Raw genomic sequence first — 138,516 nt, forward strand, 5'->3', positions numbered from 1 at the left:
GAATTTGAATGTAAGTACTTTGTAAGAGTTCCAAGTGTAACTGAAACTCTAAATATGTCAAATATGTATGTTACGGTCTGTGTCTTACACAATCGTCTTGGAAAAGATTAGAACTTTTAAACAGCGTTTTAAAAATATACACTGTTGGGGGCTGGAGAGATGGCTCAGAGGTTAAGGGCGCCACCTGCTTTTCCCGAGGTCCTGAGTTCAATTCCCAGCAACCACATGGTGGCTCACAGCCATCTATAATGAGATCTGGCGCCCTCTTCTGGCCTGCAGAGGTACATGCACACAAAACAACGTATACATAATAAATTTTTTAAATATTTTAAAATAAAATATACACTGTGATCTACTGAATAAAAACTCATTATAACATGCAGGTTTGCCTTTCAGATCATCAACAGATCCAGTCTCAGCACTCAGAAGATTTTTTTGCACTGAGCCCACCTGCTTCAACACCTTCTCTCCCCTGAGGATCTCAAGACTCCCCAGAAGACACTTCCCAGAGGTGCCACAGCTGGACCCGAAATACCAAGGCATTTACCATTTCTCCAACCTTCCTTCATCCTGAAGTGTCAATCAGTATACATTTTCCCACAGACATCAGTTTGTAATCAGTTGTATAATTCAGTCTGACGAGTTTTCACTGCAGCCCTGAGAAGTCTAATGATACCTAGGGCATCACTGAGATGGTGTTTCGAGGCAACACCATCTTGGGGGTTTTCTTCATATCCCAGCTCTGTGTGGGTGTCACTGGGAACCTGTTGCTCCTCATGGTGTATGTGCACAGCTCCTTAGTCAAAGCTCGCATTAGCAGACCTATCGATCCCATTTTCATGCACCTAACGATAGTCAATATATTGGCAATCATATTTTCTATGATATTATATATCTTGTCATCCTTTGGAGTACCCAATTTTCTGGATGACACTGGCTGTAAGGCCACTGTGTATATATACAGAGTCACCCGGGGTCTGTCCATCTGCACCACCTCAATTCTAAGCACATTCCAAGCCATCGCTATCACTCCCAGTAATTCAAACTGGGTATGGCTTAAGCCTAAGCTCTCTAAATGGACTTGTCACTCCTTCCTGTTTTCCTAGTTCATTAACTTGACCATGTATGTGCACATCATTGAGAGGGTGATAATAAAAATCAGTAACACAGCCGGGCGTGGTGGCACATGCCTTTAATCCCAGCACTCGGGAGGCAGAGGCAGGCGGATCGCTGTGAGTTCGAGGCCAGCCTGGTCTACAAAGCGAGTCCATGATGGCCAAGGCTACACAGAGAAACCCTGTCTCGAAAAACAAAAAAAAAAAAAAAATCAGTAACACTGATGTTGACTATGGATTTTATCACCCTTACTGTAAAATGAGACCATTTGAGTACCCCAATCCAGGATTATTCCTGAATATTATAATAAGAGACCTCTTCTTTGTGGCCATCATGGTGTGGACCAGTCTCTACGTGGTGATTCTCCTCCTCCTCAGACACCATAAGAGAGTCCAGCATCTCCACAGCCCAAGCCTCTCCTCCCAGGCATCTCCTGAACACAAAGCTACTCGCAGCATCTCATTGCTGACAAACTGCTTTGTGTTCTTTTATTTGGTGAATGACTTCATCACCCTCTGTGGGTTTTCTACACATGAAAGCAAGCCAAACCTGGGGGCAATTGTTGCAGTCATGCTGTCATTCTACCCCACTCTCTGCCCTTTTTTACTGGTGAACACTAGTAAAATTATTTCACCATTTTTTCATCCCAGCCAGTACTGAGAATTGCCTGTTTTCAAAGAGCAGTTGGTGACTGATATTCATATTCATATCAGATGTTTCATCAACAAATGGGCTCTCTAATGACTTGTGAGATAAGTTGGAAGTGTGTGATTCTTGAGTCCTTGATATAGTCCTACTTAGAATTCACATACATTGAATGGTTTCATTTTATATTTTGTCTCAATAAAAAGTGCATCCACACCATTTCAATAATTTTCATATTTAATCTTCACTTAAATATAATACTTTGGAACTTACAAAAACTGTTCTTGTTGACCTCCACATGAGTGCCATTACACATACACACACACACATATACACACACACTTTGAACACAATATCATATACACACAAAAGGATAGAAAGATAGATAGATAGATAGATAGATAGATAGATAGATAGATAGATAACTTTTCAGAGATTTTTTTTGACACTTGATTTTGGAGCAGGGTTGGGACAGGGTTTCTCTGTGTAGCCTTGGCTGTCCTGGGCTTATTTTGTAGACCAGGCTGGCCTCGAACTCACATTGATCCACCTGCCTCTGCCTCCTGGGTGCTGGATTAAAGGTGTGTGCCACCATGCCTGACTATTTTGACACTTGAAAAAAATTTATATGTATTTTGGGTTTTTTTGTTGTTGTTGTTGCTATTGTTGTTTGGTTTTTTGTTGTTGTTTATAGCCTTTGCTGTCCTGTACTCACTTTCTAGACCAGGCTGGCCTCAATTTCACAGAAATGCCACTGCCTCTGCCTCCCTGAGTGCTAAGATCACAGGCTTACTCTACCGTAATAGCCTTTGATTTGTTTTTTTGAGACAGGTAGTTAGCCCTGGCTTTGCCTGGAATTTACTATGTACACCAGGCTGGCCTTGAATTCAAGAAATCTAACTACCTCTGGCCCTGAGTGCTGGTAATGAAGATGTGCACCACCACATTGGACTAGTTTGTAGTCTATAATCTATAGATGACTTTATAAATATTTATTGTTTTTTTATTTTTTTCTCTTAAAATTTGTAGTTAGAAAATGTATAATACAATTAAAATAATCAACGAAACCAAGAGCTGGTTCTTTGAGAAATCCCAAAAGGTAAACAAATCCTTAGCCAAACTGCCTAAAAGGCAGAGAGACACTATCCAAATCAACACAATCAGAAATGAAAAGGGAGACATTACAACAGACACCAAGGAAATCCAAAAGAATCATTAGGTCTTACTTCAAATGCCTATACGCCACAAATTTTCAAAATCTAAATGAAATAGACAATTTTCTTGACAGATTCCAATTACCAAGTTGAGTCAAGATTAGGTAAACAAATTAAATAGTCCTATAACTCCTGACCAAATAGAAGCAGTTATAAGTCTCCCAACCAAAAAAAAAAAAAAAACCTCAGGGCCAGATAGTTTCAGCGCAGAATTCTACCAGACCTTCAAAGAAGAGCAAATGCCAATACTCCTCAAACGATTGCACAAAATAGAACTGGAAGTAGCATTACCAAACTCATTCTATGAGGCCACAGTCACCTTGATACTTAAACCTCACAAAGACCTGACAAAGAAAGAGAATTTCAGACCAGTTTCTCTTATGAACATTGATGCAAAAATCCTCAATAAAACATTCACAAACCAAATCCAAGAGCACATCAAACACATCCTTCACCATGACCAAGTAGGCTTTGTCCAGGCATGCAGGGATGGTTCAATATACAGAAATTCATCAGTGTAATCCACCATATAAACAAAGTGAAAGAAAAAAAACCCTCATGATTATCTCCTTAGATGACATAAAAGCATTTGACAAAATCAAACACCCATTCATGTTTAAAGTCTTGGAGAGATCAGGGACACAAAGCACATACCTAAACATAATAAAGGCTGTATACAACAAGCCAATAGCCAACATAAGATTAAATGGACAGAAACTCAAAGAAATTCCACTAAAATCAGGGACTGGGCAAGGCTGCCCACTCTTTTCATATCTCTTCAATATAGTTCTTGAAGTTCTAGCCAGAGCAAAAGAAAAACTAAAGGAGATCAATGGGATCCATATTGGAAAGGAAGAAGTCAAAATATCACTATTCACAGATGATACAGTAGTATATATAAGTGACCCCCAAAATTCCATCAGAGAACCCCTGCAGCTGATAACCACCTTCAGCGAAGTGGTTGAATACAAGATTACTTCAATATATCAGTACCCTTCCTGTATATAAACAACAAATGAGCTGAGAAAGAAATTAGGGAAACTACACCCTTCACAATAGCCACAAATAATATAAAATATCTTGATGTAACTCTAACCAAGCAAGTGAAAGACTTGTTTGAAAAAAAAACTTCAAGTCTCCAAAGAAAGAAATTGAAGAAGATATCAGAAGATGGAAAGATCTCCCATGTTCATGCATTGGTAAGATAAACATGTTAAAAATGGCCATCTTCTGCCAGGCATGGTGGCACATGCCTTTAATCCAAGCACTACAGAAGACAGAGGCAGGTGAATCGCTGTGACTTCTAGGACAGACTGGTCTACAAAGTGAGTCCAGGACAGCCAAGGCTAACACAGAGAGACCCTGTCTCGAAAAACAAAGAAAGAATGAATGAATGAATGAATGAAAGAAAGAAAGAAAGAAAGAAAGAAAGAGCCATCTTACCAAAAGCAATCTAAAGATTCAATGCAATCCCTGTCAAAATACCTACACGATTCTTCACAGACTCTGCAAGATGAATTCTCAACTCAATATAGAAAAAGATCTTCTGGAGGAATATCCATTCCTTTTCTCAAGCTGTACTGTAGAGCAACAGTAATAAAAATGGCATAGTAATAGCATAGAAACAGTCTGGTTGGTAAATGGAATCAAATCAAAGACCCAGAAACAAACCCACATACTCATGGACACTTGATTTTTTACAAGGAAGCCAAAACCATACAATGGAAAAAAAGAGCATACTCAATAAATGGTGCTGGTCTAACTAGAGGTCTATATGTAGAAAAACGCAAATGGATTCATATTTATCAACCTACACAAAACTCAGGTACAAGTGGACTAACAACCTCAACATAAAACCAGATACACTAAATCTGTTAGAAAAAAGTGGGAGTTCATTGGCACAGGAGACAACTTCCTGAGCAAACACCAACATCTCAGGCTCTAAGAACAATTAATAAATGGGACCTCATGAAACTGAAAGGCTTCTATAAAGCAAAGGACACTGTCAACTGAACAAAACAGCAGCCTACAGACTGGGAAATGATCTTCACCAACCCTACATCTGACAAAAGGCTGGTATTCAACTTATACAAAGAACTCAAGAAAGTAAACACCACCAAACCAAATTATCCAATTAAAGGTGAGGTACAGCCTTAAACAGTTAATTCTTAATAAAGCAATCTTGAGTGGGAAAGAAACACTTAAAGAAATGCTCCACTTTCTGAGTCGTCAGGGAAATGCAAATCAAACTGACTCTGACATTCCATCTTACATCTATCACAATGACTAAGAGCAAAAACTCAAGTAACAGCACCTGATGGCATGTGAAGAAAGGGAAACACTCCTCCACTGCTGGTGGGAGGGCAAACTTGTACAACCATTTTGGAAAGTAATCTGGAGCTTTCTCAGAAAATTGGGACTAGTGCTACCTAAAGACCCAGCTATACCACTCCTGAGCATATATCCAAAAGATGCTCCACCACATAACAAGGACATTTGCTCAACTATGTTCATAGCAGTTTTACTCATAATAGCCAGAATCTGGAAACAACCTAGATGTCCCTCAACTGAAGAATGAATAAAGAAAATGTAGGACATTTACACAATATACCAGCTATTAAAAACAAGGAAATCTTGAAATTTGTAGGCAAAGGGATAGAACTAGAAAAGATCATCCTCAGTGAGGTAACCCAGGCATGGTTTATACTCACTTATAAATGGATATTAGCCCAACATAGATATCCTCTGAAAGACTCCACCCAGAGGAGGATGGGGACAGATGCTGATACTTGCAGCCCGACTCTGGGCTGAGAGTTACTTGGGAGTGTTGGGGGATGGAAAGACCCAGAAGGGTCAGGAACTCCACAGGGAGACCATCAAGCCAGGAGGACCTGGATCCAGGGAAATTTTCACAAACTGATGCCCCAACCAAGGCCAGTATATACAGAGAACCTAGACCTGCTGTTCAAATATAGCTGACGGACAGCTCAGTGGTTAAGAAGGGAGGGGGACCGCCTCTGACATGAACTCTGGTACCCGAGATTTGATCGCTTCCCCTTGGCAAGGAGGCCCTGCAGGCACACAGAGGAAGGGATGCAGGCTATCCTGATGAGACCTGATAGGCTGTGGTCAGATGTTGGGGAGGAGGGCTGCCCTGCTAGAGATCTAGGGGAGGGGAGTAAGGAAGAAGAGGGAAGGAGAGCGGGAACGGGAAGATACGAGCAAGAGGATAACAATCGGGGTGTAATATGAATAATTTATAGTAAATGGAAAAAAATAAAAGAAAACTCAAAATATTGTTTTGGTTATATGATTATGCCATGAAACATATCTGATATAAGGGAATTTATTTGGGGGAGGGGAATAGTAGAGGAGTTAGGACCTCCAGGAGAAGAGGTAGAGGCAGATGATTGGACACGCAGACAGACTGACTGACTGACTGACTGACTGACTGACTGACTGACAGGGACAGAGCCATGAGGGAAGAGTTGAACAGAGAGAGAAAACATGGGAATACAGGGCAGAACAGATAGATTGGGAGACAGAGAGAGAGAGAGACTGATAGAGACAGAGAGCACTGGGGTGGCAGACGTGTCCCTTTTATCACCACACACACCTGGCATACCTAAAGGCAGGCCAGATGAATCACCTGTACACTAACAACTTGTATCTTGGTTTTGGGGGAGGGGTGGTTGAGGTTGTTTTGGTTTTTTTTTTTTTTTTTTCAAGACAGGGTTTCTCTGTGTAGCCTTGGCAGTCCTGGACTCACTTTGTAGACCAGGCTGGCCTTGAACTCAGCAATCCACCTGCCTCTGCCTCCCAAGTGGGGGCATTAAAGGCGTGGGCCACCACTGCCAGGCTAACAATTTGTATCTTGAATAAAATTTCTTTTGAACTGTCCTCTTCATTTTGAACTGTCCTTTTTTGGGTGGTTTGGTTTGGTTTGGTTTGGTTTGGTTTGGTTTGGTTTGGTTTTTAAGACAAGGTCATACTATGTATCCCTAGCTGTCCTGGACCTCACTATGTAGACCAGGCATCCACCTGCCTCTGTCTCTCAAGTTCTGGGGGAAAGGTGTGTGCCACCGTGCCCAACTAGGACTGTCCTCTTCTAAAGAACATGTTATAACCATTCAACAAATAAACTTCACCAAGTTAAATGTTGCCTATCTTAAATGAAAAAAGAAAAGAGCCATTATTTGTGAGTTATACTTACATCAGTGTTGTGAAAAAAGGTAGGGGAGGGGGTGAAGGTGGGGCTGGAAAGATGGCTCGGCAATTAAGAGCACTTGTGGGCTCTGCCAGATGACCCAGGCTCAGCTCCCAACACCCACATGGTGGCTTCAACAACCTAACTCCAGTTCCAGAGGCTCCCATGCCCTCTTCTGACTTCCATGAGAACCAGCCACACAAATGACACAGACATATATTCAAGCAGAACATTCATATATATTAGATTTCTGTTGTGGTTTGTTTTGTTTGTTTTTTAGATAGGGTTTTTCTGTAAAGCCTTGGCTGTTCTGAACTCACTTTGTAGACCAAGGTGGCCTCAAAGTTACAGAGATTCCCCTACCTCTGCCTTCTCACGACATATTACTTATTTAGTCTAAAAGTATATTATATTGGCTTACTGGCCTGGCCCACCTGGGATACAGAGAGTGAGCAAAGATGAGTTGCAGACAGGCCACAACCCACATTAGTTGCCATTCCAAGAAGGACTGTGGAACACCCGAGCTGCTTTATTTAAGCTTGGATCTCTCTCCACCCACTGCTAACCAGCCTGGCCCTTCTGGGGGCACAGAGAGCAAACTAGCAGAGCTGAGTCCTTCTCAGGCCACAACCCACATTAGCTGTCATTCTGAGAAGGACTGTGCGACACCTGAACAGCTTTGGGTTTGGATCTCTCCCCACCTGCTACTTACTGCCCTGGCCCATCTGAGACACAAAGAGCAAACAAGCAAAGGAGAGTTGAGTGTGAACCACAACCCACATTAACTGCCATCGCAAAGAGGCCTGTGGGACACCCCGGGCAGTTCTGGGCTTGGATCTCTCGCCACCCATTGCTTCCTAACCTGACCCACCTGGGTCGCAGAGAGCAAACCAGCAAAGGTCAGTCAGGCAAAACCCACATTGTCCCACCATACCAAGGAGGCCTGAGGGGCACCAGAGCAGCTTTCGGCTTGGAGCTCTCTCAGCCTGCTCCTCTACTGCCTAACCCAACTGGGACACAGACAGGAAACCCAGCAGAACTGAGCTGTCCACAGGTTTCAACATCCATTATCCACCATCCTGAGGCCTCTGGGGAGCCCTAACAAATAGCCTTTGGCTTGGAGCTCTCCTCACCTACTCCCGACCTGCCTGGCCAACATAGGACACAAACAGCGACCCCATTGAAGGAACCTCTAGGCCTGCTAATACCAGAGACACCAAGATGGCTAGAGGCTAGCATAAGAACACAAGCAACAAAATTCAGAGCCTTGTGACATCACCAGAAACCAGTGGTCCTACCACAGCAAGCCCTTGGAAATACTAACACCACCACCACCCCCAAAGCACAAGAAAAAGATTTTAAATCTGAGGTGATAAAAGTGATAGAAGCCTTGAAAGAGGAAATTAAATCTCTCAAAGAAAGAGAAAAATACATACAAACAGATGAAGGAATTGAATAAATCCTATAAAGAATTACAGGAAAATACAATCAAACAAAAGAAAGAAATGAAGGAGATGAATAAAACTATTCAAGACCTAAATGGGAATTAGAAGTAACAAAGAAAACACAATCTGAGTTACCCCTGGAGTTGGAAAACCTAAGGAACCGAACAGGAACTTCAGACACAAGCAACAGGAAGAGAACACAAGAGATGGTTCAGAGGGTAAGAGCACTGACTGCTCTTCCAAAGGTCATGAGTTCAATTCCCACATGTTGGCTCACAACCATCTATAACGAAATCTGTATACATAATAAATAAATAAATCTTAAAAAAGAGAGAGAGAGAGAGAGATAGAAGAGAGAATCTCAAGTGTGGAAGATAACGGTTGAAGTTATCAATACATCAGTCAAAGAAAATGTTAAAACTAAAAAGTTCCTGACACAAAACATTCAAGAAACCTGAGACACTAAACAACACCAAACCTGGGCTGGGCGTGGTGGCGCCCGCCTTTAATCCCAGCACTCGGGAGGCAGAGGCAGTTGGATCATTGTGAGTTCGAGGCCAGCCTGGTCTACAAAGCGAATCCAGGACAGCCAAGGCTACACAGAGAAGCCTTGTCTTAAAAAAACAACAAATAAAAATAAAAATAAAATTTTAAAAGACCATGCCTCCTAAGCTTTCTCAAACAAATCTATTGACTGGGCACCAAGCACTCAAGTATATGAGCCTATGGGAACAATTCTCATTTAACCCACTGCAGGTGGGGGCTGGAGAGGTGGTTCAGTGGTTAAGAGCACTGCCTGCTCTTCCAAAGACCTGGGTTCAATTCCCAGCACCCATATGGCAGCTCACAACTGTCTCTAACTCCAAGATCTGACACCCTCACACCAACGCACATAAATTAAATAAAAATATTTTTAAAATAAATAAAATAAAATAAACCACTGCAGATATACAGACAAAAGTATATATAACTGGATCGTGCGGTAGAGCTATAGCTTTGCAGCAGGAATTCTCAAACGTCCTAAAGCTGTGACCCTTTAATACCGTTCCTCGTGTTGTGGTGACCACAACCATAACATTATTTTCCCTGATACTTCATAACTGTAATTTTGCTATTTTTATCAATCATAATGTAAATACATGATGTGCAGGATGGCCTTAGGTTACCCTATGGAAGAGTCGTTTGGCCCTTAAAGGAGTTGCGACCCTCAGGTTAAGAACTGCTGTTTTAGAGGAACCTCCAAACTGATTTCCAGTAGCTGTGCCATTTTGCACTCCCACAAACAGTAAATAAGTGGTCCCCACATGTATGTCATATTTCACTGTCATTTGGTTATCCATTCCAACTGGGTAAGATGCATTCTCAAAACAGTTTTAAGTTGCATGTACCTGATGGCTAAGGATGTTGAACATTCTTAAACACTTTTCAGCCACCTATGTCATCTTTATTTCTTGTATTGATATATGTATTGGTATGAGTGCTTTGTCTGAATACATAGATATGCACCACACCTTAGAGCTCAGAAAAGGACATTTGGTTGTGAGCTACAATATGGTCCCTAGGAACCAACTCTGGGTCTTCTGCAAGAGCAGCCAATGCTCTCATACTGCTGAGTCATCTCTCCAGGCCCTGTATTTCATCTTTTGGGGACTGTTTAGCCAGGTGTCGTGGTGCTCGCCTTTAGTCCCAGCACTGGAGAGGCAGAGGCAGATGGATCTATGAGTTTAAGGCAAGCCCAGCCTACAAAGAAAGTTCCAGAATGACCAAGGCTACACAGAGAACCCCTGTATAAAAAAAAAAAAAAAAAGCAAGAGAGAAGTCCGGCACAGTGGCACATGCCTACAATCTCAGCACTCTGGGAGGCACAGACAGACAGATCTCTGTGAGTTCGAGGCCAGCCTAGTCTACAAAGAGAGTCCAGGACATCCAAGGCTAAACAGAGAAACACTGTCTCAAAAGCCAAAAGAAAAAAAAAAAAGAGAGAGATCACGTATTTTCTCATTTATGGATGTTAACTTTTAATCTTCAAAGGTGTATGTTTCATTTAGAACACACATTGAGGTCAGAAAATTATTAAGGGGCCATTAATGATATGGGGCTCACTTTAAAGGCAGGGGTTTAATGGGGTGTGAAATGAGAAGACAGAGGAGGAAATAAAGTGAGAAATAGCTAATACTACAGAATATAGCTAATACTACAGAACTTCTGAAAAAGTCATATGGAAATCTAATACTGTAAAAGCTTCCTAAAATATATGTGCACACACACATGAAGAGAGTTTAAGTAGGCAGGGGAGGCCTTAGAGATGGCTCAACGCAGAGCACCAGCTGCTCTTCCAAATTACCTGGGTTCCATTCCCAGCACTCACATGGTGCTTAACCACCATCTGAAACTCCAATTCCAGGACGTCTAACACCTTCTCTGTGGCCTCCATGAACACTAGGCACATACATGGTGCACAGACCTACATGCAGGGGGAAAAATCCATGTTAAATAAATAAATAGTTCTGGAGCGCTGGGCATGGTAGTACATGCCTTTAATCCCAACACTTAGGAGACAGAGGCAGGTGGATCGCTGTGAGTTCAAGGCCAACCTGGTCTACAAAATGAGTCCAGGACAGTCAAAGCTAACAGAGAAACTGTCTCAAAAAAAAACACACAAAAAAAAACAAAAAAACAGTTCTCGAGTTATATTATAAATGAATGATACCATAAGCTAACCTTCTAGCTACCATAAGCTAAAAACTAGAAAGCCCAATGCCAAACTGTTGGCCAGTGAGATTTCATTGACACCCAAACATTACAGGCTATTGCCAGTGTTTTTTACTGTCCTCTAGAACTTAACAGTAAAACCCTACTGCTGTAGATATCAAAATCTTGAGTCACCAGACACAGAGAAGTCGAGCTGGCACTAACACGGAAGGTTTGCTCTCACTGGCTACAGTTCACGTGGCTGCAAGATGCCATACATACATACATACATACATACATACATACATACATACCATCAGTCCTACTCAGACATGAACTATGATGGCAACAGTAATGACCTGCCTGGCAAGACAGACCTCTGGTGTGATAGTGACACAAATGTCATGGGAACAAGGAACCACTTCCTTTTGGTGGATTTAAGGCCGACTCTACAAAATGGAACCCATACATGGCGCCATTAACAGATCGAGAGTCTGTGTTTAGGCCATGTGTCCTAGGAGAGAATATACTAAGTCATCTGCTAAGTAGACACAGAATTAAATTGACTTGGCTCCTAATGACTTGTAGTGACACCCAACGATTAATTTGTACCTCGACTCCTATCACAGAAGCTTTTTTTGTTTTTTTCAGTAGATGTGATTAACATAGAGGCCCACAACTGGTCAGGGCGAAAAGAATAAGAGGCTGCAGAGAATGTTCAGCCCTAAATAGGACATCTCTATCACACCCTTTCTCCCAAGACTCAGGGATAACTGAGAAAGGGGTATGGAAAGATATAAAAGCCAGATGATGGATAACCGTATTTTCTGGACACAATAGGCCACAAGACTTGTGCAAGCTCAAGCCAGATAAAATCAAGTATTGAGAGGGAACATGGGCACAAAGTCTCACCTGAAGCTAAGGAGCTGCTGGCAGCTGATAGCTCCTGGCAAAAGGTTGGTTTGATTTAAAGGGTGTGACGCCTGGTAGGTCTACCATGCTCCACTGGTTGGCCACTCATCCAAGGGAATATGGATAGCACAAATATGACTTGATTTTTTTTTTAAAGATTTACTATGTCCACAGTGCTGTACACTGCATGTACATCTGCAGGCCAGAAGAGGGCGTCAGATCACACTATAGATGGTTGCGAGCCAACGTGTGGTCACCGGGAATTGAACTCAGGAGCTTTGGAAGGGCAGCCAGTGCTCTTAACCTCTGAGCCATCTCTCCAGGCCCGACTTGATGTTTTTATAAGGTCATAAAGTTACATAGGTAGGGAAAGGAAAGATGGTTGCAAGGAATTGAAGTGGATGAATGTGACCAAATAACATTGCCCTGAGCTCTCAAATAACTTTAAAAATAGATTTTTCAAAGGCTGCCCAGCTTATTTCATGATTCCAATACTCTCCTTTGGATGTATCAAAGCAGATATTAACCTTTTACACACACAACGAAGGAACCAACCCCAGATGTCTGCCCCAAAACTCCATGGAAAGAGGATAGCTCCCCCTCGGAACATGGGTTCTACCCTCCTTATGAACAACACGCAGCCAGTTTGTGTTGTGTGTGCTAGGAAGATACACTAAGACGCAGAGGCAGGAGTATCATGAGTTCAAGGCAAGCCTATACATTTGGACCTGGGGGTGTGGCACAGTTGGTAGGGTGCTTGCCCAGCATGCATGAAGCCCTGGGTTCAATCCCCAATGTCACATAAGCCAGTGGCAAATGCCTATTGTCCCAACACTTGGGAAGAGTAAGCAAGAAGTTCAAGTATAAGCAGAAATTCCAGTCCCTTCTCAGCTACATAGCAACTTCAAGGCTAGTCTGAGATAAAAGAGACACTGTCTCAAGCAAATACAACATAGAAAAATAAGTTCAAAATAATATACCAATGGAGGTAATTGCACCATCCATACAGTCTGTTTCATTAACCACTCATGTGCTTATGAACACTGGCTTCAATCTAATTCAGTCTTCTTTACTGTTTCCGTGCACTCTGGGCCACATCGTGAACCCTGAGCACAGAAAACCACAGGGTAACCATCTTGTTTTATTTTCGTTCATTGTCTGTGTCTGCGTGTGTGAGTGTTTCTCTGTGTGTATCTGTGTCAGTATACGTCTTCATGTGTATTTGTGTCAGTGTGCGTGTCTGTGCGCGTGTCTGTGTATGTGTGTGTGCGTGTGTGTCTATGTATGTGTGTGTGTGCGTGTGTGTGCGCGTGTGTCTATGTGTGTGTGTGCGTGTGTGTGCGCGTGTGTCTATGTATGTGTGCGTGTGTGTCTATGTATGTGTGCGCGTGTGTCTGTGTGTGTGCGTGCGTGTGTGTGCACGTGTGTCTGTGTGTGTGTGCGTGTATGTGTGTGCGTGTGTGTGCGTGTGTGTGCGCGTGTGTCTATGTGTGTGTGAGCGCGTGTGTGCACGTGTGTCTATGTGTGTGTGTGCGTGTGTGTGCGCATGTGTCTATGTATGTGTGCGTGTGTGTGTGCGTTTGTGTGCGTGTGTGTCTATGTATGTGTGCGTGTGTGTGTGTGTGTGTGTGTGTGTGCATTTCCATGCATGTCATGGTGTGGAAGTCAGAGAACAACTTCCAGGAGTCAGTTCTTACTGCTTCCACCACGTGGGTCTCATGGATAGAATTCAGACCATCTGACTTGGTTGCAAGCATTTTTAACCCACTGAACCATCTCACCAGTCCATGTAATGCTGATTTTAAGTGAAAACACTCAGTGACACACTCCTACCCTCTAAAACAGTGATTTTCAACCTGTGGGTCTCAACCCCCTTGAGGGTCAAACTACCCTTTCTCTTCTTCTAAGATTCTATACTTTTAAATTTTTATGTGTGTTGGTGTTTCCTTTCCTTTCCTTCCATACATTGGCTGCATATATGTCTGTGACTGTGCCAGGTTCCCTGGACCTGGAGCTACGAACAGTTGTGAGCTGCCATGTCAGTGCTGAGAATTGAACCTGGGTCCTCTGGAAGAGCAGCCAGCCTCTTAACTGCTGTATCATCTCTCCAGTTCCAAAATGACCCCTTCACCTTCAGAAATATCAGCTATTTATGTTACAATTCATAAAAGTAGCAAAATTACAGGTATGAAATAGCAAATAAAGTAATTTTATGGTTGGGGGTCACCACAACATGATAACTATATTTTTTTTTTTATTGTTTATTATTTATACAATAGTCTGCCCGCATGCCAGAAGAGGGCACCAGATCTCATTACAGATGGTTGTGAGCCTCCATGTGGTTGCTGGGAATTGAACTCAGGAAGAACAGACAGTGCTCTTAACCTCTGAGCCATCTCTCCAGCCCCCATGATAACTATAGTAAAGGGTCGCAGCATTTGAAAGGTTGAGAACCACTGCTCTGAGACATTTCTAGTTACTCTCTTTTTCTAGTATCCTATATAAATTAGCAAGATCTGGTGGTTGAAGCCGGGCGTGTGATTGATATCCTTTAATGTCTCAAAATAATTTCTCTTCCAGATCCACCTGGCAAAAGCCACTGTGAAGTCATTGTGTCCAATACAGGCTGTTATATAACTGCTCCTTGTGGATGTAAAACTTCTCTAGCATAGAAGGAAACTTCAAAGAGCTACAAGTTTTTCAAAAAAGAATGGCAGCCAGGAGTGGTGGCTCACATCTTTAATCCCAGCACTGGGGAGGCAGAGGCAGGTGGATCTCTTATTAGTTCAAGGCCAGCCTGGTCTACATAGTGAGTTTCAGGACTGTCAAGGCTACCTAGTGAGACGCTATTTCAAAGAAAAAGAAAAAATCCAAAAACAAACACTTGAAAAATGAGGCCAGCCAGATGGCTCAGCAGGTGTGATGGCTATTCTTGGTTGTCAGCATGACCTTATCTGAAATCAACTAAAACACAAAAATATCTGGGCATACTTTTGAGGGATTTTAGCTTAATTAGATCATTTGATGTGAGAAGATTTATTTTTGTTTGCTGATTTGTTTTGTTGTTGTTGTTGTTTTGTTTTTTTGTTTTGTTTTGGTTTTGGTTTTGTTTTTTGAGACACAGTTTCTCGGTGTAGCCTTGGCTGTCCTGGATTTGCTTTGTAGACCAGGCTGACCTCAAACTCACAGAGATCTGCCTGCCTCTGCTTCCCCAAGTACTGGGATTACAGGTGTGTACCACTGCGCCTGGCTTAATAAATAAATTTTACAAAGATTTAGGAAGATCTATCTAGTAGATCTGGGGAGATCTACTTCTAATATGGATCTCTGAGGTGGAAAGACACACCTTTAATGCAGATCTTTTGAGATAGGAAAACTCACCTTTAATCTGGGCCACACCTTCTGGCCTATATAAAGGACATGGGAGAAGAAAGCTCGCTCTCTCTCTCTCTCTCTCTCTCTCTCTCTCTCTCTCTCTCTCTCTCTCTCCTCTCTCTTCCTCTCTCTTCCTCCCCCCTCTCTCAGCTCCTATTTATACCCTCTCAGAGTTCACACAAGGGTGTTTTCCAGCTGACAAAGATCACACCCTCCCATACACACAATGGGGCAGTTCCCAGCTGACAAAGACCTCTCTCTCTCTTTCTCTCTCTCTCTCTCTCTCTCTCTCTCTCTCTCTCTCTCTCTCTCTCTCTCTCTATCTCTATCTCTATCTCTCTATCTCTCTATATCTCTCTTTACACACCGACACACACACACACCACACCACACACACACGAGGTTGTTATCATCTGTGGATAAGCTAAAAAGCAGTTTCACATCCCACACTTGGGATCAAAACAAAAACATAATCTACATAACATAACCAAAACTTCCACTACATATAAGTGAAGATAATTAGGCACAGAAAAGTTGAACGGTGTTTCTTTTTTTTTTTTAAGACTTATTTATTTATTATTTATACAATGTTCTGCCTGCAGGTCAGAGGAGGGCACCAGATCTCATTATAGATGGTTGTGAGCCACCATGTGGTTGCTGGGAATTGAACTCAGGACCTTTGGAAGAACAGACAGTGCTCTTAACCTCTGAGCCATCTCTCCAGGCCTGGACAGTGTTTCTAAAGTCACCTCCATATAAGTGAGATGGTCCAGTGGGTAAAGGCGCTTGCTAACAAGCCTTACAACCTGAATTCCATCCCAAGGATTCCACATGATGGAAGGAGAGGCCTAATTCCTACAAGTTATCTTTTGGCCTTGACATCTGCACTGTGGAACACACACACACACACACACACACACACACACACACACACCAAATCAATAAATTATGTTTTTAAACATAACAGAGCAATTGTTCATATGAATTCACAGTGATTATGACAGCATTCAGAAGACCTACGCAAGCTCAAGCCAACATGGAGGAGGGAGATGGACACAAAATCCCACCCTTAGCCAAGGAGCGATTTGCAATTAACTGCTACTGGGAAAGGAGGAGCCAGTCTACTTTAAGAGTATGACCACTGCTAGGTCAACCATACTCCAGTAGATGGCCATACAGCTAAAGTGTCATATAAAGACAGCAGCAATGCAGGTATGGTGGTCCACGCCTTTAATTCCAGCACTCGGGAGGCAGAGGCAGGCAGATCGCTGTGAGTTCGAGGCTAGCCTGGTCTACAAAGTGAATCCAGGATGGCCAAGTCTACACAGAGAGACCCTGTCTTGGGGGAAAAAAGAAGAAGAAAGGAAGGACGAAAAGAAAAGCTGGATAAAATGATTTGTGTATCTATAATCCCAGCACTCCAACAATGCAACGAGAGGCAAAGGCAGAAGAGTCAGTGTGAAGTGCAAAAGCCAGCTAGTCCAGACTGCACAGAGGCTGCAAGAGATACTTCCTGCAAAGGATGGAAACAGACAACCAACTCCTGAGAAGTTGAGTACACACACACACACACACACACACTTTTAAAATTTTATTAGAGAATCTAAAACTATCCCATTGCACGCCTTCGCACAACTTCCCACACTGAGCTGGGCGTGGTGGTGCATGCCTTTAATCCCAGCACTCGGGAGGCAGAGGCAGGCAGATCGCTGTGAGTTCGAGGCCAGCCTGGTCTACAAAGTGAGTCCAGGATGGCCAAGGCTACACAGAGAAACTCTGTCTCGGAAAAAAAAAAAAAAAAAACTTCCCACACTGAAAAACTGTGAAAATTGAATAGAACTAATTTTTAAAATACATGGTGAGGAGGCAGCTAAAGAGATGGCTCGGTGGTGAGGAGAACTCACATTGGATTCCCAGTACCCAAATGGCTCACAATCATCTGTAGCTCCAGTTCCCCCTTCTGACCTCCATGGGTACCAGGCACCTGTTGTACACAGACATACATGCAGGCAAAACACTCATGGTAATTTTTTTTTCAGTTTAAGCAACATTGGTTTATTATAAAAGGGAGGAAGTGAAATCATTTACATGATGAAATAGTTGACAGCATCAGCGGAACGGGTAGTGTCATGTGACACATTTCAACAGCGATTTCAGTCCATGTGCTTTCCAAGAATGTCACCGTCTCTAAATAAGAAATAATCCTTGTCATCTAGAACTACTTTGGTGCCTCCATTATTCTGGAAGAAGAACTTTGTCTCCAACTTTCACACTGACTGATTGAATCTCTCTACCCTTTCCTTTCACACCTAATCCCATAGCCACTACTGTTCCTTGCAATACTTTTCCTTGAGACTTTTCTGGAAGCATAATGCCACCTTTGGTTACAGTTTCGTCGGCACTCCCTTCAACCAACACTCGGTCGAAGAGCAGAAGAAACTTTCTAAACGCTTGCCCAGCCATGACTTGCCACCGCTGCAAGGAGAGTCCTCACTCATGGTAATTTTTAAAAAGTATATTTTAAAAATTAAAAAGCACCTAGAGAGTGGTCTATAAGTTTTGCTCTCCACAAGGTCCTCAAGTGACTCGGCAACCATTTCCCTTGTCCTGTGTGACTTGACTTCTACATCTCTCAGTTGCCAGCTCAGAAGAATCACTTGCCTGTCCCAGACTCACTTTGTAGACCAGGCTGTCCTTGAACTCACAGCGATCCACCTGCCTCTGCCTCTCGAGAGCTGGGATTAAAGGTGTGCAGCACCACGCGCAGCCAGGTTCAGTGAGAGACCCTGCCTCAGTAACTATCAACTGGAGAACACTCACACCCGAAGTCAACTTTGGGCTTTCGAATATGTAAACACTCGTTGTATACACGCATGCACATGGATACGCGCCTGCACACACACACTCTGTACAAAAGAAGTCTGGCTTCCAAGAGAGAAAAAGTTAAATATGAACATGCAAATAAGGAGAAATTTGTTTAATTCAGTACAAATAAGCATTCAGATATAGTCGGAATATATTGTAGCAAAATGTGTTTTGGATCAACACTAACCACCATGGTGACTGAGATAAAATATTGGCTACTTTTTTTTTCCACAGCTATAGCAAAAGCTGCCTAAGGAAGGGTTCGTTTCTGCTCACAGTCTGACAGTATGCCTTCCCATCCTAGTGAGAAAGTCGTAGGAGCAGGAGTTTGCATGCTACAGTCAGAAAGCAGTGTGGTGTGTGTGTGTGTGTGTGTGTGTGTGTGTGTGTGTGTGTGTGTGTGTCTATGTCTCTGCCTCTGTCTGTGTGTGATAAATGTTGGTATATGTCTATGCGTGTGTAATATATATGTCTGTGTGTGTGTGTGTGTGTGTGTGTGGGCAGTATGTGTATAGTATTGTGCTGTGGGGTGTGCATGTGTATGAAGTATACGGTATATGTTTGTGTGTCTGTGTGTGGAATATGTGCACATATGTGTACGCAGATACAGAGGAGGATGCCAGGTACCCTGCTCTGTCTCTGTCCACTTTATTTCTTTGATACAGACTCTCTCACTGGAGCTCGAACTAGCCTGGAGACCACCAAGCCCAGAAATTGTCCTGTCTTTTCCCCCTATGTCCCTCTCCCAACACCGGGGTTACAGGTGCACACGGCCACATGAAAATTTTTCATGAGGTGCTGAAGATTTGAAGTCAGGCCCTCCTGGCTACACAGTAGGTACTCATGGCTGCTTAGCCATCTCTCTACTGTGGTAGAGTGTTTCTGCAACACCTCCATGACTGAGGTACGTATCAGAGATCGGTCCCAGAGTTCCCTCATTCTATTCAGGAATGGAACACAGTGGCTGTGCTCTATACTTACACGATCAGCAGTGATTTCACAGTGAAAAGGGGGCGGGCAAGAGTCTACTATCTGCAGACGGTGTTTCCAGTTCTCATCCTTGAAGTCAGGGAAGAAATCTAGTAGATGATAAGTTGAAGACCTAACTTTCCACGAAATGTTTTAGAATTTCATAAAACTACAACTACATAATTCTCTCGTGATGAAATTGACTAGTGGCCAAAACACATGTTGAAGCATTAATAGAGATAGAAAACAGTAAAAGTGTTTCTTAACGTAAAGAAAAACATTCCCAAGAAAAATAAGAAAGATGGGGCTGAAGACATGGCTCAGTGTTTAAGCCAGCAGGCTGTTCTTCCAGAGGATCTGAATTCTGTTCTGGCACTCACATCAGGAACCTCGCAGTCACCTGTAAGTCCAGCTTGGGGGACCCAGTGCACTCTTCTGCTTCTGCAGGTACCGACATACATGTGGCATCAAGACACACGAACACACACTTATGCAATAATAAAAATAAATAAATAAGAGGCAGGTATGGAATTGGAGAGGTGGCTCAGTGGTTAAGAGCACTGACTGCTCTTCCAGAGGTCCTGAGTTCAATTCCCAGCAACCACATGGTGGCTCACAACCATCTATAATGAGATTCAGTGCCCTCTTCTAGAGGGCAGGTGTACATGCAGGCAGAACATTGTATACGTAAAAAATAAATCTTCTTTAAAAAGCCAGGCATGGTGGCATAGGCCTGCCTGTGAGCCCAGCACTCCGGAGACAGAGGCAGGCAGATGGCTGTGAGTTCAAAGCTAGCCTGGTTTACAAAGTGAGTCCAGGAGAAACCTTGTCTCAAAAAACCAAAAATAGAAAAAAATAGAAAAAATAAAAAAATATTGCTCTAATATTTGTGTTGTTAAACAGTCTTACTCAGCATATATTGCAACCCTAAAAATAAATAAGGTATTCAGGTATGCACAATCCGAGTTCTTCATCAAAATTTTGCCGATAACTCAGAGATCCTAAAATGTGTACCTCAACTAGTAACGTGTTTCCTCTTTTTCTCGGGGCTCAGACCTTTCAAATAGTTCACGCAGGTGTAATTCCTATGTAGATCAACTATAAATCCATGGACTTTGGAAGCTGGTGACTTGGCTCAGCATGTAAAGGCAACTTGCACTTACTGAGCATGACATACTGAATTCAATCCCCAGGCTTCGTATGATAGAAGGAGAGAGCCCAACACTCTAACCGCAAGCACCAACACACATGTAAAACAAATAACTCAGACTTGGTGTCTTTTTTTAATTTGTATTTCTTTATTATGTATATAGTGTTCTGCCTGCATGTACAACTGCAGGCCAGAAGGGGGCACCAGATAGACGGTTGTGAGCCACCCTGTGCTTGCTGGGAATTGAACTCATGACCTCTGGAAAAGCAGCCAGTGTTCTTAATCTCTGAGCCATCTCTCCAGTCCCAGACTTGGTATCTTTTAAAGCCATGTTACTTTTGTGAGTGTATAAACATTATGTAGATTACTGTCTTGTGATATTTCATATTTTCGTATTACGTAGTTGATTTTATCCAGACCCCCATTATTCTCTATTCCTTTCCTTACCCACCCTTTCCTCGCTATCGTCTCTGAACTTACCTCATGTAGGGGCTAGGGAGATGGCTCAGCGGTTATGAGCACTTGTTGCTCTCCCAAAGGACCTGGGTTTAATTCTCAGGACCCACCCAGTTCACACTCATCCATAATTACAGTTCCAGGGTAAACATAACACACACACACACACACACACACACACACACACACACGCACACACACACACACACATGAAAGAAAAACACTCATATACATAAAATAATCTAAAACTCATTTTGTTTCATCTAGGGGCTGGAGAGATAGTTCTTCAATTAACTTACATTGCGTCTCCAGTGGACTCACACATAGTGGCAGAATGTCCACTCTGTTAACTTGAGCATTTTACCCACTGAGCCCTCTTTGATGGCCCCGGGCACAGTGTTGTTTTGAGGGGGAGTTCTTTTGTTTGTTTAGTTGGTTGGTTTGGTTTTGGTTTTTGCCCTGCATGTATGTGAGGGTGTCAGATCTGGAGTTACAGATAGCTGTGAGCTGTCATGTGGGTGCTGGGATTTGAACCTGGGTCCTCTGGAACAGTAGTCAGTGCTCTTAACCAATGAGCCATCTTTCCAACCCTGTGTTTGTTTGCTTTTTTGGTTTTGTTCTTCGTTTGGTTTGGTTTGGGGTTTTTGTTTGTTTGTTTGTTTGTTTGTTTTGATTTGAGACAGGGTTTCTCTGTGTAACAGAGCCCCGGCTGTCCTGGACTTTGTAAACCATGCTGGCCTCAAACTCCCAGAGATCCATCTGCCTCTCCATCCGACTGCTGGGATTACAGAGGTGCGCCCCACACCCAGCTCCCTTTGCAGAGTTTTTAATATATGACTATAAGGAATTACTGTCATCCTGTGATATGAAAGAACACTGAAGCAGGGTAGCTAAGACATTCTAAAACCATACCACCTTGAAATTGGATAATAGAGACAATTAATTTTTTATTAATTTATTCTTGTTACATCTCAATGGTTATCGAATCCCTTGTATCCTCCCATTCTTCCCTCCCTCCCATTTTCCCCTTATTCCCCTCCCCTATGACTGTTCCTGAGGGGGATTACCTCCCCCTGTATATGCTCATAGGGTATCAAGTCTCTTCTTGGTAACCTGCTGTCCTTCCTCTGAGTGCCACCAGGTCTCCCCCTCCAGGGGACATGGTCAAATGTGAGGCACCAGAGTTCGTGTGAAAGTCATACCCTACTCTCCACCCAACTGTGGAGAATGTTCTGACCATTGGCTAGATCTGGGTAGGGGTTTAAAGTTTACCGCCTGTATTGTCCTTGGCTGGTGCCTTAGTTTGAGCGGGACCCCTGGGCCCAAATCTGCCTATCATAATGTTCTTCTTGTAGGTTTCTAGGACCCTCTGGATCCTTCTACTTTGCCATTCTCCCATGCTTCTCTCATCTACAGTCCCAATAGGATGCCTTCCCCTCTGTCCCAGTTTCCTGGTAAGTGAAGGCTTTCGTGGGACATGCCCCTTGGGCCAGTATGCAGATATAAGTGAGTATATACCATTTGATTCTTTCTGCTTCTGGGTTAACTCACTCATTATGATCATTTCTAGCTCAATCCATTTGTCCACAAATTTCGGGAATTCCTTGTTTTTAATAGCTGAGTAGTTTTCCATAGTGTATATGTACCACGGTTTCTTTATCCATTCTTCTACTGAGGGAATAAATATTTTTTTTGGACTCAAGAGAATGTATTAAAGGAACTCATTATTGTAATTACATCTAGATTACAGTCCTTATTCTGGATTGTAGCTTTGAAGGTGGCTAGGACATGAATATTTATTAACTAGCAAGCCACATCAGAAAAAAAGACTGTGACCATCTTTGCTTCCAAATGAGAAGAGCCTAAACAATAGTGCTCTTCAGGCTGATGGTTGAAGCCTGACAAAGCGTGATTCTGGATGTAGGATCTATGCTGCCCCTCTGAGCTGGCCTCCTATAGTAGGTAGAAAGCGCTCACTGATAGCTTGACAGGGGCTGGAGAAATGGCTCAGAGGTTAAGAGCGCTGCCTGCTTTTCCTAAAGGTCCTGAGTTCAATTCCCAGCAACCACATGGTGGTTCATAACCATCTGTAATGTGATCTGATGCCCTCTTCTGACCTGTAGGTGTAATGCAGGCAGAGCACTATATAATAGTAGTAAATAAATAAACTTTTAAATAGTCAACTTAACAGCGTCTGGAATCACCTAAGAAATAGACCTTCAAACATACCTGGTGAGGGATTGCTTAGCTTACAACATAAATATTTTTTAAGTCTGCTATTGTTTAAATGATAAATGTAAACCAGGTGATGGTGGCGCACACCTTTAATTCCAGCACTTGGGAGGCAGAGGCAGGTGGATCTCTGTGAGTTCGAAGCCAGCCTGGTCTACAAAGCAAGTCCAGGACAGTCAAGACTATACAGAGAAACTCTGTCTCATAAAAACAAAACAAAGAGCTTTCACAAGTTTATTAACCTCATTAGGGAGCTGGAGAGATAACTCAGCCATTGAGACCACTGACTGCTCTTCCAGAGGTCCTGAGTTCAATTCCCAGAAACCACAGGGTGGCTCACAACCATCTATAATGTGATCTGATGCCCTTTTCTGGCCGGCAGGTGTACATGCAGGCAGAGCACTGTACATATAATAAATAAATAAATAAATCTTTTTTTTAAAAAAGCAAACAAACAAATGTTAAATGTACCCTCACTGGTCCAAGAGTTGAAGTATTGTTCCTCATGTGGCACTATTGACAAAGAGAGAAACATTATATAGACATAGCCTAATGGAGAGTCTTTAAGTTATTCTCAGTTACATAGTGAGTAAAAGGACAGGGTGAGCTACATAAGACCTATCTCAATTAACAGTTGGCATTTAACAGTTAATGGGGAAACGTGCCATTTTGTTCAGTGTGATTGCATTAGTAAGTTGGTCTCTTGAAGATTTATTTATTATGTATACAATATTCTGCATGCATGTACACCTGACTGCCAGAAGAGGGCACCAGATCTCATTATAGATCATCGTGGGCCGCCACATGGTTGCTGGGAATTGAACTCAGGACCTCTGGAAGAGCAGCCAGTGCTCTTAACTTCTGAACCATCTCTCCAGCCCTAGTAAGTTGTTCTTGATTCAGAAAATATCCTCCCACTCATGCTCTGGCTGGCAAGTCTTGTCTAGAAGGATAACTCGGCAATTAACAGTGCTTGCTGCTGCTGCTCCTGCTGAGGGCCTGGGTTGGGTTACCAGGACCCACAATGTTAGACAGCTCACCACTATCTGTAACTCCAGTTCCAAGGCTCCCATGCTTCTGGGCCTCCACCAGTACCACACACAGGCATGTATAGACACAACAAACACACACAATCTTTTTATATTTTTAATATATTTTATTAATTTATTCATATTACATCTCAATTGTTATCCCATCCCTTGTATCCTCCCATTCCTCCCTTTCTCCCTCCCACTTTCCCCCTACTCCCCTCTCCTATGACTGTGACTGAGGGGGACCTCCTCCCCCTGCATATGCTCATAGGGTATCAAGTCTCTTCTTGGTAGCCTGCTATCCTTCCTCTGAAGTCTTATTAAACTCAGTGGTCCACACACAAGAAAACATGAATGATGGGGAAATTTTGTTTAAAAAAAGGATCAAGGGGAGAAAGAAGAAGGAAAATTGGGAGTGAAAAATTACTGAAATATTTATTTATTTATTTTTATTTATTTGAAACAAAATCTATTTTGTAGTCCTAGACATCCTGGAACTTGGTATGTTATAGACCAAACTGTCCTCAAACTCTGGCTCCCAAGCACTGGGATTAAAGGCATGTGTCACCACTGCTGGGCTTCAAGCAATAGGAACTTTTTTTTTTTTTTTTTGATGGTTCTAAATATTTTTTTTAATTTTTTTTATTAATTTAATCTTGTTACATCTCAATGTTTATCCCATCCCTTGTATCCTCCCATTCTTCCCTCCCTCCCATTTTCCCATTATTCCCCTCCCCTATGACTGTTCCTGAGGGGGATTACCTCCCCCTGTATATGCTCATAGGGTATCAAGTCTCTTCTTGGTAATAGAAACTTTTTAAATAATGTTTTTTTAGATGTATTTCTTATGTAGACAGTGTTCTGCCTACATGTGTGCCTGCATACCAGAAGAGGGCATCAGATCTCATTATAGACGGTTATGAGCCACCATGTGGTTGTTGGGAATTGAACTCAGGACCTCTGGAACCATCTCTTCAGCCAAACAATAGGAACTTTTTAAAACATGAAAATGCAACAAAAATTTAAAAGACATTATCGTTCCTCCAAGCATCACAGTTTAAACTGCGCATCACAGTTTTCCCTCATATGTTGGTTCAAGTGTGTCTCTCCTTGACAGGCCTTCATGGTCCTATGCATTCAGAAAGATGAAATTGTAAGTTCTTATGACAGACTATGGATGAAGGACTTGTGAGAGGTGTCAGATGTCCATCCATAGATCAGAAATCAGGCTGGACACTCCAGAATCTAAAAGCAGGAGCTCAAAGTTCTGGGGTTCTGAAAAATCAGCACCAAGGGACTCAGGGAGGGAAAACACATGGCCAAAAACTTGAGGTAGTACTGCAGCCACAAGTAGGAGCTAAATGATTTGGGGCTGTAAAATATATAGATTGAATTGAGAAAGTAAAAGGGGATGAATCCTGCCACCAAGAGCAGGATGCTGTGGGTGGCCCGTATCTCAGGGGAGGTCCTGTGGGTGAGGCTGAGGCTGTAACTTCGAACATGTTGGATCATCTGGTGGTGTCTGTGTAGGAGACATACCATGTGCATGCTGGCTACAACCATGAGGGCCATCAGCAGGGCACCCAGAACGGATAACGGGATTGCACACCATCCAGACACAGCGACCACATACTGGCAAGCAATGCCATTCCCCACTGAGGAATCACTGCTGTTATCCCAGAAGACTTTTATCTCCATGGGAGAGATCGTACTGATGGCCAGATTGAGAGCCCAGCAGAGGAAGCAGGAGCAGCCAACATGCCTAGAGACCCAGCGTCTGAGCCCTGTCCACACCCCATGCTTGGGGCTCACTGTGACTGCCTGAAAAAAGCTCAGCAAGCTGGTGGTGCAGAGGGAAAGTTCTCGAGACACACTATGGAAATAAAAGAAGATTTGGCACCCAGAGCCTTCCAGGGCATGCACCAGCCCCAAGTCTTCCATCACTTGCTGTGCCCCCTTGGAAAGAAGAATGAAGGAATTGGCCATAGCCAAGTTGGAGAGAATGATGTCTGCGGGCTTCGGCCTGTGCCCCGGGAGAAGGAGGAAGCTATGCATGAAGAGTAAATAAGTGTTTGCCAGGAGGCCAGTGCCCATGTGCAACAGGAACACAGCCTTCAGGGCCATATTATCAACAGTCACTTGCACCATGTTTACGGAGCCTGGCGATAAAGGAGACCCAGCTTGTGTCCTGGAAGAGAAAAGCATTCATATTACTCTGCTCAGGTGAAAGCTGCCCAGTGAATCCAGGCGTTTTTGTTAACTTGTTTTTAATGTGTATAGAGGGACGTGAGGGTGTCACGCGCGCGCGCGTGTGTGTGTGTGTGTATGTGTGTATGACATAAATGCATGGGTGCCCAACAAGACTGGGGAGGCCAGAGGTCAGCATTAGGTGACTTCTTCTATTGTGTTCCTCCTTTTTTTTTTTTTTTAATTTTTATTTTTAAAGAAAAGGTCTCTCACTGAACCTGAAGTTCACTGACTGACAGAACTAGCTTTTTTTTTTCTTTTTTCTTTTTTTTTTTTTTTTTTTTTGAGATAGGGTCTCTGTGTGTAGCCTTGGCTGTCCTGGACTCACTTTGTGGACCAGGCTGGCCTCGAACTCACAGCAATCCACCTCCCTCTGCCTCCCGAGTGCTGGGATCAAAGGCGTGAGTCACCACGCCCCGCTGCATAACTATTTTTTTTAATTAAACAGAAAGCTTCTCAGAAGTTTTCTGGCACTTGAACTCCAACTCTGGAGGACTGAAGGTACAGATCATTGGTAGAGAGCTTGCCTGGCATCCATGAGGCCTTCAGTTTTTATCCCCAGTACCACAAACAAAATTCTAATTTTATATTAGATGTTTTTACCACCATCATAATTACTACATGACTATTGAAATGCATTAGCCTTGCTTTCAATCTCTAAGCAGAAGTTGCATCGGCTTGGCCTGGCGGTACCCACCTGTAATCCCAACATCGGCTTGGCCTGGAGGTACCCACCTGTAATCCCAACATGCAGAGAGCAACCGCAAGAGGATTATCATGGGTCCAAGGGCAGCTTGGACTAAACAGTGAGTTCCAATTTAGTCTAGGCTATAGGAGAATATGCTTTCTTTAAGAATAACAATAATAATTAAAATTTGACCTGTCTCAAAATAAATAATAATAATAATAACAAAAATTTGAATCAGACAATAACTTGTTATTATATTACATCTATTGCCCATTTTTATAACAATATGTTGTTATAACATATCGTTACATGTCTGTTACAATAACATAAAACACTAGTTCCGTGTGTTTTTCATTATTTTGTAGTGTTGAGATGAAACAAAGTCTCATGGCATGATTAGTGCTGTACCACAGCGCTGAACCCCTAGGTTCCCCCACAGTCTTACCTCCAAGTGCATATGACAGCTGTGCAGAGACGTAGCCTCTGTTCTGTTCGAAGGTTTTCGGAAGCAGATAATGAAGACTTTGGTGAAAACAAGGAAGCTCCTAGTATTATGAGATCCTGAAAGGGAGTTTGTTTCTCCTAGAATATTGCAAGACTTGCCGGAATTACAAACCTTCCCATGGGACCTCATGCCACCACACAGAGCAGGGTGTGTAAACCACTTCTACAAACAAACTGTGAACCCCAGATCTTGCTCCATTCTCAGGATGGAGGGAGCATCCTCTGCACACTGAGGATGACACAGATCGGAGGCTCCAGTGGTACCTTGTGAAAGAAAACGCTGAGTTCCTTCCTTCCAACGGCCACATGTCACTCGTGTCTTCAGTTCCACGGGGGCAGCCGTGAGATCTTCCCACTCACAAGTAGAAACGGGAGTTCTGAAAAACACGTAGATGCCCAAAGTAACGTTCAAGGACACTCACCACAGACTCTGCTTTCTGACACAGTGTTGGTTCGAGAAGTCAACAGAAAGCCTGGTGCAATACCTACTTCCAAGCCTAACAAAGTAACTCTGATCGCCCAAATCCCCATGGTGAAAAGAACCGAATTCCACAAGTTGTCCTCTGACCTCCATGTGCACACCGTGTCACATCCACACCCAAACATACACACTGAATAAGTGAAAACTAATTTTGGTTTTGGTTTTGTTGTTGTTGTTTTTGTTTTTGTTTGGTTTGGTTTGGTTTGGTTTGGTTTTGGTTTTTTTTTTTTTTTTTTTTTTTTTTGAGGCAGGGTCTTACTGTGTAACCTTGGCTGGTCTGGAACTCGCTGTGTGGCTTCTAACTCACAGAGATCTGGATGTCTGCCTCTGGCCTCTTGAGGGCTTGGAGTTATGTGCCACCACATTTGAGTAGTAAACAGTAACTTTTTAAATTTTTAATTATTTTGGGGTTCTTGAGAGGGAAGAAGGAAGGGGAGGCAAGAGAAAGGAAGGAGGGAGGAGAGAGAGAGACGGAGAGACAGAGAGATATGCTGTTATAGGTTAGGAACTACACATTATCTATCCTGAATACTGAAAAACACAAACATCCCTGTTAAGACCAAGCTGGGGCAGGAGGCTACCCTTTCTTCACTAAGATGGCAGATCCTAAGACTTGAGGAAGGAAGGCTTTGCTTTCAGAGTGACAGCCCTGCACATACACCCTGCCAGGATCAAGCAGATACCTGCAGCTTACTCCAAGACAAACCATTCCTGAAGCTTTCCATCCTCTTTCCATCCTCACGTCTTCAAGATGCTCCTTCAGACTAGTCACCTCTGGCAGCCTAGCGGTACCCGCTGCAGGTAGAGCCGGCTACAGCCTAAGGCTAAGGAGGCAAAGCCCGGCTCCGAGGAGTCCTCAGAAGCCTGGGCTTATGAATCTTCACCGGCGCCCTCACCTGTGCACTTGAACCGCAGGAACCCTCGGAGGCTCACCATGACAGCTGTGGCCTTAGGCGGCGGAGCCAGATCCAGAATGCACAGCCCCTGTCGGAGGCCACTGATATGGGAACTGGACTCCAGAGTAAAACCCCCAGGTGGCTGCCACTGTGTCACCTGCAGAGGCAATGACATTGTCTACAAGGGGAGTCTAGGGCATTTCCAGAAGAGAAAGCACTCAGGTGCCAGGTGCAAGGACCCAGCAGTAGCTGGTTGTTGGTCGCAACTAATTAAGAGGCTTCATGAACAGCTGGGGGGAAAAATACTTCTGGGCTCCCTGGAGCTACACCAGAGTAGGAGTTGTAATGTGTTAGGCCCTAACCCTAACCCTAACCCTAACCCATAACAGTGACCCCAAAGTGGAGTGTCTCAGTAAGTTCACCATCACCCATACGTTGTCTCAGAGGGGAAATATTATAAGCTTGCCAGCAGAAGTAGGAAGTGTCATAGGGCCTCTCCTCAGAACACCACTGGACTTTGAAACACTGTCTGTCCTCCCATCTCTAGTGAGATGCAGCCTAGACCCCCTCCAGCCACCCTCACTCTGCCCCCTGAAGCTCCTCCTCAGCTGCACATTTGCCTTTCTCTGAATTTGAAGCATCTAATCTGGAAGTTTCTAATCAGAGAAGCTGAAGACCCTGTGAGGTAGTTCGCCACACCCATTCCCCAAACGTTTTTCCCCTGAGACAGGGTTTCTCTGTGTAGCCTTGCCTGTCCTGGACTCGCTTTGTAGACCAGGCTCTGCCTCCTGACTGCTGGGATTAAAGGCGTGCGCCACCACAGCCCAGCTACCATTCCCAAAACTTAACAATCAACAATCCTGTAGTTTTTCGTTTTCTTGGAAGATGCAAACAAACTCCTCTTGACCCCACACCCCTAGATAGACACCAATGATAGACCAAAGTACAATTCCACCTTAACCCAGCTTGGACTTTTCTACACAGTACAGGCAAGGGGTTACTTACAAGAGTGTGGTGCCCACTTTGGTTTTGAAAACCTACTAAACTCACCAATCTCTGAGCCTGAAAACTCACCAGTCCCTGAGCTCAAAATTCTGACCAATCCCTAGGCTTGCCTTGAAATCTCACAAATCCCCATCTTGGAAATCTCTGCCCCTTCCCTCCCCCCCAAAAAACTATGTAAGCCTGCCTCCCACTCAGTTCTCTGCTATTACTACTTTTGTAATTAACTTGCTAACTTTGCTAATGACTAGGAAAACTGCAAGCCATATATGACAAAATTAGACCCTGCCTAGGGTAGACAGAATACATGTAATCTTGTGGGTTTTGACTTTATAAGCCTTGGGCTGGTATGACTAGACGCTGCATCTTGGGAGGGCTTTTGGTTGCAGTCCTGATACCATAAATATCTGGCACCAGTATTTAATAAAGCCTCTTCCTATTAAAATTTGTTTACGGGGCTAAAGAGGTGGCTCAGAGGTTTAGAGCACTGGCTGTTCTTATGAAGGTCCTGAGTTCAATTCCCAGTAACCACATAGTGGCTCACAACCATCTGTAATGAGATGATCTGTTGCCCTCTTCTGGCCTGCAGGCACCCATGCAGGCAGAATACTGTATAAATAATAAATAAATAAGTCTTAAAAAAAAATATTTATGGGGGCTGAAGAGATGGCGCAGCGGCTAAGAGCACTGGCTGCTCTTCCAAAGGACTGGGGGTTCAACCCCCAGCACCCACATGGCAGTTCACAACTGTCCGTAATTCCTGTTCCAGGGGACCCGACACCCTCACACAGACATACATGTAGTCAAAAGTTCAATGCACATAAAATAAAAACGGGGAAGTTATAAAAAGGTATTTATGGTCATGGTGAATCTCTGAGTGACCCCCCCCCCAGACCCATAACAATCTAACCTCCTCCCATCCCTTTGTGGTCTAGAGCCCCCCCAAGATTATGGAAAAATGAGTAACAGAAGAAAAGGGAACACAGATAAACCAGGCATGGTGGCGCACGCCTTTAACCCCAGCACTCAAGGAGGCGGAGGCAGACGGATCTCTGTGAGTTCGAGACCAGCCTGGTCTACAAATGGCAAGTTTTGCCATGTATGCAGCAGCAGGGTTCTCCAGTACCCACAGTTCCAACACCAGATTCTGATGTAGGGCCTTTGTGAGGTAACCAAGGCCTGATGGCAAGATCCCCACAAACGGGATTTGTGTCTTGACAGAGACAGACACTGGAGAGATCCTTTTTCTCTCAACCATGTGAGGTCATAGTAATGTGGTGGCTAGAATGGCAACTGTCTCCACAAGTTCATATGTTTGAGTGCTCAGTTGGCAGTTGGTGGGTCTGTTTGAGAAGGATTAGGAGGTCTTGTGGAGAAGGTGTGTCACTGGGGGTGGGTTTTAAGTTTGTTTGTTTGGTTTTTGTTTTAAAGATTTATTATGTATACAGTGTTCGGCCTGCATTTACACCTGCAGGCCAGAAGAGGGCATCAGATTGCGTTATAGATGGTTGTGAGCCACTATGTGGTTACTGGGAATTGAACTCAGGACCTTTGGAAGAGCAGCCCTGAGGCATCTCTCCAGGCCCAGGTTTTGAGATTTTATGAACCATGCCATCATGCCATTCCAGCTCGCGCTCTCTCTCTCTCTCTCTAGCGATCTCTATCTCTCTAGCTCTCTCCTCTCTCCATCCATCTCTCCATCATCTCTCTCTCTCTCTCTCTCTCTCTCTCTCTCTCTCTCTCTCTCTCTCTCCCCCCCCCCCGTCTCTCTCTCTCTGTCTCTGTCTCTCTGTCTCTGTCTCTCTGTGTCTCTCTCTCTCTATTATTAGGGATAATGTCTTTATTGCTGTTCAGTTGCTATGAAGAGACACCATGACCAAATTAATTCATAAAAGAAAGCAATTACCTGAAGGCTTGCTTACGCGTTCACAGAGTTAGCTGGGGTTGAGCATTCAAATATCTGAGCCTAGGATCGCTGTGAGTTCGAGGCCAGCCTGGTCTACAAAGTGAGTCTAGGATGGCCAAGGCTACACAGAGAAACCCTGCCTCGAAAAACCAAAAAAAACAAAAAACAAAAAGAAACCAAATATCTGAGCCTATGAAGGTCATTCTCATTAAAACCACCACAGGCAGAATAAAACTACAAAAGTCAAAAATAAAATAAAATGTGGTCTTGGCCGGGAATGGTGGAAAATGGCTTTAATCCAAACAATGGGGAGGCAGAGGCAGGTTTGTGAGTTTGTGTCTAGGTTGGTTCACACAGAGAGTTCCAGGCCAAGCAAAGATGTATATTGAGATTCTGTTTCAGAGAGAGAGAGAAGGGGGGAGGGGTGTCTTGTTTTTTTTTTGTTTTTGTTTTTGTTTTTGTTTTTGTTTTTGAGACAGGATTTCTCTGTGTAGCCTTGGCTGTCCTGGACTAGCTTTGCAGACCAGGCTGGCCTCAAACCCACAGGGATCCGCCTGCCTCTGCCTCCTGAGTCCTGGGATTGAAGGTGCGCGCCACCACTGCCTGGCTGAAAAAAAGAAGTCTTACCAGAAAAGGAGTGAGTTGAAAGCTGGGGACAGCACAGTGGTTGTAAAACACATTACACCCATTCAAGAGAGACCAAGCAGCCAGGCAGTGGTAGTGGTTGCCTTTAATCCCAGCACTTGGGAGGCAGAGGCAGGAGGATCTCTGTGAGTTTGAGGCCAGCCCGGTCTACAAAGTGAGTCCCGGACAGCCAGAGCTACACAGAGAAACCCTGTCTCAAAAAGAGAGAGACAGAGAGAGACTGGGTGACGGGGGGCAAGGGGGCGGGGGTGCAGAAGGAGGGAAAGGACCAAGCGAGCCAGGCGTGCTGATGCATGACTAATCTTAGTACTTGGGAGGCAGAGTCAGGCAGGTGTCCATGAATTTGAAGCCAGCCTGGTCTACAACGTGAGTTCCAGGACAGCCAGGGCTGCCTAGTGAGACCCTGTCTTGGGGAGACCAAGGAGAGGAAAGAAGAGAGAGAGAGAGCATTCACTAGAACAAGAGAAAGATGTCTTGAAAGCGTCTCAGAAAATGGCCAGACACTACCTACCCATCTCTGCCTCAAAGGTATGAAGAGGTGACCCTTTCCATTGAGAAGGGAACTCCCTAGTTGAACAGAGCCACCACCTAGGAAAACGTTTCCCTGGTATTCAGAATACTCAGCTGCCCCACGGTCTCTGAGGGTCAGGGCACCTGCTCCAGATGGTGCCAGACAGACACATAATACTGGTTTTTGCAATGCATGCAGACTTTAATGAAGGCTCACCACCAGATTTTAAAGGACAGCTTGGGAGTCCAGGCAATGTAGAGTAGGGTCAGAGTCCCTACATGCAGCCCTTGAGAGAACTGCAGGCTTTCTAATGCAAGAAACGGGACCCTGGGGCTGAAAAGATGGCTCATTGGTTAAGAGTACTAGTTCCTCTTGCAGAAGACCCAAGTTTAGTTCCTAGCACGGACAAAAGGGTACTTTAAAGCTTGGGTGCCATCACTCCTCCAGATTCATGCCAGACCCAACAGTTCCAACACAGTTCTGCTACAGGAGGAGGCATGGACCAACCTTCGTGTGTGTGTGTGTGTGTGTGTGTGTGTGTGTGTGTGTGTGTGTGTGTGTGTGTGTGTTTTGTGTGCATATAAATAGTGATCAAGCCACAATGTTGTTTTGCAGTGGAGACTCCAATTCCAACTCCTACCACAAGAGGGCAGTGTTTGACGCCCTGAAGGTGAAGACCCCAAGATGTTGGAGATGGGTAGGAACATAGCACATAATAGGTATGTCTGCAGAGAAAAGACACAGACAGTTAAGTGGAAACCGTGTGAGGAAGAGGCCGTCTGGGATGCAAACAGTAAGACCCTAGGGGTACAGGCTGCTCAGGATCACTGAAGCTCAAACCACAGCAGCGTGCTGGACACGATGCTACAAGATTTACTGTTTCTTTTGTCAGGTTCCATTCTCACTCTCGTTTGCTGCTCCAGTGTTTTCTCCTATTCTTCCCTTTGGGGATGTTAATATTCACCACCCAAAACAAAACAAAACAAAACTGGGAGGTAAAGGCAAAAGGATCAAATGTTCAAGGTCGTCAGCCATACAGAGAGCTATTCCAGACTGGGCACAGTGGCCATGGCACAAGCCTTTAATCTCATCACTCAGGAAGCAAGAACAGGGGCATCTTTAAATACGAGGCCACTCTCTGTTTGCATAGAAAGTTCCAGGACAACCCAGTGAAACCCTGTCTAAAATAAATTATTTTTGATAGATAGATGGATAGATAGATAGATAGACTAGAACTACGACTCAAAAAAAAAAAAAAATTAACTACTACTCTCGAGGATATGTGTCAAAAATGTGTATGCCTCAAGGAAACCAGAAAGGTAGCTAAGGTGGTCCAGGAAGATGCAACGAATAATCTGAATTAAAACAAAAGGTTGGGTGTGGGGGATTCAGAGCTAATCCAAATTATGTACTGGGCAGAATTCATCTGCAATCCATCAGCTTCTAATAGAATAGTGTGTGGACTTCAGCCACAGATGATGAAGAAAAGCGAAAAACAAAACTGCTAGCCAAGGCTACACAGAGAAACCCTGTCTCAGGGAAGAAAAAAAAAATGCTATGTTTAAGTAGTCAGGTGTCCCAAAATGACACTCTAGAGGACGCTGGGTCATCTTTCTGGTGTATCGTCAATTTTTCTTCTCTGAATTTTCTCTTAAAATTCACACACACACACACACACACACACACACACACACACACATACACACACACACACGCTCGCGCGCAGCCAGTTGTCTTTTTGTTGCCACCTTTCTCTCAGTCTTTGAAACCTACCAGTCAGTCTTACTGTATCTCTAATTTCCATCTTTTCTTCCTGCGTTCCTTTGTACTTGGGTCCACCCCTAGAGTCTCGATGGCAAACTTTCCTAATCCCAATCCCTTTGTGCTCCTCTCTTCTCTTCGGCTCGCTGAATTTTCTGACATGGCTCAAGTCCTCATTCTGACTCTAATGAATGACACCACACACACACACACACACACACACAACTGTATCTGGTGTGTGTGTTCTCTTATATTCACTGTCTCCACCATCGCAATCTTCGGGCACCTGTCCTCCTCCTGGCCCCGACTCTGTGTGCCGGTATCTCTGCCTTCTTTCATAGCTATCTCGCTGGGTTTTTGTGTCCCTGAGCCCTCCCCACAGAACCGGACACCCTTTCCTAAACCAGGTAGTCCGGTCGTTACCTAGGGTACCACCAGTTTGCCCGCCCCCCCCCCACATTACCATGGAACCCCCCTCAGTGCCACCACCGCGCAGAAATACAAAAGAGGTCCGGCGCCGCTCGGTTTGCACACACAGCACTACCGACCACTCTTGGAAAGCTTCTAGTTGAATCTTTCGCCGAACGGTTCAGAAGGTGCGGGGGGGGGGGGGGGGGAGGCGGGCGCGCGCGCCGGGGTTGCCATGGAAACGGGGAGGCTGACGGCGTCCTAGTGAGAGCCGTGATTGGTACAGAACCCTGCAAATCCCGGGGAAGGCCCGAAGAAATTTGACAAAAAAATGAGGTGGGGGGCATGCGCGGTCTGGAAGGCGGTGCTGCCATCAGTTGCCCCCAGAGAGAGGGTTGTGCGCGTCGACGGGGCCCTGACGCCTGGATTCGAGACAGGGAGTGTGGGAAGAGACGGCCAGGAGTGCGACCTGACCCTTGCGACCAGAGCAATCCCCTGGGGACGGGAAGAAGGGTAGAAACGGAGGCGGGGGGGGGGGGGGGGGGAAGGGCAGGTGGGCTTGGAGCTGCGCGCGGAGCAGTCTGGGAAATGTAGTGTAGCCTGGATGAAGCGAACGGGCGTGCGCATGTTCAGGAGTGCGCAGCCTCCCCCCCCCCCCCCTGCACCCCCTCCCGGAGCACTGAAGGAAGGCTGGGGTGTCCCTTCACCGCGAAACCTTAGGATGGGACTGGGTAGAGGAGTGGTTTGTGGGATTCCGGCTGTTCATCCTGACCCAGGGCGCTGGCAGGGATCCGGGAACTCCCTGTAGGTCGGCTCTGTGCAGTCGCGCGAGCTTACCATCGTTGCCACGGCGACGGGACCACATGGCGCTCTAGAACGGTGGTGCTCGCTTAGACTTCTGGGAAATGTATTTCCGGAACCTCTTCTACTTGCTTAGTGGCTGTTCCAAGTTTCTCGCTGGGCTTGTTAATTTGCCACGATGAGGAGCAGAGGTGTAACCCATAGAAATCAAGCTGACTCTTGATGTCGCTCCAGTAATAAATCCAGATTTTCACAAAGTCCCAGTTGCAGAAAGTATCAGGGGAGGGGAAGTCAGCCCTGTTTGCAGGTGAGGAAACTGCAGTTCACATGGACACAGAGAAATCAGTATCTTGGACCTCGCTTGCAGACTGTTGGTCCAGTGACTTGGGGGCGTTTGAGGATCTTCGGAAGTCCCCCTGTCACCACCCAACCCCAACTAAATTAGAGCCGAAGAAATGGATCATTGCTGGAGGTGATGAGTTAGCTTCCGGTGTTCGGAAAGGTGTTTGCCTGAGAGGAGTTGACATGAGGGGTCAGGTGGAGCAGGGCTGTCTTTCTTGAGACCTCATCGGGAGAGGAACGGTGGGGCCTGAGAGAAGAGCCACGTCTGACACTGGGTAGAAAACATTAAGGGACTGTTAATTGGGAGTCCCGGGAGGAGGCAGCAGTGGTACTGGTGGCGGGATACAAGCAGAGAAGTGTCTGTGTAAGACTCTAGTCGGGAGAGTCTATTCCTGGAAGCCCCCAAGTGAGAGACAAGAAGACTGGATCGATGCAAAAGCAGGAAGTGTATTGTTCCAGTGCACTGGGATCTACCCACACATCAGAGTGAGGCGACCGTGAACAGCAAATTCGTAGGGTTTTTATAGGTTTTAGACAAATAAATGAGTTTCACAGTGTGTGATCGGTTGGCATTTGGACAGAAAAGCTGCAAACAGGGAGTTAATAAGCCTTGGCATTTCGTGGTTGGGGAGTGGGCAAGTTGACCTATGGAAAAGATTGGTTGAAGCAGTCACAGGGGGTGTTAGGAACTTTGGCCTGGCTTCCCCTAATTTGTTGTTGTTGTGTGCTAGTTCATTTGCTGGTCAGCTTGACTAGGAGAGAGTATGTTTGGACTTTTTCGAGGTGAGCTGGCTGTGTTGTTAGTCTAAACAGCGTATTTCTTTAACTCTTGGGACACTCTGCCCTGGCAGGTGGCTAGGATCAGTTATCAGTTGTGACTCCTCAGAATTGTTTTCCTGGCAGAGAAGAGAAGTGTTAAAGCAGTCTGCAGCAGAGGAGATTTACAGACTTTGGCCTTAATAGGGGTCCTTAAGGGAGGACTGGGTCAGCCAGCTTCTACATTCCCCCAGACTTTAGCCTTAACGGGGTTCTTTAAGGATGGGGGGCCTGGTTCCTTCACTTGCTATAGAAAGGAATAGGATTTAGGGAAGAGAAACGTTTCTAAGCCTAAGGAGCAACCTGTATTTAGAACAGGGTAAAGCTACCAGACACTGCATAGACCCAGCTGGAGAGGTCAGCAAAGTAAGTGGCTCAGGTAGTTTCCCTCTGGTGTCTGGGGTGTGCCTGACCTGTCATTGCCTGTCACAGTGTCCTCTGCATGGAGAAGTTCTCAGAATCAAACAACACAGCATATAGCAGGCACTCACTAAGCGTTCACTGCCCCTGTCTGTCACTATTCCAGAAGCCTCATGCTGTTCCTTCCCTAGGGACAGACACCGGCCTCAGAAACCTGATCTTGGTACTCCTGATGAGACCCATTGTGGTGGGCTCCCCAGGCCATGCACCCCCAGAAAATGAGCCCATCCTGGTGAAACTGGAGGACTCTGAGGAGGAGGCGGGAAAAGATACTCTGTGGGACCCAGGCCCTGAGGCTGCTCGGCTGCGCTTCCGGTGCTTCCGTTATGAAGAAGCGATAGGTCCTCGTGAAGCCCTGGCCCAGCTCCGAGAGCTGTGTCGCCAGTGGCTGCGCCCAGAGGTACACTCCAAGGACCAGATGCTTGAACTCTTGGTGTTGGAGCAGTTCCTGGGCGCACTGCCTCCTGAGATCCGGACCCGTGTACAAGGGCAGTGGCCAGGCAGCCCTGAAGAGGCTGCTGCCCTGGTTGACAGGCTTCGGTGGGAGCTGGATGGACCTCGGAAATGGGTGAGTCAGTTGCTGAGTTGGAAGGTCAGGGCTGGAGCATTGTCAAGCTCTGCCTCTCTCTCTCTGGGCGGGGGAGGGAGGAGGAGGGAGAGGGGATGCCATGCTGAGCCAGACATACTCCTTGGCCATACAGAAGTGTCCACCTATAACAGGGATCTGCTGTGACGCTGTGTTACATGTCATCCCCTGAGCTGGACAAGACACAGAGGGTAGAAGGCAACCCTGTTGTGCCAGCCAACATCCCTTTTGCTGTCTGCTCAAGGACAAGAGAGGGGAGAGGGGAGGCTTAGGACTTTGGAGGACCTAGTCAGTATGGATTGACCAGGAGGTCCTGCCGTACAGCGGGTTCCCATTGACCATGGGTTGTTCCGAGCCTCCCCACTCTCTCCTTGGTCTCTGCATCTCGCTAGGTCACAGTCCAGGTACAGGGCAAGGAGGTCCTGTCAGAGAAGAGGGAACCCTCCAGCTTCCAGCCTTTACCTCACATCAAGCTTCAGACTCCCGAGCCTGGAGCTGAGACTCCCCCTGGGGCCGTGCAGGACTTGCCGCTGGACCTCCCCATGAAAGAGGAGGCGACAGAAGTGATGGAGAACCCAGGTGAGAGCAGGCAAAGTAGGCAGGACCTCAAGCCTAGCTGGGCAAGGCTGCCTACACTACACGGAGCCAGGCCCTGCTAGATGAAACCATTTCGGTGTGCCTCTGGCCTTCCTCTCCCGCCTCTAGCCTAGCCAGCACAGACACTGCTACCCTGACCACCATGGACCCATTTCTACAGCTTTCCCCAAGCATCATGGGACAGGCTGCCTTGGGACCCACAGAGATACAGATGCACCAAGCCAGTGCTTGTCTCATCTCATCGGTCTGCCTTCCAGAAAAGCCTGTTTGACGTCATTCCCACTGAGCCCTCAGCTATCCTGCCTTGCCCTTCCCACCCTCAAGATTGTGCCCATGTCTCCCACATGTCTGGAACCCCAGCACCAGGCACCACTAAGAAGGTTAAGAACTTTCTTGAGCTGCCTAACCCCACTCTTTTCTCTGCAGAGCTCCTGGAGTCCGAGCCTCTTCCTGCTACCCAAGAGGCTTCAGCCACTCTCCTACCTAAGGAGGCCCAGGTAAGTGCTACACAAAATGTGAGTGACCTTCTGCCCTAAGAGCCTATCATGGGTGGGTGTCAGATAGATCCTCTGAGCCTAGCCAGGCCCAGTCCAACACAGTGATCACTGTGGTTTCAGGGCCATGGGAAAACACTGGACCAGACCTCTCCTCACAACGACACTGAACCTAGTGTGTCCCCATGGAGCGAGGACCCTGTGGCCCTGTGGCATGAGGAAGTAGGGGGCATCTTTTCACCAGGTTAGTGAGATGGACACAGTGGGACTGAGCCCCCCTCCTCGTGACCCACGACATCCACGCACCCTTCTTTCCCTCCTCAAGACAGCCCAGTCGCAGCAGTGTGGGCAACGCCACTCACCCCTGGACTCTCCCTGACTTTGCCCTGTATCAGAATACCTTCCCCAAAGCCAGGCGGTGGTGGGGCACACCTTTAATCCAAGCACTTGGGAGGCAGAGGCAGGCTTGGCAGCACACTGAAGCAGAGCGCCCAGCGTAATCGCCTGCTTGCCTCAGCAGTCACCCGTCCTGACCAGCCCCACTTGGGTTACGCGGGGACCACTTTGTCCTGCTTGGACCAGCTTCTCTTTTCATCCACAGCTGTCTCGCAGGCACATCGGCAGTACTGCTTCAGGCCCCTTGGCTGTTTCCTCCTCGGGCTGTTCTTGCTGTAAACAACCATACCTTTTCCTTTCAAGCGTCAGTCCATTTTCACCTCCATGACTCTTGGTCACGGCCCTTGGCTGCTTGTGCCATCCTCCAGCCGTGCCTCTTCTCGCAGCCAGAGTTTTTGGTTATTGGAAGAGACCCTGTTTTGTTCGGAGACAGAGTCTACTACATGCTAGGCTGCCCTGGAACTCAGTATGTAGCTGAGATTGACCCTGAACAACCGATCCTCCTGCCTCTGCTTCCCAAGTGCTGGGATTATAGGAGCAGGATACAGCTTCTGGTTTATGCAGTGTTGTGGATAGAACCGAGGGCTTACCAGTTGAGACACATCCTCAGCCCTGTTAGTGATTTGGTGGTGGTGGTGGTGTGTGTGTGTGTGTGCACACGCGTTGCACACTCAAATGCACAAGGGATTGAACCCTGGGCTTTTGCACATGCTAAACATGCATTCTGCTATTAGAGTTATATTCCCAGAGATCTTTTTTTTTTTTTAAGATTTATTTATTTATTATATATCAGTGTTTTGCCTGTATATATGGCCTGCAGGGCAGCAGAAGAGGGCACCAGATCTCATTATAGATGTTTATGAACCACCATGTGCTTGCTGGGAATTGAACTCAGGACCTTAAGAAGGAAAGTCAGCGTTCTTAACCTCTGAGGCATCTCTCCAGTCCTCCCGGAGATCTGTTTAGTGCTTGATTATGATGCTATTTTAAATGTTAACACTATGCCAGGGACAGCATTGGCACACTAGTGACATGCGGATACAAATGAATCTACTAAAGACACAAGGCAGAAGTAGTTTGATACACTGGAGTAAGTCAGCAAGCAAGACAGTAAAGAGAGCCTGTCTCCACAGAGCCATTTTATTGGACTGCTTTAGTCTTCATGTGTACAGTCAGGCAATATCTCAGTATCCTGGAGCCCTGAAATAACTGCATTTGGGATGTGTCCTAGCTAGCAATAGCCTAGCCTAGTAGCAGTAATAGTTTGTTTTATCCTGAGTCAAAAATGGCCCAACAGGATAACCCATCCAAAACCTATCCTAACATTTTACAGCTAGGGAACCCCTATTCAGATCTAGCCAATGGATAGGACATTCTCCAAGTTGTGTGGAGAATGTGGACTGACTCTGACATGAACTCTGGTGACCCATATTTGACCACATCCCCTTGGGTGGGAAGGCCTGGTGGCACTCAGAGGAAGGGTAAGCAGGCTACCAGGATGAGACTTGATAGGCTGTGACCATCTGGTGGAGAAGGTGGTCCCCTTTTGTCATAGACCTAAGGGAGGGGAATAGGGTGAAAGAGGGAGGGAGGGAGGAACGGGAGGATACAAGTGAGGGGATAACAATTGAGATGTAATCTGAATAAATTAACTAAAAAAAAAAAAATTTTGCAGCTAGGGTTTGCCCTACATAGTTAGCAGGTAATTAATAAACCTACTCATATGTAGGCCCTGCTTTGCCCTGAACCCAGATTGCCATGAGGCAAAAGCAAGCTTGTTTCACAAAGTTAGACTAGCTCAGACCACCATCCATTGCTAACGCATTCTCATGGTGGAAACTCAAAATGGTGTACAGAGAGTACACGGCACAGTGCCCCGTCTGTGCCCAACAGCCAGCATGACTAGTTCTTAATGTGCCTTCCAGAAAGAATCTGGGTGCAGAGGAGCAGACACAGTACAACCATGCACTGCACAGCAGTGTGTTGCTCAGCCCTGACCACAAAGCTGGATAGGTATGGTTCTACACACCTAGCCCATGGGCGGTGGAGGCAGGAGGTAGGCGGAAGCTGGAGGATCGCCATGCCTTCAAGGCCAGCATGGACTACAGTGAGGGTTGACCAGATGGCTCAAGCCCAAAAAGCGTTTGCTACTATGCCCAACAACCTGAGTTCCACCTCTGGGACCCACATGGTGGAAGGAGAAAGTCACTTCCTACAGGTTGTCTTCTGACCTGTAGGCCATGTATGCACACGCACCAAAAATGCTTTTTCTGTTTTTTTGTTTTGTTTTGTTTGTTTGTGCGTTTTTACTTTCGTTTTTGTTTTTGTTTTTTCGAGACAGGATTTCTCTGTGTAGCCTTGACTGTCCTGGACTCACTTTGCAGACCAGGCTAGCCTCGAACTCACAGAGATCCACCTGCCTCTGCCTCCCAAGTGCTGGGATTAAAGGCATGTGTCACCACCCAGCCAAAAAAAAATATTTTTTTGCAGTGTAAAAAGCAAACCACTGGACAACACCTCTCAGCTTTTCTTAGTTAAGCAACATGTACCTGTACAGCCAGGTTGTGCTCAGTAACCTTTTACAATACAAGTAGAACCAGCCTAGGAAAACTAGTAAAACGCCGTTTCAAAAGCACACAGCAAGCCAGAAATGGTAAGCAAAAGCAAGCAGATTTCTGTGGATTTAAAGCCAGCCTGAAGCCGGGTGTGGTGGCACAGGCCTTTAATCCCAGCACTCGGGAAGCAGAGGCAGGTGGATCACTGTGAGTTCGAGACCAGCCTGGTCTACAAAGTGAGTCCCGGACAGCCAAGGCTACACAGAGAAACCCTGTCTCGAAAAACCAAAAATAAAATAAAAATAAAGCCAGCCTGATCTACGTAGCAAGCTCTGTGTAGCCAGGGTTACATAGTAAGACTTGTTTTCTTTTAAACCAAAAACAAGCAGAAAGACAAAAGGGGGTTTGGTTTGGTTTTGTTGTTGTTTGTTGAAATGGGGCTGCAGAGATGGTTCAGTGGTTAAAGCACAGGTTACTCTTCCAGAGGACCTAGGTTTGATTCCCAGCACTCCCATGGTTGCTCAAAACTGTCCCAGAGGATCTGGCTGGCCATTGTAGGCACTGTACACACACACTACACAGACAGACAGACAGACAGACAGACAAAACACCCGTACATATATATAAAATAAAAAAATGAAAGATAAAAGGGTTTTTGTTGTTTGGATTGGGGGGGGGCTGTTTTGTTTGTTCTTTGGTTTGCTTTGGTTTGGTTTCGTTTGCTTTGGTTTGGTTTAGTTCATTTTCTCTGTGTCCAGGGAGTCTTGATCCCAATTGTATTCAGAGCTGATTATCAAATCTATGTCAGTCTTTCTGCCTCAGACACCAAAAGTGCTGGGATTATAGGCATACATGACCATGCACTGGCATGAAAAGTTTAAAAAGAAGAAAATGTTTAAGGAGCTGGAGAGATTGCTCATCAGATAGGAGGACATACTCCTTTTGCGAAGGACCCAGATTGGATTCTTAGCACCCAAGTCAGGCAGCTCACCACCTCCTGTAACTCCAGGCCCAGGGTCCCTGATGCTCTCTTCTGACTTCTGAGATCACTGCACTCACAGGCACAGAGACATACACATATATCTTTTTTTTTTTTTTTTTTTTTTTCGAGACAGGGTTTCTCTGTGTAGCCTTGGCCATCCTGGACTCACTTTGTAGACCAGGCTGGCCTCGAACTCACAGCGATCTGCCTGCCTCTGCCTCCCAAGTGCTGGGATTAAAGGTGTGCGCCACCACGCGCGGCTCCCATATATACATAATTTAAAATACAAACACGGGGCCATACTACTGCATCTTTAATACAGTGCATGGAGGCAGGAAGAGCTCTGTGAATTCAAGGCCAGCCTTGTCTACATAATGAGTTCCAGGCTAGCCAGGGCTGTATAAACCCTGCCTCAAATAAAAAAGAATGTTTTAAGATTAACAACCCCTGGGCTGGAAAGAATGGGTGCCTCACAACCATCTTTAACTCCAGTTCTGGAGATCCAGAACCCTTTCTGGCCTTCTCTGGCCCCAGGCATGCAAGTGGTACACAGACATACATCTGGCAAAACACCCATACACATGAAATAGGCTTAAATTTTATTTTATTTTTTTAATTTTTTTACTGAGCAGGTGGGTGCCTTTAACCCAGCACCTGGGAGGTGACGGCAATCAGATCTCTGTGAGTTCCAGGACAGCCAAGGCTACATAGAGAAACCCTGTCTTGAAAAACAAAATAAATAAATAAAATAATGAACAAGCCAGGCATAGTGACACACACACCTTTAGTTCTAGCACTTATGAGGCAGAGGCAGATAGATCTCTGAGTTCAAGGCCAGCCTGATCTGCATAGTGAGTTCCAGGACATCCAGGGATACATAGAGAGACTCTGTCTCAAAATAAATAAATAAATAAAATGAACAAACTTTGCTTGATGAGATGGCTGGCTCACTAGCACCCCATGGTGGAAAGAAAAGACCAAGTCCTGCCAGTTGTCCTCTGCCCTCCACATATGCACTATAGCATAATCGCACGCATGCACACACGCCAATAAATAATATGTTTTAAATATTTATTATTTAAATATATTTTTTTTTTAAGAAAAAAAATGGCCAGGCACAGTGGTGCACACCTTTAATCCCAGCACTTGGTAGGCAAAGGCAGATGGATCTCTGTGAATTCGAGGCCAGCCAGGTCTGCAGAGCAAGTCTGGGACAGCCAAGGCTACAAAAGAGTGATTGCTGCTTTTCAACCCTGTATCAAGAGGTTCACATGTCTGATACCCTCTGACCTTCTAGGGTACCTGCATATATACAGTGACACAAATTCATGCAATCATGCATACATACACATAATATTTACCAAAGAAAAAATATTCCCGTGGATGTACAAATGAACTTAGCACAAATAACCTTATTCTGTTCCTGTTTTCATGTCACATGCTTGGCAAACAACAGGGGTCATCACAGGTCTTCAGACAGCTCTGTAGACTCCTGGCTTATTATGGTCGTGTCTGTCTGCAATTCTTGTGGATTGCCTCTCATTAAGTCCTGGGAAACCCTGCTCATAGACCATTAACACAAGAAGGAACACAACTATTGAATAAGAATACCTAAAAGTGTAATTCCGCCGGACGGTGTTGGCGCAGGCCTATAATCCCAGCACTCAGGAGGCAGAGGCAAGTGGATCGCTGTGAGTTCGAGGACAGCCAAGGCTAACACAGAGAGACCCTGTCTTGGAAAAAAGAAAAACAAACAAATAAATAAAAGTGTAATTCCTGGGACAGCATGAAGCACTGCTGTTTTAGTTTTTGTGGGGGTTGTTTTGGTTTTTGTTTTCAAGATAGTAGCTCATGTAGCCCAGCTGGCCTTGAACTTGGTTTGTAGCACCTTGAACTCCTACCTTCATCCTGAAGATTCTGGGATTGGAAGAATTTACCACCATGCCCTGTTCTTTTACTGTTTTGATTGGATTTGCTTGTTTGTTTGTTGTTTTTTGTTTTGTTGTTGTTTTTGAGACAGGGTTTCTCTGTGTAGCCTTGGCTGTCCTGGACTCACTTTGTAGACCAGGCTGGCCTCGAACTCACAGAGATCCACCTGCCTCTGCCTCCCGAGTGCTGGGATTAAAGGCGTGCGCCACCACTGCCCAGCTTACTATTTTGATTGAATTTTCCAACCCAAATTGTGTTGTACCAGCAATGCATACAAACACTTAAGATTATGAAGGCAAGGCTAGAGAGATGGCTCAGCAGTTAAGAGCACACTGGCTTCTCTTGAAATTCCCAGCGCCCACATGTCAGCATACAACCACCGTAACTCCAGTTACAGGAAATCCAGCCTCCTCTTCAGGCCAACACAGGCAACAGGCTAGAGGATGTGGCTCAATGGTAAAATTTTTCCCTAGCACACGAGACCTGCTGGATTCGAGTCCCACCTCTGGGGGAAAAATAAATAAATGCTGAGAATCGAAAACAAGGTACTGTGAATTTTTCTAAGCAGGGACTAACATATTCTATAGAGTCTGAACAGTTAGGTACATGTTTTTCTTGTTCGGGTCCTTCTTCCATGTGTGACCGTCAGGCCTCTGTTGATTTACTGAAGCTCTATAGTAAATTAGTTAGCTCTTAGTCTCTGGAGAGTTGTTGGCTCGGCTTTTGTTTCTGGTTTCCTTCAGTGCATTCTAATCCACCTTACTTCCCTTTGGTGCCTCATGGATTGTCTGTCACCCATTTGGTCTCCACCCACCAGTTTGTCTTGATGGACAGCTCATCCGTCTATTGGCCTCTTATACTGGAAGCCCACTCTGTGGTCCATCGTGCCTGAGGCCGTGCATCTTGGAAGGCTCGCTCTGTAGCACGGACATACTTCCACATAGACAGCTTCTGTGCTGTGCACGTGTAGGCCCCGTGTTCATCTCATCCCCAGCCCCCAAGCCTACATTAGACTCCCTTGCCTGGGTCATCTTAAATGTGGCAAGCCCCAAATCCAAGACTTGAGAACTGCATTCCCACCTCACTGCTACCTGTTGGAAGTCACCTCTGCCTTTTATTGAATCTGCATTCTCTGCATTTTCCATTGGCCACCTAAACTGGGCCCCACTGTCACCCAGAATCCTCCCAGAAAGAGGTGTTTTTTACCTCCACTCCACCCCTACCCCCAGCTCAAAGAAACCTGTTCAGATAGAACTGCCACTCTTTTTTTTTTTTTTTAAGATTTATTTATTGGGGCTGGAGAGATGGCTCAGAGGTTAAAAGTACTGGCTGCTCTTTCAGGGGTTATGAGTTCAATTCCCAGCAACCACATGGTGGCTCACAGCCATCTATAATATGATCTGATGCCCTCTTCTGGCATGAAGGTGTACATGGAGGCAGAGTACTGTATATGTAATAATAATAAATCTTTTTTTTAAATATATATATATATATATATTTATTAGTCCGGGCCTGGTGGTACACGCCTTTAATCCCAGCACTCGGGAGGCAGGGGCTCCCTGTGAGTTCAATTTGCTGTGAGTTCAAGGCCAGCCTGGTCTACAAAGTAAGTCCAGGATAGTCAAAGCTACACAGAGAAACCTTGTCTCGAAAATCCAAAATCAATCAATAAATAAATTATTATGTATACAATCAATGTGCTGCCTGTATATATATGCCTGCCCGCCAGAAGAGGGCACCAGATCTCATTGTAGATGCTTGTGAGCCACCATGTGGTTGCTGGGAATTGAACTCAGGACCTCTAGAAGAACTTCTGAGCCATCTCTCCAGCCCAGAACTGCCACTCTTATCTCCTGTCTGCCTCACCAGCCAGTTCCAGGCCTATAGATCAGTCTTCCAGAGTTCTGTGGGTTAGGGCAGAAAGGTAGAGTCTTATAAAGGAATGGGTCCCCTCACACAGGGTTTACGCTGCAAATGGACAGCATCACTACAGAGCCAGACACCGTGAGCCCCCACCTCCATGTACCCTGGGATCTGGACATGTCTAGCCTCTCCGGACAGATACAGTCTCCCACCCGAGAAGGTGGCTTCGCCCATGCCCTCGTACTCCCCAGCGACCTGAGAGATGATGAAAAGGACCCTGTTTTCGAGGATCCCTATCCCGGTGAGGGCCCAGAACTGGTGGCAACTCGCTGGTATGCCCCAAGGGGCCGGAGCCGGGGCCGCCCTAGTACAGGGACCGGAGCAACGCGAGGCGGCCACTGCGACGTTTGTGGCAAGGTGTTCAGCCAACGAAGCAATCTGCTGCGGCACCAAAAGATCCACACTGGCGAGCGACCGTTCGTGTGTGGCGAATGTGGCCGCAGCTTCAGCCGCAGCTCTCACCTGCTGCGACACCAGCTCACGCATACCGAGGAGCGACCTTTCGTGTGCTGCGACTGTGGCCAGGGCTTCGTGCGCAGCGCGCGCCTGGAGGAGCACCGGCGCGTGCACACGGGTGAGCAGCCATTCCGCTGCACGGAGTGCGGCCAGAGCTTTCGGCAGCGTTCCAACCTACTGCAGCACCAGCGCATCCACGGCGACCCGCCAGGTCCGATGCCACCCACCCTGACCCTCTCCGGTGCCCCAGAGCCCCCGGGCCCCTTCCCGTGCAGCGAGTGTTGCGAGAGCTTCCCAAGGCGCGCCGTGCTGCTGGAGCATCAGGCGGTGCACACTGGGGACAAGTCCTTCGGATGCGTGGAGTGCGGCGAGCGCTTCGGCCACCGCTCGGTGCTGCTGCAGCACCGGCGCGTGCACAGCGGCGACCGGCCCTTTGCCTGTGCCGAGTGTGGCCAGAGCTTCCGCCAGCGCTCCAACCTCACACAACACCGGCGCATCCACACCGGCGAGCGGCCCTTCGTCTGCGCCGAGTGTGGCAAGGCCTTCCGCCAGCGGCCCACGCTCACGCAGCACCTGCGCGTGCACACGGGTGAGAAGCCCTTCGCCTGCCCGGAGTGCGGCCAGCGCTTCAGCCAGCGACTCAAGCTCACGCGCCACCAGAGGACCCACACGGGCGAGAAGCCCTACCACTGCGGGGAGTGCGGCGTCGGCTTTACGCAGGTGTCCCGCCTCACCGAGCACCAGCGCATCCACACCGGTGAGCGGCCCTTCGCCTGCCCCGAGTGCGGCCAGAGCTTCAGGCAGCACGCCAACCTCACCCAGCACCGGCGCATCCACACGGGCGAGCGGCCCTACGCGTGCCCCGAGTGTGGCAAGGCTTTCCGCCAACGGCCCACGCTCACCCAGCACCTGCGCACCCACCGACGCGAAAAGCCCTTCACCTGCCAGGACTGCGGCCGCCGCTTCCACCAGAGCACCAAGCTCATTCAGCACCAGCGCGTGCACAGCACCGAGTAGGTCAAAACACTTCACAGGGTTGTTGTTGTGAGGCTGGCATTTGCCCACCCGGCCCGCCTAGGGTCTGGTCTTCAGTAGGTGCTCAATAAATAGATGATGCCTCACTACCTGTACGGTTCCTCTGCCCGCCTTACCGCTGTTTCCATGCTCGCATAGCCTCTGCACACAGGCTTTAGCACTGTAGCAGTTTCTTTCTTTCTTTCTTTCTTTCTTTCTTTCTTTCTTTCTTTCTTTCTCTTTCTGTCTTTCTCTTTCTTTCTTCTTCTTTCTTTCTTTCCCTTTCTTTCTTTTCTTTCTTTCTTTCTTTCTCTTCTTTTTCCTTTTTCTTTCTTCTCTGTTCTTCTTCTTTTCTTTCTTTCTTTCTTTCTTCTTTCTTCTCTTTCTTTCTTTCTTTCCTCTTTCTTTCTTTCTTTCTTTCTTTCTTTCTTTCTTTCTTTCTTTCTCTTTCTGTCTTTCTTTCTTTCTTTCCCTTTCTTTCTTTCTTTTTCCCCGAGACAGTGTTTCTCGTTTCTCTGTGTAGCCTTGGCTGTTCTGGACTCACTTTTTCGACCAGGCTGGCCTCAAACTCAAAGCGATGATCCGCCTGCCTCTGCCTCCTAAGTGCAGGGATTAAAGGCGTGCGCCACTACCGCCCGGTTATAGCACTGCTTTCTTGTGGGGTATACTCTGTACCATACTTCTGGCTTATACAGAGGGGATGCCCAGCCTCAGACGGGACAGATTAGCCACACTCACAAGGGAGGAAAGGGTTCTTTGCATCTGCCATGGTAATTACTTAAGATCTAGTCAAGAGAGAGGTCCGCCTGACTGGTGGGTGGCTGAAAAGGGTAGTCCAGATGAGTGTACATACCTGTAACTCCAGCACTCAGGAGGCTGAGACAGGAGGATTGCAGAGAGTTTGAGTCCAGTTTGGGCTACACCACAGCTGCCATTTTGAAAGCTCATATTGACTGCATATAAGCACCGCAGTTGGGAAACAGAGACAAAAGCATTGCCATAATAAGCGCTACAAGGGCTGGAGAGATGGCTCAGTGGTTAAGAGCACTGATCTCTGTTCCAGAGGTCCTGAGTTCAATTCCCACCAGCCACATGGTGGTTCACAACCCACCAACCACATGGTGGTTCACAACCATCCACATTGTGATCTGATGCCCTCTACTGGCCTGCAGGGGTACAAGCAGTAGCTCACGCCTTAAATCCCAGCACTCAGGCAGGAGGCAGGCAGATGGCCAGCCTGGTCTACAAAGGGAGTCCAGGACAGTCAAGGCTACACAGAGAAACCTTGCCTCAAAGAAACAAAACAAACAAATAAATAAATAAGCTCAACAGGCAGGTCTACATAACAAGTTCCAGGATGTTACATAGTGAGAAACCAGAAAGGAAAGAAAAAGAAAGAAGGAAAGGAAGGAAGGGGAAGGAAGAAGCCAAAATACAAATGTGGTAGTGTGATAGCACAGACTTTGCTTTGGTTTTTGGTTTTAGGAGACAGGGTCTCTCTGTGAATCCTTGACTGTTCTGGACTCACTTTGTAGACCAGGCTGGCCTCGAACTCACAGCAATCAGCCTGCCTCTGCCTCCTGAGTACTGAGATTAAAGGCCTGCGCCACCACACCCAGGGTGCTTGAAATTTTTTAAGTGGCTGAGCTGCAAAGGAGGTGGGACTTGGGAGGAGCCATTTGTGAGCTTTGATCATTGTGGGTGGGTATCCTGTCCCAGGGTGATTGAGAATCCTGAGGTAGGACACTCAGGGCCATTCTTCCAGGGAGCTAGAAGGCCTGGCTGGGGGTGACGTGTAGATTACTACTAGAAGGGCCTTCCGCAGCTGCCAGGAGAAGAGATTGCTGTGCCTGCTGGAAGGCCACCCTTCCCAGCCTCCGAGGCACCTTGTTTCTCAGAGCAGCAGGCTTAGAGGCCTCTGCCCTGAGGTGATGCCCAAACAGGTCTAGAGCTCGGAGGCAGGAACTTAAGTGATATCTCAGTGTCTGTCAGGAGACAGGATCTCATGGTGTCTTCCAACACTCACAGCACACTCCAGAGCCTGGGAGGGCACAGAAGAACATGCGAGCCTCCAAAGGGATTACCTACCTCTCAAGCTCTCCATCTTGCTCTGGGCCAATACGAGCAACTCCACCACATCGTTTCCCTGTGCCCAAATCCACTGTCCAGTCACTTTCATCTTTTTTTTTAAATATTTATTTTATTATATATACAGCATTCTGTCTACATGTAACACTACAGGCCAGAAGAGGGCACCAGATCTCATTATAGATGGTTGTGTCATGTGGTTGCTGGGAATTGAACTCATGACCTCTGCAAGAGCAGACAGTGCTCTTAACCTCTGAGCCATCTCTCCAGCCCCAGTCACTTTTCATCTTAACAGCACAACTCCCCCAAAGGCCTGAAAAGTCACAAACAGGCAAAAGCGCTCTTCCCAACAGGGAGAGGAGCACTGAGCAATGAACACAGGAGGTGGCTATGATACAAGCCAGAATAGGAGGTTTAACCTGGAAAGTCAGACATTTCAAGATTTTCCTTGTCCCGTGGGTTTGCAGCCAATAGGTGCTAAGAAAGACTGAGTGGGACCCCAAATTGGAGAGCACAGGCTTCCGGCCCTGGGCCCAGATGTGTCCCCTGGAATTTGTTCCCCCCTTCTATTCACAGGCTTCTTCCGCCATGGTTCCGTTCATAGGGCTACTAGGTTCTCCCTCCCACTAGGGAGTCTGCGGCAGGAAGTCACAAGAAACGCCACTGATAACGCTTTACGTGGTCCTGGCTATTTCAGGCCTGGTGCCCCCCGTGGCATCGCTTGCTTCCTTTGCAGTAGCCATCTTTCCTCCCGTCTTACTGCCTTTGACTTTGACACAGTTGTACTCCACCACCCGTGGGTTACTGGAATGTAAGTAGTCAAAGGGGCCCCACTTATCATGACTCAGCTTGGGCCCTAAACCCCAAGTGAGGTCTTTTGTTGAGTAGGTGTCAGACTGGCTCCAGCCTGGGTGTCTCCAGGGATAACCTTTTTTTTTTTTTTTTTTTTTTTTTTTAAGATTTATTGTGTACACTGTGCTCTGCCTGCATCCAGAAGAGGGCATCAGATCGCATTATAGATGGTTGTGAGCCACCATATGGTTGCTGGGAATTGAACTCAGGACCTTTGGAAGAGCAGCAGCCAGTGCACTTAACCTCTGAGGTATCTCTCCAGCCCCAGGAATACCATTTTAAGGTCTGTGTGTCCAAGCTGCGTGTGTCTGTATAATTTTACTTCTTCTTGCCTCCTCATCATGACACTTCAAACTTGAATCTGGCCTCAAGCTAAGTAGACAAGCCAAACCAAATCAGAGGCTGATGCTGTGTGAAAGAGTGGGAGGTGGGCGGGGGGGGGGGGGGGTGTTCCCTAGTCCTTATGATGGCAGCCTAGAAAATACCCCTAATTTTATAGAGATCTGGGCTCTGGGTGAACTGAGATTCATGGCTCCAGTGTAGAAAAGAATCTTAGCCCTAGCCAGTATGAAACAAAGCGGGAGATTTATTAAAGATATTTTAATATAAGCTCTAAGCATGAGAGAAGTTTTCAGAAAGAGGCTTAATCAAGTGTGGGTATGTTTCCCAAGGGAGAAAAGGGGGAAAGTAATAGATATGGGATCCTCAAAGGGAGCCTCAATTGTCTTAGCATTAGCTAAGCATTAGTTGTAATACCTTTTTGGTGGCTCTCAAGTTACATTCTGAAGTGTTGCTGAGAAACCTTTTTCTTTCCCCTTTTGAAACCATTAGAGGATGGCTTCAAAGATGCCTTGGATGGAATTATAATCCAATAAAGTAAAACCAGAAGATACTAGAACTGTATACATCTTTTCCCTTTAAATGGGGTTTCTGGTGAGATTCCTAGAAAATTGCAGGTTTAAGGCTGAGAAGGAAGAAAAGCCTTTAAGCAACTGTTAATTGCACTGGCCTTCTTGCTTCTCCGGCATCAACCAGGCTCCAAGACTGGAGGCTCTATTCCTTTTTCAAGTCCCCATAATTTTCAGTGTTGTTCTCTCCTGCCTCACAGACCACTAAAGATCCTGAGCCAAGATAAGCAGAATTTAGAATCCGAGAGGTAGGGAGAGAACACAGGCAGGCAAGTGCTACCACACTGCCAGCACAACTTCAGGGCTAGAAAGATTAGCCCAGCAGCCAGGCGTGGTGGTGCACACTTTTAATCCCAGCACTCGGGAGGCAGAGGCAGGCGGATCACTGTGAGTTTGAGGCCAGCCTGGTCTACAACGTGAGTTCAGGCAGCCAAGTCTACACAGGGAGACCCTGTCTTGAAAAACAGAAAAGAAAAAAAAAATGTTTTTAAACAAAATAAAGAACAAAAAGAAAGAAAGATTAGCCCAGCCCCATCCAGGCACAGCCATGGGATTTTGGAAGAGCCAGGTATGGAGATAGATATATATATATATATATATATATATATATATATATCTATATATATATATGTAATCACAGCACTCAGTAGGTAACAAGGATAATGCCAGTTCAAGATCAGCCTGAACTACATGCTGAGTTTGGCCTACAGATACGGATCCTGTCTGGAAGAAGAAAGATAAAGCCAAGAACAAAAACCTAACAACAGGGGGCTGGAGAGATGGCTCAGTGGTTAAGAGCACTGCCTGCTCTTCCAAAAGGACCCGAGTTCAATTCCCAGCATCCACATGGCAGCTCACAACTGTCTGTAACTCCAAGATCTGACACCACCACACCAACGGACATAGATTAAAATTTAAAAAAAAAAAAAAAAAAAATACCAACCTAACAACAACAACAAAACCAAAAACAAGCCGGGCATGGTGGCGCACACCTTTAATCCCAGCACTTGGGAGGTAGAGGCAGGTGAATCTCTTGAGTTCGAGGCCAGTCAGGTCTACAAAGCGAGACCAGAACAGCCAAGGCAATACAGTGAAACCCTGTACTGAGAGAAAAGAAAAAGAAGACAAACAAAAATCCAGCAGATAAACAAAAATAAGCAGCATAGAGTAGGGTAACTAAGAAAACAATAATGAGTACTTTTGGAATGATTTGTCTGGGTCTTAGAATCAGCTTGCCTTAAAAGGTCAGGAAGGAGCTGGGCGTGGTGGCGTACGCCTTTAATCCCAGCACTCGGGAGGCAGAGGCAGGCCGGATATCCATGAGTTCCAGACCAGCCTGGGCTACAGAGCAAGTTCCCGGACAGCCAGAGCTGTTAAGACAGAGAAACCCTGTCTCAAAATACCAAATAAATAAATAAATAAAAATTAAAAAGCAAGTCCAGGACAGGCAAGGCAACACAAAGAAACCCTGTCTCGAAAAGCCGAAAACCAAAACCCAAAAACGGTCAGGAGGATTAGGGTGCTGCCAGCGATGGTGTACCAAGGCCTGCTGCATGTAGGACCATGGGTCATGCTGAGGAGCACAATCAATGTCAGATGGCAAAGAGCCTTTATAAAGGAGCAAAACACACGGAGCCCCAACCTGCTCCGGCCATGTTTCTCAAGCTGTGATCGATCAGACGAGCATCAGAAGCGCTGACTGTGGCTGCTTGCTGCTTTCCTAGATAACAGAAGTCACTGGCCCATTCTGAGTTATTTTCTTCGGACTCCCAAGCACCCTAAACTGTGATTGGATGCGAACTGACTCAACACAGATCCGTCAGGAGGCCCAATACCACTTCTGTGGGTCTCTAGGCCGAAGCCATGAGCCCAATACCCATGTCCACCTTGAACCGTAAAACTCCACGGTGCTCACCCTCTGTTGCCCAAAAGTAACGAGGGTCTCGATGTAGGGTGTCCCTGAATTGCCTGAGCTCAAGTGAACCTGATGCTTGAGCCTTCTGGATATTAGTTTACATCAGTCGGAATCTGGGTTTGCGATGCGATTAAGGGAGTATGCTTCTGCATCAAGGATCCGGTCTAGCCCGACCCGCAGCACTCCGCCTAAGAGCTAAAAACGGCCACTACCCCCCTGGCTCAAAAATGGTTGCAAGTCCATGTCTCTCTCGGGGGCAAAGAAAAAAAAATGGTTGCAAGCACTGCTTCCTACTGTGCTGGGTGCGGATCCCAGGAAGTACCCGCCGGCCCGCCGAATAGTCACCTCCACAAACGGAAATACCCGAGCATAACCGAATAAGACCGAACCCCAAACTATAACGAGCAAAGGGGGGCGGGGGGCCGCTTGCAAGGGTTGCGCAGACGCAAAGCGCAGCCGGGACAGGAAGACCCGAAGTAGGCAGGCGGCGGAAAGTGCCGAAGCGGCGGGGCGCCCGAGGTCGTTGCCGACCTCCGCGTCGAAGCCGCGCCTGCTGCGGAAGCTGAGCCTCCACCGGTACGCTGCCGCCGCAAGTGTGGCTGCTGTCTCCTTCCACCTCACCGCAGCCTCCTAGCAGAGGGAGCAAGTAAGCGGGAGAGCGGCGGACCGGTAAAGGCCAGCGTCCGCAGCCGCAGCGGGGCCTCGCAAGACCCAAGCGGAAGAGGGGGAGGAGGAGGAGGAGGGCGCGGGGGCCGTAGCAGGGGCGGGGCCGAGGATCGCCGAGTCCTCCCGAGCGCCTCCGAACAAACCCGAGGCGCTAAGCCAGGCCAGAGCCGGACTACGGGAGCCGAAGCGGGCCGTGCGGTGGGCGCGGAGCAGCGCGGCAGGCCGGGCGGGCGGCGGCAGCAGCGGAGGAGGCCGCGGTAGCGGGTCCGAGGAGCGGAAGCGGCGCAGGCGGCGGCGGGGGGCCGGGTGGCCGGGGTCCCGGGCCCCGCGGCGGCGGCGGCGGCGGCGGCGGCGGCGGCAGGATGATCAAGCTGTTCTCGCTGAAGCAGCAGAAGAAGGAGGAGGAGTCGGCCGGCGGCACCAAGGGCAGCAGCAAGAAGGCGTCGGCGGCGCAGCTCCGGATCCAGAAGGGTAGGGGTCGGGACCCCGTGTTCGAGGTCAGAGGCCGGGGTGGGAAGAGTGCGGCCACTGAGGTTTTGTATGGGGGGGCTCCAGGTTCGAGGGTTGTGATGTGGGACAGGGGGTGCGGTCACTAGGGAGGGTCAGAGATTGGGGGCCGAGTATGGGGCGTTGGGATACTAAGGATCTTGAGTGTTAGGGACCGGGAATCTGTTAGGAGAAGGGGGACAGTTTTGAAAGTCACACGAGAACTTTGCTTTGGGGTGATGAGCCGTGAAGATTGTGAAGGTTGTGAGTTGGGGATAACAGGAGACAGTTTGGGGTATTAAACTGGGCACTCGTAGCCCAGGGTTCGGGTCTAGGGGGGTTAGGCAGAGCAGTTTTGAGTGTAAGGTGAAGGGGCGAACTGGTAAGGGACCAGTTCAGGCGACAGGAACTAAAAAAATAGGAGTGAGGGTCAGTCTAAGCTACCGTGCTGGAACTCTCAAGGGTCAGATAGGACCTGGGGCTTGGAATAATCTGGAGATGAGAAAGGACAGTGGAGGCTGGTTATTTATTGAGAAGGGATTTATTGTTTGGGGGGGTCATAGTCCTTGAATTGGGGTAGACAGGTAGTGAGTAGAGAGCCTCAAGTTTAGGGTGCCCAGGAACTCTTGGAAGCCAGGGTTATGGGAGTAGAGGTTTTGGGGGGGCTATGTTGTGGGAACTTGTCGGGGAGTTGAGGAGGGGAGGGGTTTTCCCTTTCCCAAGAGATAGATAACCAGTTAAAACGGAAGGTGCTTCTATGTGGGATACTGCATATCCAGAAGAGTCTATTAGAGACTGAAAAGTGAGTACATAGTACAGACTGAGTTAACAGGTATGAGGTACCCCACACAACAGAGCTCTACAGGTCCAGAAGGTGGCCTTGGTGGCCCTGCTGACACCTGCCCAGACCTACCTCCTCTCCCTCTCCCTGCTGCCCAAACCTAGACATTAACGAGCTGAACCTGCCCAAGACGTGTGACATCAGCTTCTCAGACCCAGACGACCTCCTCAACTTCAAGCTGGTTATCTGTCCTGATGAGGTAAGAATAAAATAAACACGGCGGAGTTCCCAAGAGCCGACCAGGGGTTAGCCCCGTAAGAGTAAGAACCTAATGCGTTTCTCCCTCTTCCTTTCTCAGGGCTTCTATAAGAGTGGCAAATTTGTATTCAGTTTTAAGGTGAGTCTCAAGTGTGCAAAGGTGACTTGGTGGGGAAGACGGAGGCATAGCCAAATACCTGCCCGTCTCTCCTTTCTTTTTCTGGAGCCAGGTGGGACAGGGTTACCCACATGACCCTCCCAAGGTGAAGTGCGAGACAATGGTTTATCATCCCAACATTGACCTCGAGGGCAACGTCTGCCCTCAACATCCTCAGGTGAGGACGCTGCCTTCTCTTTCCCTTCCAAGGCCTGTCTGCCTTCCAGGTATCCTCAGCCTTTTATGGATGCTGTACCCACCTCTGTCCCTCCTTATAGTCAGTATTTCTTTGTCTCCTTTTCCAGTTTTCTTCCTAATGGCCTGACCTTGGCTTTCTCGTTGGCCTGCCCTGTTCCATATCTCCCCCCCCCCCCCCCCCCCCCCCCCCCCCACCTCTTTTTTTGAGACAGAGTTTCTCTGTGTAGCCCTGGCGGTCCTGGAACTCACTTTGTAGACCAGGCTGGCCTCAAACTCAAGAGATCTGCTTGCCTCTGCTTCCCATGTGCTGGGATTAAAGACATGCGCCACCACACCAGGCTCTTCCCCCTTTCTTACCTCTCTCCTTCTTCTGTATTCACGGGCCTCCTATCTATATTCCTGACCTGTTTGGTACTAGCAGGGCCTGTGGCAGCCTCCCACTCACTAGCCCCTGATAACCTTGATGCTCTCTGCCCACAGAGAGGACTGGAAGCCAGTCCTTACGATAAAACTCCATAATTTATGGCCTGCAGTATCTCTTCTTGGTAAGTAGGGCTAAGCCTTTGAGGCTGAGGGTTTGTTTGTTGGCCATTTGCCTCTCTTGCCTGTTGACTTCCACTTGTACTGGCCACAGGAGCCCAACCCCGAGGACCCTCTGAACAAGGAGGCTGCGGAGGTCCTGCAGAACAACCGGCGGCTGTTTGAACAAAACGTGCAGCGCTCCATGAGAGGTGGTTACATCGGGTCCACCTACTTCGAGCGCTGCCTGAAATAGGGTTAGCAATTATCCATCCCTGCCAGGGTTACCAGCCCAGGCATCCCCTGAAAATATTTATTGGGGGCCCAGGTAGGGTGTGGGGGGTAGCCTTGGCCCCCTTGCCTTGGCCTTGCCTCTCCTCCCTGTCACCTGCCCCTAGTTGTTATTTTTTTTTTTTTTTTTGGACCACCACGTGATTATGGTCGGTGCTGCCTCCCCCGACCTGCTCAGCGATGGGAAATGAATTGGCTTGTTTAGCGCCCCCCCTCCCGCTGGGTGCTGTCCAATCCCCCACTCTTGACTGTGGGGTAAGTGGGCAATGGGCCTGGGTCGCTGGGCCCAAGCAACCCACCCCAACACCACTGGAGGTCCCACCAGGCTATTAAAGGGGAATGTTACTGCATGGCCTCTGCCTCTTCCTTCTGTGGGGTGGGAGGGACAAGTGAGGTCCACCAGCGTCTATGATGAAGATAAGTGTGTGGCTTTGGGTTGGGTGGGGCTACTCACTGGGATGAGGAGCAAGCGATGGAACAATTTGCTCATTTCAGCTCCTGGCCCTTACACCAACGGAAGGGAACCTACAAGTCATTCTTAAGGCTTGCCCCTTTATACCGTGTGTGGGCCTGCCGATTTGGTTCCTCCCAGGCGCTTTCTAAGATTCCATGAATGAACCTCCCAAAGATGGGTGGAGTTTGGGCCTCCAGAATGAATAGCCAGTCTTGCTGTACTCCTGCCAGGGGCCTGCTACGCTACTTGAGTGGCACTTGTACCTTCCGCAGAGGTGCAGGTTGTTTTGCGCATGCGCTTGGTTGGTGGCCGTGCGCGTGCGTCCAGCCACTTCCCAGCATTCCGGGAGGGGGTGGGTCGTATGACGTCAGGTCGTTTAATCCGGAAACGGCGGCGGCGGCGGCAGCAAAACCTACCGAACCGAGGGGTTGTCGTTGGTTGAGTCCCCAGGCTTCGGAGATAAAGGGGCGTGACCCGGAAGCGGAAGCCCAGCGTTCTCTCAACTCCGGTGAGTGGTCCCAGCCAAGCCGCAGGTCCCGTTTGGGCGGCAGCAGAGGAGGGCTGCTCGGCTGGGGCATCGGATGCCGCGCCGTCTGCCTGACCCTGCCCTCGTCATCGAGGTCTCCACCTCTTCCTGCCCTCGGTATGCAGGCTCCCCAACAGCCCCCAAGACCTGCCCTCTATGTCTGTCACGTCTTGGGTATAGAATGCCACTTATACACCGGCGAGCTAGGTTCTCTCGGCATCCAGGCCCAACTTCCACCTGAACTACGTTTCAGAACTTACTCCATCCTATCGTCCCTTGTCGAGGGCCCCCAGAACGACCCTCTCCTCAGTGCTCCCTCGGCGTGCCCACTCAGGTCTGTGTCCCTGAAATACTCCAGAACCACACCCTTAGGTCTGAAAAGGGCTTGCCCTACCGCTGTTAGAAGCAAAACAGTTTCGGGTAGAAGGGGTGTGCCTGCGTCAGGGAAGTAGAGTTCTCCCCTCCACCACCACCACCACCCCCCCACTAACCCTTTTTGACTGCTCCTGTGTACCTCCTGTCCTGGGCCCTGAATCCTACAGCTAGGTCCCACACCTGCTTGTGGAGTCCCAGGACCATGGACCTGTTGTTTGGGCGCCGGAAGACACCAGAGGAACTTCTTCGGCAAAACCAGAGGGCCCTGAACCGAGCTATGAGGGAGCTGGACAGGGAGCGACAGAAGCTAGAAACCCAGGAAAAGAAAATCATTGCAGACATCAAAAAGATGGCAAAGCAAGGCCAGATGGTAAGTGCCAAGCGGTCAGGGGTTTGGGAGACAAAGCAAGGTGCCATCACAGCCACTGCTGAAAGACAAGTGCTTTCAACAGAGAATAGTGAAGGATAAGCAGGAATTGGCCGTCAAAACAAACTGCAAAGCTAAGGAGTGGATGTGGACCAGACAGACACTCATGTGAGTTAGCCTTGGCAAAAAGGCCAGTGACAATAGTGGCCAGTTGGGGTGTGACAGCAACATTTAGGTAGGGAATAGAAGCTGGACATTGGGTAGGTTTTTTTCTGTTTTGTTTTGTTGTTTTTGGGGCAGGGGACAGGGTTTCTCTGTGTATTCTTAGCTGTCCTGGACTTGCTTTGTAGACCAGACTGGCCTCAAGCTCAGTGATCCACCTGCCTCTGTCTCTCGAGTGCTGGCATTAAAGGCCTGTGCCAGCACACCTGGCTTCATTGGGTAGGTTTTTATGTGACTCTAGATATACAGCCTAAGCCAAACATAGGTTTCAATGATGTTTTTATTCAGTGCCAATAAGACTCCAGAGTAGTTCTGTGCAGATTAGGCAAGGCTGTACCACAGAGCCACATCCCTGGCCAAAGGCAGATTCTTGGTGTAGTGAGGTCAAAACAGAAAAAAGTTGTAGCTGTCCAAGTGACCTGTAGAACCATGTAGAAGGGAATAGAGATACTACCTTCCTGCAACTAAGAAGCCTGAAGAACTGAAGTGGCCCATGCACTCTGGGTGGCTGGGAGTGATGTCCCTGAAAGGGTGAGATGTTTGGAGGGAGAAGGGAGCATTTGGGTTAGCTTGCATGAGAATCTTTAGACCACAACAGTAACCTCAAAGGCTCATCCTTTATTCTCTGTCCACTCTACAGGACGCTGTTCGAATCATGGCAAAAGACCTAGTGCGTACCCGGAGATATGTGCGCAAGTTTGTGTTGATGCGGGCCAACATCCAGGCTGTGTCCCTCAAGATACAGACTCTAAAATCCAACAACTCTATGGCACAAGCCATGAAGGGCGTTACTAAGGCCATGGGCACCATGAACAGACAGGTTTGTCCATCCCAATCTCCTTTCCTGGCCCCGTTGGCCTTTAAGCAGCTCACTCACCCTCCCCCTTCTTCCAGCTGAAACTACCCCAGATTCAAAAGATCATGATGGAGTTTGAACGGCAGGCAGAGATCATGGACATGAAGGAAGAAATGATGAACGATGCCATCGATGATGCCATGGGTGATGAGGAAGATGAAGAGGAGAGGTATGAGAAATAACAGGAAGGCAGGGAGGGCTATTTACCAGGCCTCTTAGCCAGCATTAGTCCTCATTGAGTCCTTCTCTCCTAGTGATGCTGTTGTGTCCCAGGTCCTGGATGAGCTGGGACTGAGCCTCACAGATGAGCTGTCAAGTGAGTGTTCCAAACTCATCTCTTCCCCTACCCAAAGCCCAACCACGGCCCTTGACTCTCAACTCTCTCTGCAGACCTCCCCTCCACTGGTGGCTCCCTCAGTGTGGCTGCTGGTGGAAAGAAAGCAGAGGCGGCAGCCTCAGCCCTGGCTGATGCAGATGCAGATCTGGAAGAGAGGCTCAAGAACCTTCGCAGGGACTGAACATCCACCCCCGTGGACTCTTTCCTGTCCCCCCCCTCTGTAATAAAGAAATTTGGACACGAGTTGCCCAAGGCTGTGAGATTTCCCCTCCCCCACACACACACACTTGTGACTAGTTTAATAGGGTTCGGTTGGCCATCAGTTGCGGGTCATAGCGATGCACACCTAACTCAACAGGCCAGCCTGATTTAGAGTTCCAACACAACCAGACCTCAACCCCACTTTTTGATACAAGCTCAGTAGCTTCAGGTCTAGGGACACATCAGGACTAGTGTATAAATCCTTTGCCCTGCCAAAAGACTTAAAAGTCCCCTGTGGAAGCTTCTGGTATAGTGCCTTGTATGCCTGCCTTAGGAATGCAGTCATCCCCAACAACAGGTGAGGCATGAGCGACTCAGTGAAGTTTTTATTAAATCCACAGAAGTAAAAACCATTTTGTGAGAAGGAACTGAGGGATGGGGCCAGCAAGAGCAGGAGTCAGGCCACCAGAGGAAGGAGTGGGTGTGGGGTGAGGACAGACCAGGGCTGGACTGGGCTGACTACAAAGAGGCCCAGCTTCAGGGGCCATCACCAGGACCACCAGACAGCTCCTGAGAACTTAGGCCAGCACTGGGAAGATTCAGCGGTGGTGGTTCTACCAGCACAGCAGAAAACTTGGTGTCACCAAAGGCATCATTCATGCGTGTCTCAAAGAAGCGCTGCAGGCCGATGATGGACTGTACATCCGCCTTGTCCTGGGCCAATTAAGAGTACACTGGTGAGTGGGTGGATCCTGGCTTTTCTTCCCCTGCTGCCCTCCCTACACTTTTATTCTGTGGGCTCACCTCAGTCAGCTTGTTGAACTGTTTGAACATGCGGCCCACATCTTGGGCAAACTCCTGGGGGGAACTATAAGGAGGAGACAGCTTCTCTTGAAGGCGAGCACGAATCAGGGTCAGGTCTAGGGTACCACCAGGCTGCTCCTGCATGTTAACAACATAAAACATTAAGGGGGTAGGGAGGCACCCACCACACCTCTTGGTGCCCCTAGTATGTCCTCTGTTCTGGGACTCACCATGGAGAACGTAGAGTCAGTAGCCAGCTGGTGCAAGGGGCGGCAGGGTTCATGGCAGAACAGGGCCAGCAGGACCCGCTCACATTTCTAGACAGTGTAAGACATGTCAGAGTTGTAGCATGGAGGTGAGTGAAAGCTACCAGGCCACCCAACACCTCTGCATTCAGCCCTTACCCGTTGGTTGGCTGGCGAGAGCTTAGCTACTACACCAGTGCTATCTGCTCCATCCAGGCTAAGGCTTCCATCTTCCTCTTTTAGATCAGGGAGCACGTGGCAGAGTGAGCAACTCCACTCCTCCCTAGGATAAAGATTGAGAGATGTAGAAGATGACAACGAGCCCTCCATGATCTATCTGATCTTGGCCAGCTTCATACATACCCTGGAACATCCTGCAGGGCAGGGAGGTGGCAATCAAGGTGGAAACAAAACTCGCACTGGTTGCACATGACCAAGTCACCTGGCTTCTGGCAGACACGGCAGATAGTAGCACTGTCATCCAAGATACCTGGCCCACCTGCTGGGGCTGAGGTACCCTCAGGAGCCACCACCTCCAGGCCTGAGCTAGTACTACCACTAGGTGAAGCCAGACGAGGTCCCTCAGCACCAGGGCCTTCAGCCAGAGCCATCAACACAGGCTTGGTCTCAGGACCCTCAGTGGCAGCAGGAGGCGCTCCAATAGCAGCTTCTGTCTCTTCTTCCTGTAACAGTTCTGAGTGTTAGTATGCAAATCTAGGGTGACAGGTTTCACTCTCTAATCCTTGTCTTGTATGTAAGATAGGACAGACTTACCTTGACAATGGCCATGCCAGGCAGGGGTGGGGCACCAGGGGCTCCTGGTGGCATAGTCCCAGCCTGACCAGCAGCTGCAGCAGCAGCACCACGCTCAATAACAATCAGATTGTAGTCCTCAGTGGTGCTTCCAGGAAAGACCTTGAAGACTGGTGGCTGGCTATCGGCGGTGAGATCCAGATCCAGGCGTTCAAGGCTCACACGTGGCACTTTTCTCATGAGGCCACTTACCTCCCCCTCACCAGAACGGGACCTGTTAAGTGTACCTTTGTCATGAGCTCCCAAACATCCCTACCACACCAATATGCACCCACCTGCTACTCCAATAGGTTGTCACACTTACCGTTTCATGCCTGACACATGTGGCTCTGCACTTGAGTAAGGATCATCTGCTCAGAAGACAAAGAGTAGGCAGGAAAGACAGATACAGGGTGCTCAGCAAGCCCTTCCAGTTCCCTAGGCAAGCCACTTACCTGACCCAAAGCCATAGCCCTCCTGTACTTCCATAGGCTAAAGACAGAACAGAACATGTGCTATCAGTGGGGCAAGTAATCCATGGGACCCTATGGCCCTCACTCCCTCCTCCCTGGCTCCTCTCCCCCACATCACCTGACTGCTGCCAGAACCTTGCTTGCTTAGAGGCCCTGGGGCTCTTGGAGGAGCCATGGGCCCAGGACCTGTGGAATTCGTACCAGGTCGCTCAGCCACAATCTTGCCTGAAGAGAGAATCCTCATTAGGTACAGGACTGTCTAGAATGCTCCCCCAGGTCAAGCAAAAGTAAAGACTGAGCAACCTACCAAAAGCCTCAGCACTCTTGGTCCAGGCATTGAGATCCCACTGAAACTTCATCTCACCATGAGGCTCTACAGGATCCACAATCATTTTGAGGGCACGATGCAGCTGGAAGTAGATCTAATGGGGCAAAAGGTAGCACATGAGCACACTTGGCAACTTACAGGGTCCCAAGGTGCTTGAGGGGCCACCTAGCTGAATGAAGCCCACCACTACACACCAGCTTCTTAGAAAGCAAGAGGGCTGTATTATTATCACTCTCCAGAGCCCAAGAAGCAAAGCGTAAAATGTGTTCCTGATGCTTCTGGATTTTGGTCATGGTCCAGTGCTGGCGCTCTAGCCGCTCCTGCTGTCCCTCAGTCACCTTCTGCAGTTCAAGGAAAACAGTGTCAAGGAAGGCAGGGAGCACCAGGATCATTCTCCACCCTGGATGGTGTCATGTCAGCTGCAGTAGCAGCAGAGGTTACCACCACCTTTCCAGCAATGTAAGATTTACCTGAGCATCATTGACCAGCACCCTGCCCCGCTTGTTCAGCTCCTTCATGATCTGCAGAATGGCCATCTTGACATCAACCTGCACACGCTTCTGCACATCAGACACCTGGCGGATCCTAATGGACAGGACAAGTCAAGCCAGGAAATCTTGCCCTGGCACCCCAATAGCCCTGGCACCCGCACTTACGAGCTGCGAACCTCCTTGGTGTTTTTTTGCAGTGTGGCATGTTTGTCCCCAAGGCGTTTCACCAGAGAAGCCAAGAGTTTACGTTGGTTCCTCACTGCATCTTCCAAGAACTGGTACCTGAGACAACAAAAGAAATGAGCCTGCACGGCAAACTTAGAAATGTTGACACCCACCTACCCCCTATGCCTTGAGACTCACTGATGATCCTTGTGAGCATTGAGCTGGCAGTCCCGACAGGTCAGAGTGTCACAACTCTCACAAAATAGCACAAGGGGTTCGTGCTTATGCACATTACAATAGACTGTTCGTTCACCATCTCGAGTCTTAGCAGGCCCTGGGAAACAGAAATCATGCCCATAGCCATCTCCAATTCAAGTAGCCAACACCCTTGTGACCCCATTTCCCATAACCTTGACCCACCTACTCAGAAGACCTAGATCCCAGATGACCACAATAACTTAACATTATAAGGAATAAAGACAAGCTTGTGAAGAGATAACCCCCTACTTCCTGGCTATCTTCCTGCCTGCCAACAAATCCAGGTCCCAGAATTCCCTATAAAAAAAACTAACTACAGCCAGGCATGGTGGACAGGCCTTTAAACCCAACACTGGGGTGGCAGAAGCAGGCGGATCACTGAGCACTTGAGGCCAGCCTGGTCTACAAAAGCAAGTCCAGGACAGCCAGGACTGCTACACAAAGAGAGACCCTGTCTCAAAACAAAAAGCAAAGGGGAAAAAAATTTCAGACAGGCAAGGTAGCAGTGCACGCCTTTAATCCCAGAATTGGGAAGGCAGAGGCAGGTACATCTCCGAGTTTGAGGCCAGCCTGGTCTACAAAGTGGTCCATGACTGCTAGCTCTACACATAGAAACCCTGTCTCCAAAACAACAAAGACCTAATTACATTTTCAGCACACAGGAAACTGAAAGGATGATCACAAACTCAAGGCAAGCTTGAATTACATAAAAAGCCAGACTTGTCCCTATGAGTAAGAAAAGGAGACCTGATTTCCATGACTCAGGAGACAAAGGCAGACATTTCTGAGACCAACCTGGTATATATAGTTACAGACCAGCTAGAATTATATACTGAGCTACCTCCACAAAAAGAGGCCTGGTGGGCAACTTTAATCTCACACTCGAGAGGCAAAGGAGGTGAGATCTCCGTATATGTGAAGGTCATCTTGATTTCCATCATGAAAAAGCAGGATTACATATAAAGAAACCTTTGCTCAAAAAACAAAAACACCTGAGCCAGGCGTGGTGGCGCACACCTTTAATCCCAGTACTCGGGAGGCAGAGGCAGGCGGATCGCTGTGAGTTCGAGGCCAGCCTGGTCTACAAAGTGAGTCCAGGATGGCCAAGGCTACACAGAGAAACTCTGTCTCGAAAAACAAAAATACACAAAACAAGCAGGGGCTGGTGGCAGAGGCAGGCAGATCACTCTGACTTCAAGGTCAGCCTGGTCTACAAAGTGAGTCCAAGATACACAGAGAAATCTTGTCTGGAAAAAACAAGGAAACAGGAAAAACCCAGAAAACAAAAACAAAACATAAATGCTAGCAAAGCTTTTGGGAGGGGCTATATTTCCATACAGGTTTTCTCTGTGTAACAGCCCTGGATGTCCTGGACGCGATTTGTAGACAAGGCTGGCCTCAAACAGAGAGACCTGACTACCTCTGCCTCCCAAGTGCTGCTGTGCACCACCACGCCCAGCTGCTTATATTTTAATCCCAGCACTTGGGAGGCAGTGGCAGGCAGATCTCTACAAGTCCAAACTGGTTCTAGAGAGTATAGGCCACCCAGGGTTCTGTTAAAGAGAAGCAGTCTCGGCCCTGAACGTGATGGTGCACGCCTTTAATCCCAGCACTCCAGGAGGCAGGGGCAGGTGGATCTGAGTTCAAGGCCAGCCTGGTCTACAAAGCAAGTCCAGGACCGCCAATAAGTAACTAAAAGACAAGACAGTGTCTCACCTTTACTTAAAGTAATGGGCTGACTTATCAGCTCCTCCCCTCCCCAATGGTATACTAACCAAGAGCACAATCCAAGCAGGCACTGCGGCACTTTCATCTGCCCTGCAAGTGCTACAAGATAGAACCTGCCGATTCCCTTCTGACTTAAGGACCCTCAGCCACTATCTTCCAGTACCTGGGTTGGAAGAACCACATACACTATCACATCAAAAAGCTCCTCCTAGGCAGGCAGGTGGGGGCGCACACCTTTAACCCTAGCCCTGAGTTCCCAAGCCAGCCTGGGTACACAGAGAAACTCTATCCAAAAAAACCAAAGAGCCAGGCTTGGTGGCGCATGCCTTTAATCCCAGCACTCAAGAGACAGAGGCAGGCAGATCATTGTGAGTTCAGGCCAGCCTGGTCTACAAAGGAGAGCCAAGGCTACACAGAGAACCCATCTCAAAAAACAAAAACTCCAATAAGCTGCTCCTAAGCAGAGTCTGGACCAAACCCAGACCCATTGAACACCTGTAATATCCTAAAGATGTCTAGCCGACAAGCCATGAAGAAGGCAAATCATTTACGGCTCGCTGCAAAATTTCAAGACTCACCCTCATTGCTGGCCCAAAAAACCTTACTCCAGAGCCCTTTTCTCATAGTCTAAAGCCAGGTGCCAAAGAACACTCAAATCCAAAGTCGCTTCCACCTTGCCTACTTTCACTAGCTGCTTATGCTAAGGTGCCCACCACCACAACCCACTCTGTGCAAAGGATTCCAAGATTGGCTTCGTTGGGTCCTTAGTGCTACTACCACACTTAAACTCTTACACGCCCCCGCTTGCTGCCTGTTCCTTCCCACCTAGATCCCCAAAGCCTGCTCATCTCAAGCTAGGCATTTTTGAGTTTTGTGTTACTGAGACACCACTCAGTCCCACCCAGCAAGCACGCACTTTAGGCAACCAAGGAAAAACAGGAGAGCAGCTCCAACAGCCTCCAAATCTTCAGCATACCCGTGGAGCGCACAGTGTGGTCCTTGGTATACTTCACCCGCTGGTGGGCCTCCACGCAGGTCTCACAAAGTGGCTCAGAGCATTCCACACAGTAGCTAGTGGCTGGGGCATTATCTTCGCAGCTAGTGCAGCACTGTGAAAGAAAGGCACGGTTACAACTGGCAGGACTTCCCAGAAGGCCAAAATTTACTTCTCAGAAAATACAGGCTCAAACTCAAAACAACGCATTCAAATCTAGACTGCCCTCCCAGAGATTCAGCCTGTATCCTGAAAACCAACTGGTTAGTGCTAGGCTGTGGAAAAGGACATGGCTCACTTCTCCCAAAGTACACACCTGATTAGCATCCTGGGCATCAGAGGAAGTCTTGCTGCCACTATCCCTCATGAAGTAATTCTCCACGATGTCTTTGGAGTAGCACTGTTGCTTGCACACTGGACAATCCACCACTGGTGAGACAAAATGTTTGAGAATACCGCACGCTCACCTAAGCTACACCTCCCACTCAAACGCTGGACCAGAGCATCTCTTTCCTTGACGTTATGTCCCAACATTTCCTATCACACCGCATCTCAGGTGTCCAGGCCAGATAGCGTGCATTGAACGGAGGCCAAGGACCGGTTCCCCTCTTAAAACCACCAGGCCTAACCCTTACCCGGGGCCCCCATACTCTCGCACAGGCGCAGTCCCGAACAGAGGCTGCGAGGAGGGGGAGGGGCACCTGGCCACCCAGTACTCACTAGCGCCGTCCGCCGCCGAGCCGCCATCGCCCGAATTATTCGCTGCGGCGGGTGCAGCGGGGCCCAGGCAGGCACTACACGCCGAATGTAGGCAGGGCAGCAGCCGAGGATCCCGCTCAGGCCGCAGGCGCTCGCGACACACGCCGCAGTGCTCCAGAAGCTCCTGCGCCTCGCCACCGCCCCCCGCGGGCGAAGACGCGGACGCAGAGGCTGCCGTGGCTGCAGAGGCAGCGGGGCGCTTCTCGCCGCCCGCCGGGCCCTCACCGGACCCTGGGCTGCCAGAGGCCGCCGAGGCAGCCGAGGCCGCTGCCGCCGCAGCCGCCGCCGCCGAGGCCGCCATTCACACGCCGCCCGGGGGGCTTGGGGGGGCCGCCCAGGGGAGGAGGGGGGGCTGAGCCCGCTGCGCAGGCGCAAGTGCGCTCGCCGCCAACGGCCGGGTAGCCGCCGCTGCCGCGAGGCCGAGCGCCGCCACGCGTCTCCTGGGCCGACGCCCGCCGCGCCCCGGGCGCTGCGAAGATGCGGCCAAGCCGCTGGCTACTGGCCTCCTGCAGACGACGGCGCCGCCCACGCCGCCTCTTCCCTCCTCTGCTGCCGAGACCCGCGCCGCAAAGACTTGCTAACGACCGCCCGACCGCGCGCCGCTCGCAGAAAGAGCCGCGGCCTGGAGGCGGGACAGAAATATCTGGCGCCGACGACGCCGCGCACGCGCGTTGGGCGCCGCAGCCTGGGGGCGGGGCCCAAGCCGATTACGCACGCGCCGGCGCTCGCGGCCGCCCCTTCCAGGGCCCGGAGTGGCGGGCGATGACCGCGGGTGCGGAATTCACCTGCAGGGGACGTGCGTGACGTCTCCCAGGCTCACGGCACGGAGCACCGAGGCCGACCCACGGCGTGTTCCAGCGCACGGGTCGTGCCGAGCCTCACCTTTGCTCCCGCCTCCCCCCGTGGGCGTGGCCACGTCTGCAGCCGCAGCCTGGCCTATAGCTGGAGGGGCGGGACTATACGGAGTGGGCGGGGCCACGCCGAGCGGAGAGACTGAGCCCAGGTGGAGGGGGTGAGGGGGTCTTTAGCAGGAAGGAAGTTCCCGCCGGAACGCGGAGGCGGTCTTAATCCAAACTTTTTATTGTTTAAGCTCAGGAAGCAGAAAGTAGCGCACGTCGAACTGTAGGTCACAGAGAAGTATTCGGAAGCCATTCTGTAAAACTCTGCCCAGTCCTTCGAAAGCCTCTTCTTGTTAGTCGTCTGCTACCCTGATTTTGATGGGGTTTTTTGGAGGTGGGCGAACTTAATATTTAACGGGGAGGGACAAAAGTTGGATCTAAGTAGTGACTCTTATCTGAGGGGGGGAACAGGACCTAGAGCAAGAGATCTTGCCTGAGGAGAGGATCGGGATCTATGAAAAATCTGATCTCAGGATGAAGGGCGGCTAGGAGTTTCATCTCAGAAGCAGGATCAGTATGGAAAAGGAAACCTGTCCTTCTTCCCGTTCCACTCGGCGTGCAAGCAGAGGGTTGCGTGCCCTGGGGACCGTCGGTCTCCAGTCTGGCGTCTGGGCTGTAGGGGGTTGACGGCAGGCAGCTCTAGGGTTCTCAACAGCAGGAGGCTACCTCGCGCGCGTAGGACCAGGTGTTCCCCACGTGGCCTCGGGGAAGCGAGGAGTGTCCCGCCACTGCCCTGGGTGTGGCCTTTGTTCCCAATCAGGCTGGGGGCCCAGGGCTTTGTTCCCCGCCCCAGCCTTTGTTCCCCGCCTTCTCTGCAGCTCGGAGCTCACCATTCAGCGGGCCACGCCCCCGCCAGACCCAGCCTTTGGACTCTCACTTCCTACCTCTGAAAAAGAGGGTGGCTAAGCAAGCACCAGGGGAAGTCCCGCGTCCCGAAGAAATATTTGCGGAATTTTTTTTCACGGCCCCACCGATTGCTGGTCCCCCAAAATCACCAGAGAGAAGGGTCCCTGTGAACCTAGACCCTTGGAATAGACATTAAGGTACCAAAGACACAAGGTCAAAGTAAATAGGTGATGGAGACAGAGTTTGAACGTCTGCTTGCCTAGCTTGTCTGAAGCCCTAGGTTGCATCCCCACCACACCAGAACCAGGGCAAGGGGTGGGAGACAGCGGTGATACAGGCCAACGAGATGGCTCATGAACAGAGGCACTTACCACCAAACCTGACCTCATGAGTTTAATCACCAGGACCAACAAAGTAGAAGGAAAACCAGTTCCCTCAGATTGTCATCACTTCATGCTCACACTGAGGCGCATATGTGGGAACTGAGGTGTGCATTCACTACACACCCAACAACAACAAATGCAATTTATCCTAGCACTGGGGAGGCAGAGGCAGGTGGACTGCTGTGAGTTCGAGGCCAGCCTGGTTTACAAAGTGAGTCCAGGATAGTCAAGGCTACACAGAGAGACCCTATCTCAGAAAAAAACAGAAAAAGAAAAGGAAAGAGAAAAACAAGAAATTCGATTAAAAATTTTTGGTTTGTTTTGGGATTTTTGTTTTGTTTTTCTTCAAGACAGGGTTTCTTTATGTAACAGCCCTGGCTGTCCTGTAATTTGCTCTGTAGATGGGGCTGAGCAACTCACAGAGATCCACTTGCCTCCCAGTGCTGGGATTAAAGGAATGCACCACCACGCCTGAGGCAAGTTGTTGTTGTTGTTGTTGTTGTTGTTGTTGTTGTTGTATTTCGAGACAGGGTCTCTCTATGTAGCCTTGACTGTCCTGGACTCACTTTGTAGACCAGGCTGGCCTCGAACTCACAGAGATCTGCCTGCCTCTGCCTCCCAAGTGCTGGGATTAAAGGCGTGCGCCACCACTGCCCTGCTGCATTTTTTTTTTTTTTAATTAGTAAGTATCGGTAACTATCCAGACACTGTCCCCAAACAGGTTAGAGCACTATAGGTAGAAACAGGTGCTGAGACCTTGAGGCAAGATAGGCACTGTGCATTGGCAGGTGCCTGTGATCCCAACAAGCCATCCCCAAATAGCCAGGGTCCTGATGGCTTGGAGTAAATAACACCTGAGCTCCCTATTTAAAAACAAACAAGCAGCGGTTGTGGTGGCTCAAGCTTTTAATCCTAGCACTCAGGAGGCAGAGGGAACAAAAACACTGTCTTGAAGCAGAAAAGAAAAAGAAAAACAAATCCATAGAAGCTGCATTGGTGAGATGGCTAGGAGAATAAAAACCCTGTGTTGCCAGGTGCAGTGCACACCTTTAATCCCAGCACTCGGGAGGCAGAGGCAAGTGGATCTCTGTGAGTTCAAGGCCAGCCTGGTCTACAAAGTGAGTCCAGGACAGCCAAGGCTATACAGAGAAACCCTGTCTCAAAAGACACAAAAAATAAAGTAGAAAGAGAAAAACAGCTCCATAAAGTTGTCCTCCGTGTGAACGCTGTGGCACATATGCACATAACTCATCAACACCCATGCCAATAAATAAATGTGTCTTTAAAATGCATCCAGAGAAAGAGACTTGACCACTGTCTTAGTTAAGGTTTCTATTGCTGTGACAAAACACCATGACCAAATTTGACTTAGGAAGGAAAAGGTGTATTTCATTTTATAGTCATTTTATAGCTGGTTGTCCATCAGCCAAGGAAGTCATGCCCGGAAACTCAGGCCTGGAATTGAAGCAGAGGCCATGGAAGAGGGCTGTTTACTGGCTCCCGATAGCTTGCTCAACTTTATTTTATTTTTTGGGGGGTGGAGGGGTGGGTTTTTTTTTTTTTTTCAGACAGGGTCTCTCAGTATAACAGAGCCCTGCTGGTTATCCTGGACTCACTCTGTAGACCACTCTGGTCTCGAACTCACAGAGATCTGCTTGCCTGCGTGTACCATCACCACTCAGCTAAGACAGAGTTTCTATGTGTAGCCCTGACCATCCTGGAACTCTGTAGACCAGGCCAGTCTGTTGGGATTCTCTCTTTCCCAAATGGCTCCACCCTGTGTAAAGTTGTCATAAAACTAGCCTGCACAACCACTCAACTCATCAGTAGGCACAATGAATCCATAACTCCTATCTACACACTGAATAAGGAAAGTAGAGAGGTCAGATTTGGAATAGAGGGTCTGATTAGCAGGACAAGGCCCAGGGTTCTATGCCCTCTGCTGGAGGAGCTGGACATGGGGCACACACCTGTAATACCCAACACTCCGGAGACGGAGGCAGAAGAACCTTGACAATTCTGCACTACACAGTGAGATGTTATCTCCCGAGAGACTTGGGAAATTGAGGGTCAAGGATCAGCACTTCAATTCATCCTCAATTGGAGGCAAACCTGGACCTTATCTAAAAACAAATAGCAATAAAAACCAGGGGCTGGAAAGATGGTTCAGTGGTTAAGAGCACTGTCTGCTCTTCCAAAGGACCAGGGCTCAATTCCCAGCAACCACATGGCAGCTCACAACTGTCTGTAACTCCAGTTCAAAGGATTCTGACACCTTCATACCAATATGCATAGAACAAAATTTAAAACAAAAAACCCAGCAAGTACACATCTGTAATGTTAGCACTTGGGAGGCAGAGGCAGGCGGATCGCTGTGAGTTTGAGGCCAGCCTGGTCTACAAAGCGAGTCCAGGACAGCCAAGGCTACACAGAGAAACCCTGTCTCGGAAAAAAAAAAAAAAGATCACTCCCAAATTCAAGTCACCCTAAAGGGCAGATTAGTTTCCTAGCCAGCCTAGGCTAGAGTGAGGCTCTGGGGAAGGGAGAGGGAAAAAAAAAGGCAAGTAGAGTGGTGGGGCTGGGGTAAGTTCAATTGATCCCAAGTACTAAAACACACACACACACACACACACACACACACACACACACACACACACACAGAAAAATGGATAAGCCAGAGAAAAAAATATAGCCTTCTGTCACGGGATACTTGTTACCCTGTACTCAAACTCACTCAGAGAACTTGGCATCAATCTTCCCTTCCTGGAGGGAACAGACTCACAGGGACACATGGCATTGCAGCTTGCTTACAGAACACTGCCTGATCATGCTAAAATGTGAAAAACAGCCTCTTTCACTAAATTGCAATGAAATCTCTGAACAACACAGTGTTACTTGCTTATGTTTACTCAAGGAGGCACCTAAGGGTGTGTGGTGTCAGTGCCTGGAGATACCTGATAGGAAGGTGGGGCTGGCACCTTCTTGTGTCTGGAAACACACTGGATGCAACGGGTTTTAGCCAACATCTGGTGAGGGACTGTAAGCCAAGATCACATAGCCCTGAAGCTTGGCGATTTAAGTTTACATTTATGTATTTGTTTTGTGTGTGTGTGTGTGTGTGTGTGTGTGTGTGTGTGTGTGTGTGTGTGTTAGGGGGCTAGTGTGTGTAAGTCAGAGGAAAATTTGCAGGTCCTGGAGATCAAACTCAGGTTAATCAGCCTGGCCCCTACTGAGCCTACCTACGGAACCATCTCACCAGCCTGTTTTTGTTTTGTTTTGTTTTTTGCTTTGGTTTTGGTTTTGGTTTTTCAAGACAGGGTTTCTCTGTGTAGCCTTGGCTGTCCTGGACTCACTTTGTAGACCAGGCTAGCTTTGAACTCACAGCGATCCACCTGCCTCCGCCCAAGTGCTGGGATTAAAAACTTGTGCAACCACGCCCTGCACTTCAGTAAGTCTTTAGGTATATATATATATATATATATATATATATATGGTTTTTCCTCCATAGGACCTATAGAGACAGAGGTACTATGGGCAGCCAAGTGCCAAAAAGGGAACATGTTCTGCTTAAGTCAGGATCACTCACGATCAGTCTTCGCAGAGGCCAGAAGTCTCTGCAGCCAATGTCGTAGCAGTGGTGTGTCAGGTGCTTGTGAACTGGAATGGATACAGAATACACAAAGGAGCTTTTCCCAATAGAAAGCACTGCTTTAAAGCTGGGCTGGGGAGTCTGGCACCATGGCACACACCTGGGATGCAAGCAGGTCACTGTGAGTTCGAGGCCAGCCTGGCCTACAAAGTGAGTCCAGGGCAACCAAGGCTGTATAAAGAAACCCTGTTTCGAAAAAGAAAAGAAAAGGAAAAAAAAAGCTGGACTGTGGTGATGAATGCAATGTAGTGAATATGATTTCACTAAAAAAACTGAAAGTGGCCGGGCATGGTGGCGCACGCCTTTAATCCCAGAACTTTGGAGGCAGAGGCAGGCGGATTGCTGTGAGTTCAAGGCCAGCTTGGCCTACAAAGGGAGTCCAGGGCAACCAAGGCTACACAGAGAACCTCTGTTGAGAAAGAGAGAGAGGGGCTGGAGAGATGGCTCAGAGGTTAAGAGCACTGTCTGTTCTTCCAAAGGTCCTGAGTTCAAATCCCAGCAACCACATGTTTGTTCACAACCATCTTCTGTTATGCAGTTATACGTACTGTATAAATAATAAATAAATCTTTAAAAAAAAAAAAAAAAAAAGAGAAAGAGAGAGAGAGAGAGAGAAGACTGAAAGTGGGAGGCTAGAGAGATGGCTCAGAGGTTAAGAACACTGGCTGCTCTTCCAGAGGTCCTGAGTGCAATTCCCAGCAACCACATGGTAGCTCATAACCATCTATAATGAGATCGGGAGCAGTCAAGGCTATACAGAGAGACACTGTCTTGAAAAAAAAACCAAAAAACAACAACAACAAAAAAAAATTCAAGACTAGGCCTGGCATTGGTGGCACAGGCCTTTAATCCCAGAGACAGATGGATCTGTGTGTCTGTGTGTTCGAGGACTGCCTGCATGGCCTGGAGTGAGTTCCAGGGCAGCCAGAGCTACACAGAACCCTGACTTCAAAAACAAAATAAATGAACAAATAAATATCCAATACCAAAAAGCCCAGTGTGGTGGTGCACACCTGTATTCCCAGCACTTCGGGAGGCAGAGGCAGGTGGATCCCTGTGAATTCAACACCAACCTGCTGCTGTACAAAAGGAGTCCAGCACAGCCAGGACTACAAGAGAAACCCTGTCTCAATAAAACAAAACAGAAAAAGGACAAAAAGAAAGAAAGAAGGGGCTGGAGAGATGGCTCAGTGGTTAAGAGCGCCGCCTGCTCTTCCAAAGGCCCTGAGTTCAATTCCCAGCAACCACATGGTGGCTCATAACCATCTGTAATGTGATATGGCGCCCTCTTCTGGCTTGCTGGAGTACGTGCAAGCAGAGCACTGTGTACATAATAATAAATAAATAAATCTTTAAAAGAAAAAACAGAAGAATGAAAAACAAAAAAAAGAAATAAAGAAAATGTGTCATGTTTTGGGGGTTCAGGAGCCCAGAGAAAGATAACAGGGACTACAGAGTAGGGACCAAGACCTTAGATTGTGTAACTCCACTACTAGATATAGCCCAAACCTTTGCTCCAAGGTGAATTTATTTATTTATTTTGGGTTTTTCCAGACAAGGTTTCTCTGTGTAGCCTTCGCTGTCCTGGACTGGCTTTGTAGACCAGGCTGGCCTGGAACTCACAGCGATCTGCCTGCCTCTGTCTCTCGGAGTGCTGGATTTACAGGTGTGTGGCATCACACCAGGCTCCAAGGTGACTTTAGATTAACTACATTCAGGGTAGAGACTAGGACTCACACTGGCCTTAAAACAGCAGGGAGTAAGGCCACCTCCCTTATCAGGCTTATGGGTAAATGAACTGACAAGTAAAAGCTGGGGCTTGCAGGCAAGAGAGCCAAGCTTCCGGTACGTGGCGCAAAGGATAGACCAGTATCTACTGTGGGTGAGACTACCATATGCCCATCCTGCCCCCAGGTGTAGAAGCCTTGAGAGGTGTAATTAAGGAAGGGTCCTGCCTTTAACTGTGGTCCTTGCCCAGAGCTACCTAATGTTTTTACATATGAAAGCCCCTCCTGTAAACCTTTTCCCTCCAGCACGCATTCCTCATCTCCATCCCCAACTCCCTACTGGAACTTGCTCTGTCGACCACGACTCACAGAGATCCGCTTGCCTCTGCCTCTGCCTCCCAAGTGCTGGGATTAAAGCCGTGCGCCACCACTGCCCAGTTTCTAGCACTTCTATCGTTATCTTTGGGTCTCCTTTGGTCCCCATGTTAAACTCCAGTCTTAGATGCTCTTCGCATGACTAAATTGCCCTTCCCCAACTCAGGAGCTTCCATTTCCTCTCCATCCTAAATTGTCTGTATTTCTTTGCACTACTTTATCTTGCCTGGGTTGCTTCCAGCCTCCGTTTCTGTCTTGTGTCAGGAAGCAATTTCCATGGGGTGCATTGAGTGTCTTTTCCCCAGGTGAAATGGAAACAAAAAGAACATGGGTGTCAGTATTTTGGGGACACTCTAGGCCCCCCTAGGGTGGGGTTTAGTTTGTGGATTTAGGGCCTGAGTTTTTGACTTTGCCCTGGGTGGTAGCTGTCCCAGTGGGTGACCCTAGATGAGAACCTGGCTTAATAATAAAAGAGGAAACCGGGCAGTGGTGGCGCACGCCTTTAATCTCAGTATTTGGGAAGCAGAGGCAGGAGGATCTCTGTGAGTTCGAGGCCAGCCTGGTCTACAAAGTGAGTCCAGGACAGTCAAGGATACACAGAGAGACCCTGTCTCGAAAAACCAAAATATAAACAAATAAATTAATTAAAATAATAATAATAAAAGAGAAGGTTAAGATGGGAACAAGTAGCTGGCGGTGGTGGCACATGCCTTTAATCCAAGCACTTGGGAGGCAGAGACAGGCAGATCTCTGAGTTCAAGGCCAGCCTGGTCTACAAAGTGAGTCCAGGACAGCCAAGGCTACACAGAGAAGCCTTATCTCGAAAAACAACAACAACAACAAAATTTTTTTAAAGATGGGAATAAGTAGCTAGGCATGGGAGGCATGGGAGGCAGAGGCAGGTGGATCGCTGCAAGTTTGAGGCTACAAAGCAAGTCCAGGACAGCCAAGGCTACACAGAGAAACCCTGTTTCGGAAAAACAAACAAACAAACAAAAAAGCTGGAAAACAAACAAAAAGCCCACAGTACAAATCAATGTAAAATAACAGCAACAAAAACACAGAGGTCTCAGCCCTCAGGGTAGAGGCCCAAACACAGGGTTGAGTGGTAGCTAGCTCACTAAAAGTCTAGGATGTGTTTAGCAGAGGACCTAGCTGTAACCTTAAAGCCTCAGAGCCTTGAGAAAATGTTTGTTAGTTTCTCTGAAAGATTTTATCACAGTGGTTATTGAAGCATTTTGAAAAAACAAACAACAACAAAAAACTCCTACAAATGTATCTATTTGAAGACAGTTTCTGTTTTTCCTCCCCCCCCCCTTGAGACAGGGTCTCTCTGTGTAGCCCTGGCTGTCCTGGACTCACTTTGTAGACCAGGCTAGCCTCAAACTCACAGCGATCCATCTGACCTACATTGCTAGGTTCAGATTTGGGTTCTTTTTTAAAATTTATTTATGTTAAAAAACAGGCTTTTGCGGTTTCTTTCTTTTTCATTTTATTTTTTTGGTTTTTCGGGACAGGGTTTCTCTGTGTAGCCTTGGCTGTCTTGGACAGGGTTTCTCTGTGTAGCCTTGGCTGTCTTGGACTCATTTTGTAGACCAGGCTGACCTCGAACTCACAGCAGTCTGCCTGCTCCTGCCTCCCAAACCCTAACCCTGAGTGCTGGGATTAAAAGCATGCGCCACAACTGCCTGGCCAGATTTGGGTTCTTACAAGGTTTACCCAGCATACTCTTCACCAGACTTCCAAACACATTTACAACACCGCTATCCTGCATCAGTCCAGGATGGAGAACAAAACACCCTGACATCTTCCTCCTGAGGCACCGGCTCCACTGTGGTACATGGAGACTCAGGGCTCTGCCTCTCTTCAGTGCTACTTACTGGCACCTGGCATTACATGGTGGCGGTGGCTGATTGTCCCAAGAATGGAAGGGAAGGGAAGGCCAACCTATCACTTGATAGCTTTGGCTCACGGGGTGCCTTGGACAACAAAAGAACCATTTTGGGGGTGTTGGACGACTCTCCGGCTAGCAATTTATCTCTGCTATTTAGTGTCTGGTGTTTTCCACCCTGTCTCGTGTCCTACATTCTAGTCAGATCTGCGGCCAAGCAGGGGGGGCATTGATTCCAACAGCCATTCATTTACAGAGCAGTGAATTCCTGGGGGGTTTGGGTGGGGGGAGGTGGGAGCACCGAATGGGGATGCTTCCCTGTGTTCTTTCCGGTGACTGCACGGGAGCTCTGTGAAGCATCCTCATCTAGGGTGGGAGGCATAAGAGACTCAAGAGAACCTTTCTCCTGTAAAAGAAAAGCAACCCGGACAAATGCAGGACTTCAGCCTCCGTTTTCGAGCGCCCTCTCCAGGCCGGCTGAGAGTACCGAGGGCGTGGCCCGAAGATTGATTGACAGCTCACTTAGATCCGGCTGGAGACAACGGAAACGAGCTCCCGCCCCCTGATCTCCACCACCTCCCGCCAACCCCAGCTTCCGCGGTTTCCTCCCGACGCGGACCGGACCGGAAGTGCTTCCCAACGACTGCCTCGTCTTAATAGACACACCGGAAACGTGCTCCCGACTATCGGTCCGCCTGCGCCGCCGGCCATCGGTTCCGCTTCGCGGCCCGGAAGTGCGGCCTTCAAGTTGACAAGCGAGAAGCGGCCACTACAGATCCTGCTTGCCTGAGGAGTCTGAGGTGGGGTCGAGCGGGCAGCCTCCTGCCTCAGAGTCAGAGGGAAGGCTGGGGTGTGCCTTGTAGAGGGACGCCCGCGTGAGGAGCGGTGCGCACCTAGCGAACGCAAGAGGGCGCTGCAGGACCGGGGCAGGCTGCGTGCGGGCGGGCAAGGGCGCTGAGGAGGCGGGAATCTGTGGGTGCAGTCATAGTGGGCCCGAAGTGGGCTCTGGCATAGGATGGGAGAGAGACAGGTTGATGGAGCAAGGTGCCTGGCACGGGTGAGGGCGTGACGGCGAGAATCCAGCAGGGGAGGATGTGCGAGAGTGTGCCTTTTGTTCTGAGGCATCCGGGAATGCCCTGCTGAGGAGTCCGAGCCTCGGGGGAAGTAGGGCGGGAGGTGGGGGTGAGGAGAAGTAGTTCAGGACCTACGTTTGGCACAGTGGTTGAAAAAGGAGGGCCGCTGGCAGAGGCAGGTGCAGAGCCTTGGTCCACTTGAAGAATTAATTCATCGTCATGGAAGACCCAGATAAACTAGGTTAGCAGGCTCCCTCTGGCTGCCGCAGGAGGGAAAGGCGTGGGGATGGGGGTGTGGAAGGGACTTGCAAGGTGACTTCTAGCAAGCAGTCCAGATCAGTGGTAACTGGCCCAATGTATAGAACAATCTGAGAGGGCTGGAGAGATGGCTCAGCGGTTAAGAGCACTGTCTGCCCTTCCAGAGGTCCTGGGTTCAATTCCCAGCAACCACATGGTGGCTCACAACCATCTACACTGGGATCTGATGCCCTCTTCTGCCGAGCAGGTGTACATGCAGATAGAGCATTCATACGTAAATAAATCTTTTTTTTTTTTTTTTTAAATAGTTTGAGAGAAAAGGAGGAATCTGCCTGCGTCAAAGGGAAGGTCATTTTAGTGTGAGGATGTAGAAACATTGAGTCCGAGATCACAGTAGTCCAATTATAGGGGCAGGATTTAATAGAGTCCCACTCTGGGGCTATGGCCCTAGAGAGTCAGGCTGGTGGAGATAGACAGATACCAGGACGCATCCTGTATCTTTTTTGGTGGTGGTGGGGGTTTTAGACAGGGTTTCTCTGTGTAGCCTTGGCTGTCCTGGACTAGCTTTGTAGACCAGGCTGGCCTCGAACTCACATCGATCCACCAGCCTCTGCCTCCGGAGTGCTGGGATTAAAGGCATGTGCCACCATGCCCAGCCAGTGTCCTGTATCTTGATTCTCTACCTTAGAACAGAGTTGTATGAAGTCTGACCCAAGTGTAACACCCTCCTTTATTGAATAAGGAAACAGGCCCAGCTCCTTTGGGGGGGAGGGGTGTGTGTGTGTGTGTGTGTGTGTGTGTGTGTGTGTGTGTGTGTGTGAAATGTTGTTACTTTTCCAGTGGCTGCTCTGGCAAGAGATCACATCCAAAGACCTTCTAGTTCTGTGTGATCCGGCAGGAATACAAACACGGCTTTAATCCAGGAGACAGAAGCGAGCAGATCTGACTTTAAGGCCAGCCTAATACAGAGTAAGTTTCAGGTTTAAAAAAAAAAAAAAAGCTTAGGTCCAGGGGTGGTGGTATATGCCTTTAATCCCAAATGGTGAAGGTAAAGTTAGTTTGTAGAAGGAAGCACCCATGTTTGAAAGTGATGTCTGAGTGGCAGAAAGAAAGATTTGACAGAATAGGCTATGTTCAACTCTCACAAGAAGAAAGAGGAGAGAAAGCTAATGAAGGGGCAGCGCAGAGAGCTCAAGAGTGGAATCAGTTTTACCTGGACAGTAATAGAGAGACAGGTTGCAGAGAGAGAGAACTCAGGTGCAGAACAAACGAGTCAGACAATGAGAAGGAGCCAGGAGATCAGAAGAGATTGCTGGAGTTAGTTCGAGGCCAAGCAGAGCAATTCAGAGGCTGAGAGATAAGCCAGATTGAATAAATCATCTGGGAGAGGAGTTTGAGCCAGAACAGCTGAATTTAACCAGCCAGCTCAGAACTCAGTAAGAACAAGAAAGGAAAGCTAGGCATGGTGGCACAGGCCTTTAATCCGAGCACTCAGGAGGCAGAGGTAGGTGGATCGCTGTGTTTGAAGCCAGCCTGGTCTACAAAGTGAGTCCGGGACAGCCAAGACTACACAGAGAAACCCTGTCTTGAAAAACAAACAAACAAAAAGAAGTAACGATGAGCTTCTTAAGTAGTAAATCTCAGAGGCTGAAAATGTTCTGGGCCTAGGTTAGATTGTACGGAGACTACAAGTTTCCAGGACTAGGCCTAGGTTAGCAGACAGGGGCAATAAGCCTCTGAGATTAACAATTGAATCATCAAATAAAAGTTCCTTTTACAGGGTTGGGGATTTAGCTCAGTGGCAGAAGCAGAGCGCTTAAGGCCCTGGGTTCGGTCCTCAGTCCTGGAGAAATAAAAAGTTCCTTTTACATGGTAGTCTTGGGTTCATAAGAAGTATGGAGATTGGGGCTGGAGAGGTGGCTCAGAGGTTAAGAGTGCTGTCTGCTTCTCCAGAGGTCCTGAGTTCAATTCCCAGCAATCACATGGTGGCTCACAACCATCTAGAACGAGATCTAATGCCCTACACTGTATACATAATAAATCATTAAAAAAAGAAGTACAGAGATTGATCGATTACATTGGTTTTTAGCTTGCTGGCCTTTCCCATCACTTGTGCAGTTTTCTTTTTCTTTTTTCTTTTTTTGTGCAGTTATGTAAAGGGCGGGGGGGGGGGGGGGTGAGGACAGGCTGCAAGGCTTCCTTATATGTACTTGCTTTCCTTGAGTGTAAAGGACACTAAAGCCCAGGCTGAAGAGGTATTCCCAAATCATTCTGCTAGGAAGCAGATGCATCCCACCGTCCCGAAAACCTCCACACACACTAGTTAGTGGGACCTGGTTAAGAGTTAGTCAGTTAAATGGTAGGTTTTTTTGAGCCGGGTTTTCTCTGTGTAGCGTTTGCTGTCCTGGACTCAATCTGTAGACCAGGCTGCCTCTGCCTCCCGAGTGCTGGGATTAAAGGCGTGTGCCACCACACCCGGGCAGGGTAGACAGTTTATTTTATTTTACTTTTTTAAAGATTTATTTATTATTTACAGAGTATTCTGCCCACATGTGTGCCTTCACAGCAGAAGAGGGTACCAGATCCCATTATAGATGGTTGTTAGGAATTGAACTCAAGACCTTTGGAAGAACAGACAGTGCTCTTAACCTCTGAGCCATCTCACCAGTCCTGTTTTTGTTGTTGTTGTTGTTTGGTTGGTTGGTTTGGTTTGGTTTTTCGAGATAGGGTTTCTCTGTGTAGCCTGGACTCACTTTGTAGACCAGGCTGGCCTCGAACTCACAGCGATCCGCCTGCCTCTGCCTCCTGAGTGCTGGGATTAAAGGCGTGTGCCACCACGCCCGGCTCGGTTTTTGTTTTTTGTTTGTTTGCTTAAGATTTATTATGTAGGGTTGGAGAGATGGTTCAGTGGTTAAGCACACTGACTGCTCTTCTGAAGGTCCTGAGTTCAATTCCCAGCAACCACATCATGGCTCACAACCATCTATAATGTGATCTGATGCCCTCTTCTGGCCTGCAGTAGTACAAGCAGGAAGAACACTGTATTCATAATAAACAAATAAATAAATCTTTAAAAAAAAAAAAAAAAAAAAAAAAAAAAAAAAAGATTTATTATGTATACAATGCTTGCCTGCATGTACACCTACACACCAGAAGAGGGCACCAGATGTCATTATAGGTGGGTATGAGGGACCGTGTGGTTGCTGAGAATTGAACTCAGGGCCTTTGGAAGAGCAGCCAGTGCTCTTAATCTCTGAGGCATCTCTCCAGCCCCTTAAGGGTAGATAGTTTTGTTTTTTGGGTTTTCTTTTCTTTTTTTTCTTTTCTTTTTTTTTTTTTTTTTTTTTTTTTTTTTTTGAGACAGGGTCTTTCTATGTAGCCTTGGCTGGACTTCCTTTGTAGACCAGGCTGGCCTCGAACTACAGCGATCCACCTGCCTCTGCCTCCTGAGTGCTGGGATTAAAGGCGTGCGCCACCACCACCCGGCTTGTTTTGTTTTAAACAAGGCTACCCCTTGGGAGGAGGGCCTTCCCATGATTTAAGGATATTAAATTTGGGGGCTAAGTAAGTTCCCAGAAGGAGGCTAAGCCTGGATCCTCCTTGGGACAGACAGTAGTGGATATATGCTGGTGTTGCAGGGATGGAGGACACCCAAGAGTACTTACTCCGGGTTGCGTTTTATGTGTTGGTTCAGGGACTAAGGAACTGAGTGCCAGGGATGCATGAGGTGCGCCACACCCTTGTGAGAAGTACTAACCAGCCAGGACATAGGATGGCAAAGAGTCCTTTAGCTGACAGCCCAATTCCCATTGTCTCCTCATCTCGCAGATGGCAGCGACAGAGGCAGTGCACCACATCCACCTACAGAACTTTTCCCGCTCACTACTGGAGACCCTCAATGGGCAGAGGTTAGGCGGTCACTTCTGCGATGTGACTGTGCGCATCCGTGAGGCTTCTCTGCGCGCGCACCGCTGCGTGCTGGCCGCAGGCTCACCCTTCTTCCAGGATAAGCTGCTGCTTGGCCACTCAGAGATACGTGTGCCACCGGTGGTGCCTGCGCAGACGGTGCGCCAGCTGGTCGAGTTCCTGTACAGCGGATCGCTGGTGGTGGCACAGGGCGAGGCGCTGCAGGTGCTCACAGCAGCATCGGTGCTTCGCATCCAGACGGTCATTGACGAGTGCACGCAGATCATCGCGCGTGCCCGTGTCCCCAGCACCCCGGCGCCTCCCCCGCCTCTGCCACCACCTGTGCCCCCTCCACTTGCACCCGCGCAGCTGCGCCACCGTCTGCGCCACTTGCTGGCTGCCCGTCCCCCGGGTCACCCCAACGCCGCGCACAGTCGCAAGCAGCGTCAGCCCGCGCGTCTGCAGTTACCTGCACCCCCGGCACCCATCAAGGCCGAGGGGCCTGATGTGGAGCCAGCGCTGACTGTCGCCCCTGAAGACAGAGGTGAGGATGATGACGACGAGGAGACAGATGAAGAAACCGACGCTGAAGAAGGTGAAGGTGGTGGTGGCCAGGTTGAGGGCCAGGTGCCCCCTGCCTTCCCTGACTGTGCAGGGGGCTTCCTTACCGCTGCAGCTGACAGCGTTCGTGAGGACCCACCTGCATCCACTGGCATCACCGATTATGGTGGTGCCGGGAGAGATTTCCTTCGGGGGACTTCAGTGACCGAGGATGTGTTCCCAGATAGTTATGTGTCCGCTTGGCATGAGGAAAGCAGCGGGGGTCCTGAAGGTTGTCCTGTGGAAACCTCTGCTCCACCCGACTGTGCCTTGGCTGGGCCTCGCCCAACGGGTGTGAAGACCCCCGGCCCCCCTGTGGCTCTCTTTCCCTTTCACCTGGGTGCCCCTGGTCCTCCAGCGCCAACACCTTCTACTTCATCGGGGCCAACCCCTGCGCCCCCGCCCACCTTTTACTCCACCCTCCAGCCAGATGCAGCCCCCAGTGCTCAGCTGGGAGAAACCCCAGCTGTGCCTGCCGCCCCGGCTGCTCAGGCCGCAGCCGTCACAGGCACTCCTGGGCGAGCCGCCGGTGTCCAAGCTGAGCAACCGGCCTATGAGTGTAGCCACTGTCGCAAGACGTTCAGCTCGCGGAAAAACTACACCAAGCACATGTTCATCCATTCTGGTGAGTGGGAAAGGAAAGGAAATTGCCTGTACTCACACAGATTTCTGATATCCTTAATCACTGGAGATTTGGTTCCTGGGTGGGTTTGGGCATTTGAGAGGCCTTGTTTTGTGTTAACCCTAGAAACCTGGAAATTTAGCTCCCCTTGTAAAGGGGTTGATTGGGAAGCGGGAGCCGGCTTTTCCAAAGCCTCCAAGACCTGTGGAAAGCTAGCCTCAGCTTGGCGTGATCTGGTTTAAAGGACTGTTGGTGGGAAAATGGCCGGCTCTGGGAGTGGGGATTGCGGGATGGGACTTGAGTTGAAGGAAGAAGGGCTTATTTCCCATAAATGTGGCTCATGGTGTGGGTGTGAGTAGAGGAGGCTCGTGTGAGGTTGGGAGAGACGTGAGTGTGTTGTCCATATGGGCACTACGTGTCACTCCAGACAGGATTCCTTTGTTAGGGTCCCTGGTAGAAAATGGCGTAGTTGAAGGGTGGTGTGGGTCCAGGAGAGGGGTTCCCCGCAGAGCAGCATTCCACAGCTGTGCCCAGAGCTGCTACCAAGGACAGACTCCAGGGAGAGCAAGCTGGACTAACGTGTGTGTGACTTGCTTTGTCATGTGCAGGGGAGAAGCCACATCAGTGCGCAGTGTGCTGGCGCTCCTTCTCGCTACGAGACTACCTGCTCAAGCACATGGTTACACACACCGGCGTGCGAGCCTTCCAGTGTGCAGTGTGCGCCAAGCGCTTCACGCAGAAGAGCTCACTCAACGTTCACATGCGCACACACAGGCCCGAGCGTGCGCCCTGCCCTGCCTGTGGCAAGGTTTTCTCACACCGCGCGCTGCTGGAGCGACACTTGGCAGCTCACCCTGCACCTTGATCGGGATTCAGCTATAAACCAAGGCGTGGCCATGTGCCTTGGACTAGGTCCACTCCACCAAGAGGCTCCTGCTGCGGAGGACGGACCCTTTCCCTTCCCCACTCTGACCCCGTTTTCCCTGTGGACTTGGGACCCGGAACCCTATTCCCTTCTACATATGCCCAGACTTACACCATTTTCAGCTTGAGCTTGGCACACAGACTCTCGACACCCGATGCTGGATTTGTGCCCCACCCCCTGCCGGCTATGGTGTCCAGGGCTGTCCTCTGCCCCAGTGCTGGGCTAGAATTCTCTGACCTCACCCCCAGTTTGAGCCATCCTTCCCTCATTGGGCATCTATGGAGTCTCAGATGAACCTACTATGGGACTTTAGGATTCTGTGTTCTAATAAACAGCATTGGGCCAGTGCATGCCTCGTAGGTTTTCCAGGCTATAGGATTGGGGTTTGGTCTCCATCTTCTTGGAGCGTACCTTTGCAGCCCCCCCCCCCGAGATTTCCTGGGCAATAGGCGCAATTTGATTCAATATCTTGGACTTGTATTTGGGGATTTAGATGGGTGGGCGATACACTATCTAGTTTTCTTGAAGTGTTTAGTCTGTGGGGAAGGGAGTCCCAATCCCAGTGGTGGCTGCTACATGCTACATTTTTTTCAACCAAAAATCTTTTAGAATGAAGTCCTCCCCATTCTGATGGACAAGAAGGTTGGACTCCTTACTTGTGAGAAGCCCAGGAAGAGTTTTTGGGGGCCAGGCTGATTTGAGGGCATTTGAGCCCTGGATGTTGGGGCCCCAAGTACTAGAGAACCCAGAGTGAAGTGCAAGGCTGTGTCAGGTAGGTGGGAAACAAGACTGGCGAGGACCCAGGCTGCTGATTGAATAAATAAATAAAGAAGATGGCCTAGTGTCAAAGAAACGACCAGCAGTAGATTTGCTTTCAGCTCAGAGAGGCATCATCTTCCCTGTCTCCTTCCCTCCTCTGATGCCCTGATACCTCACGGTAAGGAGTTGGTGCCAGGGGAAGGGCGCTAGCCTGGAAGGCCAGGCCCCAGCCATACCTGCTTGTCTCTGGGCTAATGAGGCTCCACTGTAGCTGGGTATCAAAAGTGTAGCCCAGCCTTCTGAGTTCCAGTGCTATGTGGTCTGCTTAGATGCAACTCAAACACCAAGTCCAAATTGGGGGCGGGGAAACCACTGCTGATAGAGCAGGGGTGCAGAACAGACTTGGGAGCTAAACTGCAAAACCCCAGCCCACCTCCCTCTCCCCCCTGTTTTTAACCCTGAAAACCATAAACATCTGTGCCATGTTACACTTAAAATTTTCTGCCAATCAGGATTTAAGGATCGGGGACTTTCTTAGAGACATCTATCTCCCTATGTGGGACACTTACCCTGTTCTCACTAGTTGGTTTATTTAACTGGCAAGGCAACTTGCCTGTCATCCATGTCTCAACTTGCCGACCAGGATGTTAGTTACCCAGGGAGGTCTTGGGAACATAAAAGTTGTTTGTTTGGTTTTATTTGTTTTTATTTATTTATGTTTTTGGCTTTTCGAGACAGGGTCTCTCTGTGTAGCCTTGGCTCTCCTGGACTTGCTTTTTAGACCAGGCTGGCCTCGAACTCACAGCGATCCGCCTGCCTCTGCCTCCCAAGTGCTGGGATTAAAGGCATGTGCCACTATGCCCGGCTGTTTGGTTTTATTTGTTTGTTTGCTTGTTTTGGTTTTTCGAGAGAGGGTTTCTCTTGTAGTCCTGTGTAGGCCCACTTTTCTTGACAAATATATTTTATTACGAACTTATTAACTGAGAGTGCCTCACTTATAACCCAGCTAACCTAAACAATAGGAAAAGGAGATTAAAAAATACAATAACGAAACCATAAAGATACCAGTTCTGAGGACCAATTCTCCTGGCATAATCAGCAGAATTTCTTCTGCTGGAACCTGGAGCAACCAGAACCTGGAGCCCAGAGCCTCGAAGCCTTCCCTCAAGCGGCTCTCTCTAGGAGCATCTTGAAGTAGAGTGATGAACAGCCAAAACTATCCCAAGTCTCCAAAGGCCCTGCCTCTTGTTTTTGGCTCATTTTTATACCTCCTCTCAGAATTTGTTCAAGGATGTTTTTCAGCTAGTTAATAACTAATCTCCCCCACGTGGTTTGACTTCTAAGGGGATAAACATCACCTGCTCTCTTACAAGTCTTTTCTCATCCCTGACTTGTGATCTAAACAAAAAACATGTTTATCTCTCCTTCAGTCCTGGCTGTCCTGGACTCACTTTGTAGACCAGGCTGACCTCGAACTCAAAGAGATCCGACTGCCTCTGCCTCCCGAAGTACTGGGATTAAAAGCGTGCGCTACCACACCTGGCATAAAAGTTGTTGGACCCCTATTCAAAATGGCCTTTTTACTCAAAATGGCTTCAGTTTGGTTCCTTCTTAAATCTCCCCTCTGTCTTTGTACATTATTCCAATTCTTGCGTCCTGTTTCAGAGTATAAGGGATCGTATTGGGTCCTTAGGACCATGAGCGTAACTGAGGAATACCAGGAGGAAAAGAAGGGCCGGTGAGCAAGGTGGCTAGCCAGTCAGATCAATCAAAGAGATTGGCAAGTAATTATCAGCCCGTCTTCCTTGTTCTCCCCTATCCAATAGGTTTGGTTTTGTTTTTGCTAATGTATCTCAGATTATCCCAGAATGATTGACATAAAAACAAGAGTTTCCAAAGTGGGGAGGGGAAATGCTGGGTGCAGTGGCACACGCCTGTAATCCCGGCACTCGGAGTTCAGAGGCCAGTCCGGTCTACAAAACGAGTCCAGGACAGGCAAGGCCACACAGAGAGACCTGGTCTTGAAAAACTAAAAAGAAAAAAAAAAAAAGTTTTCCCCAAAGGGAATTTATTTGTGACTTAGCCTTTCAGCCTGTTAAGGTGGCAAGAACAATATAATCTCTTCTATAACTACTTCCAGTTGAAAGTGGGGCATCAGTTGTTAGGACCCAGGAAGGCTGAAAGACTGGTCAAAGGGTGGGTTTTTTTGTTTTGTTTGTTTGTTTGTTCAGACAGGGTTTCTCTGTTTAACAGCTCTGACTATCCTGGAACTCACTCTGTAGTCCAGGTTGGCCTTGAACTCACAGAGATCCACCTGCCTCTGCCTGTCTTGAAAAACCAATAAATAAATAAATAAATAAAATCTTTTTAAAAACAAAACAAAAAAGCCCTAGTTTTAGCAATGTAAACAATTTAGTGTCTATAAAATCAATACCAAGTGGATTACCCTTAGGTTACAAAGTTTGCCAGCCAGTAAAATACATTCTTTTTTTGTTTTTGTTTTGTTTTTTGAGACAAGGTTTCTCTGTGTAGCTTTGGCTGTCCTGGACTCACTCTGTAGACTAGGCTGGCCTCAAACTCACAGGGATCCGCCTGCCTCTGCCTCTCGAGTGATGGGAGTAAAGGCCAGCCTGGTCTACAAAGCTAATCCAGGACAGCCAAGGCTACACAGAGAAACCCTGCCCCCCCCCCAAAAAAAAACCCAAACCCAAACGAACCAAACAAAAAACTAGTCAGAAACAAACATTTAGTGGCCATATACATGTATACATTTAAAACAGAAAAGCAAAACTTCTGTAGTGGGACTAGCCATCCACTTTCCTACCGGAAAGCTGACCGCCTCCTGCAAATGCCTTGCTTCAGGTCACGGTCTCCCTGCAGCGGTGGCAGCACTTGGCTTCAAGGAGCCCCAGTTAAATCTCTGAAACGAGTTAAGATTTAAGCCTGACCGGCCTGGTTAAATAAGTCTAGCAACAGGCTCCACTTTCTGTCAGTTCAGAGCAGGCCACCTTCTTCGGGGGTGGGTTCAGCAACCGCTGCCAATGCTGCAAAGAGTGGGCAGCCAAGCAGAGACAACCTTGACCTGGCCAGAGGAAGATAAGGTTATTTAAAGATGGCTTCCTACTGCTGGTATAATTGGTTAAGAAAGAATGACTGCCTGTTTGGAAATCTGCCTTATGATGAACTCATGACCTGGCCGGAGTTGCCCCTGTTTGCCGGAGCTCTCTAGCCTAATGATTAATTAACTCCCTTTTGGAATTTAAATGCTTGTAAAAAAAAAAGTGCTGAGTGGTGGCCCCAGCATGTTAATGATTACCTAACCCCCTCCCACTTGGGAATTCCCCTAAAAGCCTTAAAAAGAGCCTACAAGCTCACAGGGGGGTGTGGCGGGGGGGGGGGGTTGGTTCACCATCCTGTCTGAACGGTGACTCCCCCTCCCCAGCACGTTGGATTTCTTTAGAATAATTCCTGTTTATTGTTTGCATACTATTTGAGTTCCCAGACCCTAACATTTGGTTCCCTGGTCGGAAAGATGCTGAAGGCCTTTCCTCTAACAGCGCTTTAATCCCGAGTGCTGGGATTAAAGGCGTGCACGCCACCACTGCCCGGGCGGGATTTTCATGTAATTCTTGTATTAAGATCTGGATTTAGCCGGGCGGTGATGGCGCACGCCTTTAATCCCAGCACTCGGGAGGCAGAGGCAGGCGGATCGCTGTGAGTTCGAGGCCAGCTTGGTCTATAAAGCGAGTCCAGGACAGCCAAGGCTACACAGAGAAACCCTGTCTCGAAAAACTAAAAAAAAAAAAAAGGCGTTCCTGGTGGTCGGTCGAGCAGGCAAAGGTGTACCTTTTTAGAGCCACCCTCTCGCGCGGTCTCGTACCTTGAAAGATGTGGAGTGGACTGTTACCTCCTGGGCTGAATGAAAGCGACGTTGAGTCACATTCTGAAGAGGAAGCCATACTAGAGAACCCAGAACGTTCGGAACTTCCCTTACCGGAAGATGGAAAGGCGGAAGGCAGTGGCAAGACAGAAACGCGAGGCTTCCCCGCAGGTGAGCCAAAGGCTGAAACAGAGGCCGACACAAACGCATATGAAAAGTGCCCTTCTGGAATTCCCTTAGACATGTGGAATAAATTTCAAGAATTGCGTACAAAAAACTCTGAGCAGAAAAAGTCAACGTCAAGATTCAGACAGAAAAAAAAGGAAACGCTCCAAAAAAGGAGAACCAGAACCGAAGAAGGAAAAGGAGGGTCACAGTGAGCAGTCTTCAAGCGGAGCCCGGTGGAAGGAACTTACTCAGTATTTTGGAGCCAGTGATAGATTTGAACCACCGGCAACACAGCAAAAAGCTGAGAAGTCAGGCCTCGAAAAGAGGATAGAGCAGGCAGTGGATGAGTGGGATGTTGAGAAGGCCGAAGAGCTCAGCGACCAGCTAGCTACTCGAGAGCTCGGGGTGAAAATTGCCAAAGCACTTGCCTGCCACAGGTTTGTTAAGGCCAAACAGGAGGCTGAAAACTCACGGGTTGCTCGAAAGAAGAAGAAACTGGCGTGGGGGTTTCAAGCAAAGAAGAGATGGGAAACCAAAAGCAACATGGGATATGTGTAACTTGGCGGAGATCTTCAAGAGGTTTATTTATAGACTATCATGCTCCGTTGGACGAAAAGATTTTCCTCTTAGGTTAAATATGTCCGGGAATTGATAAAAGGTACAGAGATAAGCATAAAACTTGGAAGCTGACTATCAACTCTTTTCAGTCTTTTTTCTTTTATTTATTTTTTTAAATATATTTTATTATTCAGTCTTTTTTTCTAAGAAGCTAGTAAAGGAAATGAACATTTTTTTTTTTATATTTGTGTAAGAAATTTTAAGCGTATGTACGAGGAAAAAAAGGATTTTATTTATTTACTTGTATAAGTAAAAATAAATTTTCTGTTTGGTCTAGCGTAGCCTGTGAGGTCCTTGGTTAATCAGCCATTCTGTTTTATGTTTGCGAGATTTGGGATGTTGATGCTTTTTATAGGTCTCAAAGGCATGAATGACCCTAGGCTTGCTGTCTTACAGACACAATCCTAACTTCTGTCCCTAGTCTGTATTTGTCTTAGGAAAGAGACTCCATCCAGGGGTCACCTGTGGATTGCAAGCTGCTGAGATCTGGACCTGCTGAAACCTGATGTAAATCTATCCAGCTGATGTGTGTGCTCCCTGTCTCTTCAACTGGAACAGCTAAACAGATGCTTCTCATAAGTGCCCCATTACCTAGACTCGCTTTTCCAGCCTTCTTAGGCCCTGACATCAGCGACCCTAGTGTCAGCAAGTGGAAGTTACAGAAGAGTGGCTTGGCCCTGTCGTCCCACTTAATAGACTGCAGTGCTAAGTCGAGGACAACTCTCTGGCAAGAGGAACAAATGGCTACCTATGGGCAGACGAGAAAATAGATCCTCAGTTCTGTTTCTCCTGGTCATGCTTTGTGTCCGTTACAGGATTTCATGTTTGTCCTCGTTCATACTGATGCTGCCAGACTTAGGGTTTCAAGGCACAAAGCAACCCCTTATATACTGTACAGAAGTCATAAAATCAAAGATTTGATTTACGTTCATGGGATAGGGGGCCAATGGGCGGCCTGGTTAAATAAGTCTAGCAACAGGCTCCACTTTCTGTCAGTTCAGAGCAGGCAACCTGGGCCTCCATGCTTCGGAGGTGGATTCAGCAACCACTGCCAATGCTGCAAAGAGTGGGCAGCCAAGCAGAGACAACCTTGACCTGGCCAGAGGAAGATAAGGTTATTTAAAGATGGCTTCCTACTGCTGGTATAGTTGGTTAAGAAAGAATGACTGCCTGTCTGGAAATCTGCCTTATGATGAACTCATGACCTGGCTGGAGTTGCCCCTGTTTGCCGGAGCTCCCTAGCCTAATGATTAATTAACTCCTTTTTGTAATTTAAATACTTGTAAAAACAGCCTTCGAGTTCACCTAGGATGCCATTGTGTGTCTGAATTGTGGACCCCCCCCCCCCCCCCCCCCCCCGCTTTCTACAGCAATACCGCACTTTGTTGTTTGCATACTGTTTGAGTCTTGTGGTCTTTTCTCCAGTGCGTTCTGGACCCTAACAAGTCAAGGAAGGAACGGCCAGCCTGTGAAGTTTGACCCATTTTTCCAAATACGAAGCACAGAGCAGCAATCAAACTAAACATAACTACAGACACAACTGACAGACATGGACAGACCGGAGGACAACCTATAGACTGGGAAAGGGGATGGAAGAGAAACAGGTGTCCCACCAGCAGAGCCCAGACCAGGTGCCCTATCTGAGGGGCCCAGGAGGTGGACGAGGTGCCCTACAGTCCCCGTCAGACTCCAAAAGCCATGCTGCCTCCAGCTTCTTTCAGTGAGTCAACCAGTGGTGCAGCAAACAGAACCAGAAACAGGCTTACCTCTGGACCTCTTAGACTTCAAAGTGAAGTCCTTGTCTGCGGAAAATTACAAACAGGGTCCTGGGTAGAGCGATTGGATTCTGGGCCGTGCACCAAATGGTGTGCATTTAGATCCAACACAGCTCAAATGCCAAGTCAAAACAGAAAGCTGAAGAGGTATTGCATTCAAGCTGCTACACAGGCAAGACCTGAACTGTGACCTTGCGTCAGAATGCTAATAAAAATTTTATTATCAATATTATTATTGTTGTTGTTGTTGTTGTTTTGTTTTTTGGTTTTTTTGGTTTTTCGAGACAGGGTTTCTCTGTGTGGCCCTGGCTGTCCTGGACTCGCTTTGTAGACCAGGCTGTAATTTTTTTTTTCTTAAAGATTTATTTACTTATTAGGTATATAGTGTTCTGCCTGCTTGTACTCCTGCAGGCCAGAAGAGGGCACCAAATCTCATTATAGATGGTTGTGAGCCACCATGTCGATGCTGCGACTTGAACTCAGGACCTCTGGAAGAGCAGTCAGTGCTCTTAGCTGCTGAGCCATCTCTCCAGGGCAAAATGTTAACAAAACTTTTAAGTTTCAAAACCACAAACATTTGTGGTAAGTTACACTTACATTTTCCTACCAATCAGGATTCAGGGGACAGTCTTAGGGACATAAACTCATCCTGTTCTCACTGGTTGGCTTATTCAACTGTGGCCAGGTGAATGTCTGGCATTCCTGTCTCAATTTATCAACCAGGATTATGTTACTTACATGACATACATGTCTCTTTTTGCCATGTTACCCAAGGAACTCTTGGGAACTTAAACTTTGTTTGACTCTATTAAAAATGGAAGGTTTTTTTTGTTGTTATTGTTTGTTTTGCTTTTTTTTCTTGTTTTGTTTTGTTTTTTGAGACAAGGTTTCTCTGTGTAGCCTCGGCTGTCCTGGACTCACTTTGTAGACTAGGCTGGCCTTGAACTCACAGCAATCTGCCTGCCTCTGCCTCCCAAGTGCTGGGATTAAAGGCATGAGCCACCACTTCCCCGCTTGGTTTGCTTTTTTAAAGACAGGGTTTCTCTGTGTATCTTTAGCTGTCCTGGACTCACTTTATTGACCAGGCTGGCCTCAAACTCACAGTGCTCTGCATGCCTCTGCCTCCTGAGTGCTGGGATTAAAGGGATGCACCACCACCGCCTGGCCTCAAAATGGAAGTTTTACTCAAAATAGCTCCTTTTGGTTCCTTCTTACACCAAGACTCAATCCACAGGGACAGCAGAAATGAGGCAGAATCTTAGTGCAGCAGGCTTATTGTGGAGAGCCGAAGTGTGTTTAAATCCAGATGATAAAGGCGTTCTGAGTATTTCTGAGCTGTTATTGTCTATCTGCAGGTAGCCTGTTTCCCTTCAGGGTTGAGGGGGCAGGGTTTCATCAGAGAACCTCAAGTCATGCAAATAAAAGTGCAGGCTGAGTTCCTTACGTTGCTTTTTCATGTGGGTGGAGTTAGGTAGATCTTATTTCTTGTCTCCCTAGTTTCCCATGCCTGACAGTCATGGGGTGGACACAATCGCCATTGTTGGCTGGTGGGTGGTGGTGGTTACAGGAGGTGGGGCAAGGCTGGTGATCAGGTTTGGGGCTGGACTCGCACCCGGTAAGAACTACATAACGAAAGGACAGGACAGAGTCCAGGGATCAAGAGCTGTTGCTGACTCACCTGGTTATATTTGGGGAGTCGTGGAGGCAGATTTCCTGAAAGGCAGGACGTCAGGGTTTCAGAGCTCTGGACAGGGTTGAGACCTACCCACCCTCAGCCGCTTCTGAAAGAGCCAGCGGCATGGGTGTTTGGCAGAAAATGACCTTCCTCTTCCTCCTCTTCCTGCTGGGGCTGGTTGTCCTGGGGCACCCCCTATGGCCAGCAGCTATGGCTCTGGCCCTGCGTTGGTTCCTGGGAGACTCCACGTGCTTCATGTTGTTTGGCTTGGCATTGCTGGCCAGACCCTGGATCAGCTCCTGGATGCCCCACTGGATGAGCCTGGTAGCCGCAGCGCTCACGTTAGCCTTGCTGCCTCCACAGCCACCACCAGGACTGCGATGGCTGCACAAAGACATGGCCTTCGCCTTCAAGATGCTATCCTATGGCCTGCACATCAGGAGACGCCTGAACAGAGAGCTTCCAGAGACCTTTGTGGCTGCTGTTGAGCGGCAAGCACAGGCACGACCTGACAAGGTGGCAATAGTGTGTACAGGATCTGGGGCCTGCTCAATCACAAACAAACAGCTGGATGCCAGGGCCTGTCAGGTGGCGTGGGCCCTGAAAGCAAAGCTGAAGGAGGCCACAAGCCGGCAGGACGAAGAGATTGCTGCCCTCTTAGTGCTCCCCTCCAAGACCATTTCGGCTCTTAGTGTGTTTCTGGGGTTGGCCAAGCTGGGCTGTTCTGTGGCCTGGATCAACCCACACATCAAGGGGATGCCCTTGCTAAACTCTGTGCTAAGCGCTGGTGCCAAAATGCTGGTTGTGGACTCAGGCGAGTACTCCAGGGGAAGAAAGAGACAGAAGCAAGGGAGGTCAGAAGTTTCTGGAAGGTGGGCAGAGGGCCTTTTGTTGTATTTACTCTAGTCTAATGCAATTAGGGTCAAAATGTAGGTTACTTGGCAAGTAATTTCTTTTTTTTTTTTAATAATTGGTTTATTTTATATGCATTGGTGTTTTATCTGTGTGTATGTCTGTGTGAGGGTGCCCGATCCCCTGGAACTGGAGTTACAGACAACTGTAAGCGGCCATGTGGGTGCTGGGAATTGAACCCAGGTCCTCCAGCAGAGCAGCCAGTGCTCTTAACCACTGAGCCATCTCTCCAGACCCTAAATCTTTTAATTCTATATTGCTAATTTGTTAAATTGAAGTTTCTGTTTGTTGTTGGGTTTTTTGGTTTTGTTTTGTTTTGTTTTTGTATTTTCAAGACAGGGTCTTGAAGCTCTGGCTGTCCTGGAACTCAATATATAGATCAGGGTGGCTGTGGCTGCAGAGAGATCCAGCTGCCTCTGCCTCCCAAGTACTGGGATTAAAGGCATGGGCCACTATGACCAGCTTTATTTGCCTAAATTTATATTTTACTAATTATAAAGTTCCTTTTAATTTAATTTATTTATTTGTTTGTTTGTTTTTTGAGGCACATTTTCTCTGTGCAGCCCTGGCTGTTCTGGAACTTGCTCTGTAGTCCAGGCTGATCTTGAACTCACAGAAATCCGCCTGCCTTTGCCTTCAGAGTGCTGAGATCAAAGGCATGCACCACCACTGCCTGGCTTGGCATCATAAGGTTCTTTGTTTGTTTTTTGTTTTTTCAAGACAGGGTTTCTCTGTGTGGCCTTGGCTGTTCTGGCCTCACTTGTAAACCAGGCTGGCCTCGAACTCACAGTGATCTGCCTGCCTCTGCCTCCCGAGTGCTGGGATCAAAGGCGTGCGCCACCACTGCCCGGCTTCGCATTATAAGGTTCTTTATCCAAGAAAGAGGAAGCTGTTCTTTACTGTCTGCTTTTCTGTCTCTGGGTCTCCTCCTATCTTCCCTCTTGACTTGAAGGGAAGTAAGGTTTGCCTCTTTTCTCCTCTGGTGGTTCCTGTAGACCTCCAGAAGAGCCTGGAAGAAATCCTTCCAAAGCTGTTAGCAGAGAACATCCGCTGCTTCTACCTTGGCCACACTTCACCCACCCCCGGCGTGGAGGCTCTGGGGCCTGCCCTGGATGCTGCGCCTTCTGACCCAGTGCCTGTTAACCTTCGAGCCAAGATTCGGTGGAAAAGTCCTGCAATATTCATCTATACTTCAGGAACCACTGGTGAGGATGCCTGTGATTCTGACCCCACCTTCCCCACACCCTGTTTGTTCTCTGACACCCAACTCTGGCCTTTGATCTGCATCTCTGACTTTGACTCTGACCCCTAGTATGGTTCTGGCTGGTTTTTTTTTATACGGTTGTTTGTTTGTTTTGGTTTTGTTTTTTTTTGAGGCAGGGTTTCTCTGTGTAGCCTTGGCTGTCCTGGACTTTGTAGACAAGGCTGGCCTCAAACTCACAGATATCCACCTGCCTCTGCCTGCCTGAGTGCTGGGATTACACGAGTGCACCATCATGCCCAGCTCTGTTTTGTTTTGTATGTTTGATTGGTTGGTTGGTTTTTTTTTTTTTTTTTTTTTCTTTCAGTTTTTGTTTTTCATGGCAGGGTTTCTCTGTGTAGCCTTGGCTGTCCTGGACTCACTTTGTAGACCAGGCTGGTCTTGAACTCACAAAGATCTGCCTGCCTCTGCTTCCCCAAATGTTGCAATTACAAGCATGCACCACCATGCTGGCTCAGTTTTATTTTGATTTATTAGTCCAGGTTTTGAAAACCAACCAGAGAGTGGAATGTGGTGGTATTCACATGTAAATCCCAGCAATTAGAGGGCAGTGGTGGCACAAGCCTTTAATCCCAGCATTTGGGAGGCAGAGGCAGGTAGATCTCAGTGAGTTCAAGGCCAGCCTGGTCTACAAAGAGAGTTCCAGGACAGTGAGGGCTGTTACACAGAGAAACCCTGTCTCAGGGGAAAAAAATCCCAGCACTCAGATGGTTAAGAGGCAGGAATATATAGAGTTCAAGGTTTGCTCCTTTCAGTGGAGCACATATTAACATTGGAAAAATACACAAATTAGCATATCCCAAGCGCTACAATGACAGGCAAATTTATGAAGCATTCCATTTCATGTTTTTAAAAATGAATAAAGGTCCAAGCTGGGTTTGGTAGAGGCAGTGGCAGTTGGCTCTCTGAGTTTGATGTCAGCCTGGTCTACAGAGCACGATTTTTTGGTTTTTTTCTCCAGAGCTGAGGACCAAACTGTGAGCTAAATCCACAACCCCAATATGGCAAGTTTGAGAACAGCCAGGGCTACACAGAGAAACTGTGTGTCAAAAACAAAACAAAACAAAACCAAAAAAAAAAAAAGGTTCTTTTTGACAGAAAGAAAGAGGCGGGGGGGGGGGGGGGGGGGGGGTGGGGGAGGCAGGGAGTATTGTGGGATATTCACCAGAGAAGACTGTTCTAATTTGGGTTTAAGCCAATAGAAAGTGTTTGTTAACCACTGGCAACTACAACTGGGTGTTTGGGATCCTAGTGCAGCACTGAGCTTTTCTCAGGGTGGGTTTTAAGCACAAAAACCATGGTCTGGGTTTACACACCTCAGGTAACAAGAACAATTAGCCAGACACAGAACTACAGAAGCTAAAGAGCAAGGTTAGTATATTTGGAGACTTTCCCAGACCTATATGGACTGTGATGGAGTAGGCCTTTGCCTTAGTTTTGGCAAGAGATGCTGGCTATGTGCTGAGTTTTATAGCCTGAATGGTACTTTCATCATAAAGTCAGCTGTGCTAAGGTCGCAGAGCCCACTACAGCCTGGGGCCCTGTTACAGAAAGGAAGGACAGACAGACCAATGGAAGGAAGGAAGGAAGGAAGGATTGAAGACCAGTCTGAATTACACAGTGAGTCCAGGGTAGCTTGAGCTACACAGAAAGATCTTTTCTCAAAAAACAAAACAAAACATGCAAAAAACAAAAACAAACATGCAAAAAACAAAAACAAACAAACAAACAAAACCCCAAAACAAAAAGACACTCAACTACAGTTTTCATGCTTTTTTTTGGGGGGGGGGCGTATTTATTTTTTATTTTTTGGTTTTTCGAGACAGGATTTCTCTGTGTAACAGCTCTGGCTGTCCTGGAACTCCCTCTGTAGTCCAGGCTGGCCTTGAACTCACAGAGATCCACCTGCCTCTGCCTCCCAAGTGCTGGGATTAAAGGTGTGCACCACCACTGCCCGGCCAAGTTTTCATTCTTCTTCTTCTTTTTTTTTTTTTTTTTTTAAGATTTATTTATTATTTATACAATATTTGTCCACACATGTGCCTGCTCACCACAAGAAGGCACCAGATCTCACTACAGATGGTTGTGAGCCACCATGTGGTTGCTGGGAATTGAACTCAGGACCTTCAGAAGAGCAGACGGTGCTCTTAACCTCTGAGCCATCTCTCCAGGCCTCATTCTTCTTGCTGGGATTATAGGCTTGCATTTACCTTACCAGAAAATCTCCATCTTTGGTCTCCTTTTGTCCCCTTTGAGAGGTTCAAACCTGGGCAGGCCTGACTGTGGAAACCCACCCTGCCGTTGGTGGTCTTTCTTAATACCTAACCCTCATTGCTCTTTCCCCTTGCAGGACTTCCAAAGCCAGCCATCCTAACACATGAACGGGTTGTCCAGATGAGCAACGTGCTGTCCTTCTGTGGGGCCACAACTGCAGATGTGGTCTACAACGTCCTACCTCTGTACCACTCGATGGGGCTTGTCCTCGGAGTCCTTGGCTGCTTAGAACTTGGTAAGTCCTCCAGGGATTCCTCTAACCCGCAGGACCACCCACAGTGGGTGTTGATGGGGGGACAGTCAAAAGGACAAGATTCTGGGGCTGGAGAGATGGCTCTGAGGTTAAGAGCACTGGCTGCTCTTCCAGAGGCTCTGAGTTCAAGTCCCAGCAACCACATGGGGTGGCTCAACAGCCATCTATAATGTGATCTGGTGCCCTCTTCTGCTGTGCAGGCAGAACACTGTATACATAATTAATAAATATTAAAAAAAGAAAAGAAAAAAGAACGGACAAGATTCTATACTCTGTACTGTGAGTTTGCTTTCCTCACCCCAATTTTTAAGCCACATAACCCAAGCTGGCTTTAAACTTATGTAGCTTAAACTTCTGATGCAGAGGCTATAGAGATGGCTCAGAGTTTAAGATCACTGTCTGCTTTTCCAGAGGTCCTGAATTCAATTCCTAGAAACCACATAGTGGTTCACAAGCATCTATACCCTTAGTGTCCTCTTCTGGCATGAAGGTGTAACTGCAGATAGAGAACTTATATACATAAAATAAAATAAATTCTTAAAAAAAAAAAAAGGCCAGGCACCTGGGCGTGGTGGTTTACACCTTTAATCCCAGCACTCAGGGAGGCAGAGACAGGCGGATTGCTGAGTTGCTGAGTTCGAAGCCAGCCTGGTTTACAAATGGAGTTCAATGTAGCCAAGGCTACACAAAGAAACCCTGACTCTAGCTGGGCGTGATGGTATGTGCCTTTAATCCCAGCACTCAGGAGGCAGAGGCAGGCAGATCTCTATGAGTTCGAGGCCAGCCTGGTCTACAAAGAGAGTCCAAGACAACCAAGGCTACACAGGGAAACCCTGTCTTCAAAAACCAAAAACCAACCAAACAACCAAACAAAACAAAACCTTATCTCAAAAAAAAAAAAAAAAAAAAAAAAATGTCTTCTAGAGGCTACTATAGTTTATTTATATTTCGGGGTTGGGGATAGAAACCAGGACCATGTACATATAGGTCCCTCTCTAGTGAATTTGGGGCAAGTGCTCTCCCATTAAGCCACCCCACCATCCTTTCACTGGTGTTGGGGACAATAGGCCACATGGCCAATGTTCAGCCATCTTGTCAGAGTCTGCAACCTTCAAGTCTCTGTTTTTCCCAGAGCTTGCCTTTCACCAGAAACTAGCTGACCCTGTTGTGGGTCAGCAGTTAGACTAAAGACAGACAGAGATGGAGCGACCCTGTTATAGTTTAGCAGTTAGACTAGACAAAGATGGAGCCAGATACCCTGTGCGGCAGGACATTATGACCCTGCCTGGAATTCCCTGTGTTTTGAGAAAAGCGTGCATCTGGTTTGCTGTAGCAATATGCCTCCCTGCCTTCTGACTTATAAATACCGCTGCCTGACTAGTAAAGTTTGAGAGCTTGATTCAATCAGACTTGCTCTCCTTTGTGTCTTGCATTCCAACAGGTGAACCTCCTCCCCAGTTTTAGTCAAACCCCGCAGGTCAGGGCACACGGGGAGGTTCTAGGCAGAAGCTCTACGACTGAGCCAAACTCTTGGCACCTCACTAGTGAATTTTAGGTGTATGGGTCATTGTTACAGAGTGTGGCACTATGTTGCATTTGAAATGCCGCAACCAGGTAATCAGGTGGCTTCTCACAGCGACATGGAACATGACCATCTTCTTTTTTTTCTACCAGGAGCCACCTGTGTCCTGACCTCCAAGTTCTCTGCCTCCCGCTTCTGGGCTGACTGTCGGCAGCATGGTGTGACAGTGATCCAGTACGTGGGCGAGGTCCTGCGATACCTGTGTAATGTTCCTGAGGTAACGCTCCGAGAGAAACTCGTGGAACCCCAGATGATTTTCCAGATAAAGTTATCAGATAAAGATTTAGATAAGGAGTGAAGGGAGGACTCAGAAGTAGACTACATGTCTGACACCTGACAACAAAGACAGAAAGCATCAGGCACGGCTGGGCGTGGTGCCGCACGCCTATAATTCTAGCACTCGGGAGGCAGAGGCAGGCGGATCGCTGTGAGTTCAAGACCAGCATGGTCTACAGAGCGAGTCCAGGACAGCCAAGGCTACACAGAGAAACCTTGTCTTAAAAAAACAAAACAAAATAAGAAAAAAGAAAGAAAGCATCAGGCATGGAGGTCAAGCAAGGTCACCTCTTGGCCATAGAGAGAGTTGAATGTTAGCCTGGGCTACACTGAGGCTCTGTTTTAAAACAAAGTCTCACAGGAGAAGCTCCAAACATGGAACATGGTCCACAGTTTGTTTTTGTTTCTTTCTTTCTGTCTTTTTTTTTTTTTTTTTTTTGGCTTTTTGAGACAAGGCTTCTCTGTGTAGCCTTGGAATAGGTTCCAAGAAAAGGTTTGCTTAGCTCACAAGTCTAGGCTATAGTGCCTCATTGTGGGGAAATCAAGGCATCAAGTATTTATTTATTTTGCCGGGTGGTGGTGGCACATGCCTTTATTCCCAGCACTTGGGAGGCAGAGGAAGGTAGGTCTCTGGGAGTTCAAGGCCAGCCTGGTCTACAAAGTGAGTCCAGGACAGCCAAGGCTACACAGAGAAACCCTGTCTCGAAAAAACCAAGAAACAACAACAAAAATTTATTTATTATTTTATTTTTGTATTTTTAATGTTTATTTTTTATATACATTGGTGTTTTGCCTATGTGTATGTCTGTGTCAGGGAGTCAGATCTTGGAGTTATGAACAGTTGTGAGCTGCCATGTGGGTGCTGGGAATTGAACCGTGGTCCTTTAGAAGAGCAGTCAGTGCTCTTAACTGCTGAGCCATCTCTCCAGCTCCTTGTTTTTGTTTTTGAGACAGGGCTTCTCTGTGTAGCCTTGGCTGTCCTGTACTTTGTAGATCAGGCTGGCCTCGAACTCACAGTGATCTACTTGCCTCTGCTTCCCAGAGTGCTGGGATTACTAGTGTGTGCCACCGCGTGCCTGGCCAACAGAAACTTCTGTAGACAATGCCTCCAAATGACAACTTACCTAGGGCTGGGCATTTAGGAGGCAGAGGCAGTCTGATCTCTATGGTTCAAGGCCAGCCTGATCTACAAAGCAAACCCAGGACAGCCAGGGCTCTTATTACCATGTCTAAAGCTCCCTCCAGCCCCCACCAAAAAACCCAACCACCCCCAAAAAACCAAAACTCTCTTAGCTGAATATTCCTGGGAACTACTTGACATTAATATTAGAGGTGGGTACTCAGGAGGCAGATCGCTGTGAGTTCGAGGCCAGTCTGGTCTACAAAAAGTGAGTCCATGCCAGGCAGTGGTGGCGCACGCCTTTAATCCCAGCACTCGGGAGGCAGAGGCAGGTGGATCACTGTGAGTTCGAGGCCAGCCTGGTCTACAAAGCAAGTCCAGGACAGTACTAACACAGAGAGACCCTGTCTTGAAACAAACAAACAAACAAATAAACAAACAAACAAAAGTGAGTCCAGGATAGCCAGGACTGCTACACAGAGGAAACTCTGTCTCAGAGTTTCAGAGGTGGAAGATCAGAGGTGGAAGCCAGGCGGGATGGCGCACACCTTTAGTCTCAGCTCTTGGAGGCAGAGGCAGGCGGATCTCTGTGACTGGGAGGCCAGCCTGATCAACAAAGTGAGTCCAGGACAGTCAAGGCTACATAGAGAAAACTCAACTTGAAAACACACACACACACACACACACACACACACACACACACACACACACACACACACACAAAAGATCAGTGGTGGTTGGTGACTCCAGTTACTCCTAGCTCAGTTACCATGCAGATAAAGGCTACCCCAAGCAACTTTCTCTATAATGTCCGCAGGGACACTTTAGGTAAAGACTCTAATAATTTCCTTTTCTAAGATGGGGATCTCCCTAGAGGGCTCAAGATGGCCTGTAATTTGCTATGTGATTTATTTTGATCTCCAACTAATAATCCTCCTGCCTCAGCATCCTGAGCGCTGGGATTACAGGCATGCCCAGCACCATGTCTAACTGTCCTTAAGTGCCTAAGTATAGGTTCCTCCACCACCACTTTCTAGATGATTCCCAATTATCACCCTAAGATACCTTCTTTTTTTTTTTTTTTTTTTTTTTTTTTTTGAGACAGGGTTTCTCTGTGTAGCCTTGGCTGCCCTGGACTCACTTTGTAGACCAGGCTGGCCTCGAACTCTCAGCGGTCCGCCTGCCTCTGCCTCCAAAGTGCTGGGATTAAAGGCGTGCGCCACCACACCCGGCCTAAGATACCTTCTTGAGAAAGTGTTCAGATATACCGTCCGTCCAGGGCATCACCTTCTGACCCTTCCTGGGATGTCCCTGCAGAAAGCAGAAGACAAGATACACAAAGTGCGCTTGGCGATGGGTAACGGACTTCGGGCGGATGTGTGGCAAACCTTCCAGCAACGCTTTGGTCCCATTCGGATCTGGGAATTCTACGGCTCCACAGAAGGCAACACAGGCTTAATGAATTATGTGGGGCGCTGCGGGGCTGTGGGCAAGAGCAGCTGCTTCGTTCAAGTGAGTGGGCGAGACACCCTGTGTGAAGATGGCGGTCCTGGGGCTCAGCCCCCAGTACCTTCGCCAACGCTGCTCACTCTTCATCCCAGATGCTGACTCCCTTTGAACTTGTACAGTTTGACCCAGACAAGGCAGAGCCTGTGAGGGACGAGCGGGGCTTTTGCATCCCTGTGGGGTCAGGTAAGGAGAACAGGGGACCTTCTTTGGATGTGTGAGGGGAAGTCACCTTCTTCTTCTTCTTCTTCTTCTTCTTCTTCTTCTTCTTCTTCTTCTTCTTCTTCTCTTCTTCTTCTTCTTCTTCTCTTTTTTTTCTTCTTCTTCTTCTTCTTCTTCTTCTTCTTCTTCTTCTTCTTCTTCTTCTTCTTCTTCTTCTTCAGATTTTTGGGTATAACAAAGTCCAGGCTGGTCTTGATCCTTTTTTTTTTTTTTTTTTTTTTTTTTTTTTTTTTTTTTTGGTTTTTTGGTTTTTTTGAGACAGGTTTCTCTGTGTAGCCTTGGCTGTCTGGACTTACTTTGTAGACCAGCCTTAAACTCACAGAGAGATCTGCCTGCCTCTGCCTCCAGAGTGCTGGGATTAAAGGTATGCACCATTGCACCTGGCCTTCATCAACATATTTTTTTTCATCAACATATTTTTTTTTAAAGATTTATTTATTTATTACGTATACAGTGTTTTGCCTGCTTGTATCCCTGCAGGCCAGAAGAGGGCATCAGATCACATTATAGATAGTCATGAACCACCATGTGGTTGCTGGGAATTGAACTCAGGACCTCTGGAACAGCAGTCAGTGTTGTTCTTAACCCCGGAGCCATCTCTCCAGCCCTCATCAACATATTTTTAAAATATTTGTCTTATTTTTATTTTATGCATGAGCATTTGCTTGCATTTATGGGTGTGCACCTGGTGTGTGCTTGGTGCCTGAGGAAGGCAGGAGAGGTGTCAAATCCCCTGGAACTAGCTACAGGTGATTCTGAGGCAGCATGTGGATGGTGGGAACTGAACCTTAGATCCTCTGGACCAGCGGCTAGTGTTTTTTTTTTTTTTTTTTTTTTTTTTTTTTTTTTTTTTCGAGACAGGGTTTCTCTGTGTAGCCTTGGCCATCCTGGACTCGCTTTGTAGACCAGGCTGGCCTCGAACTCACATCGATCCGCCTGCCTCTGCCTCCCGAGTGCTGGGATTAAAGGTGTGCGCCACCACGCCCGGCTAGCGGCTAGTGTTCTTAACCGCTGAACTATCTATCTTCCCAGCCTTATCAGTACATTTCAGTTCTGTTGGCTGGGAGAAGAGTCTATAGTGAGGAACCTCTAGCATGGGCTGCCTGGTGAGCTGGTTGGGGTTCTTTTTTTTTTTTTTTTTCTTTTTTCTTTTTTTTTTGGAATGTATTTATTATGTATACAGTGTTCTTCCTGCACATACACACGCAGGCCAGAAGAGGGCACCAGATCTCACTACAGATGGTTGAGAGCCACCATGTGGTTGCTGGGGAATTGACCTCAGGACCTCTGGATGAACAGTCAGTGCTCTTAACCTCTGAGCCATCTCTCCAGCCCCCGCGGTTGGGATTCTGTTTTGTTGTTGTTGTTTTGTTTTGTTTTTCGACACAGGGTTTCTCTGTGTAGCCTTGGCTGTCCTGGACTCACTTTGTAGACCAGGCTGGCCTAGAACCCACATTGATCCACCTGCCTCTGCCTCCCGAGTGCTGGGATTAAAGGCGTGCGTCAAGTGGTTGGGGTTCTGAATTAGGGCTTATTTTCCATTTATACCTGCAGGGGAGGCAGGACTTCTTTTGACCCAGGTACGAAAGAGCCAACCCTTCTTGGGTTACCGTGGTTCCCAGGAGGCGACCAAGCGGAAACTGATTACAAACGTAAGGCGCGAAAGAGACCTCTACTACAACACTGGGGATGTGCTGGCCTTGGACCAGGAAGGCTTCTTCTACTTCAGGGACCGCCTTGGTGACACCTTCCGGTCAGGCATGGGTGGGTTGTGGCGCGGGGCTTCTCGGGTGTCCTGCTTCCCTAAGGATAGGTGGGGGCCTCTCTTCCAAGGGGCGGAGCATGCTCTTTCTGGGCATGTCCTCTCTTCCTGGAATGTGGCTTCTATCCCCAGGGAAGAGACACCCCTTCCTGGGGCGGGGGTCTCTCCTGGGGAGGGTAGAGTCCCTTTCAGAGGGCGGAGCATTCCTATTTTGGGGTATGTATTCCCGCCCTGCAGGTGGAAGGGCGAAAATGTATCCACTCGAGAGGTGGAGGAAGTGTTGTCGAGCCTGGATTTCCTAGAGGAAGTCAATGTTTATGGTGTGCCTGTGCCAGGTATGGAGAGTTCGCCTGAATTTAAACATCTTGCTTGCACCTTTGTGGGTAGAGAGCTTTCATTATAAGTTAGGGCCACTGTTGGGGTACACAGGTTAAGAGTTCTGCCCAGGAGCTGAGTGTGGTGGCGCCCGCCTTTAATCCCAGCACTCGGGAGGCAGAGGCAGGCAGATCTCTGTGAGTTCGAGGCCAGCCTGGTCTACAAAGCGAGTCCAGGACAGCCAAGGCTACACAGAGAAACCCTGTCTCGAAAAACAAACAAACAAACGAAACAAAAAAAGCAAGAGTTTTACCCAGTTGCACTGCCAGTGAGCAGAACTGGGTCAGCCAAGTGTGACCAGTGTGCTTTCCAGGGTGTGAGGGTAAGATTGGCATGGCTGCTGTGAAGCTGGCTCCTGGCAAGACTTTTGACGGGCAGAAGCTATACCAGCACGTCTGCGCTTGGCTCCCTGCCTACGCCACTCCTCATTTCATTCGTATCCAGGTGAGCAAGAGATAGCAGGAGTGTGGACGGAGATGGGAACTGGTGTCACAATCAGGGGTCATACTTACTACTTTGCAGGACTCCCTGGAGACCACAAACACCTTCAAGCTGATAAAGTCACAACTGGTACGCGAGGGGTTTGATGTGGGGCTCGTTGTTGACCCCCTATACATACTGGACAGCAAGGCCCAGACCTTCCGGAGTCTGATGCCAGACATGTACCAGGCTGTGTGCGAAGGGACCTGGAAGCTCTGATCTTCCAGCCAACTGGGAGGCTATCCAGGAGTGTGGAAATCAACACTGGCCAGAGTTCCCAATGTCAGCTTCGCAAAGTTGTCAGGACTCCAGACACCCATGGCCCATGCAGCACTTAGAGAATAAACTTGGATGTGTCTGCAGAAGTCTCTGTATGTGGACGTGAATCAATAGACGAATGCAGTCTTTAATCCATCCTAGCACTTGGAGAGGCAGAGGAAGCCTGGTCTACAAAGCGAGTCCAGGACAGCCAAGGCTACACAGAGAAACCCTGTCTCGAAAAACAAAACAAAAAAAGCCGGGCGGTGATGGCGCGCGCCTTTAATCCCAGCACTTGGGAGGCAGAGGCGGGTGGATTACTGAGTTCAAGGCCAGCCTGGTCCAGGACAGTCAAGGCTACACAGAGAAATCCTGTCTTGAAAAAAAGGGGGGGGCGGCTGGAGAGATGGCTCAGAGGTCTACTCTTCCAAAGGTCCCAAGTTCAGTTCCCAGCAACCACATGGTAGCTTACAACCATCTGTAATGAGATCTGGTGCCTTCTTGTGGTGGGCAGGCACATGTGTGGGCAGGATACTGTATAAATAATAAATAAATCTTTTTTTTTTTAAATGTGTATCCCAGGCTGGCCTCGAACTCCAGATCCTCCTGCCTCTGCCTCCTTCAGCAAATCCTACCAACCTGCGCCACCAGAAAATCTTAAAAGAAAGAAAGAAAGAAAGAAAAGCAGTCAGTGCTCTTAGCTGTTGAGCCAGTGCTCCAGCCCCTGGAGGCTTTTCCCAAGAGAGTATATGAATCATTGGGTTGGGGAGGTGACTCATCTTTAAAGTGCTTGCAGTAGAGTTTGGCTGTGTGTGGTGGCTCCTCTATCATCCCAGCCTCAGAATACAGAGACAGTCTCCAGGACTAGCCAGATCAGCAAGCTCTTGGTTTGATTGAGAGACCCTGCCTCCAAGAATAAACTGGAAGAATGAGGATGATTCCCAGCATCCACTTCAGGCCTGTACACAACACCTAGACACACGTGTATCTGTAGAGACCCAACCAATGCCAGTTTGTGTTGAGGGCCTGAGAACTTGACACCCCCCCCCCAGAGTTTCCAGGGAGAGCCACAAATGTACAGCTAGAAACCGTTCCTGAGAGCTTGCACCTGAGGCCAACCAGAGATACAGGTCAGTGACCAGAGCAAACAAAAGATACCCCCTTGGGTCTGGCCCTGGTCCCCTTGCTTAGCCTTGGTGACCCAACCAATCAGGTTAAAGGACAACTTTCCTGTACCCCTCTAACCTATTATGTAACAGCAAGACTTGGAAACAGCTTGGAACCCTCCCTTACAGTTTTTTCCTTAAAACAAAAAACAAAAAAAACAAAACAAAAAAACAACAACAAAAACCCTGTTCCCCTAGCAGTAGGGGCCAGCATCTTCCTTCCACACCAGCGGCTGATGGTCCAGGCTCTGAGCTTAACTAATAAATGAGACCCTGTGTGATTTGCATCCAACTGATTCCTGGTGGTCTTTGGGGGTTTCACAACTTGGGCATTACATACCCACATATACTACATATATATGTATGTGTACACTGTTGTCAAACACTTTGCATTCTGTCATTTGCTCTAAATTTATTGTGTGATGGCTCAATTTTCTTATCAATTTATGATTAGAAAAATCACCAACAGATGATACCAATTTTGTTTATTTGTATGTTGTTTTGTTTCATTAGACAGGGTTTCATGTAACACAGGCTGTAACTTGCTTTGTGGCTGTGAAAGACCTTGAACTCCTGGTCCTCCTGCCTTTACCTTCCCACCTGTTGGGATTACAGGTATGCACCACGACCAGCTATGAAAAACACAAACTGTATGACAATTAAGACAGTCTTCTGGTGCATGCCTTTAATCCCAGAACACAGGAGACAGAGCCAGGCAGATGTGAGTCTGAGGCCTCTTTGGTAAACACAGAGTTCCCAGACAGCCAGCCAGGGCTGTTACACAGAAGAACCCTGTCTTGAAAAATAAAACAAAAAAGATGTCACTAAGGATATTGAAAAATACCTTTAATCCCAGCACTCGGGAGGCAGAGGTAGGCGGATCGCTGTGAGTTCGAGGCCAGCCTGGTCTACAAAGTGAGTCCAGGATGGCCAAGGCTACACAGAGAAACCCTGTCTCGAAAAACGAAAACCAAACCAAACCAAACCAAACCAAACAAACAAAAAAAACCACTTGCTGATCCTGCATAGGACCTTGGTTTGGTTTCTAGCACCCATATGGTGGCTCACAATCACCTGCAGCTCCAGTCTCAGGGGATTTTCTTTTCTCTTGTGACCTCTGTAGGCCTGTAGGCACTGTGCATGCATATGGTGCACAAAAACTCACATAGAGACACACACTCACTAAATAAAAAGAACTGAGGGCAGGCTTGGGCTATATGCAAAGATCATCTCAGCTCCCCTCAAAACAAACCAACAAACCAACAAAAAACCCAACGTGAACAGCAAATTCTGGAACTTGCTCTAGGAACTGATACTGTTTTTCAGTTGTCTAGGACAAATATAACATATGGATAGAAATCTAAGGAATGCATAAACATTCAAACCAAACTCATGACGAGTTGCAGGTAGAACAGTGAGGCTATTCATCCTTCTGGACGTGAAAGAAGAGGCACGTATGAACATCTAGGAGGGACTCTGACCGAACACTTCAATAATCTGCCCAATGAATGGGAGATATAGCTCAGCAGTTAAAAACACTTGGTGTCCTGGGCATGGGGGCACATGCCTTTAATCCCAGCACTCAGAGAGGCAAGCAGATGGCTGTAAGTTCAAGGCCAGCCTGATCTACAATGTGCCAAGGCTATACAGAGAAACCCTGTCTCAAAAAACAAAACCAACCAAACAAAAAGCACTATGTGTGAGATTATAAGGACTGTAGTTCAAGTCCGGTACTGGAGTTTGGGTTCTAGCATGAATATTAGTAAGCAGAGATGAATAGACAGAAGACCCTGATACCGTCTTCTGGCTTTCAGGCATGCATGCGTGCGTGCGTGCACACCCGTACACCCACACACCTAAAACAACAAGAAAAATTAACTGAAGTAGTGAACGAGAATAGACACTATTGAAAATTCAAGTTTTGCAGGGCATGGTGGCGCACATCTTTAATCCTAGCACTTGGGAGCAGAGGCAGGTGGATCTCTGGAGTTCGAGACCAGTCTGGTTTACAGAATGAGTTCCAGGACAGCCAGAGCAATACAGGGAAACCCAGTCTAGAACACTTCGTCGCCCCCTCCCCCAACAAAAAAAAAAAAAAAAGGGAAAAATTCAAGTTTCTGGAAGACACTTTGATACGCTCATCTCTAGAATTTATATGCTTATTTCTTTACTTATTGTTGAGACAGGACCACACTACATAGCCCCTGATTGTTCTGGAACACCTAATGTGTACCACTCTGACCTCAAACTAACAGAGACCTGCCTACAACACTGAATCCTGCCCCAGGTTTCTAGCCTTTAAAATTAAAAGTACTGAAGAGTCTTAGCCTGCCTTAATGGCACACCTCTAATCCCACCACTCAGAGGGCTGAGGCAGGAGGATTACAGGAGAGATTGAAGTCAGCCTGGGTATTAAACTCAGACCATCTCAAACACACATAGAGATTTAAAAATTAACAACCTGGGCTTTGTGGTATAAGCCTATAGTTCCAACCAGTAGGAAGCCGAGACAGGAAAGATCATCAGTTAAGAGACTAATCTACAGTATATTAGGAGGCCCTGTCTCAAACAAAATAAAATCTACTGCCCCACTGTCTGACCTTAAAAGGCCCCACACCCACTGCAAAGGCCCTGTAAATAGAAATCAGAGTTTCTTTCTTTCTTTTTTTTTTTTAAGAATTATTTATTTATTTTGTATATATGAGTACTCCATTTGCATGTACACCTGCATGACAGAAGAGAGTATTAGATCATACTATGGATGGCTGTGAGCCACCATGTGGTTGCTGGAAATTGAACTCAGGACCTCTGCAAGAGCAGACAGTGCTCTTAACTGCTGGACCATCTCTCCAGCCCCGAAATCAGGGTTTCAATGATTGAACAAGATAAACTGCCCGCTGCTAAGGAGGGGGGAAAGGGCCAGAGGCCAAGGGCTTCAGGGGAAACCTGGCCCCCTACTAACAACTCTGATCTAGTGACACAGACTTCAGAACTTTGATGCTGGGACAATTAGTAAACACATCTGTTCTGCTCCACCTAGTTTACAGGCACAGTTAATAGGACACCGTGCACTGAGGAGGAACTCTTTGCCCTGCAGTTTAATGAACTAGCCATATGGGGTGGAGCCCTGACCTGGAGGCATTCATGGCCTGAGGCACAGGCATGTTTTCTAACTTCTCAGAAAGTCATTCAAGTCCAGGGTCAGGAAGGTGGGGAGGTGGGGGAGCAATGATTGTGACCAAGGAACTAGGCGAGCTGGAGGAGAGAGGGGGCCAACTGGACTTTCCAGGCACAGCCGCTCTGTGGTCCCTGCGGCCCGCCAGCCAGCACCAAGGCTGCTTTTTTGATGGCTGGAAGCCAGAAGTCAGGATTCTTACTCAGAAACTCTTGTTATAGACATATACTGTATGTTTAAAATCTAGCACATTGGTCTGAGGGTCACAATGGAGCAGGATGGAAAGGCAGCTATTGGTTTCCAGTACCTTCCACAGAGACTTCTTGCCCAGCCACTGCAAAGAGGAACATCTAAGGCAATTTCTGAGCATTCTGAAGCAGGGAGCGTGTCGTCTGAAGCAGGGAGTGTGTCGTCTCTCGCTCCAAGCTGGACCTCAGCCATAGGGTCCAGCCCAGGCCTGGCTCCACAAAGCAAAGGCAGAAGGGTAAAGCCTCCTCTTACACTGGATGGCCTGGCATTGGGCAGGGAATCTTTTTGGGGTCCCTCAGAACCTCTTCTTGGCTGATGAGGGTGCCAGAAGTACTGCTTCAGGAGTTGGAGGCATTCAAGTGAGACAGGTCTCCCCCAACTGCTCACGGGCCCTGTGGCTGGTGGATCTTCCTATGAATGACCAGCTGAAACTTCCAGTCAAAGCTGCACCCACAGTCACGGCAGAAGTGGCGCCGCTGGCCTGCATGGCTCTTGCGGTGGATGACCAGCTGTGATTTCCAACTGAAGCTGCGCCCACATTCCACACATGTGTAGCCCCGGAGGCCAGGGGAGCGCCGCATGGCTGGCTCCCAGGTCACCTGTGGTGGTCTTTCCAGGTCTGGCCCACCCATGTGCGTGCGCTGGTGGATGACAAAAACCGACTTCCAATCAAAGCTGAGGCCACACTGCTCACACGTGTACAGCTTCCGAGGCATGGGTATAGCAGGGGCTTCAAGCAGCGGTGTGGGAGACAAGCCTGGAGGGTCCATGCAAGGGCTCCTGTTTTCACTTGGAGAGGATGTGCAGGCTTGAACTACCCTTGGACTTGCAATGGATTCCACTTCCGGGAGATGGCTCCTGAGGGACTCTGGTCCTGTGTGTAGGGTCTCCTGTTTTGGCCTCAGCTCAGATTCAACATGTATCTCTGGCTCTAGCAGTGGCAGGGGAGAACGTTTATTTGAGGGCTCAGACCCATGGGGCCTTGCGCAAAAGTATGGGGGTGGGCACCTTCTGGTAGAAGAGAGCTACAGCCAGATGCTGGGCTGCTGCACTGGGAGCCGTAGTGAGGGACATGAGGGGAGGCATGTGGAGGATGGGGTAGGGAAGACAGGACAGGGAAGGCCATCGATCCTCACCCTGAGGTACCACTGTGCCATTCTTCTCCAGCATCGTGCCCCAGGACAGCTCTTTTTGTGACGAGTCCAACAGGTTCTGCTCCTTCTGCAAGGATGCATGCAACCAGTCACTGCCTCTCCCACCCAGCCTCACATCCCTACCCACCACCCAGTGGGTGGCAGGTTACTGAATCTCCATTTGCAGCAGGCTAAGGGGCCAGGCCAGAACTGGCCATTTGTGAGTACTGGGTCAGCATTCATTTGTCCAACCTACCATCCCCTGTCTCTATAGTGGTCTATCTCAGTGACGGCAAGAAGAACTGAAATTGAGGGCGGTCTTGGACAAAGATGCCATGGCCGCCTGCATCCTTTTTCTAGTCACTAAACTGTGTACAGAGCGTGCTGGAAGGTCAATAAAAGGCCAGGAGATCACATGTAGATCAGCCACCTTCTGCTAAGACTGATTATCAAAACGGAAAGTTCTTCTTTGGGGTGAGAAATTTTTCTTTTGGCCTTTATTGGGATGTATGTGAGAGAGACTGGGTCTATGTAGCCCAGGCCGGCCTCAAACGTACTTGTGTCCCAATGATGATTTTAAACTTGTGACTTTTCTATCTCCACCTCCTGAATTCTGGGATCACAAGTGAGGGCTACCATACCAGTTTATGCAGTGCTAGGAATAGAACCTAGGACCGTGTGCATGGTAGACAGGCACTCTAACAAGTGAGCTCTGTTTGCAAAAACCTTTACTTAATTTTATTTTTTTAGAAAGAAGACTAAGGAGGCAGACATGGTGGAGGCACACTTTGATCCCAGTACTCAGAGGCAGAGAAAGGCCTATATCGGTGAGTTCAAGAACAGCCTGGTCTACATACTGAGTTCCAGGACATTCATGGCTATGAAAGGCACTGTCTCAAGCTGGTGATCCTGGGTTCTATAAGAAGGCAGACTGCACTGGGCGGTGGTGGCGCACGCCTTTAATCCCAGCACTCGGGAGGCAGAAGCAGGCGGATCGCTGTGAGTTCGAGGCCAGCCTGGTCTACAAAGCTACTCTAGGACAGCCAAGGCTAACACAGAGAAACCCTGTCTCAAAACCAAAAACAAACAAACAAAAAACAAAACAAAACAAAACAAAAACCCAAAAACACCGTGAGGTGAGAAGGAGGACTAAAATTAAGAATTATGAGGAATTTCAGGACTGTGATGAAGTGGGGGAGGCAAAGAAGGTAGAGGAAGTCGGGGTGCTTAGTGCCAGCTGGTTCAGGCAAAGTCTAAAGAGGGGGGAGCTTGGTGGCAGGACAGGGGCCTAGCTATGACGGCCTGACCAAGGAAAGGATTCCTTGCCTAAAACATCCACCTTCCTCCCGGGCCTAAGATCTGCCATGTAGGTCTTTGGGAGATTGAGACAAAGAACCCGGAAGCAGATCTGTAGAAATGGAGGCAGCAGCCACAGATAGCTACAGGCAGAGGTGGTGTGGGCTAGAATCACCAGAGAGATCCAAAGGGAGTATCTTAACCTTGAAGCATGTCTTAGGTAGACATTCCGTCGGAGAAGAGAGGGGCTTGGAAGCAGAAGGCGCCTGAAGAAGACAGATTCCCTACGCCCTCCACATTAACTATATACACTCAGGGAGCAAGGGGCTTTCCACTAAGTTCCACAGCCCTGTACTTTGAGAAGAGCAGTAGGAGGGACTTTGACGCAATGTTTGGGAAGAGGGTCTCCTCCATCTGCTCTCAGGAGTGCAGGAACCCTGCACGCATAACCAGCTGGCTCATGACCTTGTGGGTATTGTGACTTTTTCCAGTAAGTGAGGAAGCCATGCCCTCCACTTCTAGTCACTCTGGACCGGGCCTGAGACCTAAATCTTTTCCAGTGAGAGACCTCCTTAGGGAAGGTATTTACTACTCAGAAGCAGTAAAGCAGACGAAGAGCGAACACATGAGTCATTGGCAGAGGATCCTGAAAAACTATAGGGCAGAGCACAGCTACCAGAGATACTCTCTGCACACCCCATGGTCTGCATTTCCTGCTGGAGGCTGTTTACCTGGGCCCTTCCTGGTTGGAAGGATGTGGAAGCGGCTGGCTCCTGGTATCCAAGGTGTCCCTCAAAGGCCTGGGATGGAAGGGGAGCGCTTGGAGATTCTGAGAAAGAGAGACAGATGGGAAAGTGTCGTTACTGCATTGGCCTTAGCCTGCCTCTGCCATGTGACATGGTAGGAGGATAGTCTTTTTTTTTTTTAAAGACTTATTTATTATTTACACAGTATTCTGCCCACACATGTGCCTGCCCACCACAAGAAGGTACCAGATCTCATTACAGGTAGTTGTAAGCCATCATGCGGTTGCTGGGAATTGAACTCGGGACCTGCAGAAGAGCAGACTGTGCTCTTAACCTCTGAGCCATCTCTCCAGCCCCCTCCATTCCCCCCCCCCAACCCTGCTAGGAGGATAGTCTTGTCTTGTCGCTTCTTAGGAACCCAGCTTCATAGTCTCTCCAGAGTCCCTATCCCAGCTGGGGACATCCAGACTCATTTCAGGAGTCACAGCCCTGACACAACCTCTTCTAGGACAGCACCCCCAATACATGCACGTGCACGCATGTGCACACGCACACACACCGTCGCACGCACAGATTTGAAGTTCTGATGTTACATCCCCTCACCTATCTCCTGCTCGTCAGCACTGGCTTCCTCCTTCACACTGCAATTGATCTGGGTAGATCTGTCTATCCGGGCATCCTGTGGTGCCTCTGCAGGGCCTGCCTCAGAGGACTCCATTGCCACTGAGATCTGGTGGCTGCCTGAGGACTCCTCCCTCTTCTGGACTGTAAGGAGCACCTTTGGCTTCAGGATGTGGGCTGTGATCTGAAGAGAAGCATGTCACGGGGGCTCTACCCTTCAAGCCGTCCCTCTAAGAAGCTCATGCCATTACACTCACCCAGCCCAGCAGCTGCCCGGGATCATGTTGCAGACCCTCAACAAGGGCTGCAGCCTCCTCAGGGCTTCCTGGCCGCTGCCCTCGAACCCAGGCCTGGATCTCAGGGGGCAACACACCCAGGAACTGCTCCAAGACCAGCAACTCTATCATCTGCTCTTTGGAGCACGTCTCAGGCTGTAGCCACCGGTGACATAACTCTCGAAGGTGGGCCAGTGCTTCTCGGGGACCGTCTACCTCCTCATAGCAGAAAGCCCGGAATCTGAGTCGCGCAGCCTCAGTCTCCTCAAATGTGGTCTTGCCGTCTCTGAGGGACAGGTGTAGGGGACCGAGAGGAGACGGCATTCTTGTTTTCAAGGGTCTTTTTGAAGGGACCTACAGAAAAGGAGGAATCAGTGTCAGACCCCTCCTAGAAGGCAGGAAAGCGTCAAGGAAGGTCATGGGAGGTGCAGGGGAGCAGGAAAAAGCCTTGATAATTAAATGCCTGGGTGGAAGGTATACAGGAACCTTCTAGAAAGCTGCAAATGGCTGGCTCAAACATTTGGATACAACATAGGTGAAAGTGCAGGCAGGAGGCAGATCCGGTTGTGTTATCTTAAGAGTTGACTCTGGACCCGGAGTACATCACCTGGGGTAGAGCTGAAAGCCTGGGTGCACTCCCAGGGGCCTATATGGGCTGGGAGGCACTGCTCGATGACCACAGATGAACTTCCATTGCCTCAGCCTCCGCTTGTGACAACCCGAAACAAAAGCCAAGCCTAACCACCCCGTGTTGTGTGGAGTCGTAACCTGAAACCTACGTCCCAGTTTTTAAGAGGTTCTGGATTGAAATCAGCTCTCCTGGGGCACCCGTCCTGTCCAGGAAAGGGGTGGGTCTTTCAGGAGGATGGGGCGGGCCCGGTGTTCTGGGTTCTATGGCTGGGAGGTGGGGGGTGGGGTCGCTCTTGGAGCTCCGGGGAGCTGTGGGTGAGAATCTGCGCCCGCCCGGCTAGGAGTGCGCTCACCTCTGACGCCCCTTAGGCGCCCCAGAAGCTCGGAACACTTCCGGGCCACTCACAGAAAGCCCCGCCTCACGCGGTGCCCTACCGGCCGGGCCAATCCTGCACCTACCCCGCAGGAACGGCCCCCTCCGCTCGGACTACGTCTCCCGTGAGCCTCAGCAAGGCCCACAGCCCTCTTCCAGGGCCTCTCGCGCACCAGGTCCTTCGTTACTATCCTTCAGACTGTGGTGCCGCAGAGTGCAGGGGGTTCCCTCTCCTTACTTGGCAGCCGTTCTTCCCTTGCACCCCAGCCGTAGGGCTCACCCGCTGCAGATGCAGACGGGTGGGGGTGGGTGTTAGCTTCCTGACGCATGTGCACAGCGGACCTCGCGTCTATTGGCTAGTGAGATGGCCTGACCAATCAGAGCTGACGCTCAGATGCCGACACGTGTCTCCTAGGTAACAGTGCACAACCTACTGCTTGCTGTTCTCAAAGCCACACGATGAGCGTCGCCCTAGATGGAGAGTCCTTGGTCTCTTGAGTCCATTTGTCGTCCCAGACTGTCCCTTCCGGTGGAAGGGAGTGTTGGGCTAGAAAAACCCAGTACGGTCTTGGTCGGAACCCCGTTAAGCTCTTTGGATATTGTGAGGGTAATAGGCCACGGGTGGGCAAGCTCTCAGGAGGTAACCTTGTGACTATCCCCTCACTTAACAATCTTCAAATGAGGATGGAGGTTTCTGTCTGAGATTATGAAGTGTACTCAACCCTTACTTTGGAGGCCGTACTTGGACTACATGACCTATAGTTATTTTTTCCCAACAGGCAGTTAATGGCTTTTTGTTTCTTTGTTTTGGGGGACCAGGGTAAAACAAACAAACAAACAAAAACAACAAGTCTTTCTATGGTGTTTTCTCTCTCCCTATCTCCCTATTTGGGGAGTGTAGGTTTATGTCTGGCCAAGAAAATCATCGGACAGACCCTAGCGTCAGTTCAGTATTTGGTTTCTCTTGACTCAGGGATGGCTCATACACTCCTGGTCTCCAAATGCCACTGTCATTTATGTCCCCCCCATCTCTGCCTGTAGACTTACGTGAGCTAAGTGTGGTGCGTGTGTTTAGTTGTTGTTGGTTTTTTTTCTCTCTCTTTTTTTTTAATATTTATTTATTATGTATACAGTATTATACCTTCATGTACTGCATGCCAGAAGAGGGCGCCAGATCTCATTGTGGATGGTTGTAAGGCACCATGTGGTTGCTGGGAATTGAACTCCTGACCTCTGGAAGAGCAGTCAGTTCTCTTAATCGCTGAGCCATCTCTTCAGCCCCTGGGTTTTTTTTTTTTTTTTTTTTTTTTTTCTTTTAAGATTTATTTATTATATATACAGTATGCATCAGATCACACTATTGATGGTTGTGAGCCACCAAGTGGTTGCTGGGAATTGAACTCAGACCTCTGGAAGAGCAGCCAGTGCTCTTAACCGCTGAGCTATCTCTCCAGGGCCCCTGTTGTTGTTGTTGTTGTTTTTTAATCCCAGTTTGGTCTCCTAAGTCTCCATCCTCCAGCTTAAGTTTTCCCAGTGCTGAGAGAATATAGGCAGGCGCTACCAAGCTTAGCTGCTTTAACATTTTGACTTAGAAAGCCCGAGGACATTTTTATAGTTACAGCCTGTCCAGAGGGGCCAGCCCAATACAACCGTAGCTGCTGGGGAAGACGAGTCCTAGGGGAGCACAGACCAGTTCTGGGTTTTGGAAGCAGTAGGTTCAGAGAGGATGGAATTAAAAGGCAACAGGGCCCAAACAGAGGAGGTTGCTGAGGAGGAGAGGATGGCATTGATCCCAGTCGGAGAGGCCAGGAAGGCTCAGGATGTCTGCTTTGGGTTTCCTGTAACTGTTGGGGATCTCATTTGCTTAACAGGTATCTTTGGTCCTGAGGCTTCCTGGCATTAATTACATGGCTCCATCTAAGAGGAGCTGGGCATGAGGAGGCCTGGCTCAGAGAACCTTCCCTTACAGGGTCTTGAGCAGCTAGGTCATGCACAATACTCCTTCCTGCTTGAATGGACACAAGTCTGACTCCACTAGCAAATAGGACAGATGTGTCTTAGGCAGAGAGAATAGCTGCAAGGTGGTTTTGTTTTGTTGACTTTTTTGTTTGTTTGTTTGTTTTGTTTTGTTTTTCAAGACATGGTTTCTCTATGTAATAGACCTGGCTGGCCTGGAATTCTCTTTGTGGACAAGGCTGGCTTTGAATTCACAGAGTGCTGGGATTAAAGGCATATGCCACCATGCCCAGCCTTCTGTTGTGTTTTTCGAGACAAGATCTCACTATGGACCCCCAACTGCTAATGTAGATGTGCTTGACTCTGTCTGTCTGTCTCTGTTTTGTTTTGTTTTTTAAAGATTTATTTATTATGTATACAGTGTTTCGCCTGCATGTACACCTGCATGCCAGAAGAGGGCACCAGATCTCACTGTAGATGGTTGTGAGCCACCATGTGGTTGCTGGGAATTGAACTTGGGGCCTTTTAAAGAACATACAGTGCTCTTAACCTCTGAGCCATCTCTCCAGCCCTTTTTTTGGTTTTTCAAGACAGGGCTGTAGCACTGGCTGTCCTGGACGCACTCCACAGATGAGACTGGCCTTGAACTCACAGAGATTCACCTGCTTTTGTCTCCCAAGTGCTGGGATTAAAGACAGTTCGAGGCTAGCCTGGGTTACACAAGACCCTGTCTCAAAACAACATCAGAGCCATCAAGATGGCTCAGTGGCTAAAAGCATGTGCCACCAAGCCTTAGAACCTGAGTTCCATCCGCGGTAACCATATGGTGGAAGAAGAAATCTGATTCCTGAAAGTTATCCTTTGACTTCCAGGTGCATGGCCTTACATATGTGCATCCACACACATAGTTATAAACAGCAATAAAAGCCAGGAGATATGTCCTGGAGCCAGGAGATGTGGACTTCCATATCCCTAGGTAAAAAAGTTACTCTGTGTGTGTGTGTGTGTGTGTGTGTGTGTGTGTGTGTATGTATTCCAAGTTTTAAATGCTGGCATTCATTTCCCTGTTGGTGTGGCCTCAGGCCCAAATGGTACCTGCTCTACTGAGGGCTACAAGAAGCAAACTGAACCCCACCCATCCATCTGGCCTCACCATTCAGGGTCACTATACTAGGAAGAGTGGTCTCAGAAGTCATAAGAAATGCCAAGTGCTCCCTGCTCAGTTCTTTGCAACCAAGGGGTGTGTGTGTGTGTGTGTGTGTGTGTAAAACAGGTGGGTGCATGATAGCTAAGCCCGGCAAAAAGAAGCAGCTCCATTTCACACCCTCTAAAGTTCCTAGCACCACTTCAGATGTGAAGGCTCACATAGCATAGGCTTTGGCAACGGCTGATGACAGGCTTGGGTGAGCATGGGAGCACAGACTGAAGAGGTAGCATTCTTGATCCGTCCTGCAGTGCTGAGAGCCACATCTTCCCCTCTAGATCTCCACTTCCTCCTGGTGGCTTATGCCAGCCCTTCCAGCCTCCTGGAAGACTGGAGCGAAAGGCATTGCGGGTGGAGATTGGAGAAGTCCATCTGTGGTCAGTCCTGGCTCTGCTGTGTGCTCTAGGACACACTAACTCTTCTGGGGCCTTTTGTTTTCTCTTGTGATGCAGAGACACAGATACAAGACCACAAGCAGCTTATTATGCAGCACGTAGCACATGGCTGGCAATGAGTCAACTTGGACTTTATTTGGATCCTATTAGAACACTTAAAAAACTTTTTTTTTTTTTTAAAGACAGGATCAGACACATCTGAGTCTGCCTCCTAAGCACTGGATTTAAAGGTATGTGTCACTACATACAGCTGCTAGAGTTTGGTTTTGGTTTTGGTTTTCATTTTTGGAGACAGGATTTCTCTGTGTAGCCTTGGCTGTCCTGGACTTGTAGACCAAAATGGCTTCAAACTCACAAGAGACCCACCTGCCTCTGCCTCCCTAAGTGCTGGTATTACAGATGTGAGCTCCCGCGCCCAGGTAGAGTTGTTTGTTTTTCTTTTTTAAATACCACCCTCCACTGGACCAAATCTCCTTCCCTCGTCATTTCCTGGAGGAAAAATGCTGAGGTTCAGAAACAAACCATTTATTTGCCTGAGGCTTGCACCAAGGAAACGGGATGCCTGGGGGTGTGTGCATCTCCAGCTGCCTGTTTGAGAGGGAGCAGGCTGAATCCTCCTGCCAGCTATACCTACAGCCTGTTCTTTTCCTCACCACAGTCAGGAGCTGCTGAAGTGGCATCGACCTGAAGATAAAAGTCTGTGGGGCACCCACTGATTCCGGGGCAGGCCCTGCCTGCTCTGCCAGTCCTAGGGCAGACATGCATACTGTGGACGCCTCTCCAGGACACCTTCTTTGAGGGTGTAGGTGTGAGTTGTGGACGAAGAGCAGATTTTGTCATACGTAAATGGAACTGACTGGCAAGTCTTCCTCATACCTGGCTCACATAACAGGGCTTGTTAGTGGATTTTCGAGAACACAGGCTCTTCCACAGTGAGGGAAAGGGATTCAGAGAAGGCAGGAAATAGCACAGTTGTGACCTCAGGACTCGGCTAGCTTTGGGACCGCTGCTGGGCCTAAGGTGGAGGTGTCCTTGGGAGGTGCACCATCTAAGGATGCCCCCAGAGACCTGGCCTGGGAGTGCATGCCACCCCTGGGCCTCCGCAGGGCCTTCTCTCCTGTGTGGATCCTCTGGTGGTGGAAGAGGGCAGGGCGCTCACGGAAGGCCCGGCCACACTGTGCACACACGAAGGGCTTCTCACCCGTGTGGATGCGCCGGTGGCTGAGCAGCACTGCGCCCTTGGCAAAAGCCTTGCCACAGTCCCCGCATCGGAAGGGCCTTTCGCCAGTATGTAGCAGCTGATGCTGTGTGAGGTTGGAGCTGTGGCTGAAGGCACGGCCACACTGTGGGCATGAGAAAGGCTTCTCTCCAGTGTGCACGCGCTGGTGCTTGAAGAGCGAGGAGCCTTGACTGAAGGCCGCGCCGCAGAGGGAGCAGGTATAGGGCTTCTCGCCGGTGTGTGTGCGTTCGTGTTGGATGAGATGCGAGTTGCGGCAGAAGCGGCGGCCACACTGTGCGCAGGCATAAGGTCGCCCTCCTGCATGGATCTTGCGGTGCTGGCTGAGGTTGGAGCCGTGGCTGAAGGCCTTGCCACACTCGCTGCAGTGGAATGCCTTCTCCGCCGTGTGGATGCGCTGATGGCGCACTAGCGAGGAGCTGTGTCGGAAGGCCTTGCCGCAGACCATGCATGCATAGGGCGTCTCCCCGCTGTGGATGCGTTGGTGCTGAGTCAGGTGTGATGTCTGGCTGAAGGCCTTGCCGCACTGGGTGCACTCATATGGCCGCTCCCCCGTGTGGGTGCGCAGGTGCTTAAGGAGGTCTGAGCTCTTCACGAACACCTTGTTGCACGCCCTACATTCGAAAGGTTTGTCCCCAGAGAGAAGACCCGGACCGGCCTGGAGGGCCTCGCCCAGCTCATCCCATATTGGGAGCTCTGGAACATTGTGGTCTCCCTGAGGCTCATGCCAAGCCCCACTCATCTCACGTCCCTCCCCGGCCCCATGGAGGTCTGCGATGCTTTGGAAGTTTCTCCCAGGGGTTAGCTGCATCTCTGGCTTTTGCTGCTTGGCTACCCCTGGCTGCTTCTCTGGGGCCAGGAGGTCAGAGAGGGCCTTCACTGTGGACGGACCATTTTCAGGAACCCCTCCTGGGGAAGTCAATCGCAGGCTGACAGTTGCCTCACTGCCACTGGAACCTAGCAGGAGCTGTTCCCAGTAGATCACGGATACCCCTGTGGGTTTTCTCTGCAGAGACAGGGAGGCGCTCTGGTGTCCCTCTGGGATTTTTGTATCAGGGCAGGCACCAGCAGGAGGAAGGACACTAGAAGGCATCCCATCAGGCCTGTCACAGGTGACCCCTGGAAGTGGTGCATCTCCAGAAACATGTCGGTCCCTTGCATTGTAACTGGATCCTGAAGGCAGAGGCAAGACAGTTACCTGGCTCAGGAAGAGACCAAAGCAGGCTGCCTGGGCAGTCAGGGGGACCCTGTGAATTGAGTGTGAAAGGGTTGGGAGACAAATGGAGGCGTAGGCTGGCCCTGGGAGGAGTTGGCAGGGAAGAGTTTGTTCTGACAGCTGTGACCCTCCATGGTCAAGACTCTGCACTGGCTGTCCTGGGGTCTTTCTCTCAATCACACACTCTCTAGCCTGCTTTCTCTGTCCATGTGCTCATCTCTTGAGTCTATGCACTGATTATCAATCCTGTTTGCAGACTGCCTTTCCCTGGCACTATCCTCACACTACAGAAGGGTGTCCTGGCTGATGCTGTGTGCACAGTGCCAGCAACAGCCCGACCAGGAGAAGTGTTCAGACAACAACCAGAGAAAAGGGATGACAACAGATGGAACAGCTCGCTGTGGAAAGTGAAGCCACACGGCACCGGTGGTGATGGTGGGGGCTCAACGGGTGTAATCTCCTACATGGACACAGCACCTGTGCCCTTCAAGTTTTACCTTTAAGGGCAGGGAAGGCCACAAGATGAGAGTTTCTGTGATTCCAGGAAGGGGACAGAGTAGTAGCCCAGGTTGGCCCTGAGTTCACCCCAGGTGGCGCTCAACTCACCAAGGCTGGATCTCCTGTGGGTCCTCCTGCCTGGACTTGCATTTGTCCTGTTGGGAACCCAGGGTTCCTCACCACGCTGGAGTTGGATGATCACAAGAGGCCGGGAGACAGAGAGTCCTAGGAAGAGAGAAGGAGCACATGAGGCCAGCCCCAGCTCAGGACAGGCCAGCCCCAAGAGAGAGCAGGATGTGGGATATCATGGGTATCAACCATGTATGTAATCTATGCACCAAAACCCCAACGGTCATACCACACAGGAAAACCACAGGACCAGCTCAAGGGTTCCCATAAGGAACCAGTGGATCAGTCGATCCAAAGGAAGGTGCTAGAACCCAGGCACAGAAGACTGTAACCAGCCAGCACCCCAGGGATATAGAAAATGGTTGAGTTTATCGGACTGTATATGTTCGGAGGCCTCAACCTTCCTGTCACATGCCCATGGATAGAGGGCCCTACTTATAGACAGCTAGGGAGGAGAGGGGGCAGGTGTAATGGGCTCCAAACCTGGTGTGCTCAGCTGGCTGCCATACCTGGTCCCAGCTTTGCTTCCAATGGAGGACTCAGGGCTTTACCTATGGAATCTACAAGTGCGAAGTTTTCCAGCATTACATGGCGGTACAGGGCCCTCTGGGCTGCATCCAGGAACATCCACTCCTCCCGGGAGAAGTATACAGCCACGTCCTCAAAGGCCATCAGGCCCTACAACAGCAAGAATAAGATAGTGTCTGTGCGAGGAAAGGACCAGGTCTCTGTCCTAATGGCTACCCCACCCCCCCCACACACACACACACCTGCACCCCCTCCCATGCTTCTCGGACACATATCTTCCTTCTCTATAGTACTGGTCCAGGGGGCGGAGGCAGGTGGATTGTTGTGAGTTCAAGGCCAGCCTGGTCTACATTGTGAATTCCAGTACAGTCAGGGCTATATAAAGAGACCTCGATCTCAAACACGTTAATTAAAAAGATAAAGAAGGGGGCTGGAGAGATGACTCAGAGGTTAAGAGCACTGGCTGTTCTTCCGAAGGTCCTGAGTTCAATTCCAGAAACCACATGGTGGCTCACAGCCATCTATAATGAGATCTGGTGCCCTCTTCTGGCCTGCAGGTGTATATGCAGGCAGGATACTATAAATAAGAGAGACAGAGACAGAGAGAGGCGGGCATGATGGCACATGCCTTTAGTCTCCAGCATTTGGGCTGGAGAGATGGCTCAGCGATTAAGAGCACTGACTGCAATTCCCAGTACATGGCAGCTCACAACTGTCTGTAGCTCCAAAATAGGACATCCTCACACAGACATACATGTAGTCAAAACACCAAGGACAGCCAAGGTATACAGAGAAACCCTGTGGGGTGGGGGTAGCGTAGAGAGAGAGGAATAAGTAGTTATCTCAGCCTATGGGGTGGGGGTAGAGGTGGGAGTGCCTTTGTTAACCTAGTAGACATACAGGAAGTCAATCCTTCTTCCCTCTATACCAATGCTCCATTTCCTTTCAGCTCTTCATCAATTCCTCTCTCCACTCAGCCACCTGCTGGGCTCCTCCCCTCAGCCACAGGGACCACAAGCCTTTCATTGCTCTCAAGTCCTAAGTGACCAACCCTGACCAAGCCTGTGAAACTTATCTCTTTAGTATTGCTGCAACAAGACACCATGACCCAAAAGCAAGCTGGAGAGAAAAGGGTTTATTCAGTTTACACTTCTACCAAAAGAAGTCAGGACAGAAACCAAACAGGGCAGGAGCCTGAAGGCAGGAGCTGATGCAGAGGCCATGGAGGGTGCTGCTTACTGCCTTGCTTTACATGGCCTGCTCAGTCTGCTGCCTTCTTCTTCTTCTTCTTCCTTCCTTCCTTCCTTTCTTTCTTCTTCTTCCTCTTTTTTTTTTTTTTTTTTTCTTTTTCTTTTTTGGTTTTTCAAGACAAGGCTTCCCTGTGTAGCCTTGGCTGTCCTGGACTCGCTTTGTAGACCAGGCTGGCTTTGAACTCACAGCGATCCTCCTGCCTCTGCCTCCCAAGTGCTGGTATCGAAGGCACGCACCACCACCGCCTGGCCCAATCTGCCTTCTTATAGAACCCAGGATCACCAGCCCAGGATAACACCACCCACATGGGCTGAGCTCTCTCCCACTGATCACTAATTGAGAAAATGCCTTACAGCTGGATCTCATGGAGGTATTCTCTCAACTGAGGCTCTTCTCTCTCTACCGACTCTAGCTTGTGTCAAGTTGGCACACGAAACCAGCCAGTATGATCTCTCTCTTCAATTCCTAGGTCCTGTTTCAAGACACCAGGATAAGTTAACTGGACATCTAGCACTTCAGGCCTACCAAATCGGTCCCCTCTGGGACTTCATACATGCCTGGTCTTTCCCATGTCTACAGTGGTGCCATCCTCCCAGGTGCCGAAGCTGACAAGTGGGAGAGTACATCACACAAACCTGAGGCATCAGCAGATCTACCCATAATTCAGGTACTTTAATGGCTACTGGTGGTCCAGGGACCACCATCACTCACATGGACCGTGGATTCCCAGCCTTCGTTCTACATGAAGATATATCCTCCATGTCTGTTCTACACTGAGAAAAAGATGCTTTTAAAAACCTTGACTAAGCTGGGCGTGGTGGCGCACGCCTTTGATCCCAGCACTTGGGAGGCAAAGGCAGGCAGATTTCAAATTGCCAGGCTCTGTGGTACACGCTTGTAATATAGCACTCAAGGCAGAGGCAGGTGGATCACTGTGAGTTCGAGGCCAGCCTGGCCTACAAACCAAATCCAGGACAGCCAAGGCTACACAGAGAAACCCTGTCTCAAAACACCAAAAAATAAAAAGTAAAATAAAATCCTAACTGGGAAACTGTTCCGTTAGTCTGTGTTTAAAGGACTCTGTTTTTCTTTCTTTCTAAGTTTTTTTAAAAAAGGATTTATTTATTATTTATACAGTATTCTGCCCACACATGTGCCTGCCCACCACAAGAAGGCACCAGATCTCATTACAGGTGGTTGTGAACCACCATGTGGTGGCTGGGAATCGAACTTGGGACCTTCGGAAGAACAGATGGTGCTCTTAACCTCTGAGCTACCTCTCCAGCCCAGGACTCTGCTTTTCAATGCCTTTGGGACAAAGTCCCAACTCTTCTGCCTGCTATTTCGATCTCTCTTTCTTGTTCATCCCACATCTAAATTGCTAAAAACCCAAGCTGGGATGTAGCTCAGTTTGCAGTGTTTGTGCCACGCCTTTAATCCCAGCACTCGGGAGGCAGAGGCAGGTCTACAAAGTGTGTCCAGGACAGCCAAGGTTACACAGAGAAACCCTGTATTGAAAAACCAAAAAAAGAAAAGAAAAAAGAAGAAGAAGGAGGAGGAGAAGAAGAAGAAGAAAAAGAAAATTTGCAGTGTTTGCATGATATGCACAAGGCCTTGGGTTCCATCCCCAGTACCATATAAACTGGGAGTAATGGTGCCTGCCTGAAAATCTAGCACTAAGGAAGTGGAGGCAGGAGAACCATAAATTCAAGGTTATTGGCTATATATCTAATCTGAGGCCAGCCTCAAAAGAAGAATCACTGCCTTCAAAATATAAGTCTCCCGTTGGCTTTTGCACGTGTGGATCTTTCCCTTTAACTTCCTTCCAGACCTTACCCGCTTGGCTGTCACAAGCGAGGCTTCCACACCAGACTCGCTGACCTGGACTGTAGTGTTGGAAACAATTGTCTCCCTCCCCACAGAGTATCATGAGGGCAAGCCAGGACGCCCGATGGGTCCACGGAAGGATCCCTACACTCACCCGCGCTGGATCTGTCAGCTGCGGCCAGGTTGCAGCCATCGGAATCTGCAGTGGGGGCGGGGCACGGCGGGCGGGAGAGCCCCGCATTGCCGGTCCCCGCCCACGGCCTCGCGCAGCCCACCGGGGCCTCAGTTTCCCGGTCAGACAAGGGCGTTATACGCCCAGAGGACTTCTGGAGAGCTGCAGCTGGGGATATGGAGAGTACTTGGCTTCAGTACGGCCCTTACAGTCTCGACAGCCGGCTACGAGCCAACAGGGGAAACTGAGGCTAGGAGGCAGGGCCGCCGGCTTGCAGTGCCGACGTGTACCGAGCCACGGCCCGAAGTGGACAGCTACGAGCACCGTCCCCACTTGCTCTAGTCTTGTGTTCCCAGGACCTCCTGGAGAGTGCAGACCCGGCCAGGCCCTCCACGCACCGATCGTGATCACCCGTGTGGCCAGAAGCCGGGTCAGCCAAGTGACAACCTAGACCGCCGGAAGCCCCGCCTCCCCGACGCGTTGGCCCAATGTACTCTACGGATGCTCGGATAAACGTAGTTCCTGCTGGTTTGCCTGAATGACAGGCGGTGCCTTCCCGGTATCCATGGCCACGGCCAAGCATCTTTCCTCCATCTCCAGTCCTGGCAGAGTGCTAGCTTCGGCCGGGCCTGAGCACAGAGTCTCCTGGGTCGGTCCCTACGCCGAGTAAGCGGCCCTGGACCAAAACCTAGAGATGCAGAAGTGGGAACTTGGCAGTTTCCGGAGGCAAGCGACACACGCCAGGAGCACAAAAGAAAAAGCGTCATGGGGAACCGCTCCCAAAGAGGCAGTGCAGCAGATGGGCTTAGTAGCACATGCCTTTACTCTCAGCACTTGGCAGGCAGAGGCAAGAGGATCACTATGAGTTCAAGGCCAGCCTGGTCTACAAAGCGAGTTCCAGGACAGCCATGCTGTTGTTACTCAGCTCCCAGCACCAGAAGGTTGCTCACAACTGTAACTCCAGTTCCAGAGGATCTGACGTTCTCACACAGACATATGTGCAGGCAAAACACCAATGCCAATGCACATGGGATAAAAATAAAAATTAAAGAAGTAGAAGAAGAGGAGGAGGAGAGGGAGGCGCTTTAGACCAGATCCAAATTCTGGTGTACGTCTTTAATCTTAGCACCCAAAAGACAGAGAGGCTGGACTTTTCACGCCAACCAGGACCGGACCACATAACAAAATAACATCCCAACCCCAGCTAGGCCAATTTCCTGCTATGCAGCCACACGAACCGCCCCCCTCCCCTCTTGTAAAGAGGCATGGTCAGTTTTGCAAGCCTTTATTATTCAGACCCTAGCACAAATCAACCGTTTTCCTTCCATGCTTTGGCCGCTAGACCTAAGGCCACCTTGTTCTCGCCTTTCCCCACATATGACAATATAGATTCTTAATTCCCTTGGGACCAATTTAAGTGATACAATTTTGAGAAGGCAGGGCTATCTCAGTGCAGACTGACCCTGGTTTCGAAGGACAGCAAAGGGGTTTTCTCTGTATTGCACCACATGAGGAATGATGTTTTAGGGTTCTCATTTGTCCTGTGTCGAGTTCCTTAATTGTACGGATGCTTGTCTCACAAAATAGAAAAGCCTTTTGTCCACGAGTGGGCTGGTGCAGTTTCCAACACGAGGTAGGCCCTCAAACAGCATGAGCTAAGAGCTGGATGTGGAAGCACCTGAGAATCCAGTACTTGGGAAGGAGAGGGGGGAAGGATCAGGAGTTCAAAACAGCTGAGGCTATAGTGTGCATTTGAGAGCAGCCTGGGCTACAAAACGAGACACACACACACACACACACACACCCCAGAAAGGGGGGGGGGAGCCAGGTGTGGTAGCACATGTTTGTAATTCCAGTTGTTTGCAGAAAGATTACAATTAATTCAAAATCAATTTTTACCATACAGTGAGTTCAAAAGCAGCCTGGGATACATAGGACCCTGACTCCAAAAGAAAAAAGTGATGCTGGGTGGGGGGGTGGTGGCGCACACTTTTAATCCTAGCATTCGGGAGGAAGAAGCAGGCAGATCGCTGTGAGTTCAAGGCCAGCCTGGTCTACCACATGGTGGCTCACAGCCATCTGTAATGAAATCTGGTGCATTCTTGTGGTGGGCAGGTGCACATGTGGGCAGAACACTGTATAAAAATTTAAAAAAATTTTGAGCCGGGCGTGGTGGCACACGCCTATAATCCCAGCACTCGGGAGGCAGAGGCAGGCGGATCGCTGTGAGTTCGAGGCCAGCCTGGTCTACAAAGTGAGTCCAGGACAGCCAAGGCTACACGGAGAAATCCTGTCTCGAAAAAGCAAAAAAAAAAAAAAAAAAAAAAAAAAGCCAAGAAAAGTGACCTCTACAAACTACCACAGGATTTGTAAAGTGTACCTGAAAGGTGTAACTCCCCCCTGCCCTTCTACCTATTTTCTTTTAGATATCGGCCAAGTGTGCTTTTTCTGCACACTCTGGTCTTATTTTCTGAAACTCCCCTCCCTGCTATATCATCTCTCAAAAGGAAGACTGTAGGCCGAAAAAGATGGCTCAGTGGGTAAGAGAGCTTGCTGAGCAGAGTTCAAATCCCCAGACCCTTGCTGGTGAGACTGTTACCAAACCCAGTGATCTGAGTTCAATATCAGGGACTGGCTACTGCAAGTTGTCCTTTGACAGCCACATAAATACTATGGTAGGCACAAACAAATGTTATTTTAAAATTATCTTTTTTTCCAGGCATGGTGGCTCATGCCTTTAATCCCAGTACTCAGAAGACAGAGTCAGGCAGATCTCTGTGAGTTCTAGGCTATCCTGGTCTACATAGTCAGTACCAGGCCTGTCTGACGCCACACACAACAAAAAGTCTCCAGCACTCATTTATAAAAGCCAGGATTGTCTGGCCACGCCTGTAACCCCAGCTCTGGGAGTGTGGGAGTATGGTCGGCTGTAGATAGAGAATCCCGGATTTCATTCAGCAGCCCAGTCTAGTGAAAATGGTGGATCAGTTTCAGTGATAGACCGTGTCTTAAGGCAAGAAGGCTGAAAAGGACACCTATCCCCAGGAGTCTCAGTAAGGTGTTGGTGCTCAAGCTAAGAAAGGTTTCAGACTCAGTAAGTTTCAGAGGAATCCTGCTGGTGAAACTGAATTACTATCAACCTTTGGGTCAGAATCCGCCCGAATTTGAAGGGCATTCCAATGCCATTAAACAAAGGATCTCAGGGCACTGTGTGCTTGCAGGCTCTTGAGAGTTCTTCCGTCCGCCTACCTATGATGTCATTGCTTACCTGCCAAAACAATCCCACGTTCCTCGTTGTTTAACTATAGGAAAAGGTAGGAATGTTAGAGTTCTTCAGTCCGCCTACCTATGATGTCATTGCTTACCTGCCACGGGGGCGTGGCCCTGCCCAGGGCCATGTAAAAGAATAAACCCTCTTCGTGGTCTCTTTCTCTCTCTACTGTACTTCCTCTCTCTAACCCCCCGCCTCTCTCTCTGTCTCTCTCTGGGGTACACTTTCCCCTTTTCCTTCTCTCCCCCCATGCTCATTTAATAAACTCCGTATAACATAATACCTTATACCTCTGCCATATCTTATATCTTACTATTTTAATTTTTAAATATAACACAGGGTATCTTTAAAAGGAAAGTCCTAAATTGCCTCCCAAGTGCTGGGATTAAAGACGTGCGCCACCACCACCTTTTTATTTCGTGACATGCTTTATTTCGTGACTCCATCTCTTCACGTCCTCTGCGAGGCAGGCCGGGAAATGCCATCGAGAACACAAAGCTCGCTCCCCGCCGGCCGGATGCCAGGTTGAAACTACATTTACCATAAGGCTGTGAGGCTCAGACGACTTTGAGCCAATCACAGCACAGCTGGAGAGTCCCTTCAGGCCTTGTGTGCTGCGAAGGCGTGACTTCCTGCCGCATCCTTGCTGAGGTTTATTTTGTTCCCTAGGTGGGTAGCATACTGGGACCCTGAATCACGTTGTCTTTACGTTTAGTAGGCGCCACCTCGGGACCCAACCGGAAGGATAGCGAGGAGGACAGCACTTAAAGCAAGTGCTTTCCGACCTAGTTCCCGGAGCTCTGAACTGGAAAGGGTGTCTATGGACTCCCCTCTTTCCTCTTTGCTCTCTGGCCTTACTACTGGAAACCGTGGATTCACGTCAGGCTTAAGGTCCCAAAGCCCCTACTTTGCGTTATGTGAAGGGGTTCCCACTTCGGGAAAACAGTGAGGTACAGAAAGCCGTTGGATGAATATGGACGCCATGGGCAACTGCTGGGAAGCGAGGCTGAGCTGGAGTGTTCAGGATGTGTAATGCTGGGGCAGAGGAGACGGGGTAGAGTGGCAATCTAAAAAACTCAGAGGTAGTGGGAGCCATGGAAGGGGTGAAGCACTCTAGACGAGTGATCTTATGTTCCCAAGCTCCCTCTGGCTGACTAGGGGCCATGAGATGTTTGGGGTGAACTCGAAGTAGTAGGGGAGACTCATAATAATTCTACCTTAAGTGTCAATAGCATTTGTAGTTACTAAGGACAGGCTCCATGGGAGCATTCCCAATTATCCCTTCCTTATTTCCACATCATAAAATCTGGGCGCTTGGGACTGGGGGGATAGCTCAGCGGTTAAGAACACTTGACTGCTCTTCCAGAGGTCCTGAGTTCAATTCCCAGCAGCCACATGGTGGCTCACAACCATCTATAATGTGATCTGATGCCCTCTTCTGGCCTGCAGGTGTACATGCAGATAGAGCTCGCTTTCTCTCTCTCCCCCTTCCCCCCCCCCCCCGTGTGTGTGTGTGTGTGTGTGTGTGTGTGTGTGTGTGTGTGTGTGTGTGTGTCTTTTTTTAAAATCTGGTTACCTTAACAACAGATGCAAAACCTATTTCTCCCACCTCCAAGCCCACAGGTCCAGTCAAGCTACAACCATCACCTTCTTGTCTTATTTCTTTCATGTACATTGGTGTTTTACCTGTATGTTCACAAGAGGGTGTCGGATCCTTGGAATAAGTTACAGACAATTGTTAGTGGTTGCTGGGAATTGAACTCAGGTCCTCTGGAAGAGCAGCAAGTGCTTTTAACCACCGAGCCATCTCTCTAGCCCCTTCTTTTTCCTCCTCCTCCTTGACAGTATCTTATAGGCACACACACACCTGGAATCCTCATGCATCTGCATTCACATGTGTATACACATAGACCTCAGGCATACATAATAAACTTTTGGGGGGCCAGTTTCGAGGCAGGGTTTCTCTGTGTGCCCTTGGTTGTCCTGGACTCTCTTTGTAGACTATACTAGGCTGGAATTCAGAGATCTGCCTGCCTCTGCCTCCTAGAGTGCTGGGATTACAGGCATGTACCACCATGCCTGGCTAAATGTTTTTTTTTTTTTTTTAAAGGGGGCATCTTTAGGTTAGCATAGTGGATGTCTTTGTTTTTTGTTTTTTTGGTTTTTTGGGGGGGTTTCGAGACAGGGTCTCTCTGTGTAGCCTTGGCCGTCCTGGACTCACTTTGTAGACCAGGCTGGCCTTGAACTCACAGCAAACCGCCTGCCTCTGCCTCCCAAGTGCTGGGATTAAAGGTGTGCGCCACCACGCCCGGCTTTTTTTGTTTTTTGTTTTTGTTTGTTTGTTTTTTGCATAGTGGATGTCTAATTGTGATGGTTGAGGACCAGTTGACTGATCTGTGGTACATGCCATAAAGTCAGGGAAGAGGCGGAGCAATGTTAGGGAAAGGTATATGTGAGAGAAAGAAATGTCTAAAAGGTGACTAAGGTCCCTGGGACTGAGGCAAATTGAGATAGAGGTAAGTTGATGGTATGGTCAAAGATTGCCAGTGACATTTTTGTTGTTTTCTTTTCCTTGCCTTTCTTTTTTTGCTTTTTGAAACAGGGTTTCTCAGTGTAGCCTTGGTTGTCCTGGACTCGCTTTGTAGACCAGGCTGGACTCGAACTCACAGTGAAATGCTTGCCTCTGCCTCCCGAGTGCTGGGATTAAAGACATGTTCCACCATGCCCGGCTCCTTTTTTGCCTTTCCATGGGCATTAGCTTTTTAAAACCACTTTCTGTGGTGCCCGGTTGTCTCTGCCAAGCTGTTGGTATAGCTCAGTGGCTTGGGGCAGAAGTAATGAGGCTGGGTTTTTAATATTGCTTAAGGAGGAGAGATGTATACTGTGGCTGGTAAGGGGACAACATGCAGAACTTTGGGCCCCAAATCAAATTAGTACCTGAAGCCAGATACTGAATCAAAGCTTTGATTTCATTCACCACGAATAATGGTTTTGTTGAAGCATTATTCAATAGAGTTTATATCATATGCAACTATGACCTTTTTGTGTGTGTTTTTTTGAGACAGGGTTTCTATGTGTAGCCCTGGTTATCCTGGACTCACTTTGTAGACCAGGCTGGCCTCAAACTCACAACAACCCGCCTGCCTCTGCCTCCTGAGTGCTGGGATTAACGGCGTGCGCCATCACTGCCCGGCCCCAATAGGTATTCATTTCTACAAAGGGACTTGGGAGTCAAGTGATAACACTTTGCATCCTTAGGGGCAGTGCGAGTACCAAAGAAAGGTCCAGATATTGGGAGAGAAAGAGGGAGCAAAACAGTCAACATGGTACCCACTGGATGGACCTCCTCAAAAGCTTCAGAGGAGCCTCAAATTCAGTTACTGCCGTAAATCCACTTTTAAGATGATAGCATTTTTGACTATTCCGCAAGCTCCCTGGCGAGCCTTGACATTAAATGTGACTATAGATATGGGCTTCTAGGAAGACCTTGGATGGAGAGAAATCCTGAGGAAACCGAGAAGAGCCACATTGGAAGAGTAATGTGTTGTTACTAGACTGGAGATGGGACAGACACTGGTGAAGGAGGTGCTTAATGTACACATATAAGCCGGGCGTGGTGGCACACTGCCGTTAATCCCAGCACTCGGGAGGCAGAGGCAGGTGGATCGCTGTGAGTTCGAGGCCAGCCTGGTCTACAAAGCGAGTCTAGGACAGCCAAGGCTACACAGAGATAACCCTGTCTCGAAAAACCAAAAGAAAAGAAAAAAGGAAAAAAAAGAAAAAAAAGGGCGGGGGGAGAGGAAAGTGCTGGGCGAAGCAAGAGCATCTGTAAAGGTGGCCACTGTATAGGCAAAGGTGCTAAGAATAGATTTCATACACAGGTGCTTGCCATCCACAAAGTGCAGACGGCATCAAACAGTTAAGACCAAGCATCAGTGGCAGCAGGCTATAGTATGGGCTTTTCCGGCATCACTGTGGAAGCACTGCTCTCCTTGGCTGCCACCCTAATGGGCTCAGGTAGAGAGACTGGAGCACAAGCCGCTATCCGATGCAAGTGCTTTGCCACGAAAGACGGGCCTTGGGATCATAAGCTATGCCCACACTTGGAGGGAGGAAAACAGTCTCACAGAACTGGTCTTGTTTTTCTTCTTTCTTTCTTTCTTTCTTTAAGATTTATTTATTATGTATATAATGTTCTGTCTGCCAGAAGAGGGCACCAATCTCATTATAGACGGTTGTGAGCCACCATGTGGTTGCTGGGAATTGAACTCAGGACCTTTGGAAGAACACCCAGTGCTCTTAACCTCTGAGCCATCTCTCCAGGCCCTTTCTTTCTTTCTTTCTTCTCTCTCTCTCTCTCTCTCTCTCTCTCTCTCTCTCTCTCTCTCTCTCTCTCTCTCCCTCCCTCCCCTCGCCCCTCTTTCTTTCTGAGATAGGGTTTCTCTGTGTAGCTCTGGCTGTCCTGGACTCACTTTGTAGACCAGGCTGGCCTCGAACTCATAGCGATCCACCTGCCTCTGCCTCCCAAGTGCTGGGATTAATGATGTGCACCACCACACCAGGCTCAGAACCAATTTTCTTTTTCTTTCTTTTTACCATCTTAAAAAAAAAAAAAAAGATTTATGTATTTCTGTATGTAAGCACCCTGTTGCACCTGAGGAGAACTGCTACTTAGTATTGGCCTGAAAGGGTTAACTAAGAATTCCAGGGAAGAAGCTCAGGGGCTGCCCCTCCTGAAAGGGTTGGGTAGCTCTGGCTCTGCTCCCAAAAGTCTTGGCAGTAACTCCTTGTGAACTCCTTGATAAAGTTAAACAGTTATTGGTTCAAGGTGAGGGAAGGCTTATAGTTATCTTCTTTCTTGTCCGTGAAATTTTCTCCCTTGACTGATTCCCAGAACGTGTTTAGTCTAATAGGTATGGGAACCAAGTTTGTTATTGGTAATATTAATGAATACTAATGTTATGCGCCAAGCCAGAAATATGCTACTTTAGAAATGTATAAAAGTTGTGCTTAAGAAATAAACCGTTGCTATTTGCCACCAGAGCAATAGTCCGCCCGTTTCTTAAGGCTACTCGCCACCAGAGCAGTAGTCCGCCTGTTTCAAGACGTTCGCGGAGCTGGTCTCCGTCATGCACCTATGCCTGCACGACAGAAGAGAGCAACAGATAAAGTGTCAGATTCTATTATAGATGGTTGTGAGCCACCATGTGGTTGCTGGGAATTGAACTCAGGACCTTTGGATGAGCAGCTAGTGCTTTTAATCACTGAACCATCTCTCCAGCCCCTCAGAAGCAGTTTTCAGTAGCTAAGGACACATATCAGCTCAATACATGTTATGTGGATGCCAGGAACGGAAGAGCTGAAGTTTAAGAGGAAAAGTCGAGTGGCTTGGAGAACAGCAGTTAGAACTCACGAGTTAGGGGACAGTAGGAAGAAATGTCAGAATTGGGCGGGGAAGACAGAAAGGACATATCGCTACTCTCCTTGGTATCGGGACAAGAGAGCACAGCCACACTCCACACCTGACTTGCATTCACAGTGACTGACCCTCTCTGGCCATAGCTGGATCCCAACTACGCAAGGTTCCTCTTTCCTGCTTTGGAGTGTGGTAGTAAGAGATTCCTAAGGAAGACCAAGTAGTTTGTGGGAAGTCAACCCCAGGTCAAGGTGATTTATCCCATGACAGATCATAACAGTGTCGCGAAAGCCACCTGTGCAGTTGTGTAGCTGGGAAACACAGCATCTTGTAAAAATAAACGTTCGGGGAAAGGTCTCCGAGGCCCCACTCAAAGGCCATGTCAGCGCTCATTATAGCAGTAACACTGGCAAGGAGAAGCAGGCCAGGAAACGGCCGGGCGATGGTCTTGACCTCAGACCTGGAGGTCTTTCCAAGCCTGCATCTCTCTTGGTAGGATGGACAATATCCCCATAGCTATGGTGGACACGCTCGGTCTCTGCTTTGGAATCCCGAGACGTCATCAGTGCTCTGGGGAAGGACTTGCGCCAACTTCATGGAGGCGTAAAGTCCTTCCCTTTTCGGCTCCGGTTTTCGCGACCCCTAGAAGCTGTCTTGTCACAGACCCCATGGCCACTGGGTAGAAAGGGGCTGAAGTGAGGGGTCAGACGCCAAAATTCCCGCCTCCTCAACGAAGCAGTCCTGAAAATAACTCCCTGTCTACCTTTGTCCTGTCTGGAAACGCCCTGCTGGGTTTTCATTGGCCAGCGAAAGGGCTCCGGCTTGAGGCATACGTGTCGCGAGATCAATAACGTAGCTCCTTTTGCGTTACGGTCACCGTGGCAACAGCCAAGACGTGATGGTTTCTGGGAAACAGTGTGGCATTGTCTGAAGACCCTGAGCTGAGCCAATGAAACTTCAGAGGTACGAGTTAAATCCGGAGAGAAGCAGTGGACCGGCGGGATTTCTGGTCCCTTTGCCGCCTCTGTGTTGCATCCTAGGGCACTTTCCCTTCCCAGCCCCTGGTACTGGACTGGAAGGGACAGATGGAGAGTGCCGGGATGTGGCGTAACCCACCGCTAGTAAGTCAGCCTTCCAAAACCTTTCTGCCTCTGCAACCTTCGCCAAGGAGGCGTCGTGATCTCCCTCTCTCGGCTTTAGTTCCCACGGTCCCCGGAGATGGAGATCGAGAGCCTGAGGGCCGATGTCCCCCACTTTCACCATGTCCAGCGGAAGTGTGAGGGTTCGGACAATCCGAAAGGATCTGCCCAGCCGCTAGTTTCTGATAGAGCTGGTTGCTGATGGACCCAAAACTACAGTGAAGAGTGAGTGCCCGAGTTCTCGTCCAGAGACCTGGGACCTCATGTTCCTGGACTCTTGTAGGAGATGTATCCCGAACTTTCGGGTTTCGCCTGTGTTGTATATGACTATCTTCTGAATCAAAGAAACTAAAACAACAACAAATAACCCGCCTTCTTTGGCTGTGTGGCACAAGCAAAAGTTCACCCCAGCTGGGCGTGTCCATGTGCACATCTCCTTATAGATGGAAGAGTGAGAGGACGACCAGCCTCCCTAGAGACCCAAAGACCACTCAGGATGACCAAAGTCAGAATTAAAGAGTCTGGTTGGCCACTACCTAGAGAAACAAAACAAAACAAAACACTTCCCACAGAGCAGCCTCCAATGCATTTTACAGGGAGCCTTTTAAAGGCAAAGAACACAGAAAAAAAAAACTACATACTGCTTGGCAGTTGCAGAGGGAAGTAAAACAAACCAGCAGTTTAACAGAAACCAAAAACGTGTAGTCAGTTGGGGCATTTTGATCCTGAGTTTCTAGAACAAGGTTGGGGATTTCCCCCACGGGATTCCCCCACCCCTCACCCCCACCCCCATACTGCTTCCTGAAGAACAGAGGGTGGCAAGGGTGGAGACGGGAAAGCCAGGAAGGAGGTAAGTATAGTAGTTTCAGTGTGTGCTTCTGGTGACTGGTAAGGAGTGCCTGTTTAATCAAATAAATAGCCGACTTTGGGGTCTGCTTAAGTTGGGGCAACTGGATTACCTGATGTGGGTCCGTAGGAAAAAGAGATCTCAAAGTTGACCTTTGTTTTGCGGGGGGGGGGGGGGGGGTATAGAAGTTCGCCTAAGGGAGAAAAATCATTGGGTTTTGTATTGCAGCTGTCTCAAACTGGAGATGGCCAAGGATGGATGATCTCCATTATAGGCAGCTGTAGGTTGGGCTCAGAATACTGACCAAGTTTGACAGAGAGAGACCACCTAGCACAAAACAGTGAGGCATAGGCTGGGGGCGCGGGGGTGGCACAGGCTTACAATCCTACGAGACGCTGAGGCAGGAGGATCAGGAGTTCAAAGGCTTGGATTACAAGGCTAGAATGAGTAATTTAGCAAGAAGACCCTGTTTCAATTGTAAAGCATTTGCGTAGCATGGGCAAAGCTGATATTGATCCCCAGTGTGCCTCCCCCACCCAAAGAAAAGGTGTGGTGAGCCGGGCGTAGTGGCGCATGCCTTTAATCCCAGCACTCGGGAGGCAGAGGCAGGTGGATCGATGTGAGTTCGAGGCCAGCCTGGTCTACAAAGTGAGTCCAGGACAGCCAAGGCTACACAGAGAAACCCTGTCTCAAAAAACTAAAAAAAAAAAAAAAAAAGAAAGAAAGAAAGAAAGAAAAGAAAATGAGGGTTTGGTCAGGCTGGTCAAGTACCAGAAACAAAGGATCAGTTTCCACTGAGTCCCTAGAAGCCATGGGCAGGTAGGTAGTCAGTGGATCATCAATTGGGATGTTAGACCAAGGACAGCTGTGAGGAAATAACCGCATAGCAGAAGCAGAGAGGAAGACAGAGGGATAGGAGATCTGCTCATGGCTCTGGGCAGCTGAAGGTGGTAGTGGGGCGACACGGAGGAGGGGCAAGATGACACGGAGGGTTTGTAGACGTTCTGAAGCGTGACAACCTTCAGGAAGAGGGCGTGTGAACTAATGTGTCCTGGGCCCAGCGAGAGGCTTAATGGAGAAATGAGATCCCAAGAGTTTTTGTTGGTTTTTTTTGTTTTGGTTTGGTTCGGTTTTTGTTGTTGTTGTTGTTTTGAGACAGGGTGTCAGGTAGCCTAGAGTAACCTCAGACTCACTATGATTCAGAGACGGCCTTGAACTCTTGATCTTCATGCCTTCATTTCCCAAGTCCTGGGATCACAGCCTTGTTAGTCACCATGCTTGGCTCCGTTCCTTA

The 138,516-nt window shown here is 48.4% G+C and overlaps 9 protein-coding genes, 1 long non-coding RNA gene, 1 other non-coding gene and 3 pseudogenes across 12 annotated transcripts; 8 read left to right on the top strand and 6 right to left on the bottom strand.

Annotated features, from left to right (window-relative positions):
* Positions 1-692: 692 nt before the first annotated feature.
* Positions 693-1,811, top strand: LOC127203564 (vomeronasal type-1 receptor 45-like; annotated as a pseudogene).
* A 15,908-nt stretch (positions 1,812-17,719) lies between these two features.
* Positions 17,720-18,075, bottom strand: LOC127203602 (10 kDa heat shock protein, mitochondrial-like; annotated as a pseudogene).
* Positions 18,076-25,553: 7,478 nt separating this feature from the next.
* On the bottom strand, positions 25,554-26,456 carry LOC127203574 (vomeronasal type-1 receptor 1-like). The gene has a single exon (XM_051162397.1). It carries the CDS (start codon positions 26,454-26,456, stop codon positions 25,554-25,556), a length of 903 nt encoding a protein of 300 aa, XP_051018354.1.
* Positions 26,457-35,699: 9,243 nt separating this feature from the next.
* Positions 35,700-48,768, top strand: LOC127203611 (myeloid zinc finger 1-like). Its single transcript, XM_051162433.1, has 6 exons — positions 35,700-35,870; positions 37,868-38,304; positions 38,715-38,901; positions 39,346-39,416; positions 39,537-39,657; positions 47,236-48,768. Exons 2-6 carry the CDS (start codon positions 37,909-37,911, stop codon positions 48,669-48,671), a joined length of 2,211 nt encoding a protein of 736 aa, XP_051018390.1. The 5' UTR covers positions 35,700-35,870; positions 37,868-37,908; the 3' UTR covers positions 48,672-48,768.
* A 6,636-nt stretch (positions 48,769-55,404) lies between these two features.
* Positions 55,405-58,137, top strand: Ube2m (ubiquitin conjugating enzyme E2 M). The gene is given in 8 exon segments (XM_051162439.1): positions 55,405-55,568; positions 56,529-56,623; positions 56,723-56,761; positions 56,853-56,942; positions 56,944-56,957; positions 57,458-57,485; positions 57,487-57,522; positions 57,612-58,137. Coding segments are annotated over 8 exon segments (552 nt in total). The 5' UTR covers positions 55,405-55,459; the 3' UTR covers positions 57,753-58,137.
* Positions 58,138-58,588: 451 nt separating this feature from the next.
* Chmp2a (charged multivesicular body protein 2A) lies at positions 58,589-61,131 on the top strand. The gene is made up of 6 exons (XM_051162385.1): positions 58,589-58,756; positions 59,314-59,512; positions 60,372-60,551; positions 60,626-60,756; positions 60,842-60,903; positions 60,978-61,131. Exons 2-6 carry the CDS (start codon positions 59,345-59,347, stop codon positions 61,103-61,105), a joined length of 669 nt encoding a protein of 222 aa, XP_051018342.1. The 5' UTR covers positions 58,589-58,756; positions 59,314-59,344; the 3' UTR covers positions 61,106-61,131.
* A 340-nt stretch (positions 61,132-61,471) lies between these two features.
* Trim28 (tripartite motif containing 28) lies at positions 61,472-68,463 on the bottom strand. The gene is made up of 17 exons (XM_051162373.1): positions 68,124-68,463; positions 67,720-67,832; positions 67,386-67,518; positions 64,622-64,757; positions 64,424-64,540; positions 64,238-64,352; positions 63,962-64,108; positions 63,747-63,861; positions 63,558-63,664; positions 63,422-63,458; positions 63,292-63,337; positions 62,949-63,201; positions 62,538-62,857; positions 62,334-62,457; positions 62,160-62,246; positions 61,930-62,067; positions 61,472-61,839 (listed from the first exon to the last, which is right to left on the bottom strand). The coding sequence occupies exons 1-17, from the start codon at positions 68,461-68,463 to the stop codon at positions 61,663-61,665; spliced, it is 2,505 nt and encodes an 834-aa protein (XP_051018330.1). The 3' UTR covers positions 61,472-61,662.
* Positions 68,464-78,557: 10,094 nt separating this feature from the next.
* Positions 78,558-85,629, top strand: Zbtb45 (zinc finger and BTB domain containing 45). 2 transcript variants are annotated; one of them, XM_051162379.1, is made up of 3 exons: positions 78,558-78,732; positions 83,092-84,394; positions 85,000-85,629. In XM_051162379.1, the coding sequence occupies exons 2-3, from the start codon at positions 83,092-83,094 to the stop codon at positions 85,254-85,256; spliced, it is 1,560 nt and encodes a 519-aa protein (XP_051018336.1). In that variant the 5' UTR covers positions 78,558-78,732; the 3' UTR covers positions 85,257-85,629. The 2 variants fall into 2 exon arrangements, with proteins under 2 accessions (XP_051018336.1, XP_051018337.1); XM_051162380.1 differs by lacking the exon at positions 78,558-78,732 and adding an exon at positions 79,106-79,246.
* Positions 85,630-89,918: 4,289 nt separating this feature from the next.
* On the top strand, positions 89,919-90,717 carry LOC127203579 (protein FAM204A-like; annotated as a pseudogene).
* A 3,440-nt stretch (positions 90,718-94,157) lies between these two features.
* Positions 94,158-106,579, top strand: Slc27a5 (solute carrier family 27 member 5). Its single transcript, XM_051162434.1, has 10 exons — positions 94,158-95,005; positions 96,099-96,308; positions 98,715-98,873; positions 100,566-100,690; positions 103,187-103,381; positions 103,471-103,561; positions 105,152-105,350; positions 105,597-105,694; positions 106,048-106,178; positions 106,257-106,579. Exons 1-10 carry the CDS (start codon positions 94,315-94,317, stop codon positions 106,431-106,433), a joined length of 2,076 nt encoding a protein of 691 aa, XP_051018391.1. The 5' UTR covers positions 94,158-94,314; the 3' UTR covers positions 106,434-106,579.
* LOC127204089 (U6 spliceosomal RNA) lies at positions 97,109-97,210 on the top strand. The gene has a single exon (XR_007832441.1). It is a non-coding gene; the product is annotated as a U6 spliceosomal RNA (small nuclear RNA).
* Positions 106,580-111,301: 4,722 nt separating the features above from the next.
* On the bottom strand, positions 111,302-115,553 carry Znf446 (zinc finger protein 446). Its single transcript, XM_051162383.1, has 5 exons — positions 115,116-115,553; positions 114,841-115,042; positions 114,223-114,320; positions 112,199-112,283; positions 111,302-111,993 (listed from the first exon to the last, which is right to left on the bottom strand). The coding sequence occupies exons 1-5, from the start codon at positions 115,455-115,457 to the stop codon at positions 111,446-111,448; spliced, it is 1,275 nt and encodes a 424-aa protein (XP_051018340.1). The 5' UTR covers positions 115,458-115,553; the 3' UTR covers positions 111,302-111,445.
* Positions 115,554-120,455: 4,902 nt separating this feature from the next.
* Positions 120,456-127,010, bottom strand: Znf324 (zinc finger protein 324). Its single transcript, XM_051162376.1, has 4 exons — positions 126,532-127,010; positions 123,323-123,449; positions 122,751-122,867; positions 120,456-122,101 (listed from the first exon to the last, which is right to left on the bottom strand). Exons 1-4 carry the CDS (start codon positions 126,616-126,618, stop codon positions 120,672-120,674), a joined length of 1,761 nt encoding a protein of 586 aa, XP_051018333.1. The 5' UTR covers positions 126,619-127,010; the 3' UTR covers positions 120,456-120,671.
* A 7,425-nt stretch (positions 127,011-134,435) lies between these two features.
* LOC127203617 (uncharacterized) lies at positions 134,436-135,094 on the bottom strand. Its single transcript, XR_007832375.1, has 2 exons — positions 134,956-135,094; positions 134,436-134,474 (listed from the first exon to the last, which is right to left on the bottom strand). It is a non-coding gene; the product is annotated as an uncharacterized LOC127203617 (long non-coding RNA).
* Positions 135,095-138,516: the final 3,422 nt, after the last annotated feature.

The sequence above is a fragment of the Acomys russatus genome, chromosome 19, assembly GCF_903995435.1.
Source record: "Acomys russatus chromosome 19, mAcoRus1.1, whole genome shotgun sequence".
Lineage (NCBI taxonomy): Eukaryota > Metazoa > Chordata > Mammalia > Rodentia > Muridae > Acomys > Acomys russatus.

What these genes read in the sequence shown, in the direction of transcription:
- Znf446 (XM_051162383.1), bottom strand. Translation starts at nt 115,457, where the DNA reads ATGCCGTCTCCTCTCGGTCCCCTACACCTGTCCCTCAGAGACGGCAAG. An exon ending in CCGGGCAGCTGCTGGGCTGG is followed by an intron (nt 115,043 to 115,115) that starts GTGAGTGTAATG and finishes GCTTCTCTTCAG; the next exon opens with ATCACAGCCCACATCCTGAA. An exon ending in TGGCACAGTGGTACCTCAGG is followed by an intron (nt 111,994 to 112,198) that starts GTGAGGATCGAT and finishes TGCCACTGCTAG; the next exon opens with AGCCAGAGATACATGTTGAA.
- LOC127203574 (XM_051162397.1), bottom strand. Translation starts at nt 26,456, where the DNA reads ATGGTGCAAGTGACTGTTGATAATATGGCCCTGAAGGCTGTGTTCCTG.
- Chmp2a (XM_051162385.1), top strand. Translation starts at nt 59,345, where the DNA reads ATGGACCTGTTGTTTGGGCGCCGGAAGACACCAGAGGAACTTCTTCGG. An exon ending in TGGCAAAGCAAGGCCAGATG is followed by an intron (nt 59,513 to 60,371) that starts GTAAGTGCCAAG and finishes TCCACTCTACAG; the next exon opens with GACGCTGTTCGAATCATGGC. An exon ending in CCTCACAGATGAGCTGTCAA is followed by an intron (nt 60,904 to 60,977) that starts GTGAGTGTTCCA and finishes CTCTCTCTGCAG; the next exon opens with ACCTCCCCTCCACTGGTGGC.
- LOC127203611 (XM_051162433.1), top strand. Translation starts at nt 37,909, where the DNA reads ATGAGACCCATTGTGGTGGGCTCCCCAGGCCATGCACCCCCAGAAAAT. An exon ending in AGAAGTGATGGAGAACCCAG is followed by an intron (nt 38,902 to 39,345) that starts GTGAGAGCAGGC and finishes TTTTCTCTGCAG; the next exon opens with AGCTCCTGGAGTCCGAGCCT. An exon ending in TCCTACCTAAGGAGGCCCAG is followed by an intron (nt 39,417 to 39,536) that starts GTAAGTGCTACA and finishes CTGTGGTTTCAG; the next exon opens with GGCCATGGGAAAACACTGGA.
- Trim28 (XM_051162373.1), bottom strand. Translation starts at nt 68,463, where the DNA reads ATGGCGGCCTCGGCGGCGGCGGCTGCGGCGGCAGCGGCCTCGGCTGCC. An exon ending in CTCGGCGGCGGACGGCGCTA is followed by an intron (nt 67,833 to 68,123) that starts GTGAGTACTGGG and finishes TTGTCTCACCAG; the next exon opens with TGGTGGATTGTCCAGTGTGC. An exon ending in TCTTGCTTTCTAAGAAGCTG is followed by an intron (nt 63,862 to 63,961) that starts GTGTGTAGTGGT and finishes TTGCCCCATTAG; the next exon opens with ATCTACTTCCAGCTGCATCG.
- Slc27a5 (XM_051162434.1), top strand. Translation starts at nt 94,315, where the DNA reads ATGGGTGTTTGGCAGAAAATGACCTTCCTCTTCCTCCTCTTCCTGCTG. An exon ending in AATGCTGGTTGTGGACTCAG is followed by an intron (nt 95,006 to 96,098) that starts GCGAGTACTCCA and finishes TGGTTCCTGTAG; the next exon opens with ACCTCCAGAAGAGCCTGGAA. An exon ending in TTGCATCCCTGTGGGGTCAG is followed by an intron (nt 103,562 to 105,151) that starts GTAAGGAGAACA and finishes TTATACCTGCAG; the next exon opens with GGGAGGCAGGACTTCTTTTG.
- Znf324 (XM_051162376.1), bottom strand. Translation starts at nt 126,618, where the DNA reads ATGCGGGGCTCTCCCGCCCGCCGTGCCCCGCCCCCACTGCAGATTCCG. An exon ending in CGCACTTGTAGATTCCATAG is followed by an intron (nt 122,868 to 123,322) that starts GTAAAGCCCTGA and finishes CTCTCTTCCTAG; the next exon opens with GACTCTCTGTCTCCCGGCCT. An exon ending in CCACAGGAGATCCAGCCTTG is followed by an intron (nt 122,102 to 122,750) that starts GTGAGTTGAGCG and finishes CTCTGCCTTCAG; the next exon opens with GATCCAGTTACAATGCAAGG.
- Zbtb45 (XM_051162379.1), top strand. Translation starts at nt 83,092, where the DNA reads ATGGCAGCGACAGAGGCAGTGCACCACATCCACCTACAGAACTTTTCC. An exon ending in GCACATGTTCATCCATTCTG is followed by an intron (nt 84,395 to 84,999) that starts GTGAGTGGGAAA and finishes TGTCATGTGCAG; the next exon opens with GGGAGAAGCCACATCAGTGC.